This window comes from Rattus norvegicus, chromosome 10, assembly GCF_036323735.1.
Source record: "Rattus norvegicus strain BN/NHsdMcwi chromosome 10, GRCr8, whole genome shotgun sequence".
NCBI lineage: Eukaryota > Metazoa > Chordata > Mammalia > Rodentia > Muridae > Rattus > Rattus norvegicus.
The window spans coordinates 81710787-81847519 of NC_086028.1; the positions used below are offsets into that span (position 1 = coordinate 81710787).

The 136733-nt window shown below is 49.7% G+C and overlaps 9 protein-coding genes, 3 long non-coding RNA genes and 2 other non-coding genes across 25 annotated transcripts; 12 read left to right on the plus strand and 2 right to left on the minus strand.

The window, feature by feature from the left end:
• Window positions 1-2924: 2924 nt before the first annotated feature.
• On the plus strand, window positions 2925-15071 carry LOC120095283 (uncharacterized). Its single transcript, NR_176821.1, has 2 exons — window positions 2925-3529; window positions 13086-15071. It is a non-coding gene; the product is annotated as an uncharacterized LOC120095283 (long non-coding RNA).
• A 1693-nt stretch (window positions 15072-16764) lies between these two features.
• On the plus strand, window positions 16765-16844 carry Mir196c (microRNA 196c). The gene has a single exon (NR_032269.1). It is a non-coding gene; the product is annotated as a microRNA 196c (primary transcript).
• A 6226-nt stretch (window positions 16845-23070) lies between these two features.
• On the plus strand, window positions 23071-26577 carry Hoxb9 (homeo box B9). Its single transcript, NM_001100497.1, has 2 exons — window positions 23071-23587; window positions 26158-26577. The coding sequence occupies exons 1-2, from the start codon at window positions 23071-23073 to the stop codon at window positions 26391-26393; spliced, it is 753 nt and encodes a 250-aa protein (NP_001093967.1). The 3' UTR covers window positions 26394-26577.
• An 8066-nt stretch (window positions 26578-34643) lies between these two features.
• On the plus strand, window positions 34644-36395 carry Hoxb8 (homeo box B8). Its single transcript, NM_001191649.1, has 2 exons — window positions 34644-35067; window positions 35847-36395. The coding sequence occupies exons 1-2, from the start codon at window positions 34644-34646 to the stop codon at window positions 36152-36154; spliced, it is 732 nt and encodes a 243-aa protein (NP_001178578.1). The 3' UTR covers window positions 36155-36395.
• A 1977-nt stretch (window positions 36396-38372) lies between these two features.
• On the plus strand, window positions 38373-41791 carry Hoxb7 (homeo box B7). The gene is made up of 2 exons (NM_001017480.1): window positions 38373-38791; window positions 40998-41791. The coding sequence occupies exons 1-2, from the start codon at window positions 38392-38394 to the stop codon at window positions 41255-41257; spliced, it is 660 nt and encodes a 219-aa protein (NP_001017480.1). The 5' UTR covers window positions 38373-38391; the 3' UTR covers window positions 41258-41791.
• An 843-nt stretch (window positions 41792-42634) lies between these two features.
• On the minus strand, window positions 42635-58500 carry Hoxb5os (homeobox B5 and homeobox B6, opposite strand). Its single transcript, NR_132637.1, has 3 exons — window positions 58332-58500; window positions 44974-45152; window positions 42635-42880 (listed from the first exon to the last, which is right to left on the minus strand). It is a non-coding gene; the product is annotated as a homeobox B5 and homeobox B6, opposite strand (long non-coding RNA).
• Hoxb6 (homeo box B6) lies at window positions 44477-53213 on the plus strand. Of its 2 annotated transcripts, XM_039087720.2 has the most exons (3): window positions 44477-44618; window positions 50731-51223; window positions 52314-53213. In XM_039087720.2, exons 2-3 carry the CDS (start codon window positions 50809-50811, stop codon window positions 52571-52573), a joined length of 675 nt encoding a protein of 224 aa, XP_038943648.1. In that variant the 5' UTR covers window positions 44477-44618; window positions 50731-50808; the 3' UTR covers window positions 52574-53213. The 2 variants fall into 2 exon arrangements, with proteins under 2 accessions (XP_038943648.1, NP_001385781.1); NM_001398852.1 differs by lacking the exon at window positions 44477-44618 and having other exon boundaries at window positions 50685-51223; window positions 52314-53211.
• Window positions 55125-57333, plus strand: Hoxb5 (homeo box B5). Its single transcript, NM_001191925.1, has 2 exons — window positions 55125-55805; window positions 56481-57333. The coding sequence occupies exons 1-2, from the start codon at window positions 55244-55246 to the stop codon at window positions 56726-56728; spliced, it is 810 nt and encodes a 269-aa protein (NP_001178854.1). The 5' UTR covers window positions 55125-55243; the 3' UTR covers window positions 56729-57333.
• Window positions 58501-68922: 10422 nt separating the features above from the next.
• On the plus strand, window positions 68923-69032 carry Mir10a (microRNA 10a). Its single transcript, NR_031814.1, has one exon. It is a non-coding gene; the product is annotated as a microRNA 10a (primary transcript).
• A 1271-nt stretch (window positions 69033-70303) lies between these two features.
• Window positions 70304-72886, plus strand: Hoxb4 (homeo box B4). Its single transcript, NM_001100787.1, has 2 exons — window positions 70304-70967; window positions 71782-72886. The coding sequence occupies exons 1-2, from the start codon at window positions 70514-70516 to the stop codon at window positions 72078-72080; spliced, it is 753 nt and encodes a 250-aa protein (NP_001094257.1). The 5' UTR covers window positions 70304-70513; the 3' UTR covers window positions 72081-72886.
• A 2328-nt stretch (window positions 72887-75214) lies between these two features.
• On the plus strand, window positions 75215-99869 carry Hoxb3 (homeo box B3). 6 transcript variants are annotated; one of them, XM_017597314.3, is made up of 4 exons: window positions 75215-75266; window positions 93065-93152; window positions 96089-96685; window positions 97512-99869. In XM_017597314.3, exons 3-4 carry the CDS (start codon window positions 96238-96240, stop codon window positions 98351-98353), a joined length of 1290 nt encoding a protein of 429 aa, XP_017452803.1. In that variant the 5' UTR covers window positions 75215-75266; window positions 93065-93152; window positions 96089-96237; the 3' UTR covers window positions 98354-99869. The 6 variants fall into 6 exon arrangements, with proteins under 6 accessions (XP_017452803.1, XP_017452804.1, XP_006247256.1 ...); XM_017597315.3 differs by lacking the exon at window positions 75215-75266 and adding an exon at window positions 83677-85220; XM_006247194.5 differs by lacking the exon at window positions 75215-75266 and adding an exon at window positions 83677-85220 and having other exon boundaries at window positions 97515-99869.
• Window positions 93439-102152, minus strand: LOC102550580 (uncharacterized). Of its 6 annotated transcripts, none has more exons than XR_010055447.1 (5): window positions 101942-102152; window positions 100205-100323; window positions 98773-98836; window positions 95431-95592; window positions 95030-95220 (listed from the first exon to the last, which is right to left on the minus strand). It is a non-coding gene; the product is annotated as an uncharacterized LOC102550580 (long non-coding RNA). The 6 variants fall into 6 exon arrangements; XR_010055449.1 differs by lacking the exon at window positions 95030-95220 and adding an exon at window positions 95838-95962 and having other exon boundaries at window positions 95430-95592; XR_005490722.2 differs by having other exon boundaries at window positions 93439-95592.
• Window positions 102153-103553: 1401 nt separating this feature from the next.
• On the plus strand, window positions 103554-105945 carry Hoxb2 (homeobox B2). The gene is made up of 2 exons (NM_001399735.1): window positions 103554-104139; window positions 104882-105945. The coding sequence occupies exons 1-2, from the start codon at window positions 103752-103754 to the stop codon at window positions 105559-105561; spliced, it is 1068 nt and encodes a 355-aa protein (NP_001386664.1). The 5' UTR covers window positions 103554-103751; the 3' UTR covers window positions 105562-105945.
• An 11183-nt stretch (window positions 105946-117128) lies between these two features.
• Hoxb1 (homeo box B1) lies at window positions 117129-119618 on the plus strand. Its single transcript, NM_001100552.1, is given in 2 exon segments — window positions 117129-117797; window positions 118234-119618. Coding segments are annotated over 2 exon segments (894 nt in total). The 5' UTR covers window positions 117129-117232; the 3' UTR covers window positions 118563-119618.
• Window positions 119619-136733: the final 17115 nt, after the last annotated feature.

Below are 136733 nucleotides of genomic sequence, written 5' to 3' on the forward strand. Positions count from 1 at the left end.
TGTGTGTGTGTGTGTGTGTGTGTGTGTGTGTGTGTATGTGTGTGTGTATTGGTGGAGGCCAGAAGTTGATGTTAAACTCTTTCCTAAATTACTCATTGACTTTGCTAGACTGACTGGCCGGAGAGCCCTAGGGATTTGCCTCTCTCTGACTCCCTAGTGCTAGAATTATAGACACAAACTGCCCGAGCTTTTTACAGGGACACTAGGGGTCTGAACTCGTGTCCTCGAAGCTTGGGCAGTAAGTATTTTACCAAATGAGCTTTCTCCTCAGCCCCCATGGGGCAATTTTTGTTGCATTTTACCACAACTCTCCAATGAACTAGAGTGACTAAAAACAATTTTGGTCAACAACTTCAGAAAACTGGGAGTTACTATCAAGGATGAGCACACCCCTGCCTTGTAACCCAGCCCTTTGCTTCTGATCTCTAAGTGCGGGTTCCCATCGAAACACATAGACAGAGTAGAGGCTGGAGAGATGGCGCAGGGGTTAAGAGCATTGGTCGCTCTTCCAGAGAACCTGGGTTTGGTTCTTAGCACCCATAGGGTAGTTCAAAACAGTCTATAACTCCAATCCTGGGAATCTAAAGCCCTCTTATGACCTCTGTGGGCACCAGGCAGGCTCACAGTGCACAGACATCTATGCAAGCTGAACACCCAAACACACAAAATAATTTTTAAAACACTACCAAGCAGCGGTGGCACACAAGAGCACTCAAGAGGCAGAGGCAGGCAGTTCTCTGTGATTTGAGGCCAGTCTGGTCTACAGAGAGAGTTCCAGGACAGCCAAGGCTACACGGAGAAACTCTATCTCAAAAACAAAACAAAAACCCAAACACACAGAGACAAGACTATTCAGAGCAGATTTTTTTTTTTTATAATAGCCTAAAACTGAGGCTAGCCCAAAAGTCCATCAAGACCTGATGGGTAAATTCATGGTGTTGTAGTCTTACAACGGAATACAGCACAGCAGCAAAATGAGCTTAATTGCTGTAGCCCACAGCATGGGCACAAGCCTCGCCTCCCATACTGAGCAGACGAAGCCAACGTAAGAGAATACAAACTCATGACCTCATTTCTACGAAGTCCAAGGACAGACAACACTAATCGAAGATGGCGGAAGACAGGATGACCTTTTCTTGAAAGGTAGATATTGAATTGGTGGGTTGCTGATTGGAAGGAACCACGGCTGCACCTTCTGGTAGATGGTAGGCATCTGAGCCTGGGTCACCACCACACTGACATGCACAATGTCCTTTAATGTATGTGAACTGCATAGCAATGAAAAGTATTGAAAAGAAAAGGTAAAAGTAGGCAGAGTCACGGAAGCATGTTAAAAAAAAATTGAAGGGGCTGGAGAGATGGCTCAGTGGTTAAGAGCACTGACTGCTCTTCCAGAGGTCCTGAGTTCAATTCCTAGCAACCACATGGTGGCTTATAACCATCTGTAATGGGATCTGATGCTCTCTTCTGGTGTGTCTGAAGAAAGTGACAGTGTACTCATATGACTAAAATAAATAAAAATATTTTAAAAAATTGAACCAAGCAAGGGCCACATGTATGCTAGGCAAATTCCCTATGACTTAGCCACACACACCCAGCCCCAATTTGTCATAAGTTGCCTCTTTGATGTGCCATTTCTTCAGCAATTGAAGATGGCCATAAATTCGAGGGCTGGGGACATGGGTCTGTGGTTAAGAGCACTGTCTGGTTTTTCCAGAAGACCTGGGTTCAATTCCTAGCACCCATGTAGTGGCTCACGACTGTCTGTAACCCTAGTTATAGGGGATCTGACACCCTTACACCAACTGTGCTCAGATAAAACACCAATGCACATAACATAAATGTAAATAAATCGTTATAGAAAAAGATGGCCATAAGTGCAAAATCTGTCCCCATTTTACAAATGCAGAAACTGAGGCTCAAAGAGAGGAGAGCTAGGTGTGGTGGTTCATAATTAATCCCAGCAGTGGGGGGGGGGCGGGATGGAGGTTGCTGAGGAAGAATTTCCTGGAGTTCTCGCTCAATGTGGGTTACATAGTTATTTTCAGGTCAGGCCAACCTGGGCTACAATGTGAGACTCCCATGTAAAGAAGTAGGGATGGGGGAGAGAGTGTGGAGCTAGGCCTGGAACACAGAGGGAAGATTTACCTACCCTTACTGGCCTTCTAGACAAAGGCTGACAGGAAGAGGCTGAGCTGAGTCCTAGAGTCCCATGATGACTGAGGATGGGAGTCTGAGATCTGTGGAAGATCTGAGGTCATCTTCAGCTAGAAAGAGGAAAAGGGGGGGGGAGGAAGAGGAGGAGGGGGAGGGAGAAGGGAGGAGGAGGGAGGGAGGGAGGAATGGAGGAAAGGAAGAAAGATACTGTGCAACAGGGAAAGGTGAGGTGTCTCCTTGTCACCCTGGCTGCTGGGAGTTGGAAGTCTGAGACTCAGGCCAAATGCAGACAAGTTGGGGCCACCGCTGAGTTTCAAAAAATTTAAAAGGTTCAGAATTACAGGGCCAACACTCAAAGAAGTCTTCGGTGCTTGTCTGGTATGTGAAAATTTCAGGCTCTCTCTTCGACCTTGGTCAAGGTCGTTTCTTCTGGACCCACTTATGCTGTTTATTCAAGAGAGGGGGAAAAAACTGACTTAGGACCCTGGAACAAAGTGATTTTATTAAGTAGGCAGGTGGCCAGGGCGGCCTCCAGCCTGGTGCTGCTGTGTCTGCGTGGAGCACGGGAAGTTGAGCTGGCTGGAGGTGGGCTGCAACAGGCCCGAGGGGGAGGGGTGGAGGAGGGTTCTACTCTCTGAGTCTGTCCTAAAGGGGAATCGGTCGCCTCCCGCCCAAGGTCTGCACGCTTTCTTCTGTTCTTGGGCTCTTTGGGCCTCGCCCCTCCCTCTCACATTCCCAACTCCCAAGGACAACTTGTCGCTGGCTTCAGACGCCCGCCCCGCCTGAGACTTCCTTCTGTCCCCGACTCTGCGGTTTTCTTTTGTCTGTCTATTTCTGCACTTGACAATTTCTTCGGGAACTAACTTGAATCTACTTCTCTTTTGTCTGTTATATTCTCAATCTCTCTCTCTCTCTCTCTCTCTCTCTCTCTCTCTCTCTCTCTCTCTCACACACACACACACACACACACACACACACACACACACACACACACACACACGTCTTCTCCCTCCTGGGCATCTCTGAGTCTTCCTGCTGGCTCTGGCCTGTCCTTGGCACCTCCCCACCATCTATTGATCCGATGGCGCCCAAGGCGGTGTAGGCTGGTGAGACGGCTCCAGGGAAGGAGGCTCCGGGATGATCCACGCGGCCGCGCCCCGCACCCACCGGCGGCGCCACGGAGACGCGGGATGCTCCAGGTCCTCAGAGCGCCGTCGGCGCCACCTCTACAGACACGCACTGTTCACGAGGCCTCAAAGGGTGGAGGCGGTGGCCCGGGGCCCGACTCTCAGGTGGCCGCTACTTTGGTCCCAAGACACCTCAGGATCCCGCAACCTATGGAGACTCTCGGAGGACGGCGCGGTCCCCAGAGGTAGGTGATATGGTCCCCGCCCTCGAGCTCTTCCGGGGTAGGACTGCACGGAGGAGGACGGAGAGTGCAGAGGCCCTCTGCGGCCTTGTGACCTGGTGGCGTGAGCTTCAATCACGGACCAAGGGTGAGGAGCGAGAGCGGCATTGCGGCCACCAGCTTAACCTTGAGCTCCAGACCGACCTAGGTTTCTGGTTGAGAATCCAAGGACGCGCCGAACTGTTATTCCCCCCTTCCCCCAGTCTCTCTGGCTCAACTATCCCACTCCAATGCTAGTGTGCGGGGGGGGAGGGGGGGGGGCGGCGGCCAGGGTCCCCTCTCCTTGTCCCACCGCATCTCCATCTTCTCCTGCTCTTCCTGCTCGCAAGCCTGGACTCCAATAGGACCTAAGGCGATAGAGGTGATCTGCCCTAAACGGCCTCCCTGGTGGGGATTACTTAGAAAAGAAAAAAATGACCATTCCTTTCCCCGACAAAAATGAAGCACTTCTTTCTGAAATTGTGTGGGTCCAGAGGGGAGCCCCGAGGTGCAGAACCAACGTGTGCGTGCGTGCTCTCTGATCTGTAGATTCCCCCCTCCCCAATGAATGGAGAAAGAATGGAGGAAGAATGCTGGGTTCTTCTTTCAGTCTTTGAGGGACTGTGAAAACAAAACAAAACAAAACAAAAAAAAAAAACAACAACAACCTAGGTCCCTTACCCTCCGAATTGAAGGTTTTGATGAGACACGGGGTTGCCTCTTGCTGTGAAGAGCATGCATCCGACTGAGGGATCTAGGCGCCGCCATCTTACTCACTCACGCTGCAGCATGTGCGTGTGCGTGCGGTTTTTGTAGAAGGGCCTGTCGTTTACCGGGAGTGTGCACAAGGTCGGGAGAGGGGGGAATTGAAATCTATAGATATGGTTTGTGGAGTCAATACCAGAATCACCCGAGGTCTGAAAAGGGATGTAGGGAGTGAGTGTAGAGTGAGCATAGAGAGGCTGCGCGCCCATGGATATTGTGGAGTCTCTGAGGAGTCATTGAACATGAAGGTTTAGGAATTCCACAAGACAACAAACTGCCCGTCTCAAACTAATCATTGAGTAAAAGTGAGGGTTTGCCCAAACGTGCCACAGAGACGTAAAGTCAGTCACATGCCCCCAATTACGTTTGTGCTAATAACAAAAGTAGCATTGCTCACCTGTGTGCCTCCCTTCTCCCCAAATAAGATAGTCTTCAGTGTAGTTCACATATGAGCTACATGTGGGAGCATGCTGCCCCGGTCTGGGCTTTCCAAAAGAAATAAAATTGAAGAGACCCATACTGGAGGATCTGGACTTCCCCAGAGTCAAGTTCCTGCCTCTGGATGCGCCTAGTCTTTTCAGTAAGAGAGACTGAGGCTCTGATAGAATATTCTTTCCAAATTTTCCTAGGACCCTGGGACCAATGTTTCTCTTCTTGCACTTGGTTACAAGTCCAGAGAAGCAGCCAACAGAGGTCAAACAAGCCTCCTTCACTGCCAATTATATTGCTCTTGGCTTCTCACTCTCAGGGAGAGCCCAGCACTCTCCTTAAGTTAGAACTGGCACTCCAACACACACACACACACACACACACACACACACACACACACACACACACACACACACACTGGCCTTATATAAGGGACATGGGGAGGATGGGACCTAGTATCAGACTTTCCTCCTTAGAATAAAACATTGGATTTCAAATGCTGCTGAACTCTGGAATTCGGGAGTTTGTTATAATCTATGGTAATCTCCCTTGCTCAGATTTTCTCTTCCCTCCATCTTTCCTTTGCTCCCAGATTTAGTGTGCTTCTCTCCAAATATAGAGAAACTGAAAATTCATGGCCTTTCCTGGTTTGGTGAAAAGGATTAAAGAGGGAAAAGAAGAAATATGTGACCCATGCAGGCAGCAGCCAGAGAGAGATGCCACTGGCATCCGAGTCATCCCTGTGCTCCCAGACTTAGACGCTTTGATTCTGCAACCTTCTCTCAAGGTCCAGCAGCGCCCCCTCCCCATGAGGAATAAGGATCATAGCTTTTGGCAGGTTTCAAAAAAAAAATGTAGTTATTCAGGTAGCCAGAGGGAGTCTATAGTTTGGCCACGAGATCCAGGCAGACAGAGAAAGGCATCCAAAGGGAGGGCTGGAGGATTCTGGACCAGGGCGGGGTGGGGGGCACATGCCTGTCCTGACTAGCCATTCCAATGGTTTCCGCCCTCTAACCCACTCTGATCCATAAATCATAAGCATCGGAGACTATCTATCCACACTGTAATCTACTTACATGCACAGACACCTCCCAGGAGCAATGGGGGGAAAGCAGGTCTCTTCGGCTGCCCTGCAACTTTCTACTCAATTTGGCAATGTGCAGGGGCCAACTTGAGCTTCAGAGGAGTCTAAGGAACTAAACAGCAGGGCTTAAACCTCTGGTTTCTCATCCTGTGCCTCCTTTTCTTGCTTCCAACCCAGACTTTCTTCGAAAAGTTTTCTTTTTCTCTTTCTCTCCCCACCCCCCCTTTTTTTTTAAATCATGAAATCCCATGTCAGAGGCTTTCTGATTCCTTGAACTTCAGTTTAAGGCCACCTCTCCGAATTGCTGAAGGCAGTTTGGGTCTGGAATTCCAAACGTCTTCTTTCTCAAGACGATGTCAAGTGGTGATTGCTAGTCCACTTCCTGTTTTCCCCTCTTCCCTCCCTCTCTCTACCCACAGTTATTGGGAGGAAAGCCCTTCCCTAGCTGGGATAATTAAAGCAAAGTGCCCCCACAACTGGTCACTGGCTTAGAGCCCCTGGCTACGCTCTCCTGTCCTGTCCCCCCTCCTCCTCTTTTGAAGCACTTCCGGACACCTGTTGAAGTCTGAGACTCAGCTGAAGTGGAGAAAGAAGGGGTTTTAGTCGAAAACGCCTATATATCAGATGGTAATGACCACAGAAAAATAGGTGCAAGCCAGAGTGGGCTTCAGAAGGCCACCAACTCCTCAAGTCTTCTTGTAAAAAGTCTCTCTCAAAAGGAAAGTTACACCTGGACTTGTAGCCAGGGTGTTTGCTGAGGACTGATCAGAAACTCCTTCATGGAGAGAGAAGTCAACGGTTACATACTTCACTTTTTAAAGACAGTTAAAAGGGAGAGCCATTCGATTTCTGCTCTTATCTCTTTTTTAGTCCCATCCCTCCTTGGTCCAGAGACCGGGCTTCTGGACTCCAAGGTAAGCCAGAGGAATAGAGGTCCCAGAGCAACTTTTTCTCTTCTGGACTTCTTCAGGATGAGAAGTCTCTTTTTAATTCTTTTCTTCCTTGGCTCCTGGTGGGACCAGGTATCTCTGGAGTTAAGTTATCAAAGGGAAAAGGGGCCTCTGTGCCCCCCTCCTCTTTCTCGGACTCCTGCCTGCTAACAAGGGGGTATAATGAACTCACGTGCCCAGTGCAGGCCTATGAGGGACCCCCAGCCCCCATGGCATGCACATGGGGCTTGGCATCTTTAGGGTTAGGTTACGTGCGATCCATTGACGATCTATTGACCTCTCTGGCTGTGGCGGTGATGGTCGGGGAGGCAGGACCCGATGGCCGCTAGACGGAGAGGTGGCCAAGCCAATAAACTGCAGAGTCGCAAAGTCGCAGAGTCGGGAATAAGGTTGGGGCACCTTGGGTCTGTGCTCTGAGCTGGCTACTGCCGTAGCGGATGAAATCTAGAGCCCCAGCGGCGTGGAGCTGGGAATTAGCGTTGGCATCGGGAAGGAGTGGAGGAGTGGAGGAGTGGAGGGAGGTCTCAATTTACACAGATGCTGTCCTCAAACTGCAATGCCAAGGGCCTGCAGACCGACCTCTGTCCCGGCCCTGGGGACCAGAGGAGATGCAAATGTTTGGAGAGGCTCTGTCCAGACCCCATGCAGACCAGAAACTCTGATTTAGTGTCAAGTGGAACCCCACAGCTTTATGACTCAGCAGTCTTGAGAACCAGGGCTGCCTCCTTGTTTTTACCGAGTGAGCATCCTCTGGGCGAATCTCTGTATCTCTGACGGGAGGAATACTTCACCACCTCTAGAAACAATTTACTTGCTTCCCTTCGAGCTACGAACTCCCCGGCCTCAGCCCTGTTTCCCAGCTCTGGGGTTCTTCTTTCAGATGCCGCCTCCCTTGCCACCATTAACAGACACTTGCAAAACCCCACTAGGTCCCTAGCAGAGAGACACTTCCATTCTCCGGAGCCGACCAATTAATTAGAGAACATTAAGAAGCCAGACGAGCTGTAATGGGGGCGGTTTGGAACTTGGGGGCGCTGATGAGGTCATTAACCTCGGAGTAAAGATTGGAACTGCAGACGAGCCTCTGGGCCCTTCTCAGCATCCGGGTTTTGGTCACTCCACGTGCCGATAGCGTTCAACCTCTGCTCTTGTCCAGCAATGCGATGCGTTTTCCCCTTATTTTCTCTTTCTCTGATGGTTCTCCAGGAACGTTTTATTACCTCTAGGTATCTAGAACTAAATACCTACTACTACCTCTGCCTACGTGCACAGACCAAAATAACTCAGAGGCCACAAGAAGCAGCCATATACTGGCTGTTAGGTTCAAGGGTCTCAAATTTAGCTCCTTAGACCAAGCTCGAAAGTGTGGAAGCTGAACATCCACCCCCAGACCGAAATACACCCTCAAGAGGAAAACACTCTCAGGGAAGAAATAGTTTCAGAAACTTGTTCTGAGGACCAGCTCAAGACAAAGCAGTTACCACAGAAGGTTCGGGTCCTGGCGGAGAAAACCCCCACAAAACTTTGGTTACAGACACAAAGACCTCAGACTTTGCATCTCCACCATGAGGCAAGTGTGCAAAAACTAGTGTGTGGTGGGTTGCTTTACGTCAGTCCCAGAGCTTCCCTCACCTGTTCGAGATGCAGGATATTCTAGGGAAGGCTAGGTGGACAGTACCCACACGGTTTTGTGGTACGCATTGCCGACCCCTTGGTTGACTTTTCCAAGTCAGTCTCACTGCCCTCTGATTCAGTTTTAGATGCTTGCATGTGAACAGTTGTGGATACGGGGGGGGGGGGGAGTGGGGCTGGTTCTTAACGATTTAGGGGTTCTCACTGATACTTTAAAGCTGATAAAAAATTATTCCACCTCACCCCCACTTATGTAGTACTCATTAAATCCCATAGCTTCAGAAGGTTTTAGGACTACTCAGTTCCCAGGCTTAGAGCTGTTTGGATGGAGGGAAGGAGCCAGTCTCTGGAAAACACTGAAACCAAATCCGGGTCAGTTTATGTGGACTTCACTTCTTGGGCTTTGGCCGGCAGTTGCTTGTTTGCGAGGACACCTTGGAATATACTCAGGGCTAGACATAGTGGTCCATATCTTTAATCCCAGCATTTGGGAGACAAAGTCAGGTGGATCTCTCTGTAAGTTAGAGCCCAGACTGGTCTAACAGAGTGAGTTCAAAGGCGGGGAGCTACACAGTGAGAGACTTGGAGGGAAAAACAAACAAACAAATAAACAAACAAAACCAACCCCAGCCATCGGGATCTCTGAGTCCCAGGACAGCCAGGGCTACACAGAATCTGTGTGTGTGTGTGTGTGTGTGTGTGTGTGTGTGTGTGAGAGAGAGAGAGAGAGAGAGAGAGAGAGAGAGAGAGAGAGAGAGAGAGAGAGAAAACAGCAAAACAAAATAAAAAAAGAAAACATTGAGTCCAGCCTTGTCTGGACTCCCAGCGGAAGCCAGCCTTTCTTCTCCAGGACCAAGGCAACTGCAGCTTGAAGCAGCTTGGGAAGCTTTGCTGGAGAATGTTGACCTTGGTCTAGCAGCCTGGCCAATTGCCATTGAGGGTGAGCATAGGCAGCCTGTTGGGTACAAAACAAACAAACAAACAAAAGCCCTAGGGGAACTCCTGGAAAGGGAAGGCTTTTCTCCCAAACTACCCTCTAGCTGGTACCTGAACTGGGAAACAAGGATCTTCAGCAATGCCATGCTCTTCTGTGTCACTTCATTGATCCACCCATCAAGTTCCCTCAGAGCCCCTAACTGCCTGGGGTTGAGGCTATGAACTGAGGTTGGGGAATATCAAAAGAAGAAGGGTTTAAAGAAATATATATATACTGGAAATTGAACTTAGAGTCTCGTGCATGTTAGGCAAGCACCCTGCCATGAGGCTACAGCCCCAGCTTGCTTCTAAATACCTTTATCATCCCATCTGCAAGACATGAAGAATAGGCAACCTCTGGCAATCCTAGGGGACCTCCCTACTTTCCCTGATGCCTTCTTATGTTGTGATTTGTTTCAAGTGCATCAAAATGAGTATCTCTCTCCTCTAGCTAGGAAAATTGTCCTCAAGTCCTTCCCCACCTATACTCAACCCACCCAGAGCCCCACCAGAAAAAAAGTTGTGCCTCCTTAGGGTCTTGAGACTCCCCAGGACTATGTTCAAACAAACGATGGTGTGGAGATCCCATGCTTTTTTGGACACACTTATGTGGGTAACCCATGCCCTCCCTGGCTGTTCTCCATTGTCTGTATATTACCTTGGGGCAGGTAAGACCCTGCCTGACCCATTGTTAATTGCCAGCCTCTCAGCTGCCCAACCTGACAGCTCTGTTCTGTGGTGAGAAACCAATGGCTAGCTAGCTAATCGTATTCAAACCCCTGCCTGAAAATGAAAAGGAAAAAAATAAACAATTTTCTGCCTGGGACAGCTTAAGCTGAATAATCGAGACTGTGACAACCTGACCTAAATGTTTTTAATCAGAGCAGAAGAAATATATACCCACTTACTCCCTACTTTACTAATTAAAGGAAGCTAATTGGTGTTTTCAAGAACTTCCGACTGAGGGTCAGAGCCTCTAGTCATCTTTTCAACCCTCCTTGCCCCACCCTACCCTCAAAGGACATCCCCACCGTGGAGTTGGCCTCTTTCTGTCAGACAATGGGAGGGGGTGCCCCAGACCCTCCGTCTCCTCCTCTGTGCCATTGCTCAGGCCCTGAAAAGGACATGGGGTGATTGGCCAGAAGTTCATACCCAGCAGGGTTGTCCCCTTTCACACTTCCCTAGACTTGTTTCTAGGAGCCAAGACCTCTCACTGGTTGCCAAGTCAGCACTGCCAAGTTGGTGGAGCGTGGCTCCCACTGGAGGCCCAGAATTCAGCCCAGTGCTGGGCACGTGGGAGGAGCTCAGGAAATGTTCCTCCAATGTGGAATTAAAAAGTCCCCACCAGGCAAAAGTCTTCATCTATTTGGAGGGTTTCCTGGCAGGTGCAAGACCCAATTCTTTCAGTCATTTCTCTCACGCCCTGTTTCACTTCAGCCTTCCACTCTCCTATTTTTTTTCCTGTTCACTTCCTATGGCAGGACCCTGCTCACCTGAGCCAAGGCAAAGGGCTCACCTGTAAGCCCTTATGCAACTGCTCTGCAGGACCCCCCTCCCCCGCCCACCCCGTGAGATCCAGAAACTTCAGGCTATGGGGAGTTTGAACCTGAAATGAGCCAGATAATTGCCCCAATTCGCTGTTCCTTATTGAAGAGAGAGTTTACAGGCTAAGAGGTTCAAAGGGCCTCGCTTTTATGGACACCGCTCTAAGTCAAAAGAATACATTACACACTTACAGGCTTTCTGCCCTCCAACCTAGACTGGTTCTCTGAGAACAAAGGGGACTTCCTCCTCCTCCCTCCTCCTCCTCCCTCCTCCTCCTCCCTCCTCCTCCTCCCTCCTCCTCCCTCTTCCTCCTCCTCCCTCTTCCTCCTCCTCCCTTTTCCTCCTCCTCCTCTCTCTGTCTTCCTTACTATCAATACTTACTAAATGTTCTCTGTCCTGCAGGCATCATACTTAATTCTAGGCACACAGTCCATGAATTACTATAGCAACCCTTAGATCTAAGACATCCAGCTTTTTTTGGGGGGAGGGGCAGATGTGTAAAGGAAGATATTTTTTTTCAATCGGGGAGTGTGTGTGTGTGTGTGTGTGTGTGTGTGTGTGTGTGTGTGTGTTTATGAGAGAGAGAGAGAGACAGAGACAGAGAGAGAGACAGAGAGAGAGTGAGAGAGAGCACGCGCGCACAACTCTGACAAATGCTAATGTTTTAAGATATAACAGGATGGAAATAAAACTGGGGATGAAAATATCTTAAAGTTTTTAAATATAGAATGTTTTACTAGAAGGCGGATAGTTTTCCCTGCCCTGAAATGAACAAAGAAGGGAGGCAATTAACTGGCTAATTCCAAGACCCAAATGCTTTCCCTTGAAATGGGCGGATAATGAGGCCCACAGTATGTTCGCAGTTGAATTCGCCTGATGTCGCTCCATTTCCCCCCTAACTTTTGCGAATCTATTGGGCAATCACAGTGAGCCGCACAGACGCCAGACGCTGCACGTGGACGCGCGCGCACTCACACACTCACACACAGGAATGCTGACACACACAGACCCGACTTTATTCTGCCTCTAGAGTCTTTTATGACTCAGCCTTGGGAATGAAAGTAGAGTTTGGAGGGAAATAATGTGCTTGGGGCCGGGTGGGGCGCAGCTGCTCCAGATGTGTGCTGGGTAATTAGGCGTCCGTGAGAGCTGGTGCCCGGCTGGGAAATGTGCGTCCCCTGGGACCAAAGACCCCGGCAGGCACTGTGCCACAGTCTGTCCCATAGTTGGCTTTCTGCTGCCTGGCCAAGGACTCCCTCACTCCTCTCTGTCCTTCCCTCTGTGCTGGGATTCTCTGGTCTCTGCCTTAGAAATAACTTAGGCAGATGGTTCCAGAAAAATGACTCCTCTGTCACCCAGAAAGGAAAATAGAGGGTTTCATTTCTTCTGTACACTTTTCTCAGGTCCTGAAAGGCTCTGGGCTCAGGCTCAGAGGGCTAAAGTTCCACATAAAGTCTCTCCTTGCTCCCCTAGAACTTAATACAATTATCGGTTCTGGTTGAGAATGCCCTCTGGTTTTGGAGTGTATGAAACGTTCACTCATGGAACACCTTCTCTTAATTTCACAAGGTTTTAAAACTTCACTTCCTTGTCCAATGTGTCTTTCTCTTTTGGGCTTTCGAAGGCCTAAAACTCTGATCCAGTCTCACTCAGCTAGGAACATAATGAATTTGCCATTTCCTGGCAAATTCTTGGCTCTGACTCCCAGCTTCGCTTCTAATGTTCTTGTGGGTTGTGCCAAACCTAAAATCCAGGAAACCCCAAGTTTGCAACAAAAACTGTCTCTAAAGGTTGTCGTTCCTGAATGAAGCATGCTAAAAGAAAGTCACCACGTTTGTTGGCGTGAATGGTGGCTATTTGGAGTAGAACATTCACTTTGGAATAGAGAGCACGTTTTTCCAGCACTGCTCAATTATTCTTAATATTTGCTCAGACCTTGGGCTAACTCCTTGATTTTTTTTAAGACCTCGGAGACTTCGTTTTCTAGTTGAAGGAGGGAGTTAAAGATGCTGGCCCTGTGCTGCAGCGGGCTGCAGAGGAGATCAAAGGAGATTCCGCTTTGGAAGGCTCCCCAGAAGCGGTGGGGGCTGGTGGAGCCTTCCTTAGCTGTCCAATCCGTTCCCAGCCAGCACTCTTTAATCTTGTTTCTCTTGCTTGGCAGAGGGCGCCAAAGGCGACGCGCTGGCGGCCAGCTCCAAGCCAACCAGACCCATTGCGTCCGTCCGTCCGCAGGAACCTGTCTCTTCATCCCCCTGCCTTGGACGCAGAGCTTCCGAGAGGATCTGGCTGCGTGCGGATTCAACGCCAGGGCGCCGCCTAGAGGTCGGTCGCGTCCTTGGTCTCGCTCACTGACAACAGAGCAGCAGCTCGTCCAAGTCACAGTGTCAGACTTACAAAACAAAACAAAATTCCTCCTCGCAAGGGTCAGGGACTTGGCTTCTGTGACCGTTGACTTATCAGATAACTGCCTCCTCTCTGCTTTATAATGAACCACAGGAAGAGAGAGAGAGAGACCAGGGATTTCAAAGAAATATTTGTCCTTGTGACTCTGACTACTACGTGGAACAAGAGTCTCAACATGCCAGCTTCTTTTAATGATATTAGATTCTGTGTCTATGTCTGCACTGCTTCGTCTCCCCACCCAGATTGCTAAGCCTTACCTCGTTCTCCCGTTCGTGCCAAGAATATGCTTTAACTTCAAGAAGAAAGGGGGGGATATAGAAAAGTTATCCTTTTCTCTTATAGCTTGGTTATAGGATTTCTAAATAATTTGGAGATGGACATGTTTTGGGAAAGAATTTGGAAAACATCTGGGGGGTGGTGGTGATAGAAAAACTTGCCCAATTAGTCTTTACTTACTGAGTAACCCCCTGGTGTCCCATCAATAGTCAAGGGGGTACTTGAAGACACCAGTAGTCCTGCCCAGAGTAGTCTGTGCTGAGCACTTGAAAGATGATTTTTTGAGATAGGGATGAGCTTGGAAGGAAACAGTTGGGCACCTGACAAACAGGTTTGAGGTGTCCTTAAAGTCCACGCAGGCTTCTTTTTGAGACTGAGATCAGTAGCCTGAGTCCTGGAGCTTGAGAGTAGGGAAAGCTGCAGAACCTCCGAAAATGCAGGAGAATGTGGAGGCAGCCAAGTTTGCTGAGCTAAAGATGCTGTAGCCTTTTCCGGTTCTCAAAGCAAGCGCCCCTCTCTCCAGTCATGGAGCTACCAAAACCAGCCCAGCAGTGGGCTGGGAGCCAGCACACTGATCCTGAGCCATTAGCTGTCCCTGACCAGGCAGCTCTATTGGAGATAGAAAAATAATAATTCTGAGTAGCTGAGGACCATTGGCCGCTCTGTTCTTCCTCCTCCCTCTCCTCTGTCTTCTAGAGGGAAATGCTAATAGAAGGTGACACAGCTGTCTGTCGCCAAAGTGTTTTCAATAGAAGTGGAGAATGATGAGGACCAGAAGAAGGGAGCACATAGTAGGGTTACATGACAGGCAGAGCTGGAGGGGCTTCCTCGTGTCATTCCAGAAAAGAAATATTCCAGAAAGTACTTCCTGTCCCAGGTGCTTTTCCCTCGGAGTGCCAGGGAGCTCCCACAGGGTGGACCACCACACTACTGCTCACCCCTCGCCAATCATCCGGCAGAACGGGGCTGCCAACTCACCCCCCCCTTTTCTTTTTAATGACTGGAGACAGCTTAGTATTTTCTGAGGCCATTAAAAAAAATCTATATTTTTTTTTTAATCTCCAGAGGAGGGAGCCTTGGCAGCATTTCCTGGCGGGAAGGATGCGTTGGCTACGTTAGGGCTGCACCTGTGTGTCTGAGGGACAGGGTACCTCTCCTGGGCCTGCAGCTGAGCCTCAGCCCAGTACCTGAGCTGAGCCAGAGATTTTCTCAGCTTTTCGAGTGTATTTTAGACCTGAAGCTTTGGTGTGTTTGCTAATGAATAGTTGGGGTCCATGGAATCCCTTTGCTGTCCCCCTAAATCACCTAAACATGTACTTCGAGTACACAAAGAGCCTAAGAAGTCACTACCATGGCTTCCGGTTCACTGGAGTCCCCGGAGAAAGGGATTATTTTTTTTTTCTTTTAGTTTTGCTGCAGTGCCCTGGTAGAACAAATCCGGATTCCACGAAATTGTAGAAGGAAAAAAGAAAAAAAAAAAACAAAAACAAAAACAAAAAGCGAACTGCCCATAGCAGAAAGCAGTGGCAACTTGAGGTCCACTGGTTGCTTTGATTTTGGTTTTGGAGCTTTTAAAAGAGTGGGAGAGAAGCAAGTGGTGAAACTCCGGAGAGAAGGTACACCACTGTGCTGTCATTTCTGCTCTGTACGCGGGTCAAGGAGGTCCCCGCGGGTTTCGCCGCCTCTGGAGCCGCTCACTGCTCAGTCCCCTTCATGCCCTGAGAGTTTTCCAAGTCTTATCCCCTGCCCCATTCTAACAAGTACCTGGCAATAAACGGGCGGGGCAGGACAAAGGTCTGGAAGCCGGAAAGCAGCGCTAAACCCTAAAAACCCCGCATCTAGCAGACAGGGCTTGTGGCGAGGAATGCAGGGCTCCCAGCTCTGCCTAGGCAGGTTTCAGGTTGCTAAGAGCCCCTTATCCAGAGCCCTTGGCTGGGCTCTGGGCTCTTGGGGTCCAGGTTAGGCGTGGACTTCCAGTCCTGGCCACGGAGCTAGAGAGAAGGGCTCCGAGGCCCGGAAGATTTCTCTCCACGCGGGCAGATCTTTGCAAGCTTCTTAGCCTCGTAAATTGTTTCCCTTTCCTAATACCGGACACAGGGCCGTGTTTCTTTTCAGGACAAGAGGGGTTATAAACTGTTTGAAGTTCATCAGCACGGTGAAGTTTTATTGTATTGCCGGTCCCTAAGATTTACACCCTGAAAGAGAAGCCGGCAGCCAGGCAGACTCCCTCCTTACCTCCGAGTTTCCACGCCGGACGCACGTGGCCAAGCGGACACTTTGCCTTCGGGAGCAGGGAGGGAGGGAGCCGGGTCCGACCGACTCTCCCTCACTGGCTCAGGTAAGTCTCTCAAGTCTAAGAGGCCTCTAATAGTTGTGGTCACTTGCCGACTGAACCAACCTGTGAGGATATGCGAAGTGACTTTGTAGAGGTGGAGGAGAGTGGGAGGCAAGGCTGTACTCAGACTAGAGGATTAGGAAAAAGCAAACTTGTTCTCTGCCTGTCCAAGCCAGGTCCCCAACATCTCCACTTCTTTGTAAATGCTGAAAAAAGGTGGCCTACCTGGGGCTGTTAAGCCGCTGTGGAAGCAGAGTTCCAGCCTATTTCAGCAGAGCGACTGTCCCAGCGAGCCTTACTGTTTGTGCCTTCTAACGCTGACTTTCTCCCGTCAATTTTTTTCTCAGTTCTACTTGGCTCCGCTCTCCTGTCTACTCCCCTGTCTCAAGGCTTGGGTTGCCTTAGAATTGGAAGGTTTGATCTCTGAGAGCTGCCTTGGCGTCTGGGTAACCCTGGAGCCCAGGGACTGGCCAGATGGTGAGTGCATGCGAACCTTCCTAGCAGTTTGAAGTTAAGAATCCTTTTCATCTGGGGAGCCCTCCAACCCTGATCTGTGGCGAGAGGCTAAGCAGGTATCTCACAGAGTAGGACCAGGCTTAGAGCTGGGCCCTGGGCCTTCTTTGGTCAGAGTTCTTGGAGTCAGTTCTGGAATTCTGGGTCCAGCACTTCAAATTCCTCATTTACTAGCAGCCGGGGACTCTGTTAGGAAAAAGTAGAAGAAAACAAGTTAAGCTGAGGAAGTGAGTTCTGTGGCCATTTTAGCTCACAGGCTGCCCCGGGAGACCAGCCCCAGTGAGCCCTCGACTTGGAGCTTGAACTGGGACTGCTGAGTGAAGTAGGTAGTTTCGTGTTGTTGGGCCTGGCTTTCTGAACACAACAACACCAAACCACCTGATTCACTGCAGTTACTGCTTCTTGCTTAGCTGGGGGGACCCAGGGGGGTCCTTCAGGACTGGGGTGTTACCCTTGCAAACTAATAAAACAGGCTTCAGGGCCCTTCTCTGGGAATTGTAAAAATGTTCCCTCAAGAAGAAACCTGGGGGATTCTAGGATGTCTCTCTGTCTCTTCACGAGAGAGAGAGAGAGAGAGAGAGAGAGAGAGAGAGAGAGAGAGAGAGAGAGAGAGAGAGAGAATGTGAATATTATTCATCCCTGAGAGTTGCCTTCAAGTGAGGCAGGGGCTGAGCTCTTTTGCTGGTGATGACAGCCAGAGCTTCAAGCCTTTGGGCTGTGGGCTCCTTTCTGCAGCCAGACCTTCCCTGAAAGGTTTCCAACATGGCTACACAGGGTCCTCTGAGTCTTTGTAATCTTTGGGTGATGGGAGTAGGGGGGAGCTATACTTCAGTAAAAGTCTGAAGTTCCTCTAAGGAGATAGTAGGTCCCAATCCCCAAGAGAAAACACTAAGACCATGTCAGTTCTCAGCCTGCAGGTCGTGTCAGGGTCCCTTCTAGGGCCCCCTAGTGGGACAGGACTTCCTGAAGTGTGTGTGTGTGTGTGTGTGTGTGTGTGTGTGTGTGTGTGTGTGTGTGGTGAGGGGTCCTTCTTTTCCCAAATTCTAGCTGGCTCTTTACCCACTGGCTGAGCTGGTCCGTGGGTTCATACAAATCCTGAGGACCATCACCCTCTGGAATAAGGGCCTAACCACAGAAGAGTCTAAGCTGCTAGGTTATTCAGTACAGAGCTTGCTGTTATGGTGGGAGTGGAGCCTGAGCAGGGTAAGGCAGGTTGTCCTCTCTGACCCTAGCCCTTCAAGGCTGCTGCTGGCTCCATGCCCAGCAAAGACGTTCCTAGAAGTGCTGGTGGGAAGAAGGACTTGCCAAGGAATAGGCTAACTTTTGTTCCTAAACCCTTTCCCTGCTTGAGGCAGAGGAAATGTGCAAGGGGCCCATGAAAGAGGCCCTGACCGGATGGGACTCTGGCGCCAGGCTGACTTCGATGTGGGGGTTGAGGGGGGCATTGAACAAGGGGCCTCTGCAATGGCAGAAGGCACAGGGAGATCCACTCCCAGAGCAGAACACAGTCTTTCTACATCTCACTGACCTGATGGGAAAGGACTTTAGACTATATCCTTTGACATCTGCCCTCAGCCAAGGGGGGTCTGGAATGTTCCTGCTGCCTTACCTTGCTTCTTCCAGGGCTTCTTAGAAACCCAACCAGGCAATAAGAGCCTGACCATATTCCCTCCCTTGGTTCCCCACCCTGGCTACCTCCTCCCAGGAAAAGCACTGTAAAAAAATAAAAGAAAAAAAGAAAGAAAGAAAGAGAAAAAAGGGGATTTAAGAGAGAAAGGAGGAAATAAAGTCTTTGGAAAGCAGAGAGTTTTACAACAGCCAAAGGTTTTATGGAAGCAATTGTGTAACAGCTTTCTACCTGCTCAGAACCCTTTCCGCTCCCGCCTGCCTGCCGCCCACTCCGTTTGGTCTCCTTGATGTCTCCTCCCCAAAGGACTCAGTCACCTCCCACTGTCTTGGATACCCAAGAAGGCTGAGAGTTGGTAAGAAGATTCCTCAGGTCCAACGGGGCCACTGACCTCTGACATCCTATGACAGATGTCAGAAGATTTCGTTATTTTCCAATTAGGATCCTTCCTTGGGGTTGTGGAAACCCCCAGGTTTGAGTCCCAGTGGAAAGACTGTAAGACCTGTTGGGAGATTATTTTGGATAAAGGGTGTGGGTTCTGAGATCTTGTTTTCCCCTCCAATGTCTAATGGAACAAGTCTCTTCAAACCTCACTGTATCCCAGAGGAGGTCTGGAGTCTAACCTGGGGCTCAGAAGAAATGTCTTCAGTGCTTAGGGACAGAGGCTGGGGACTTTAACAATTTTGTTGTGTGCAACAGTGTTTTTACCTTCACAGTCACCTGAGGACTGTCCCACTCAGTCGTCTACTTTCCCTTCACACTTGTGCAAGATACAAGTAATAATATATTTCCACCCCTATCTCTTCACCGCCATGAAATAAGTATCACACAGGGCGTGCTATGCTGTCCCTGCCGGTTGGGGCAAGATATGAAGTAAAAAAGATTTCATGGTTTGGATAACGAAAGTCACCAAATTTCATGACCTTTTCTGGGTCAGTTGGGGGCATTTCCTTCGTCTCCCATTAAAATGTTCCAGCAGGACACCGTAATTGAATCCAGCTTTAAGTCACCCACATCTATTGGAAGATGTAATATGAATTTTGCTTGGATGCTAAGAGGCAAGATTTCAAGTGAGTCTTTTAAATTAGCTAATGTTTTATAGCCAAAATTTATACATTAATATCCAGGTTTTGGTCTTCCCTGTAGGTGTATTGATTTTTTAAAAAAATATGCACACTAGTATACTTTAAAAAAAACAGTGACACTATTAACATACATTACTCACAGGGATTATACACATAACCATCTATGAACAATTAGATCTTAAATGCCTATGCCCAGGCACATTTAGTGTTACAGTTGGGAAGATGATTGCATATCCTATAAATGTATGGAGTAGAGCATATTTTGAACACTTACAGAAGTATTGGTTTGAAACAGACACACACAAGACAAAATGCATCTGCTCAAATCTAGCAGGCATCAATATCATTTTAGCTTTATCAATTAAAGACAAACTATTTTCTGTTTTCTCACAGTTTTGCTTTATTTTTTTTCCTCTTGTACTCCCTTTTCAACCCCTAGATTTTCTCTTCTTGCTGACAGAGACACCTTTACCTCCCCCCCCAGCCCCCACCAAAGACTCTCCCAAAGATCAGGCACTTACCCGGCTAGTTGTGGTCAGTATCAGCCTCTCTTCTTGGCTGCCCTGGGCCCCAGCGTGGCCCAGAGGCTTTGCCTTCCTATTTTCTAGCTTTTGGTTTTTTGATTTTTTTCTTCATGCTGCCAGCCACTAGCCCCAGCTGTGTTCAGCCCCAGGGTAAAAAATGACAAGAGGCAGCAGGGAATATAGTGTTGGCGGAGGGCTGCGGAGTAGTTTTGCTCTCTGGACAGAGTGACCTCACTGTAGTGTTACTTTTGTTAAGTTTCTTTAGGCTCTGGATCCCAGGGGCCACAATTCTGTGTTCTGTGTTCCAGCATGGTGGATACCACTGCTTAGGAAGGGAAAAGGGATTTAAGGGGTTCACCGGATCACCTAGCATTTCAGCAAAGGGGCACCCACCCTGATTACCATTTTGTCCTTTGCCTCTGTTGAAGTTGAGCTCCAGTTTGAGGCAGCAATCCTTCCTGGAAAGCTTGGTAACAAGGGTGAGAATCCTTGCTGCTGCTGTTGCTGCATCTTCCCCTGGAGGGGGTGAGATAGGGTATATACCCCAGGGATGAGGGGAAAAGTTCATTCTCTTCTGTAATCACCTCTCCAGAGAAGACAAGCTTCCCAAACCTGTCTCTTCCACATTGTGTGTCTCCCCCAAGGCCTCCAGTGTCTTCAGCAAAAACCAAAACTATTTCTTACTTAGCAAAGAGGCCTAGATCTGCTCTTCACCCATCAGTGACTCCATAAGGGATTAAGGACAGCTCCCTAGGCGGTTACAACCCACAAATATGAATTTAAATGGATAATCTCCCTCTTACACAAGGGAAGGCACAAGCCAGGGACCCAAAGGTTCTTCCTCTGACTCTCTCTAAACTAAATGAGCCCCCTTGGCTTCTCCCTCCTTCTGAGGAGTCTCCAGCAATGCCCAGGAGAGGAATGGGAACCAGGAGGGCAGCAGGCACAGCCCAGCGCCTACACAGCCTGGGTCTTAAAAACACCCTTGCACCATCACTTTACCATAAATAAAAATGCCCCGGCCCACAGTTCACATGTCCGTTTGGGCCCTAATTTATATACTACAGAAAATCATATACCCACCTCGACATGCTTCATAACGCTGTTATTTATGGCTGAGGAGGGGATTTTTTTTGCCTGAAGACTATATTTATTACGGGTAAAACGGATGGCAGATTTCATACGACTAGCAAAGCAGGAACAGGTGCTTTTTCCTAACTATGATTCATTCGCTTCAGGCCCAGCTTCTTGTTGGCAGGTCCGGGAAGCTCTCTTGACTTTTCCAAGCATCCAACCGCTACTTAGAAGAATTTGCATCGGATGTTTGTTTCCCCATTTGGATACTAAGGGGGAAAAAAAAAAAAAACAGATCTTCACGCTGTTTGGTTCCGGATCTGCTGGGCTGTCGCTCTCCAAGAGCGTGGGTGGAATTGAAGGGGCCGGCTGGGCGCCCGCATTGATCTTTAAAAAATCATTTTGAAATCGCCATAATGCGAAGAAATATGGCGCTTCGGTCTCGTATTTCACACGTAATGACACGAGATGGCTTCATTTGGAAAGACAAGCGGGCGGGACTGTGTGTGTGGACTGTGTGTGTGCTCGCGGAGGTGATCCGCAGCCTTCTACTGGGCAGAAGGGGTACTGGCTAAAAACATATAACCCCAAGTTAGAACGGTTCCACTTTTTCTAAAGGGAGGGGAGGATAAGGAGGGGGCCATGGCTCCTGGAGCAGTCTGCCTAACGGTCCAGACTCCGAGAACAGCCAAGAAATCTGTCTCTACAACTAACCAAGTCTGTCTAAGGCCGAGCCTCCCAGAGCTCCACACCGGGGGAGGTGCCTGCACCTAGGCAGAGGCTGTGGAAGCAGGAGCTGGGAGAGCCGCCAGGAAACCAGCCAGTGGCCTCGGGGGAGTCCCTGCGCAGGGCCGCAGAATAGCTGCTAATAAAATGCACTATTTGTGGTCTCCACGAGAGGATTGTAGAGGGGAAGGCGGCGGGTGGGGGAAACGGACTGATGCGGGGGACTCCTCTGTACTTGCTACTGCCCTATGTCGGTATTTGGACGTTTTCCAGAGCGACAATTCCGGGTGAAAAGCGCTGGGGAAAAGCGCTGGAGTGTTGAGAATTTAGCCTCTTTCCCTTTTTGGATGGAAAGGAAGGTCACCCGGTGTTCCTTACTGTGCTGTTTGGGGACCTTCTCCCCCCTCTCCAGAGTTCCTTTAATCATTCCTCATTAATTCATTTCATCATTAGCCCCCTCATCTGGACAGTTTTAAGGGTCTCAGATTCTGAATGAAGGACAAGAAATGGCCGTGGACCCAGCGCTTCACAAAGGCCCAAGACAAATTTTGAGGAGTTAAATAAGACTGGTTAGTCGCCTGGAACTCTTTTTCGTAGACTAGTTCCAGGGCCTGGTGTGTCCTTTTGGCCTTAGGCAGGCTATAATTTCAGGACAGATAATGATTCTTTGGACACTGGTCCCACCGAGTTCCCCCTTTGCCTCTCTCAGCTGCTAAAGGATCAAGAGAAGAGCCCAGTCCCGTAAATCTCCCCAAATTGTGCCCTGAACCCCTCCAAAGAGGATAACTGTCCTATAAAACCCCCAACTTCTTTCCCATCCTTTTACTTCATCTCCTGTGGGTCGCTGTACTGCTGTTGTTTAATAAACATCTCTGTCAAGGGGACAGAGGACAGGAAATGAGGGCCCGCGGGGTGGAGGTGGAGGTGTTGGGGGGGGGCGGGTGACAAGACTACCTCCTCTTTAATTACCCTGTCGGGCCTCTCCCGCTGCTCTGAGGCTGGGGCGCTCTTCCTCCCAGTATGCTGGTCTTCCCTCCCCTCTCTCTCCAACCCGCCTGGGGAGAGGGCTCCTCAGCCTGCGTCCCTCCAGAGGCAGCCCGCTGCTTGCCTCCGCCTCTCCTCCGCCCCCATCGCCCTATGTTGAGAACCCCCCTTCCTGTAAAAGCGGGAGGGGCCCCGGGCGGCCCAGCAGCTCAGGCTGAGGTTACGTGGCCGCCGGAGCCCTGACGTGATAGCACATTGCATCAGCATAAAACAATCCATCCTGGATATGGAATGCGGTGAGGACGGATGACAGCGCGAGCGCAGCCCCCTCGCCGGATTGATTTATGTCGGAGCTGACGCTTTATCAGGCAGTCCGCAAAACTTTGACCAATCATTTTGCAAGGAGCTCCGAGCCGGGCTGCTCCACTGTACTTTGTTGGCTGAGAAGTTGAGCAGGGGGTGGGGGTGGGAGGGTGGGGGTCTGGGGGGGTCGCGTCCGAAAGCCCTCTGCACCCGGTCCGTGTGCCACCTTTCCCTGCTTGGGCGCCACGGCGCGAGCGCTTCCCTTCCCCCTGCGAGCGCGCGGATAATGTCTGAGAATGTCCATTTCTGGGACGCTTAGCAGCTATTATGTCGACTCGATCATAAGTCACGAGAGCGAGGACGCGCCTCCAGCCAAGTTTCCTTCGGGCCAGTACGCGAACCCGCGGCAGCCGGGCCACGCCGAGCACCTGGACTTCCCCTCGTGCAGCTTCCAGCCCAAAGCTCCGGTGTTCGGCGCCTCCTGGGCGCCGCTGAGCCCGCACGCTTCGGGGAGCCTGCCGTCGGTCTACCACCCCTACCTGCAGCCCCAGGGCGCGCCGGCGGCCGAGAGCAGGTACCTCCGTACCTGGCTAGAGCCGGCTCCCCGCGCCGAGGCCGCCCCGGGGCAGGGCCAGGCGGCCGTGAAGGCGGAGCCGCTGCTGGGCGCGCCCGGGGAGCTGCTTAAACAGGGCACGCCCGAGTACAGTTTGGAAACTTCGGCGGGCAGGGAGGCTGTCCTGTCTAATCAAAGAGCCGGCTACGGGGACAATAAAATTTGCGAAGGAAGCGAGGACAAAGAGAGGCCGGATCAAAGTAAGTTATAAAAAAAAAAGTGAGGAAATCCCCCCCAGGGCTGCAGTCCAGGCCGGGGGAGGGGAGGGGAGAGGCCATAAACCGGACAATGTAAAGGGACAGCGCGCCTGGGGCCGCAGGGCTAGAGGGGGTGGAGGGAAGAGGAAGGAAGGGACCGGGAAAGGAAAAAGCTGGGTGTCCAGGAGGCTGGGTGTCCACTGAGGCTGCCCTTCACCCTTTTAGTAGTGCAGGGACTGAGACTCAGGACCAAGTCTCTCTATCCCATCTTCCTTCTTCTCCAGGCTGGGGCTGGAAACAAGGAAAGGGACCTGCGACAGTCCAGTGAGGAACTGTAGGGGGCCGGGCCGACGGCCAGCGCGGCCGGCCGGGAGCCCGCGCGGGCACGGGGCCGAAGCGCACCCGGCAGAGCCGCCTGCGCCACGCGCAGATCGTCCCCACCGGCCAAGGGGAAGGGGGAGGGGGCTCATTAGGATTTTATTTGCGAGCAACAGCTTGGCGGAGAATTGTTCCTAGCAGATCTCACGCAGTAGCCGCGTCCGGTCGGCAGCAGGCGCCGGGAGGGGCGGGGGAAGCCCAGGAAGCAGTGACGGAGCCCCCTCCCCAGTGCGCCGGCCCCTCCCCGGGAGCCTTCCCTCGGGGTCCCCCGCCCTTCTAGGGCATCCTGCACAGGGTGGCCCGTTTCTCCTCCTGCGGTTCCCGCTGATCTCCGCGGGGCTTCTGAGAACTAGCCGGGCAGTCCACCTCTTGGAGAGTCTAGGCATCATTTGCTAAAGACAGGGCCTCCCTCTAGAAAGGAGGAGAAGACACCCGAAGGGACCTGGGGGAGGGAGGGGGAGGACTGCGCAGGGGCGGAGAACTCTACCCTTGGTGGAGTTTCTTACCACCTCCCACTCCTAAAAGCACCCTTGCTAAAATAAATCCCCAAGTGCTGCTGGCTGAGAGGAGAGGAGGCTTACTTTTTTTGTTTGCTTTTATGAATGGAGAAGACAAACTGGTTAGGGGCACGCTCTTGGTCCCAAACAAAACCGGACAAACTGCAGGTCAACTCCTCACCTCTTTCTCCTCTGGGCACATAGTTTGGTCCTTGCATCTCCCTATCAGATGTCCCACCAACAGAGTGGCCAATGGGTCTTCTGGGGGCATGTTTGCCCTCTGAAAAGCAAGGAGAGACACTACTCCCCCGTGACCCTTGTGGTCCCCTCATACCTCCAACTTGCCAGGTTGAATCATTAGGAGTTTATATCCCAAAACAGCTCTTCCCAAACCTCCAGCAAACACCCAAACAGACCCCCTCACCCCATGGCCCCAAACTCTCAGCCTGGAAGGCCCATTATTGTAAGGCAGCCATTTGGCTAGGATCAATTATTAACAGTTTTTTTTCCTCTTTCATATTTAATGAAAGAGGAAAAGGCTGCGGGTCCCATCCCAGGCAATCACATTAAGGGAATAGCGCTGCAAATTGGTAAGACACGCTACTTAGTGTAGAATTGAAGTGAATTTAAAAACATATACATATACATAGATATTCAGAGCTTTTCATTTGGGGGAAGCTGGTGGAGTGCATCTTACTTGGAATTGGCTCCGCTTTGGGGAAGCGGGCAACTTTCCTGAGTCCTGAGGTCTAGGGAGAGATGCTGGATAGAAAAAGAAAAAGAAAAAAACAAAAACAAAAACGCTGTATATGTTATTTGCTCTTTGTGCCCCTTTCCACTCAATTACACTTTTCTCTGCCTCTCCACTGGGTCAGCTAAAAGGGTTGGTGTGCTGTGAGGGGCTTTCTGCTATCCTGCCTCATTTCTGCTTCCCCACCTTGGAGCTGGAGCAATTTTGCTTCCCAGTCTCCCTGAACTTGTGTTAACCAAACTGAGCTGAGTAGCAGAAAGGAAGAGGCTATTGCCACCATAAGTTATCTGGAAGCCCTGGGGCTCCCCATCCATGGGCTGCAATTGATAAATGGTTGCAATTGGGTCGCTTGTGAGTTGGAGTGTGCTGGGTGTTCGTGGCTGTAAATGCAGGCTCTTATTTGTGGGGTGTGATGGGGAGGGCTGTCTACCCAGACTCACATGTCTGCTGCCTAGGCCCTGGGCTGAAAGAGAGCTTTCTAAGCAGGGTTCGCTGGAACTGGACTGAAGCATCAAGAGATCTCTTGGCTGTGGCTGAACAGAATTTCACTCCTTACCACTTCTTCCCCCCTTCCCCTGAAAGCTAGAGCCAAGGAACCCTTCAGGTCATCCACCTTTAGCTGGTGGTGTGATTCCAGCTCTACTGAGCTCCTCTGATCTGAGTCCAGGTCTGTTTGGACACAAATAGAGGAAGGCTGAGATGCCTGGAGCAGTCCAAGCTTTGGAGATGCTTAGGTAGTTGAGCAGCATCCCCTTCAAAGTACTATTCCCTTGGAGCTGTCCATATTCCTTCCTCCTGGCCCAGTTAGAGATACTTTCTGAGGTCTTGGAGGCCCGGGTGTCTTTCTCCAATGCCAGACGGGGAATGGATGTGAGCACACATACCTTCTTGGTCTGGGGCCCTCCACTCCCTTCCTCTCTTTGATTCTATCGCTACTTCTCTTTCAGCCAACCCCTCTGCCAACTGGCTGCACGCCCGCTCTTCCCGGAAAAAGCGCTGTCCCTACACCAAATACCAGACGCTGGAGCTAGAGAAGGAGTTTCTATTCAATATGTACCTCACCAGGGACCGCAGGCACGAAGTGGCCAGACTCCTCAATCTGAGTGAGAGACAAGTCAAAATCTGGTTTCAGAACCGGCGGATGAAAATGAAGAAGATGAATAAGGAGCAGGGCAAAGAGTAAAGATGACCCCACCTCTCCCCAGCTCACTCTTACTATTTATGTGTTGGCTGGAAAAGCCACTGCTGTCTGGGTTGTACCCAAGTGAGTGGGGAAGGGTATCTCCTCTTTAAAGCCCCTCATCTGCACCTGGAGCCCGGCTCCTCTCCTTTGCCTCTCTCTCTCTCTCTCTCTCTCTCTCTCTCTCTCTCTCTCTCTCTCTCTCTCTCTCCCCCCACTCCCCTGGTGTTAAGAGGAAGTTCTGTTAAGTTAGAAGCTAGCTATCCTTGGTTCCTAGAAAAGTGATAAGCCTCACTGGAGGAGAGAGAACCCTAGTCAAGCTCCTAGCATCTCCCTCCCCCCACCCTACCCCCTGCTAATTTTTCTGCAAAACCCCATTCCCTCTCTTCCAGTCTGCCTGTTCCCTCCTTGCAACCTAGCCAGACGACACCCAGGTCCAGTTTAACTGCACACACCCCAGCAAATGCCCACAGACATGAAGTTTGGAGTCCACCCTGATAGTGGAGAAATTGCTCACCAAACCCAGCAGGGCAGCCCTCAGATCAGGTTCATTTATCTGATCCAAACACACACCAGGAAGATGTCTAGAGATGCCCTCAGTGAGGCACTGCAGCCCAAAGTCTCAGCATCCCAATGTGTATCCCTATGGAATTGCCAGCTATACTCCGTACCTGGTGAGGCCTGTGGGCAGATGTGGCCAACCCTGTCCCCAAGCTGTTGTGAGCTAGAAAGGGCAAGAAAAGCAGGGTTCTATGAAGGTACCTTTAGTGGGGTCCCCTCGTATATTTTCCTGCAGGAAGTGTTTAATTCTGCATGTTTTCATCTTCTTCCAACTAAAGGAGGTCAACTTGTGTGTGTGTGTGGGGGGGTCATAGAACCTTGACAATGCTATTTCTCCGTTCATGCATTCCCACCCACCCCCCCTTGACAGAATGTAGCTTTTCTTGCTGACCACAGTCTTGGATTCCTCTCCATTCCCTCCAACTCTGAAATAAACCCCCCTTCCCAACAAACCCATCTTGTACCAGCAAGACAAGTCCCCCATTGTAGAAAAAAAAAAGTCCCTTTCCTCTCTGCTAGGTCCACCCCACCATAGAGAAGGCCGGGTCAGGAGAGTCTGAAAATGTATTGTGAATCAATTCCCCAGCTCCCTTCCAGGGTAGGCAGTCAGGGCAAGTGCCTCAGCAAGAAGGGCTGGTGGGTGTCTCTCCATTTCACTAGCTTTCCTGACCCAGGAAGAAGAGAACCCTTTGACATCCAGCCAGAGGGCCAAAGGAAGACTCCCCCAAAGCTCAGAGTGGGGACTTCACCTCCACCTCCTGCAAAGTACACTGCTGGGTCCGTCCTGCTGCTGATGCATGGGTCCACTTCTGCCAAACAGGCCAGTGTGCGAAGGAAAGAGGCAAACATCCAGCCTTCCCATCGGGCAGAGAGGCAAATCCTCTGCTTCTCCGGCTCTCCCTGCTTCTCAATCCCTTCCACCCGTGGACTTTTGTTCCCGCTTGTGGACTTTTGTTCCCGCTTCTCCTGACTGCAAAGAGGTCATTCTAGTAGAACTTTGAATTTTATTTTATAATTTTATTTTATTTTATGTTTTTTGCTTTGTCAGTGGCTGTGGTGAAGTTGTGCTTGTGTTTTGTGATTTCTTTGGCAGCGATTTTTCAGTTGTTGCTTATAAGGGAGGGCTGAGGGTGGGAGTGGGGAGGGCAGGGGGCCTAGAGCTCTAATTGTTTGTTTTGGAAGAAAAAGAAAAAACAACAACAAAAAAATATATATCACTCTAGAAAACCTCTCCTGCGTTTTATTCTGTGTTGCTTTCTCTTCTCTCTGGTCATTAAGCAAAGAGTCCAGTTGCTAATAACAGGGCTTCAAACAAAGACAAGTTAATGTCCACAGCCACGGGCTTTCTCCTTTGACCTTTCAGAGCCTTCTACCTGCTCTGGTGGTGCTGACACCTGGTGGGTACCCAAGTTCCAAGTTCCAAACTGAGCAGGGCCCTTTCGGTAGAACCAGGAGAGTGGACGAAAAAACAACCTCCATCGTCTTTTGGAGTAGAGTCTCCCTATAGCAAGGGGTCTTCACCTAGACAAAGTTGTTCTGGAGACTTCCCCCACTAACTCAGGGAAAGAAAAGCTTGGCTTGTAGCTCCTGGAGGCGCAGCATCTCTCAACTAACCCCTTCAAAACACCCTGCAAGGAGAAAGTTGGTAGCTTTTTTCCTGCTATTGCCTGGAGGACGGTGGTTGAGTGTAGGAGACCCAGAGCAGGGAGAAAGCTCAAATAGTTGAAACTCAAGATTCTTTGTCGACTCCCTCCCCGACCCCCCCAACACCCCCCCCCCCGCGCCGCCCCATCTAGGGCTCATAGGGCAGCAGCCTTGGTCTGAGGCTTGCTGAGTTTGGAGGGTTGAGATCAGGGAGTGTGACAGTTCTCAAAAGAAAGCCACCGGAGTGTGGAACCCAAACGTTTCAGAAGTGGGAAATAATTCCTTTTCAAACGCACCCCCGCCCTCCCCCCCGCAAATTACACTTGGTTTCAAGAGTCATCTTTCCCGCTCCTCTCACACTGCGGTGTCCCCGCCAGAGCCTGTCGTGAGGTCGTGGAAGCCCTGTTTTTTCTTATTCAGTCGTGAGGATCCGGCTGCTGCCGGCCTGCAGCTCTGCCGCTGACCTCGCGCAAGCTTCTCATCTGCTGCCCACGCCACAGCCACACTGCAGCGGAGACACTGTGGGTTGGGGTGGAGGTGGGGACAAAGGCTAACCGGAGGGAAAGGAAGAAGCCCTGCCAAGGCGGGCCCTACCCTTCTCTAACGAAAGGGCAAGGGGATCGGAGAAACAGGAGGCAAGACACGGAGAAACTCCTGGTACCGCAGCGGGAACAGGCGGCCTGCCAGGAGGGTTATGTTAAAGATGGAAAATTAATCTGGCTTTACAGCTGGTGTAGACTGGGCTGTTTCTCCATCCTTGGCTCTCCAGGCTCTGCCGGCTGCAGAGAATGAGCGAAGGAAGCCAGTTTCTGCCAAAAGGAAACATAAAAAGCGAGGCTGGAGACTGGGCCGCTGCAGGATTGGAGGCGAGGGCGTCTGGAGTTGCCTCTGGCAGCGGCGTCTGGGTCCCCAGCTCGGGGGTGGCTTCTTTCAAGACAAACAAAGGCGAAGGTGCAGAGGCTGGGAAGCTGGAGATGAGGAAATCAATTGTCATAAAAGAGAGATTCAGAGAGAGAGAGAGAGAGAGAGAGAGAGAGAGAGAGAGAGAGAGCAAGAGAGTGTGAGGGAGAGAGAAGCTAGGAGAGGAATTCAATGCCGTGTGTGCAGCAATAAAAGAATATGACCGCTATAAAAGTTTATAGGGTATAAATTTCTGAAGGTTAAGAAACTAAACAGCAGCAAAGCAAACAGTGAGGGGAAACTTTCCGGAGATGGGCCTCAGATGAGCCCGGGCTCCGGATCTGGTGGGAGAATGGGTACGGAGCCCCCACCCTCACCCTCAACTCTCTTGCACCCAGGTCTGGGGCTTGGAGTCTGGAACTTGGGAATCAGGGGCAGTGGAGTGAGTTTCCCCTGAGGGTAAAAAGTAAAGAAGCTAGCAGCTGGGAGGAAGAACGCTTTGTTGTCCCCTAAAGCTTCAGCAATTGAAATTCTGACTGTTGTCTTTGTTCTTTACACCCCCCCCAACCGCCAGCCATAAATAAGAAACCTTTGCACACGCGGACACACACACACACACACACACACACACACATGGACACGGACACACGGACACGCACAGGGTCCAGCAGGGCCAGATGTAGGGGAGAGTAGCCTCTTGATCCTTTTTCTATTCCGTTCCATCCCCTCAGCCCTTCTCACTTCACACAAAAAGCCCAATTGTTACCCCTCAGCGTGTGAAATAATCGTATAAGGCTTACAACGTGCTGATTTCCTCTTTTACTGACTATAAAGGGTGCAAGGCTTCGTTCAGCATCTACAACAGAAATTAAGGACTGAGAGAATATACAGCTTTTTTCTTTTAGCTTATCTGAACTAGTCCACTAACTGTTTCCTGATTCGTAAGCCTTATTCTTATCTGCTTTCATTTTTCTCCCCCATTTCTAGTAATAATGAAAGTTTAATCGTTTGTCGCCTCCTCTGCTAGTTCTCAGAGAACCTGGCTGAGCAGATAGAAAGGCGTCTTTTTGTACAGTGGCCGCTAGATGGCATCCTTGCTCCATATGAAAATTTCCAGTGCTGCGACTGCGGGCTCCAGCCGCTCTACACAGCACCTTGTTCGGCCCCGTGTCTAGAAACCGAGAGCTACCAAAAGTCATGAGTAATTTGCACACAATAAAAATATAGGGTTTGCTATGGCTCTTTCCCCTAATGTATGTATTTCAATTATAACAGAGCTCCTTTTTTTCCTCCTCAAATGGTTCATTTTCTGAATTTCTCACACCGAGAAAGCAGTTTCCCAGTTGGTGCATTTGATGGAGCGAGAAATGCGTGGGAACCGGGGATAATATTAATAATAAAAAATATAGAAATAATGGACACAAATCAAGGAGGCGAATTGGTTTGAAAAACTGAGATTTTTCCTGTAGTGGGGTGAGAGGAATAAAGTGCAGGCCAGCGTGGAACAGGTGAGAAGGGAGAGCCAAGGGAGAGCCGTGAGACCGCAGGTCTTTTGAAGAGGAAGCTACCCCAGGCTGGCTGCCCACACCTGCTGAAGAGGGAATCCGACATGTCCTCTGGGAGATTTCCAAATTTGGGAGAAATGGGGACCTAGCTTTGGTGAAGAAGATTCGGTGGTCTCCAAGTCGGAGGCACCGCTGCGACAGGACGCTGACTCCAGAGCCTTTGCATGCCAGTCTGGGCTGAGCCAGTGCCTGGTCGCCAAGGCTCCGGGCAGGGTCTCCCTAGGGGTGCGGGATGCGGGATGCGGGATGCGGGATGCGGGATGCGGGGTGCGGGATGCGAGAAGCGGGAAGGTTGCAGCAATTCCTCGGGAGGCTCAGTCAAAATCCTGAGCACCCCCCCCCCCCAATAGCAGTAGAGGCAGGCATGGCGATGGCAAGCAGTCTCGCTTTTCCGTGCTTCCGAACTTCCAGGTGAGAACTGCGGCTTCCTGTGGCGTGCCCCAGCCTCTGCCCTTGGCTTCCTTACTCTGGCAAACCACGCGGAAGCCAGTCCTTCTGGGACGTAGCTGATGGAGGCCTGGACCCAGACAGTTTTCGTTCTGAGGTTGCCTCTCTGACTGCCCACAACCCCTTTGGCTGGTTCCCAGTCCTCACTTTTCTCTCTGTTCGGCCGAACCTCCCTCCAATCTGAACCTCCAAAATGACCCCACAGCCCCCCTACCCCCGTGTAGCTTCTTCTCTTTCCGCAGGACCAGGTGTAAAGAGGCGAGCCTAGTGTCTCCTCAACTTGAGTTTCTCCAATAAATCTGCCCTCCGTTGGGTGTTTATAAATTATCTCCGCGCTCTTTCTTGTTTTTTTTTTTTTCTTCTTATAATAGAAACATTTTCCTTCCATCAGAAATTTCTGGCACGGCGTAGGGATGATTTAGAACAAGCCATTGAATTTCTACCTCACCAATGAGTCCTCAAATCATGACCATAAAATCCCCGCACTTGATAAAATGTTCGCTTTCAGCAACAACTTGACTGTGCTTTAGGTTGCCTCACGGACCCCTCATCCTTGTGGAAAAAAAAAAAAACAAAACAAAACAAAACCCAGAGCCTGGTTCCCTTTCCCTCCCTCGACCCCTCCTCCACGGCTATATTCACTGTACTTTAGATGGCTGACTGAAACCAGTAGGACAGCTCTTTTTGTTTTTGTTTTTGAAACGTGGTCTCATTTTTAAAAACATTCAGGCTCGTGAAACCCCCCCAAAAAAGAAGCACCTTAGAGAAGGAGCAATAGATTTAATTTATTTGTAAAATTGACTCTGCCTTTGTTCTAGAACATTTCTTTCTCCTTCTCTCTGTCTTTTGGGCCCTCATCAGTTCCCTCAGGAAACCATTGGCTCTGCCTGCCACCCTGAGCCTCCTAAGGTCTGACCCCCCAACCGGCCATGTGCCAGGTACACAGAGAAGGGCCTGCTTTTGGAGTGAGGCAGCCAGTCATTTCTGGGTTTGAGGCCTCAGATCTTCAGATGTTCAAGGTTCAACCAAAGGCACCCCAAAAGAGAAAAGGGACAATGGAGACCTCGTTGGCCTTGTATTTCCCAAGTCCCTTCATCCCAAAGTTAGTGCAGGTCTAATGGCCATGGGGACATATACCAATAACAGGTGCCTTTTAAACGCACAGCTTAAAGCCTTTGTCTAGGGCACTGGAGGGCATAAGGCAGCAGTAACCAAGGCCTTGGTGGCCAGCCTCAATCTCCATTACCCGTACCTCTTTTGGTGTGTGGTTGAAGAGGTCACTGCCTATACCTGGAAGTTACGGGTGATTGGCCCCAGAAAGCTGGGTGTCAACTGGACTTGGTTACTGGATGCCAAGGCCCAGGGCACAGGTTTACAGTCACATAAGCTATCAACCTTTGACAGCACCAGACTCTTCCCTCCTAAGTGCTCATTAGGCCAAAGCACCTCCAGAAGACCCCCCCTCTTTCTCTTGCAGCCCCCCCTATGACCGGCAGGTAAAGCTCTCACAAACTGCAGAATTGGCAGCCGCCTGTAGAACTTTGTTCTGCCTGCCTTAGCACTGTCCATTAACCAGAAAGTTTCTTCTTCCCCTCTCAGGCCCTCTCAGATTCCTTTTCCACGGAAAATCTCGAGTGTTTGCTTAATGAGGGAAAGTTATGTGCGTGACCTGGGCGAGGACAGATCTTGGGGTGGTTTGGGGTCTCCTAAGAGCGTCTGGGAGCAGGTGTGTCTGCAAGGGAGAAGGAGGCGAAAATCTCGGGAAAGTCACCGTTTGCTCAGAAAGGGGAAAAAAAATCAACAGCAACCCATAATCGGTCTCATTTCAGCTTAGTCACCCCCACCGTGCTTCAGTCGGGCGGCGGGGGCGATCGAAGCTGCAGTTTTATAGCTGTAGAGGAAAGAACTCGTAAAATGCTAACAGCTTTTATGCTCTGCAGCATAAACAACAACAGACTCCGGCTTTATTGCGTTTTATAGTTTGTTAAAGAGTTTACAGCCGTTTTTTGGGGGGCTGGTTACCCAGCCAATTCCCTCCACACGATAGTTAAACCTTTATCAATAATAAGGAAATTGATCATTAAAGCTTTAAATATGACTACCTCGTTTGTTTGAAAATATGTTTAGGAGAGGAAGCTGTATGATTTGATAACTTGTATTAAAATACCAATTACATTTATAGGACCTTTTAAAACTCGGCGCAATTAAACCGTGTTCTTTTACATTTTTCCGAAGCGACCCTGACATTTAGAAAGACTCCAATTGCCTCGTTAAAATCGCGAAATTAACAGCGTGCCTACGCCAGGCTCAGCGTTGTGGATGTGTGTGTGCGCATGGTGTTTTTCCGTGACTCCCCCACATCAGTCTTTGGGGGTGGTCTGCGAAGGTATTTGATTTGTTGTGAGGCAAGAGATATCTCATTAATGTAGGTAGTTAAACAGATTTAATCCGTATTCGTTCTCTCCCCCCTCCCTCTCCCCCCTCTCCCCCTCTCTCTCCCTGGGTGTTTTTTTTTCCCTTCCCCTCCTTTTTTTTCTGCCCTCTCCTCACTCCCTGGCGCTCTCTCGCTCTAGCTCTCTCTCGCGCTCGCCCTCTCTAGCTCTCACCCTCGCTCTGCGTTCTGTCCGGGAGGAGTACCCGGAAGCCAATAGGATGCGGGGTCTCTAATGGATGCAAATGACGGTGAAAAGACGGGGCAAAATATGAAACAACTCATTTGGAGGGAAGTAAATCACCGAAAACTGTTTATGAACTGGCATCCCTTCTTCGAAATGTAAAGCGAGGACCTCTTTAAGTGGCGGTATATTTTTGTTTGGGGGGTGGGGGGTGGGGGGAGGGCGAGCGAGCCGCGGCTGCCATGCAGGCTTAGACTTTTGCAGGCTTCGCTCTTCTATTCCTGGAAATCACAAAAAGTGTGGCGGCTTCGAGATCTTCTTTTCTTTCTTTTCCTTCCTCCCTTCTTTCTTTTTTTCCCTCCTCCCTTTTCCTCTCCTTTCCTGGCGAGGGTGACTAGGAGCCGGCGAATCCGCGTTTTTTTTCTCTCTCTCTCCCTCCCTTTTCCCCCTCCCCACCCCCTCCCCAACAGCCCCCAACTACAGCCTGCGCCGCCGCCGCCGCCGCCTCAAAATTCAATAAAATGAGCTCTTATTTCGTCAACTCACTGTTCTCCAAATACAAAACCGGGGAGTCCCTGCGCCCCAATTATTATGACTGCGGCTTCGCCCAGGACCTGGGCGGCCGACCCACCGTGGTGTACGGTCCCAGCAGCGGCGGCAGCTTCCAGCACCCTTCGCAAATCCAGGAGTTCTACCACGGGCCATCGTCGCTGTCCACGGCTCCCTACCAGCAGAACCCGTGCGCCGTGGCGTGCCACGGGGACCCGGGCAACTTCTACGGCTACGACCCTCTGCAGCGCCAGAGCCTGTTCGGTGCGCAGGATCCAGACCTGGTGCAGTACGCAGACTGCAAGCTCGCGGCAGCCAGCGGCCTGGGCGAGGAGGCCGAGGGGTCTGAGCAGAGCCCGTCGCCCACACAGCTCTTCCCCTGGATGCGCCCTCAAGGTGAGCTCGCGTCGGACCTGGACCTGACGGGGTGGGAAGGGGCCAGGAGGGTCCCAGGCCGGTCAGCGGGGGAGGGCTGGTGGGCAGTCCCGGAGCATCTTCTGCTCCTAGAGGACTTGCAGGTTCTGTTCCAAACACCTACCTCCTCTCCCTTCCTCCCCACTTTCTTTTCTTCTTTTTTTCCCCTTTTCTTTTTGCTTCCTTTGAAGGGGGGGTCTCTAAGCGAACTTCCTGAATCCATAAACTCCTCACCCTCCTTTACTTTTCTTCTTCAACCCCTTTCCCCTTTTACTGTTTTATGGGGGCTGTGGAGGAAGAGTGGTGGGAGTGGGGGCGCTCAACGTTTGCACTTCTCAATTGCTTTATAGTTTAATTACCCTGAAGAAACTTTTCTTCTGGGGCAGAGGCTCTGGGGGCTTTTCAAGGTGGGTTCGTGGTCCCCACTCTGGCTTTTTATTTTTACTTCCCCCCCCCACCACCACATTCATCCCCTTAAACTTTATGCACTTTTACTATATCTGAACCCCCTATTCTGGGTCTAGTTACCAGAGGAAGGGGCTCCTCCTTTATGAGCCCTGCAGATTCAGGGCTGTCTAGTTCCCCCCTCTCGCCTCCCCTCCCCCGCTGACCGCGTCCTCCGCGCTCCCCCTCCCGCCCCCGCATAAGGGTCCCCTGCCCTTATTATCCTGGTCTCTAGGCTGGTTCACGAATCTTCCAACTCTCTGTCTCTGCCCCCTCCCCCATCCTCCCCTCTGTCTCGTCCTTTCCCCCATTCCCAGCAGCCGCCGGACGCAGGCGAGGCCGCCAGACCTACAGCCGCTACCAGACCCTGGAGCTGGAGAAGGAGTTCCTATTTAATCCCTATCTGACTCGCAAGCGGAGGATCGAGGTATCGCACGCGCTGGGACTGACAGAAAGACAGGTCAAAATCTGGTTCCAGAATCGGAGAATGAAGTGGAAAAAGGAGAACAACAAAGACAAGTTCCCCAGCAGTAAATGCGAGCAGGAGGAGCTGGAGAAAGAGAAGCTGGAGCGGGCGCCAGAGACCGCCGAGCAGGGCGATGCGCAGAAGGGTGACAAAAAGTAGGCTCCAGCTGGGACTGCTCGGGCCCGGACTAGCCCGCACGTCCGCCGGTCCCTCCCGCGACCACGCCGCCGCCGCCCGCCCCCCGCCTCCGAGAGCTCCGGCCCCGCGAGCGGAGCCAGGAGCTGGGCCTCCCACCGCAGCGTCCCCCGCCGCGCCAGTCCCCGCTAGTGGTAGTATCTCGTAATAGCTTCTGTGTGTGAGCTACCGTGGATCTCCTTCCCTTCTCTTGGGGGTCCGAGGGGGAAAAAAAAGAAAAAAGAAAAGGATTTTAAGCAAGGACTCCCTCGTCCTGCGAGGGTGATCGACTGCGGCCTGGCAGAATCCCCTCGCCCCCGCCCCTTGTAAAAAAAAGCCTCCTTGTGCAATGGTCTTTTTCCTTTGAACGTGCTTCTTTGTAATGACCGAGGTACCGATTTCTGCTAAGTTTTCCCAACAACATGAAACTGCCTATTCACGCCGTAATTCTTTCTGTCTCCCTCTCACTTTCTCTCTTTCTCTCTCTCTTTCTCTCACCGTCTCCACATCTTTCCTCGCAACCCCCTCTCCCCGCTGCCCTCCCTAGCTGGCTTTCTCTCTTGCTTCTCTCTTTTCCTCCTGTCCCCCCCCCCGCCCCACTCCCTTTGGTTTGACAATTTTGTCTTAAGTGTTTCTCAAAAGAGATTACTTTAGTTAGCATGCGCGCTGTAAGCAATTGTTAAAAGTGTTCTTAGGTTTACTGTGAAGAGAATGTATCCTGTATCTGTGAATTGCTTTATGGGGGGGGGAGGGAGGGCTAATTATATATTTTGTTGTTCCTCTATACTTTGTTCTGTTGTCTGCGCCTGAAAAGGGCGGAAGAGTTACAATAAAGTTTACAAGCGAGAACCCGAGACTGGTCCGGGCGGCCGCTCCCCATTCGCTCTTAGGCGCAGGGCTGCGGGTGGGGGGAGCTGGTCAGCAGGCTCCAGGGCTGGCCTAGGCTAGGTCCCTGGGAAGAGGGGGCGGGGGCTGGAAGCAGGTGGTGCGAGTCCCTGGGCCCAGGGGCGCAGGGGGTGAGGGAGGCGGCTGAACGTGATTGGAGGAGAGAGGATCGAGGGAGGGGAGCCAAGAGAAACCCCCTCCCCTTGCGTTCCGAGGCTGAGGGGCCGGGGAGACTCCAGCGCCCAGGCCTCTCTGGAGAAGTGATGTGCCCAGGCTGGTGGCTAGTGTCCCCTGCCGCTTTGCTCTTTGTTTCCTTCTGTGTGTTGGGGGAGGGGGCTTACGGGGGGGTGGTGAGAAAGATGCAGTGGGAGGCTTCTGAGTTTATATTTCCATTTTTTTTTCTTGAACTCAGGTTGGGGAAGCAGGAGCAGAGGGAAGAGATTCCTCCCTACCTCCCCTTTCTGGGACGTCGCCACTTTCTCCCAGTTTCTAGGCCGCGGCTTGCTGCAGCCTTCCTTCCTTCGTTGCCTCTGCCTTCCTGGCAGCCACGCTCCACCGAGTGAGGCATCCGCCTTCCGGAACCGGGAAAGCAGCGAGCCAGACCTAAACCTCCCTTCTCCCTTCCTTTCTCTCCCCACTCCCATTCCGTTCTTCTTTTTTTGTATATCTTTTTATTGTCACAAGAAGTCTCAGCGTCCAACGCCTATTGGGTTGGATTCCTGCCTTAGGGACGCCTTGATCACATCTAGTCACTACAAACTGGGGCACTGAGAGACAACTGGGAAGCCAGGCTCGCCTCATCCCTCCTCTTGGGAGAACAGCAGCAGCTCGGGTGAATTAACCCGAATTAATAAATATTCGGCCAGCACGCACCCACCCAGTTACGAACATTCAATCCCTGCGTCTGTCTCTCGCTCTGTAACCGGCTGGGGGAAATGGGTGGGGGATGACAACACGGATCGCTCAGCGGTTATTTATTTTCTCTTCCACTCAATTCCTTCCTCCCCAAATCTCGCCTGCAAGCTGCCTCCAGCCCGCGGGGGTCGACAGCAGCCCTTAAGCCCCCAGCCCCAATCCGCAGAGCTCGGCCTTCCCATTCATTATTGATCATATTTTATAAATCCAATGCCACACAATTTTTTCCACATTACTGGGAGCCTCCGGGAGGCCGTTATATCATTGGCCGAGGGGATATCACGTGGGCCGGGGTCACGTGGTCCGAAGAGGAAAAAGGGGGTCCTTTTGGTGTAAATCTGGACTCTAATTCTGTAATATATCAAGGAATCTCGTAAAACCGACACTAAAACGTCCCTGACTACAAATCATCCGGCCAAATTATGAGTTCATTGTATTATGCGAATGCTTTATTTTCTAAATATCCAGCCGCAAGTTCGGTTTTCGCTCCAGGAGCCTTCCCCGAACAAACTTCTTGCGCCTTTGCCTCCAACCCCCAGCGCCCGGGCTATGGAGCAGGTCCGGGCGCCCCCTTCTCCGCCTCGGTGCAGGGTCTGTACTCCGGCGGTGGGGGCATGGCGGGCCAGAGCGCGGCCGGCGTCTATGAGGCCGGCTACGGGCTCGAACCGAGTTCCTTCAACATGCACTGCGCGCCCTTTGAGCAGAACCTCTCCGGGGTGTGTCCGGGCGACCCCGCCAAGGCGGCTGGCGCCAAGGAGCAGAGGGACTCGGACTTGGCGGCCGAGAGTAACTTCCGGATCTACCCCTGGATGCGAAGCTCAGGTAACACCGCGCTCTGAGCGGTCCCGAGCCGCAACGTCCGGGCCACAGTCCCCAGAAGGGCTCCCTTCCGGCCAGGGCACCCTTCTCTGTGTCCAGGTTACTCCCGACTGCAGATCGGCCATAGCCACGCCGTTTAAGTCTGGGCTGGGACCACGCGCGCCGCCCCCACTCCCAGTTTTGCTTGGTGCTCTCAAGGCCCTGGAGGATCTCTTTTTGCCGACGCCAAAGAGCTCAAAGCCCCCAGCCCGCCCCCAACCCTTCCTCCGGGCCTTTTAGCTTTAAATATTTATCAGCAGCGCCGGCACGGGTTGGAGACGAGGCCGTTTGTCTTGCCCAGGAAGGCTGGGGTTTGCAGAGAATAGCCATTAGGGTCTCTCTCCTCTCTACCCCCTTCCCTGCTTGAGAGCTTAGTTCTGGGTGTGTTCCCCCAGCCCTAGCTTGGGTAAGATATGGAGGAGGGGGCCATGGCGCTAAGCAATTCTCCCCTCCCCCTGCCTTTCTAGCCAACCCCGCTCCCCCATTATTCCCATCAGGACAATTAGAGGTGGGCTCTAGAGGCCTGGCGGGAGGAGGGGGATACAGAAGAAATGAGGACCCAGCCAGGGACGCAGAGCCAGAGAGTGGTGGAGTTAGTCTGAGACCCAGAGCGATGAGTCTACTGACCCCTCCTGCCCCTGGTGGACTTAGGAGGGTGGGCTAGAAGGCTGGCAAGAGCCCCATGAGACCATAGCTTTTTCAGGTGTCTTTCCTGGGGCTCCGTGGGCCCCTGAAGAACAGCCAAGTTTGGTGGTATCACTCCTGAAAGAGGACTTCGGGGAGGGCTAGGACTCCGTGGAACCAAATCAAGATTTAGCCACCCAGCAGCTGCTTTAGGAACCATAAGACACCAAGACTTCCTTCCCCCAGGTCTCCTTCAAAGCTTCCTCACAGTTCCTTTACATTTCCCCAAGATAGATGGTCTTGGGAGCCAACTCTAAGACTCAGAAGGCCCAAGCCAGTCAGAGAGAGTCCCAGACTCCTGGGGTTGGGGGCCATGAGGAAACCAGCTCTTGACTATTGTTCTTCACGGTTTCTATTACCTACTCTGTAATTGAACTGACCTTCTGGTTGGTCTATCAAAGCCCCCCTCCCTTTTTTTCCCCTCGTAAATATTTCATCTTGGCTTATAGCTGACTTGAAATTAAGGTCCTTAGCCCCTCCTCTCTCCTGTCTCCTTCCCCAGAGGGCTGATGCCAGCATCTCCCCAGTCTCCTTGGGGTTCTGAGCGTGTGCTAGAAGTTCTCGATACCTTCAGCCCCAACATAGGAGCCTTCACCTTCCTCTCTCTTGTAGTCCACGGTCACTCTTTTCTTCCTTGCAGTGCTGGAAGCCCAAAGATTGCTTGAGACAATTAGGTTTTCTGTGCAGGAAGGCAGGCGGGTAGGGTAGCCAGGCCTTGCTTGATACTTACTGGGAAGGAAACATCAGAAAGCAAGTGTTGTCAGACCACCAATTCCAATTCCCCATTCCATAGCAGGTTTGGGTGGGGACTGGGCCTGTGGGCCTTTTTATTTCTTTTCTTCTCAGACTAGGCCTGGGGCCCCACTCTAGAGACACTAATATGGTTCTCCGAGCAGTTCCGTACCTCAAAGGCCATCTGAAGGGAAAGGGTAAACTTGGAGCCCATGACCTCAGGGAGTGACTGAGGGTTAATTTGCCCTCGTTCTATGGTAGCCTCTCTGGAATAGAGCCTTAAGGAGCCAGCAGCTGACAACTACTTGGGTTTCAGAAGCCCTAGGCTGAGAAAAACCACCTTTTGTGGATAATGGCACTATCTGGTGTGGTGGGGCTGGCCTATGAACCCAGCACTCGGCACTTGGGGAGGCTGAGTCAAGAGGATTGCTACTAGTTTGAAACCAGCCAAAGGCTACCTAGCAAGACCCAGCTTAAAAAATAGAACAATTCTTGTGGGGACACACACACACACACACACACACACACACACACACACACACGAAGAAAAGAAAGAAAATAAATGTTTGCCCTGAGAAGCTTGGAATTTTTCTGCACATGGTAAAGGGGTTAATTTAGTTCCAGCAAGGTGGTCTTTTTCTGCTGCCCTCAAATGTCAGACCACCTAGGAAGGAGGTCTGAATTTTCCTGGTGTTTTTCACACAGTTTTTTTTTTCCCTATCCCTCTCCCCCAACCCCCAAATACTGTGAGTAGGGACTGAACGAAAGCGGGGCCGCCAGACCTATACGCGCTACCAGACCCTGGAGCTGGAGAAAGAATTTCACTACAATCGCTACCTGACTCGGCGGCGGCGCATCGAGATCGCGCACGCGCTCTGCCTCACCGAAAGACAGATCAAGATCTGGTTTCAGAACCGGCGCATGAAGTGGAAAAAGGAGAACAAAACTTCAGGCCCAGGAACCACTGGCCAGGACAAGGCGGAAGCGGACGAGGAGGAAGAGGAGGAAGAGTGAGAGACAGAGAAAGGGAAGAGAGGAGGAAAGAGAAGAGAGGGAGAACCCAATTGTGGGAACTGAAGCACGGAACTCAAATAAGGGGGCAAACTGTTTAAGTGAAGAAGTCTGAAATTTTAAGGAAAGAGATGGGTGAAATTTGGGTTTCTTACTACTGTAAAAAAAAATACTACCTATGGGAAAGTGTGTGGTCTGTTTTTGTACAGTCTGGGAAGGACATTATCTACCTGCTCTGTGGCTTTTTGGAATGTGCCTCCCCTTTTCTATGTTGCGAGTAAGGTCTTTGTAACATCTTGCTGTTTTGTAAGCCCTCTTTGAAGCTGTCTTTGTGAATTGTGGTTCCAGATGAGCCGATTAACCTGTGGCTCCTCACCTACCATATACTTCCCAGTAGTACTAAGAGGGTCTTAGGGAGCCCCGAGGATCCACTAGCTTCTGAGCCTGGTGCATTTGGCTGCTGATTCTAGCTCCTAACCATGAGCCTCTTTCTGTATATCTGAAGGATGGAAAAAATAAAAAAGGATTAAATACCAATGAATGCTGTGTTTCCTTCTCTCCCTATGGCTGGGAGGGTGTAAGGGTTGGTAGTGAATGGGGTCCCAGAGCCCCTCTGCTGGCCTTTTCTGTCTGTGCTGGGTTTATTTTTATTTTACAGATGTCCCTGCTATGGAGACTGCCAAGTAATGAACCCCAACATCTCCCTTTCTCTCTCTCTCTCTCTCTCTCTCTCTCTCTCTCTCTCTCTCTCTCTCTCCTTCCATCAAAACACACAATTCCCACATTTACAAGCTGACAGTATACAAATGCCTAGACTGTTACAGTCACAAATAAACACAGACATTAATATACTCTCAGATATACATACAGGCTTTCACACAATCCCCGGCTCCGTGCCCAGAACACATGCGTTCACATTCACACACACACTCACAAGCAAACTCGTGTTCACAGTCACTCACAGACACGTTAATACACACCAGTGTACATTCACACATTGGATTCTAAACAGAGAGTCACATTTGCCCCCAAGTAAATACATCCAGGAGACCATATGCTCAGTCACACAAACCCCAAACACCCCCCCCCGCCCCAATTTAAAATCTTCCAGTTTTATAAATACCTTCTCCTATCCAGGCCTTTAACTGAGACCATGAAATCTGAGCCTAGTGACCAGCCACAAATAAAATGATGAAATCCAAAATGGTAGGCCTCCAAAAACAAATGGAAGGAAATCGCTGGGTGAACGCCCCATCTATCCCACCTCTGGGATGGTTTGGGCAGAGGCCAGGACAGCAAGCAGAGGCCTCCCAGCCTGTCCAGAACAACCTCCTTGCCAGGGCGCTCACAGTTTCCCCACTTAGTCGGCAAACATTTTTCCGTTGGAGTGATTCCTTTATTTTATTTCAATTTGTTTTTACTTAGTGTATTAAAATCTATTTCATTCTAAATTGACATGGGCTATCCATATAAAATTTTAAAATGGGAGGAAAACCAGTCCCCATGAGCGACGGAGAGTTTACCGGGCTGGGGTGGGTGGACGCAGTAAGCTTGGCAGCGCCGGCGCCGCCAGGGCTTCCTCTGCGCTGCTCAGCCTGCTCTTGAATACGGCCAACCTGGAACCTTCTGAGGGACACACACGGGAGAGGAAGGGAGAGAAGGAAAAAAAAATTTTTTTAAATGGGATTATTTCGTTTTCTGAGTTTAGTTACCAGAAAATCAACCTAAAATGTAGTGTGCTTTTTTTTTTTTTAAAGAAAGCCTAGGAAAACAGAGTGAGTTATTGTTAAAATAAAATCAAGAATTTTATAAATCCTTCATCGCTGAACAAAAACCTAAATGATAGTGTCTTTACACCTAGACATGGGGCACTGGTTTTTAGTATTTATTCATTTACAAACCCTTGATTGCTTAAAGAACATTATCTTAAAACCTAAAGGTCTTTAAAAAGGTGGTTGGTTTCCGGAAAAATCGGCTTAATTTGAATTTGTAAGAAACAGCCCTTAAAACCTGCGGTTTCCCTAGAACTGACCGCAGCAACCTCTGGCAAGCACAAAAAATTTCTCCTGGGGAACCTGGTCCCAAAAGCAGTGATCTGGCTTCTCCCTCCTCCAGTTTCTGAGGTGCTGAGGTGGAGAATCTGCTTGCTAGACATCAAGGTTGGCCCCCATCCAGGACACATTCCCTCCCGAGGCAAAAAAAACTAGACCCTGTGGACTGATCCCCCCCACACACAACACACACACACAGACACACCACACCTGCAAGCTGCAAACCTCACAGGTGGGGGAACCCCACGGTCTCTAGCTAGGGATGTGGGGGGTAATCGGAGGAGAGGGGGTACAGGAGCTTTCTTTTTGTCACGACGCAGATAGCAGCTCCTAACTCCAGCTGCTACTCTGGCCTCACCTCCCTGTTACCTCAGAACAGTCCCTTGTGGAAGACTGGGGATGGGGGGGGTAATTTTTACTATAAAAGACAGGCAGAGCTCTTGAGGAAAATGTGGAGGTTCCAGAGAAAACCCCGGTTCTAGCTGAACCATTATGGCTTCTCCGCCCTGAATTCTTACACCCCAAATCTCAGCCTGTCTCAGATTGTGGTTTCCCTAAAAAGAGAAGGGAAAGAAAAGAAGATGGCGACGGAGAAAAGGGTTGCTGGTGGAGCAGCCATGAAGAAATGCAATAAATTCCTTGTTGTTTTATGAAAATTTACAACTTTGTGATAGAAGTTTATGAGTGGTTGAATCCAGCGATTGGCCGGCGCCGGTCATGTGGCCGGGCGATCGTGAACATGAACTTTTTATCATTTCCCTGGTGGTTATAATGCAGCATTCTTTTGGACACCACACCTAGGTCGGAGCACTGCCGTCCTTCAGGGCTCCAGCCTCCTGATATTTTTATACTTCAATATCAGCTCGATAGAGCGAGAGAGAGAGAGAGAGAGAGAGAGAGAGAGAGAGAGAGAGAGAGAGAGAGGAAAGGAGAGGGGGGAGAGGAGAGAAGGCTGAGTGAGAGAGGGAAGGAGGGGTGGGAATTACACAAAAGAGAGAACCAAAAATAATTTTGATTCTTAAGTTAATTTACTTGCTGATCTGGGATTTTTAGTCATCATGAAGGCTAAATGGACAATCTGCCCAGGACTGCAGCCTGCTAGCATTTTTCAAAGCCAGAACTTACTCCATTTTCTATGCAAATGTCAGAAAAGCGAAACAACCTCTCTCTCAAGTCTGAGAAGGGGAAAGGACGGCTCTCAGGTTGGGACAATATTATCTGGAAGCTGAAGAAGAAAACCGAATGCTCCTTTTTCCCTCCCTCCCCACCCTTTTGGAACCGGAGGGGGGCAAAAAAACCCAAGTTCTGCAAAGGTAAGGAAGATTCTACAATTCTTATTCTTTTGCATCCTTTTTTTGCAGGGGGTGGGGCTTAGGTTTTTCTCCCTCCTCCCCCCATCCCAAGACCGGGTTGAACCCCACCTCTGGGCGCTGCTGGGAGAGGCTTCCCAGGAAATTCTGTAGTAGAGACAGGGGTGGCTGCTTCCTGGAGGGGGAGCGGCTGCAGGGAAGATAGGGAGGAGGAACGGAAAGGGGCCTATGTGGACAGTTTTATGTTGCCTTTTTAGCTGGGAGAAAGCTCCAGCGAGGGGTCTGTAAAAGCGAGGGTGGGGATGTCTGGGCTACAGCCACTGGGCAGTTGCTCTGGCCCTTGTGGGTTTGTGCTCACCTCCCTCCACTTTTCCCTTGTCCTGGCCTCCCCGATTGCCCCCGTGCGGTTCTCTTGCCCAGTGTGGGTAACGGCGATTTCCCGGCTGCATTGGCACGAGGGGCGGTGGCGCTGAGGGACGTCCTGGTCTCTGTGGGGCCTGGAATCTCCGCAGAGGCCAGCCGAGGGCGAGGAGGCTTCTAGAGTGATATAAAAAGAACAATTCACAGAGAAACGTTCGCTATCTTCCTTCGGAGACATTTCTGAAATTAAAGGGTTGTGGGTGAAGGAATCCAAATCGAGGGAGACTCCTCAGGAAGCTAGCCGAAGAATGTCCAGCTCTTTTGCCACGGTTTCTGGCCACTCCCGCCAGCCCGAGGGAGCCTGCAGGGAGAGAGTTTTGTGGTTTTAATGCGGTAGGTTAAAGTCTGTTGGTCTCTGTGTGATTTGATCCTGTTACTTGTGTTTTATTGGCATGGGATGTGCAGATTTTGGTGGAAAAAAATTGCATATCTGATATGGGTACATTTCAAACTTTCCTGGATTTAAGTGTGGTTGGGAAGAGATTTTTTAGCATGTTTTTTCAGGCTTGTACACAAAAATTCATTTGGTGTGTGTGTGGGGGTGGGGGGAGATTAGAAAAAAAAATACGAAAGGAAGCCTAACCGAAGAATGCAATGGTGTGGTCTGGGAAAAGCCTCCTGGAGGCTGAGTTCAGAGCTGAGTCCTGCTTTCACCGCCCAATTTTGTTCCCTAGCTTCTTGGGGGTGGGGGAGGGGGGAGATCTTCTGGGTAGCAGACAGATTCCTAAAGTGGCTGGTAGGCTTCAGGCCGGCTGGTGGGGGCTAAGAAATGGGACGGAAGGTCCCCAGAGAAGCTCTCAGTAACAGAGAGATAAGTGACTTTGGGCATGAAGGACAAGAGACGGTTTTTTTGCTTTTTTTCCTGTTTGGTTTTCATGAATGATCGTCTTCTTGCTTCTTAAGAGCCTGTGCAGGAGGAGGCTCAGGATCAGGTTTCTGGTAGTCTGGGACTTGAGGGTCCTGGGCGAGTGTGTGGGTACATTGGCCTCCTGAGCTATTAGGAAAGGGAAACGTAGCCACTTGTGGCACAAGACTGGGGCTCCCTGGGGGCCCAGATAAAAAGCTCTAGACAGGGGCCTGAACCGGCCTCGCTGAGACACCTTGGTTTCTTAGCAAGCGAAATTGATCACCAACATCTAGGACGCTTGGACCCCTATTTGCGGGGGGGTACCCCAAACCCACTCAAACTAAAGGTCTTCTCCCCTTGTAGTCTTGGTGGGTTATAAATCGCCCCTTAGACAGTTTCCTCTGACCCAAATTATGCAGTTTGCTGCCATCTACCGTCCGTTCGGGGACAGGCGGCTTTGGCACAGCAAGTGGCTGACACTCGCCGAGCCCTGCCGGTTTGCTTAGAGCCCTTGGCGCGAGGTTCGGTGGGATTCTGGCCCACGCTGGTGCCCTCTACTGCATTTTAGTCCCCGAGTGTAGATTAGAAAGCGGAATGAATCTCTTGTCACCTTATCCTCAATCTTCTCCCATCTCCTGCAGATCCCCACTCACCCCAGTCACAAACCTGAAGGCTGGTAGAGGAAGAGGGAGTCGAGAGGAGTAACACTGTAACCCACGGACAGAGGGTACTGAGCCAAAGGGTTGAGGGCTCAGACCCACGACCCTCATCACCACCTAAGACACGAGACACGATTGGGGGCTGCTAGAGAGATGTGAGGCCAAATCTGTTCAAGGTTTATTTAGTTTTCTTCTCAGCCAAGGGAGGTAGGGGGTACGGTCAAGGGAGGCGCCGACCAGGCAGTTCCACTCGGTTGTCAAAAGACAAACCCGGTCTGTATTCTTCCAGTTGGTTTGTGGTTTTTGCCAATTCCTAAGCTGGCGAGTCCTTATTGAAGGAGTTGAACTGAATTTTCTGGAAACTGTTGGTGTCTGCAAGTGAGTGTTGGTCCCCTCCCCCATTCTCGACCGTTTCTAGCGAAATCGACGCAAAAAAAAAAAAAAATTGCTTTGGTGGGAAATCGGGAGTGAAGAGAAATCATTAAAAAACCAAAACCACTGTAATTTCCTTTCCTGCGGGATCTCTCATAACCGGTTAACGGAACCTTTTTCTCAGAAGGAGGTGGCGGGGGCGGGGTGCGTGCCTCTACTGCGCGGCGTTGGAGTCTTGGCCCCTGTCTCACCGGTTACTGATTAGCTCGGGCTTTCAAGCTGCGGTAGGAAGCTCTGGCTGCCCCTTTCAAGGTGCTGTGGCTCCCCTTTCTTGGGAGAGGGCGGGGCTCCAGGAAATTGCCTGCGGTGCCAGGCTGACCAAGGTGCTACTAAGGTCTGGCTGGGAGCTGAGGGTCTAGGGGCTGCGTAGTGCTGGGGGTGGGGGCACAAACCATTACAGAAGCTTTAGACGCCTCTAGATCAGCCTTAGGAGCAAATCTTTAAGCTTTTTTCCTCTCTCTGTGTCAAGAGTGACTTTCTGGCGGCTAGTTGGCTAGGCCCGGCTTAGTGAGTCACTCTGCAGGAGGCCCCGAGGGATCTGGCAGGAAGGTCTGGGGCCCTCCTAATTTTTTTTTTCTTTTGGCAACCAGAAGGAAACATAGGGAGGGGGAAGTCAGGTTAGTACAGGACTTGAACCACTTCGGGGCTCTTAGGGTGAGGGTGAAGCAGAGAAGGAGGAGAGAAGGATTGCCCACTCCTCCTAGAAGATCAGAGAGGATACCGATCATTTGCATAATGGAAATGAGGTCTTTGTACCTCGATTTGGACTAGTCGATTTTAGGGCAGAGTGTCCAAGTAAAGAGCCTTTTTCCAATCTGTGGGAGCCAACACATTGCACTACTAGGGAACATTTCAGACAATCAGAATCCAGGGGGATGATTGGGTTTGAGAGATATTCATTCTCCCTACCCTAGGTAAAGTGTGGGATAGGAGAAGGTACCCACTATCCAAGGAACTGGGGGAGCTTTGCATCTCAGAGAAAATAGGAAGCTTAGATAGTGTCTCACATCCTCCTCATACAGGCAAATGGCATTCCTAAGATTACCTTTCTTCTGGAGATTTTCTCTCCTGAGTTGAAAATGACTTAAGCAACATTTCTCTGGGAGCTGGGATGTGTCTGCTTACCCACGGGACTGCAGACTCAAAGCACAGAAAATCGCAATTATAAATCCTGCCTGTGGGGTATCAGCACAACCCCACTGATGTGTACTCAAGACTTGGTATATATTTACATCCCTCCTTCTGTGACTGAGGGGGGCGGCAACCCTAATGGAGAACTGGCTGGTGCCTGCTGTGTGTCTATGTATTTCCCAGTGGAGACAGACAAACGGAGGCGGATAGAACCACAGACAGATTCGGAGAGATCTGGCTCCAGAAACCAGGCGGTCTCTGGCCCAGCTCTGCCTGCCTGCTCTTTTTCCCAAACAAACGGATCAGATGAATAAACGCTCATAAATACCTCTGGGCTTAGATAAGAGCGATGAGGCGCTATTTCCTTTCATGCCCGACTCCAGGCGCCCTAGCCCTGGCTGTTGTGGCTCCATCTTCAGACAAGTAACCTGCAGAGGTGAGGTTAATTCAGGGGCTGCTGCTCTAAAGGATAAGGCAATTAATTTCCTGCCTCCATCAGAGGAGAAAGCCTCCTCTTACTTGGACCATACTTTACATAGGCAACTCTACCATATTTACTGTGATGAGGACATTGTGACCAGGGAGAAAGGCTGAGGCCCAAGGCCCAGCCTCAGTGGCAAAGGGGTGGGGAGGGTCCTCTTCCGTGCCTTGTTGCCTGGATGAAATAGCTCTTATTCCTCTCTCAGCATGGGCCCAGCATCTCTAGACTGGAGCAATGCAGTTTTCTTCACATGAGGAGGGTCGAGCTTCTTTTTCAGCCCCCCCCAATGGATTAAGGCTAAGAGAGACACCCGGGGATGGTCATTTTGCCACAAAGAGACAGCCTAGCAGTTGCTTTGAGTTCAAAGAACTTCAGAGGCCACGTTGCAGCCAAATAAATCCTCCCTCTTGATCACCCACCCTCAGCCCTTTCCTATTATCCATGGGCAGAGCTGGCCCACAAAAAGGAGCCCAGAGAACAAGGCAGAGGTGGGTCAGCCTGGCCTGACCTCAGGCACAATCTTACACCCAATCCTCCCTGTCTTCAGGTTAGATACACTGTTTGTCCTGTGTGGGCATTTTAGAAATATCCTGTGTCTCCAAGGTTGGGATCTGTCCTTATTTTCTTTGGATGAGAGAGGAAGAGAATATAGATATACTCGTCCGTTCCCAAGCTCTTAGAGCAGCTGAGAAGGTGATACAAACTTGAGGCACGGGAGGTGGTCTGCAGAGTATCTGAGAGACAGGAGGGTTTGTGAGTGTCTAGAGCTAGAGCAAGCATGCCAGTTTGGTGGTTGGAAGATGGTGACTGAGTCCCCAGGAGGACTTAGCAGCCTTCCCTCCTTATAAAACCAAATCTAAACCAAGTCTTGGGATGGGATTTCAAAGAGAATGACTAATTTAAGGAGAGAGCAGGAAAGAGAGAGAGAGAGAGAGAGAGAGAGAGAGAGAGAGAGAGAGAGAGAGAGCTCTCGGGCTCCAATATGAGGGTCTGAAACTTCAACATTTCTAAGACAATTTCTCCCAGTATCTAGATTTAGGGGCACGTCCTTGATTCTAAAAATCTGTAGCCAGGGATTATCGTCACATCATTTTGCACGAGAGATAAGATGGATGAGAGACCAAGTGAGGGCTGCAGGAAGAATAGAGATGCAGACAAGTAAAGTTCCCTAGGCTGGGGTTTCCCCTTCCTCCTTCACTCTTTATCAGCAAGTTTAGGGACTACTAATTTCTTTCTCCAGGGCCCCAGTCTCAGTCAAGACTGCAGTCAGGATGGCTGAGCTGTCTTGGGCGTAAGGATGTAAGGACGGCTTGCCAGAAGCAAGTGGCCTAGAGGAGCAGCCAGAGGGAGAAGCTGGGCTCACATACCCCTGGCATTTCCTTCTGGGTCTTCTATGCAGACGGATCTGGTTTGCCCTCCTCTAAGCTCGAGAATTGGGTTGAAGTCGTGATAGGATAAACCTAAGCTTAAAAGGGGGAGACAGACCTCATAAACAGTAAATGATTTTCCAAACCTGCGAAGGAGAGTGCTTCTTCTTTCCTTGTTTCTAAAATGAAGCAGAGAAGCGGACCCGTCCGTTCCTGAGCACCCCCCCCCACCTTACCAGCACAAAATTCTAGAAACAGACTTTCCCCCTTCATTCTCTCTCAACGAGATTCGAGGGCATTTACCCAGCTCTCCCTTGAGGGAACGGGCCCATGCCACGCAGGGGTTAACTTTTCTGAAAACACAATTAACTTTTCCCTATTCCTGCGTGGGGTGGGGGGAGGGTGTATTTATTTCATCACTGGGAAATGGGATGATCTCCATCTAACTGTTTCCTCCTCCCTCAAAAGCACAGACGTCTCTTTCGCAGATCCTACGTAGGTGGATCAGGGCGCGTTGTGGAGAGAGAGAGAGAGAGAGAGAGAGAGAGAGAGAGAGAGAGAGAGAGAGAGAGAGAGAGAGAGAGAGGAGGGGGAAAAGGTTGATAGGTTTGTGCGCGGGTCCCTCGTGCAGGCTGCGCTCCTCCTGGGTGCTATTTGACAATTCCTGCCTCTGCCATTGGTCAGTGTTGGATCAGATGGTTGTATTTCCTTCTGGCCCTCACTGGCACCTCGCCATCCCCCCTCAGCTAAAACCCAATCTCGGCTATACTACTAATAGGCGCGGCGCTCGGACTATAAAACACAACAAATCATAAACCCGGCGGAGCAGCAGCGGCCGCGCGCGCCTCCCCTCCCGATGAGTTCCTATTTCGTGAACTCCACCTTCCCCGTCACTCTGGCCAGCGGGCAGGAGTCCTTCCTGGGCCAGCTGCCGCTCTACTCGTCTGGCTATGCGGACCCGCTGCGGCACTATCCCGCGCCTTACGGGCCGGGACCCGGCCAGGACAAGGGCTTTGCGGCGTCCTCCTATTACCCACCAGCCGGCGGCGGCTATGGTCGGGCGGCGCCCTGTGACTATGGGCCGGCGCCTGCCTTCTACCGGGAGAAGGACGCGGCCTGCGCCCTCTCCGGCGCCGACGAGCCGCCCCCGTTCCACCCCGAGCCGCGCAAGTCCGACTGCGCACAGGACAAGAGCGTGTTCGGAGAGACCGAGGAGCAGAAGTGCTCCACGCCCGTCTACCCGTGGATGCAGCGCATGAATTCGTGCAACAGTGAGTGTGACTTCCCGCTGTCCCACGCAGGGGGGAGGGAGGTGCGGTGCAAACAGAAAGGCAAAACTAGCGAGTGTCAGCATCCTCTCACCCCAACTCTCCTACTGGGAACTAGATGGGCATCTCAGCAAATAGGGCAAGATTGGGCCCTGGCCTCCAGATCAGTCCTCCTGCCCGCAGAAGTTGCAAAGTTTGCAAAGTCCCAGCTGCACAGTAAGGCAGGGGGAGTAAGTGGGCTCTCTGAGAGAGGAGAGAGTCAGGCTAGGATTATTGATCAGGAAGAGGACAGGGGACTCAGTCTCTGATTTTGCTTTCCTCTATATTCTCCGGATATATTCCCTCTCTTGTCCGGATCTGCGGGGGGGGGGGTGTCCCGCACCCAAAGACCACTCCATTAAAAACAAGAGTGCGTCATGAAAGGGGAGGGGTAGCATGACGCCTGCAAGGGCGAGTTTACAGGGTCCTGGATTGTGTTTCCCTTGGGCTGGGGGAGGGGAACTGGGGACGGGGGTACTAGGGAGCTGTGAGACACTACCACAGGGGTAGTATAGTCTGAGGAAGGAAGAATGAGAAGGGACAGGCGGAGGGAGTGAGAAGAACAAACTGGCGCCTGGGTCTCACGTTGGTTTATTTGTTGGCTTCAAGTCCCAATTGATGTCCATTAGCACGACACGAAAGTGAGGAGCTGTTAATGCGGACTATGAATCGATCCGTGTCATTATGGATTAAGGGCCAGAATCTATCATCGAGTAGGGCAGGGAGAGCTGGATGAATGGAAAGAAGGGAAAGAAAAGATACAGCTCGTAGGAGACTCACCTGGCCAGCCCCTCCCCCAAGCTCAGGTGGGAGTCAAACTGCCCCTCCCCTCCCCCACCGAAAGTCTAGACAGAAAGAAAGCACAGCACAGGCCTCGGAGTCCAGGAGGGAATCTGGAGGGGGCGCTGGAGGAGTGGGAAACGGGGATCAGGGAATGGGAGGGGGAAAAGACAACTCCCGACCGGCTAGCTTTACGTTTGAGGGCCCAGTGGGGGAGGGGCTATGGGTTTGGTGTGGTGACCCCAGGCCTCAGTTTCTCCTCTCTGCGTAACAGGTTCCTCTTTTGGGCCCAGCGGTCGGCGAGGCCGCCAGACCTACACCCGCTACCAGACCCTGGAGCTGGAGAAGGAATTTCACTACAATCGCTACCTGACCCGCCGGCGGCGCATAGAGATCGCGCACGCCCTGTGCCTGACCGAGCGGCAGATCAAGATCTGGTTTCAGAACCGGCGCATGAAGTGGAAAAAGGAGAGCAAACTGCTCAGTGCGTCTCAGCTCAGTGCGGAGGAGGAGGAAGAAAAGCCGGCCGAGTGAAGGTGCTGCCAAGGGAGGGGGGACGCGAAGGGAGAGGTCTGAGGGGGAACCTAGGGCACCCGAAAGCCCCAGAAGGCTCTGCGGTCGGGGGACTTGCTGTCCAGCGCAAGACGGGCGGGGCCCAGCGCTTTCCTGGATGCCCCCCTCCTGCAGAGCTCTTCCTGGGCGCTTGAAGGATGCCCACCCCAGCACCCCAGCGCCTCCTCCCTCCCCGAAGAACCCACCTTGGCCTCAGCAGGCTCTCTGGTGAGAACTGAGAATCGGACTCACTTGATGTCTCCTGGAAGCAGAGCAGAATGCTCTTGTCCTTGTCGAGTCTCATTTCCTTCATGTCCCCCGTGCACGGTTCAATGGTAGATTCGCTGTCCCCTCAGCAGGGACCTGAAAGACTCCCTGACCCCAGACTTGTCTCTCCTACCCCCTCCCCAAAGCCACTGGAAGGAGCACATACTACCTAGAAGTAAGAAGAGGAGCCTCAGAAGAAAACAAAGTTCTATTTTATTAATTTTCTATGTGTTGTGTTTGTAGTCTTGTCTTAGCTCTGGACGTGAAATACTTCGGTAATAATATTAATATTATTAATAATGATTATGATGATGATGATGATAATAAAGATGTGAAAACCCGCAGCTCAATCACATCCAATCCTTCCCTGTCATTTTTCCCCCTCCATAGCCCCCAGCCACCCTGTCACCCCTGAGCCTGAACAGCAAAGGCAAGAACCATGGTCTGCCCCAGGGCCTCAATTCGGAAGTTACAGTTGAGATAAAAGTGAGGAGTCAAAAGCAGAGGCCAGCGATCGGTCCTCCCAGGCCCCAGCGTTGGTCGGGCCTCTCTGATGCTAAATTCACAATTGCCTCTCCCACTCAGAGGTGCGAGATGGAGAAAGCCTTTTTCCTCTTGTTCTCTAAGCTTGCCTTGGTTGTGAGACTCTGGAGGGATTCCACTTGAGGCCTCCTTGCCCAGAGCTCTGGAGAGACCGAGCTGGGCGGGTCTAGGCGCGCTCTGCAGAGATTTTTCTGTCCTCTTCGGAGCCAAGGCCCCTGGCCTTTGGCCCGCCCACATGGCTGTCTCTGCCGGCCTTGGCCCTCGGATCCCCGGCCTATTGCTCCGGAGACTGAAAAATGAGGCCACTGGGCATCTCTCCACATCTCATCTACAGGCTCCAGGGTGCCCCTTCTCATATTAAGTAGGAGCTCAATGGCCAGGAAGAGGCTGAGAAGCCCGGAGCAGAAGGCTGCAAGAGCCCGACTTTATCTTGCTCTTCAGAGACCTGAGGGCAGGGGGCCAGGTGATGGGGCCTTTAGTCTCACCTTCTCAACCCAAAATGGCTCACTTTTTTCTTTACTGCTACCCACACCCAAGCCGTAAGCTTCAGGCACCGTTTTCTTTTCTTCCTCCTCCCTCTCTCCCCCTCTTTTATTTTTATTTTTATTTTTAAAGAAAATAGCCGTCTGGCAGAAGGGGCCCAGCTGTGGAGATCTCTGGCCGCCCAGCGAGCTCAGCAAGGGGCCGCCGGTCTTCCGAACCCCTTCCCAGGGAAGGCGGTAAGGCCGATCAGTAAATTCTCCAATTATTAGCCACCACTAACACAAGGCTTCGGATCTGGCCTCCGAATTGATAGCTGGCATCTGGCAAGCTTGTTAAAGGGGATCTGTTTTAACCCCAAACTCCCGCATAAGAGTTACCACCCAAACCCTAACCGCCCAGGCGGTTGCCGCTCTATTCTTTGCCCGTGCTGTGTTCCTCTTCTAGGGTCCCTGTCCACCTCGGTTCCTAGGCCTAGGCTAAGGATGAGTGGTCAGAAGGAAAATTCCAAACTTCCCAGGGGCCCAGGAGAACGAAGAGCTTTCCTTCCTCTTCCAGCTTCTCTCCCGCCCAGTCCTGCGGCTCTCTGCTCGCTCTCCTTGTGGACCCGCCGCGAAGCCTAGCCAGGAAGCAGGCCTGGCTGAGCTAATACGATTCTTATAATTGTTTTTCACACACAACTTCTAACCCTTTCCCCCATTTCCTTACCTAAGTTGGGTAAGGAAAGCTTAAGGAGGGGAGATCAGGCAACTACATCTTTGATCATATTATCCAGAGTTAAAATAAAATGATGATGATAATGTCAGAGAGGCCATAAATAGAGGGAGTAGCCACACCCTAACGAAGTAGGCAAAAGTCTCAAATCCGTCTTCCAAAGGTTCGACCCTGTGGGTGAGCTGCGGGCCGGGTTTCTTTCTTGCTTGGCGGTTGCACAGAGCCAGCAGAGGTTGGCTCCGCCGCCATGGCGGCCTGCGGCCCGCGCTCCCGTCAATCGCCGGGAGGTGGCGCGCTCTGCTCAGAGGCCAACGTCAACCTTCTCCCTGTTTTTCCCCCTTCTCACTTTCTCCCCCCTCTCGGAGGCTCGCATTGAATCGGCCCTAACGATTCTCCGATCGTCATTATTTGTAACCATAGAGCATGAATTACCTCTTGAGGTCATCAGTGAGAATTTACGACTGGTCAACAAAAGCACGTGATTCCCTAACGCCCCCCCATCCCCCTTCTAACCCCCCCCATATTTGGCCGCATACATAGCAAAACGAAGTACAGTGCATCGCTATAATTCATTAATACATCATAAATCGTGAAGCACAGGGTTATAACGACCACGATCCACAAATCAAGCCCTCCAAAATCACCCAAATGAGCTCGTACTTTGTAAACTCCTTCTCGGGGCGTTATCCAAATGGCCCGGACTATCAGTTGCTAAATTATGGCAGTGGCAGCTCTCTGAGCGGCTCTTACAGGGATCCCGCTGCCATGCACACCGGCTCTTACGGCTACAATTACAATGGGATGGATCTCAGCGTCAACCGCTCCTCGGCCTCATCCAGCCACTTTGGGGCGGTGGGCGAGAGCTCGCGCGCCTTCCCCGCGTCCGCCCAGGAGCCCCGCTTCAGGCAGGCGACATCCAGCTGCTCCCTGTCCTCGCCCGAGTCACTGCCCTGCACTAACGGCGACAGCCACGGCGCCAAGCCCTCTGCTTCGTCCCCTTCCGACCAGGCGACCCCAGCCAGCTCCAGCGCCAATTTCACCGAAATAGACGAGGCCAGCGCGTCCTCTGAGCCTGAGGAAGCTGCGAGCCAGCTAAGCAGCCCGAGCCTGGCTCGGGCACAGCCAGAGCCCATGGCCACCTCTACAGCCGCGCCCGAGGGGCAGACTCCACAGATATTCCCCTGGATGAGGAAGCTTCACATCAGCCACGGTAATTCTCCATCTCTCTCTCTTTTTTGTCCTCTCGGCATTCCTGCCCTGTGCTGGGGGTGGGGGCGAGCAAAGCTTGGCTTTGCCTCAAATATAGATTCCTTTTTTTTTCCACCAAGAGGGAAAAGTGTCCGAAACCGTCCCCATAGCTCCATAGATAGAGCCAAACAGGATCGTTTTCTGAGGGTAAGCATTAAAAAAAAAATGTTGCCACGGTCAGCTTAGGTTTTATTTACCCAGCCAGTAGTCACCGGCTTTAGGATGAAAGATGGGATTTGTGTATTGTGGGGAAAGGTCCTGATTATTACTGAAAATTTGAGACTGCTGCTAGCAAAGGGGGAATGGGCTGTAGATAGAGGTTACTAAGGCAAAAGTGTAGCGGCTCTCTTCCCTCCCGGACGAGCTGAGCTGCCGCCTGAACCCAGCCTAGGGTGAGGCACTGGGATGGAGTCAGAGACAAAGCCGGGAGCATGCACTACCATCAGAAGTGGGGGCTGCTGAGAAGGGGGATGAGGAAATAGAGGCTGGATGCGGGCATCTGGAGTGAGGAGGATTGGAGCTGCGGTGAGCTGGATGCTGGGGACGCCTGGGTCCTGCTCCCCGCCCCCTCCCACTCAGTGCCCCCTCCTTTAACCGGAATAACATTGCCTCCGGGGCTCTCCTCTAACTGCTCTAGATATGACTGGGCCAGACGGAAAAAGGGCCCGGACCGCCTATACTCGCTACCAGACCCTGGAGCTGGAGAAGGAATTCCACTTCAATCGCTACCTGACCCGGCGGCGACGGATCGAGATCGCCCACGCGCTTTGCCTGTCCGAGCGTCAGATCAAGATCTGGTTCCAGAACCGTCGCATGAAGTGGAAGAAAGACAACAAACTGAAAAGTATGAGTTTGGCTACAGCCGGCAGCGCCTTCCAACCCTGAGCCCATCCCGAGGAGCCCTGGGAGGCCCAAGAGCCCGCACCACGCCCAGCCCGACCCTTCCAATCTTCCCTGCACTGCCGCTGCCCGCTGGGGACCAGTTCCCACGCGCCTGTCCCACCCCAGCCCTGTGTTACAATTTTTCGTTTGGTCTTAGGTCTTCCCATGGCTCCCTCTCTCCTGGACTGGTTATTCTTGTTATTATTGTTAATAATAATAATAATAATTATTATTATTATTTCCCCTCCGTGCTCCCCACTTCTCTTGGCTCGCCCCCAAGTTGCCAGTGTTTCTGAATGTCCTCGTGTCTGTGGTTGCGCTCCTTTCCCCAGGAAAAAGAAAAGAAAAAGAAATTCGCATGTTTAATGTGACTTCCCACTCCCTGTCTGTGTTCTAACTTATTTATAAAAGGATGATGGCTGTATTTTGAGTTTCTGCTGGAAACTTCCATGGGGGGTAGCAGTTGAGGTTGGGTAGTGCTGGGCCCAGCTGAGCTGGCCTAGGGAATGGAGTCCATGACTGTGCTCCCACTTTTCTCCCACTTCAGCAGCCCCACCCCCCACCCCCACTCCCTAGGCTCAGGTAGCTTGTTCCTTGGGGTGGGAAGGATCAAAGTGTGGATCCTGAGAAGAGGAGAGGAAAAGAGCAAGAGTTAGGCTCCTGCTGCCTGGTAGGCCCTACAAGGCCTAGTCTGGAAGTGTATGGAATCAGAAATAATCCTCAGTGTAAAATGTCTTGTGGTTTTTCTCTGTGAATCCGGGTCTGGCTAGAAGGCCCAAAGCTTGTAAATATAAGGGTAGTCTGGGTCAGGCCAATCACTTCCTCTCTTACCCATTTCTCTTCCGAGACCATTTGTAGTGAGCGAGTGGATGCTGTGCTATGCGCGCGTGGTGAAATCTGTCTTTGCCAGGCCTGTCTCAGTGATTAGCTTTTGGTATGTCTGTAGCTTTTCCTTGAAGTCGAATAAATGTTTCCCCCACTCCATTGCCCTCCACTTGTCTTTTTCAGAGGGTCCTTTCTCTTTCACCATCTGGTACAACCTCGTGTAAGACCATCTTCAGTAAATCTAGGGCCTAGGGAAGCCCAGCAGAAATCCCTCAAAACCACCTAACTCCCTGGCTTGGTCACTGAGGAGAGACCTTCTTGCCTAGGGGACTGAGAGGTCCAGGAACTTCACATGGCTTTAGCTGGACTCAGGACTTCCTGGTTCTCCACCAGCTGCATCAGAAAAAGCCACTGGAAAAGGCTCCAGGAAGAATAATTTGGGCCTAAGTTCTGAGCAGGAAGGCCCCTGGTCTTTTGAGTCTGGGAAAGGCCTTCCCAGATGCCCTGCCTCTTTTCCAAACCCCAGTTCAGCTCTGCCAACCACTAAGGTAGAAAAATCTGCTCAATTTCAAAGGTTTCTTGTCACACTTGGCCTTCTCTATACTTTTCAAGGGGTCCTCCTCGCCAGGGGTCCCAACTGACCTTCCCCTCTTGGTTAGGGTTCCTTCTGAAAGACCTCTGACTCCCCCTGGACTCCAGCCTGGTCCAGGACCAGGGCCCAGTTTTCCTCCATCCAGTTGAACCTCCACCCTGAGCATAAGAGTCAAGTCTGGACACTTACCCGGTCAATCCCTTCCAGCTGGGCCCAACTTCTTACAGGACCTGGGGGGGGGGAGCCGGTGAAGAGATGGTGAGGGTCTTGGAGGCTGCATTGGGCCCTCCTTCCCTCTCACCCCATGACTTTGTCCCCCTTTGCCGAAAGCAAACTACCCCAAAAGTCGCTATGACATTTAGATGTCAAATGGATAGGGGTTTTATCTCGAAGTTAGATCGTAAAAATCGCCGAGAAGTCAGACAGATACCCCTCACTGGCTCGAGAAAGTCACGTGAGGTCCATAAAGTTAGTTTTATGGTTTTGGGGAGTTGACACCGCGCGGTATATTTCACATTCTCCAGAATGTTAAGTGACACTTTAACTGCTCACTGTGGTGGGGAAGGGGGCAGAGGTAGGTGAGCGCTCTCTTAGCTTAGAGCAGCCGGAAAAGCCCAGGAAGGCAGTGGCTACAGCCCAGGCCCAGTACTCCACAGTAAGTCGCTTCCAGCTTTCGATTTCTTTCCTTGCAGTTTTGGGGTTTGGGATGGGAGAAGAGAATTTTGTTTCCAGGGGGACCGTAGAAGGATACAGGAGAAATTTAACAGTTTTTTTTAAATACCTAGTTCTGAGAAGTGGGGAGTCTGAAGTGAGGGCTTAGTTTGTGAGGTTTCAGTGATGGGAGGTGTCTGGTGTTTATTTGCAGAGCATCGGACTCTGTGGAGAAAGGGGGTCTTGTGGAATCCATGTTCCTTCAGTAATGTCTTTGGAAATTAGGGGACAAGAAGGAGGGGTGTGGGCAGCTGAGATATAGGTTGGAGAGGAGGGTGTTTCACTGTAGGCTACCTTCAGGGGATCTCCCCTAACCCCCAGGATATAAACGTGATGAGATTTGTTTGTCTGGAGTGTGTTGGGGGCACCCGACTGGCTGTTTTACCTGGATACGTTTAGAGAAAGGACCAGGGAAGGTGGTTGCTGTGGGCTACCTCATCCCCAAATGTTCTCTGGGTTTTTAATGTCTGTTCCCCATAAAAGCAGTTCCTGCACTCTCGACTCTTCCCAGGGTTATCTAGAATGCGGGAACTCAGTGTTTTTTACACCCAACTTCAGCCTGTTGGTCTCATTGATTTCTTTGGGAGCTTGAGGCAAAGTGAGGAACGGATTGGGGAGGGGGTGGTGGTTCATAGCCTTCAGTTCCAAACCTAATTCCCCAACCATGAGTGTGAAAGAAGAGAGCTTCTCTCCAGGTCTGGAAGACATGGGTATGTCTACCCAGCCTGCTACAAATACAGCCTTGCCCAGGAACACAGGTTTCCAAAGAGACCAAGGTGTTAGTCTTTCTCTTTCCTCTTCTGCAATCTCCAGGCTCTGAATGCCCTCTTTGTTGTGTAGCACCGCAAATCAGAGGGATTTCCAAATTTGCACACCCCCCCAACCTTGTTTTCTAAGGAAAAGTCAGCCTTCTTCTAAAAGCTAAAAATCCTCTTACAAATCAAATGGATGTATTTCCTCCATACCTTTAATTAGGATCTCTGGGACCAATGACTGGTGGTCCTGCTTCCTGAAAGCTCACTGTCTCTAGGTTCACCAACTCTGGTGGATAATTCCTAAAATAGGACCTTTGGAAGGCTTGCGATCTCTGACAAAGAAGGGCCACAGGGTTTCCCTGTCCCCCATTGAGGAAATAGTGATACTCTAGCTCTTCTTGTTCTATCCCTTGTTCTTTCTCCGTTTTTTGTTTTGTTTTGTTTTTGTTTTTGAGCCCACTATTCCTTGCCCACACCCAAAATTATTGGAGAGCCTCAATGGGCTGTAGGATCAGAGGAAAGAGACCACAGGCTTGGGATCCTCACCCTGACTTAAAGATGCATCTCTCGGAGAGAACGATGGACATTTACACCCCTTGTAAAGGGCACTCTTTTCCCCTCCCAAAGGATCAAAGGATGCCAGCAACACTTAAAATATGAATACGCTTTGGAGGCTTGGCTTCTGAAGGCTTCAAAGCAGTTCAAAGAAGTGCAGGGGAGGCTCGCAGAGTCTAACCTAGGGGTTCCACGGGAATCCTTTTTCCTAGCTTCTGGCCTCAGTCTATCTTGCTTTCCAGATCCTTCTCAGGGTCCTGAAACTCCAGATAACTAGGCTTGGCTCTGAAAAAATGTCCTCCCCCTTTCCCCCCACTTTGCATGTCAGTTTTACAACTCCGATAGCGTGTTCAAGGCCAGCAGCCTTGAGACATCTATGAAGCATGTTTGAATAGATTTTTCAGAATGGCAAAAAACAATCCTGGCCACAGATGCCTACTTTGCCTCCAGAGATAAACCTTGGAAGGTCTCTTATGACTCTAAGCAGATCTGGGGGGGGGGGGAGCGAGCTTTCTCTTCCCGAAGCTTGGTTTTTTCTGGGGCATCTGCTCACTGACCTGTAGCCTGGGCAAGTTGGGGAAGAGAATAAGGTGTCTAGATGGGTATAAAGGACTCTCCTTGCCCTAGACTTACGTTGCTTCTGCCCTCCTCTTCTCCTCTCTTCTTTTTTCCCCTCTCCCCCCTTTCCTCATTCTTCCACTCTCACCCTCTCTCCATTTCCTCTCTGAAAATGCTGCCTTACTGCCCCAGTTCTCTTCTCTCTCTCCTCTCCTACTGTTTCCTCTTCCCGCCCCACTAGGCCTCAACTTTGGAGCCACAAACGGAGCCAGCACCCTCTAGGCAAATCATCTGCCCTAGGGGCAGAGCCCAGCCTGGCCTCCACTCATAGGACAATTTGATTTTGTTTTGTTTTATTTGATTGCTTGTTTTGTTTTGTTTCTCTGTGGCCACGGGGGTGGGAGGAAGTATGAAGAAGTGTAAACAGGAAAGCTGGCCTAGCCTGGAGTTCCAAGGGCCCATATTTCATCAGCTTCCTCTCCATAACTGCGGCAGGGACACTTAACCCTTCCTTGGCCGTGAGAGGTTCTTCACTGGGGGATAAGAGGGCAGAACCAGGGACCCAAAAACCAGTTTCTTTCCCCCTGTTTGATTCTTTTATCCCTGGGATCTGGATGCTGGGACAGAAGCCAAGCATTGAAGCAAAAGGAAAAGACATATCCCTGAATTTAGTTCCTTCCTGGGCCTGTTCTCCTTGAATATAAATACCCCAGCCTGGATCTACAGGGCCGACCTGAGAAGACAGGGCTAATAAGAATCTCCCCTCCTCCATATTTAGGAGTAGGCACTACTAGTCACTTTATTCCTTTTTTTTTTTTTTTTGGAGGATTTTAGAGTAATTGGATTTTGGGGCTGGGATCTGCCCACAGCAAGGTTATCGATTGTGGCAGTGCAGTTACACATCCATATTAATTAACCCAGACACCACATGGAAACTGAGCTGTTTGGGAAGGGGGAGGGGAGCAGTGGGGACCCTTTATGGAGAATGGACATTTCTCCCTAAGTGTCCCTGAGGCCCAGATAGGAAGAGTTGCTGCCCACAAGAATCCTGTGGCCCTCCCAAGCTCAAAGTCCTTGGACTTCAGCAAGGGGTAAGCCTGACTCGGTCGCTGCGGTTGGACTCCCTCAAAATCTATGTATCTTCCTTGTTCAGTTCTGCCTTGTTAGCTTTCTAGCTTTCGGATGCTGTCTCTGGTAGAGGTTCCCAAAGCCATCTTTTAAAAGGCATTAACAGCCCTCCCCATGTTCCTATCAACTTCCCAAAGGGTAGTAGCTTTCCGATGGCTTCCAGGATTGTTTTGAGTGGTCCTTTTACTGTCCCATTTGTTGTCCGTGCTGTGGCCTTCCTTTTACTTCTACTCTTCGCTCCAAAAAGTGATTAAAATCTGTTAAAGGATTTAATTAAGAGAGTTAAATGAAAAGGAAGGAGGCGCAAATGAGTTGGGGGAAAAAACCCACACCAAAGCTATTCTCAACGATTAAATCGCCATTTTAACAATATAATGGAGTTTGCATCCTGAAAGGGGAAATCAACGCTCATATCTCATCAATAATTCATAGAGTCCGGGATCACACAGAGGTCAGCAGACGAGGGTGGAGGGGTGCGCGCGCCGGCCTACATGGGGCTCCAAGCCTCTGCCGCATACATTACCCGCAGCCAGCCACACTACCCACATCAGCCACTTGAAGGTCATGCTGTGCCCGGGTATGCTTACAAGTTTAGGTTATCTTTCCTGCTTTCTTTAGACGAATTCATTGAGAATTCCCTGGATTAGGAGCTCCAAGTGGAAGCAGTAGTGGTTTAAAGTCTTAGATAGGATCAAATGCCAGGTCATTTGGGAACCTGGGGTCCAGTACATAATGCTTCTCAAGTTTTATTCTCTCCTCTCCTCTCCTTTCCTTTCCTTTCCTTTCCTTTCCTTTCCTTTCCTTTCCTTTCCTTTCCTTTCCTTTCCTTTCCTTTCCTTTCCTTTCTTTCCTTCCCTTCCCTTCCCTTCCCTTCCCTTCCCTTTCCTTTCCTTTCCTTTCTTTTCATTTCCTTTCTACCTTACCTTCCTCCCTTCCTGTTTCCCTTCTCTTTTAATATCCGTTGAGAAGGGAGGACGGATACAAAGGGAAACACCTTGCAGTGTCTTGTCCTTGTCAAAGGCTCCAAGGCCTGGCTCTTCTTGCCTTCCTCTCTTAAAGGACTGGGGGCGGAGTGCACGTGGCTGCAGGTTGCCCGAGGCCTTGGGGCTCAGCATCTAGGATTGCAGCAGCAATCCATGGCTTTAGATCCTGTCAGGTAGGATGAATCATTCAGCAAGGAATAATTTCTAGGCCTGAGGCTGCCTTACCTAACCTTCAGATACCACCCCCCCCAAAAAAAAACCCCTCTAAGTGAAAGGGGGGGCAGTCAGCATTGCATCAAGCTCTTAGCAGACCAGCGGTGGGAGAATGACTGTGTGAGGGAGTCGCCTCTTGGGGGATTTGGAATCTATTTTATGCATCTATTTTTCTCTTTCTCTATTCCTCCCTCCTCTCTCTTTTCTCGCTTTTTTCTCTCTTTCTTGCTTAATGACTCCAAAGGACCTCACAGAAGGAGAAATGAAACCTTTCCCTGCAACAGATGGGAACCTGAGAGGTGGTATTTGGGCAGATGGGAAACCGAAAGCGCTCTGGTTCACTGCAGGGCTGCTGCGCTGGCCGGGAGGCAGAGGCTGTAACTTCCCGGGTCTGCCAGTAGAGTCCGCCTTAGACCAAGTTCACAGCCAGGCTGGGGTCTTGGAGACGCTAGAGAGCGACCGCTTAAGGTGGCCCCGGGCCCGCTGGGTCTACATTGTTGGGACTTAGCTCTCCTTCCACCCCTAAGGGCACTGTAGATTCCTCTGATCCCAAGAAAGCCCTGCTTCAAGCCCTTTCCAGTCTTTTCCATTCTTTAGAATCCACTCTTCTTCAGGTCAGTCCATTCTGCTGGTCCCATAGGCCCCTCTCTCAGGAACCACACACAGCCTCGTTCTTTCAGAAAGGAGGGTGGGTGGACAAAAGCCCTGGCTGGCATCCCAACCAAAGAGACCTAAGAAACTACAAGAAGTGGGGTCCGTGCTTCTCCCCACCCCCACCCCCAGGAGTTATTGAAAAATCTAAAAGCTCTTTCTTGGGGTGGGGTGCGCAAGGTGACCAAAGGGGAGGGACAAGGAAGGTGTTTTGCTCTTTGGTTTCTGCAGTACTCACAGACCCAGAGCTGTGTGGCCTGTGTTATTGCCAGAGAGGTCGCAAAGTTGGAGGGTCAAAAGTTTACGTGCATGCGTGATCCCGGCGGCCCAGGCGTCTAGCGGCGGGGGCGGGGTGGGAGAGGGGGAGGGGGCTGTATGTGTGAAGAGAGAAGAGAGAGCATGAGCATGGAGGTAAGGAAGGAGAGTGGGCTGGAAGGGGTGGAGGCTGCAGAAATGAGATGGGGGAAAAGGTAGATATTTGAGGGAGGGGAAACTGAGGAAGGAAGAAACTATTCTGCAAAAACTGTGAGGCTGTTGGTGGAGGGCTGCACAAAGGCAGCGCTCCGGGGTGTGGCGAATCCTCCACGCAATTTTCTCTCCCAAAGATAACCTTTGAGTCACCATATAAAATTTAATTAAAACCTACCCAGCCGCACACATTTAAAAAATCCAATTACCCACACGTCCTTGCAGGATGTTTGGCAGGGCCAAAAGAAGGCTTCCAAGGTGAAGGCTTGATTCTTGCCAGCCAACAGCAGTCCCACTCTGCTCGCCCTAAAGGGGACAAACAGCAGGTTCCTCACCCACCCCAAAGATGTCCCCTGTTTTTCCAGACCCTTAGTTCCTAGATTAGCTGCAGGTAGCTGCGTTCAAGACTTTGGGTCAGTGCTAGAGTTTTTTTGTTTCTTTGCTTGTTTGTTTGTTTGTTTTAATTCCCAATCCTTTCCTTTAAATGTCATGCTTAAGAACCAGGGTGTAGTTTGCCCTCCCATTCTCTCCCAAGCCTCCATTTGGATGTTCATCCGGATTCCCTCTCTCCCTCTTTGAAGGAGGGAGGGCAAGTGTGATGGAAAAATACCCAGTGCTCTCTTGAAGATCTTTGTAACTGGAGTTGAAACAGGAGACCTGAGATGAACCCTCAGTATATGCATTAAGCTTAGTTCATAAGTAAAATGCTTCCTAGAGGCCGAGATAATAACAAAGCTCATGGCTATTTCAGTCTTTAAACCACTATTGCATTGTAAGATGCCATCTCAGTCTCTTCTAAATGTTTGCTTTAGGAGATGTACTGTGGGTGTTTGTCCTTCTGCAGTGGAGAAAACCTGAGAGCCTTCGTAAAGGTGACTTTTGAAATAAAGCCAATCAGGAATAAAAGGTTAATAGCACACCTCACATCAATTTAACCCTAGGGTCCCCCCCCCCCACTAAAAGGTGTTTGGAATTCTATTTTCACTTCGTTCTCAAGTGAAGTTCGCTGGGCTGGGGGGGGGGGTTCCAGAGGGGAATTCTTGGGTCCTGAGGAGGAGAGGCCACAACGTCAAGTGGAGAATCTATTTTGTTTGGTTCTTTCCTAAGTTTCATTTGCCTTCCTCTCAGAAGAAAATGTTGGCAAAATTAAAACATCTGTAATAGACTCGGAGTGGTCCCAAGTTCCGAGCTAAAAAGGTTTCAAGAAGGGAAGGGCGACTTCTGCCACCCCACACCCAATTGGCTGTTTTAGAGAGGACTTTTCCAACCTGTCCCATCCATACCACTGCCAGTCACTCTGCCAGCATTGACATTAGGCTTGGTCCCTAAACTGTGTGGAAGAGGACTCATCTGGCTTATCTCAGCCAGTCTGCTGGGGGGCCAGAGAAAGGGACAGCTAATATAGACCTTGACATTCTACCAGATTTTAAAACCTCAGTATTTCTGGGGCGAGGCACCAGAGTTGCTGAATGAATGAGAACATGGAGGGGGAGTATTTTATTTTTAGGGACAATTACAGCCTCTGCGAGAGACAGGTCCTCAAGCTTCCTGTCTTGAGCAGAGCAATCCAGCCTATCTCCCAGGGCTCTGGATTTCCCGAATGGCCTCTGCTGTGGATCAAACACAGAGAGGGGAAAAGTCATTTCTGGAACTCTGGGGCCTCCAAAGTTTTAGAAGTGGCGGTGTATCTGGCATTTGGGGTGGCAGAGTGGACACAAAGGTATCAGTTGACCCAAGCCCTGCAGAGTGCAAGCATTTGAGGGAGGAGACCTCCTGGAGAAGGAAACCCTTGGCTGAGGCCTGCTTTCTAGGGTTTAGATGTTAGATGCCCAATGACACACCCTCTGCCCTTCAGGTGCGGGTGCCAACATAGTTACTTAGTGCTCAGGCCTCAGAAGGATTCCCTCCAAGGGAATCACACGGTCTTGCTCTCAGCGCTGGGAATAGGAGCTCGAAAAAATATTGGAATGATGGAAAAATCAAAGCAAGGGCGGAGCAGCCTGAGTCGCATTGGAATGGAGACTTTTTGGGGTGGGGTTGGGGGGGGGAGAGAAATGTAGAACTCGAGAAGGGTAAGCTGAATCAAATTCCTGCTCTGTCATTTTTCTCCCAAGTAATGACCTGCGCAAAATTCAATATGACCGAGCGAACTGCGTGAGCATATTATAGTAACTGCCTGCTCGTGGGGGAGGCCCGGAGAGGGGTGAACCGCAGGTCACGGCGTCTAAAAATTATTAAAATGTTCGAGAGCCTCGTGACGCGCCTAGCTGTTTAACAAAGACTGCCAAAGTATGAGATTAATACGAAAACTTGCTCTTCAAAAACAAAAACACACCAAAAAAAAAAAAAAAAGGCTTTTTCCGGCCTCCGAGGGGGCCTGTGGTTCCTCTGCCCGCAGTCGCGGTTCGGTTTTCCGGATACACAATAGTGGACGGGAGCGAGCTCCGCTGTTGCTCAGCGGGCCACGGCCGGTCGGCTAGAAACAGGCGGGGAGCGGCTGGGTGAGTATTCTTGCCGGCTCAGGCCCTTGCTACGCTCAGCTCGCTTGGGGTGCCCGGACCCTCTGGGGACTGGCCTCAGCTTGGCCCTCGGTTCCTCTCTGTTTTCCTTGCAACTCGCCTACAAAAGGTGGATGATTTTTCTGTGTAGGGGATAGGCCTGTGATGGCGGAGAATGGGTGGGCTGGGCAGTGAGGGGTCACACTAGCAACCTGTGGCTGCCCGAAGAAGGCGGCCAAGTAGCCTTTAAAGGACCCAGAGCAGGACCCAGAGTTAGGGCACAGAACGTGCACAAGCCCCTGGCTCTGCGTATTTTCATTGTTAATGTTATTGTTGTTGGTATTCTAGGCGTAGAGAGATGAGGCTGCCTCTAGCTACGGGGAAACCTGTCCTGGGGGTTGCTGATAAATCCTGTCTTCTGACCCTGGCGTCTACACAGGGAGGGAGTGTGGAAGGGGGTTGCTGCGCCTTGGTGGGAGGGCAGTTCTTGGTGGCTCTCCAGTTCGCAAAAGCGAAAATCTCTGTGCTCAGGCCCTAGGTTCAACCTTACCTAGTTTTTTTTTTTTTTTTTTTTTACCATCTCTCTATCCCTATTCCTTGTCCTTGGTGCTCTGGAAACCTGGGCCACATCCCTTGCTAAGTGTAGATCAGCAAAGTGGAGGCTAGCTGCTCTCTGAACCGGCAGATGAGTTAGACCGGTATCCAACAGACGCTAGTTGAGCAGGACAGGAGATATGGGAGAGGGGAGGGGCCTGGACATTGGAGTGGGTCAGGGTACCTCTAAATGCCTTTTGAGAAGACTTGGTTCTTGCTTGATGCTAGGATCAAAGCAGCACACTTTGTCTATGGGTGACCAAATTGAACCCTGTCTTTGATGGAGATAAAAACTACAATGCGTTTTCTCTGTCTCTCTCCAGTTAAGTATGAGTCTGGCCTACTGGGAGGGCATTGGGGTTAGAAGCCAAACCCAGAGGCCAACATTGCCGTGCCTAGATATATGAGGTTTAACAACAACAATAAAGAAGGAGGTCTCTGGACCCAGTTGCCCGCAGGTGGGAGCTCTCCTGCCCGTTTGCCAGGGTTCCTGGTGTGTGCCTGGGTGGGGTTTGGCTTGTTCATGAATGTTCCAGAAACCAACAGTGTTGCAATGTAATCAGCAAGGACAAAAGTATTCTTGCAAACCTAGGGAGCGAGGTGGCCAGGAAGATTCTGTGGGACACACTTTGCCCCCAGCTGGTCACAGTTCTCCAGGTCTAAGCTCCAGATCCTTCTAGCCCAAGTTTTCATTCTTCAGTTTAGTAAATCATCAGTTACTGGGAGCCTCAGGAAGTTCGCTCAGAAACTCCAGAATCTTATTTTGACCTCACTGCCAGCAACCCAGGCAGGTGGATGGGCCCAGTTAGTGTACCTCTAGACAGAGGATCCTTGCTTGGGGATAAGGCGTGGGTAGTGGGGTCCTTCTCACACCTCTACGAGGATGTCCCCTTATTCCAGCCTCCAGGAGGTACAGGGGGATATGTGATGTTGGGAGGGGCCTGAGCATCATCTGGCTGCAACTTTTATGGTTCCTCATTGCCCTTCATTCGGAAATGAACCGCCTTTGATCTTTTTCTCAGGTTGTAAACGGAATTGCCCGTCATTAAATATGGGGGGGGCCATCTGTTGGGTCTCCCAGCATTTTTCTTCACAGCTGTTTCCCTCTCTTTTTACCATTCACTTTTTCCAAAAGGACTTTTATTACACCCTCCTTCACACCCAGACACCTCTCCCTCCTCCCTTTGCTTTGGGAAATATCTATATATGCGTTTGATCACAAACTAAAGGCTGTGGGGACAAGGGAGGAGCCGATTTGGGGTTTTGTATTTTTTCTTAAAAAAAAAAAAAGTCATGGGGGAGGGGCGGGGCTGAGGGCACCCAGAAAGGCCTGATTCTGACTTCCAGGCAGCCTCAGGATGACCCTTTCTCCTTTTGTGCTTAGCTAATGTTTACATCTAATAATTCATGCGCCACCGAAAGTCGCGAGGCGGCCACGAGGTTCGAGTCCCTTTGCCCAACAGCTGCTTTTATTTTACGTTATTTTATTTTTTGACTAGAAAGTTGTAACCCCTTGTAATCCCAAGAACGGACCCACAGTGATTTTTTTTTCTGATCCCAGGGCTCAAATTTAAAACAAAACGAAATAAAAATGAAAACATTCAGATCACACCCAAAAGAAGAACGCACGGACAGTAAGAGAACTGGAAATTTCCTGGGCCAAGAAGACCTGTCTGTCTTCTGTATATACCCTGTAGATCCGAATTTGTGTAAGGAATTTTGTGGTCACAAATTCGTATCTAGGGGAATATGTAGTTGACATAAACACTCCGCTCATTTTCTTTCCCAGAAGAAAAATAGATTGTTTTCTAAATGAGGATAATCCAGTGACTGGCTTCAAGAAGACTCATTTTCTTTTCCTCCCTCAACTGATTAGGGAGAAAACTCATCTACCTGAGGTGTCCCCATGTCTGTCTGCCCCTGGAAGCTTGGGTCCCTGTTCACTCAAGAGGTTGATGTTACTGGTGTTTTAACATTTATCCTCAAGCCCCAACCTGCCTACTTTTATTCTGGGTCCAGGGGGCTTCATTGGAAATCTTAAGGGGGGGGATTGCTGGCGCCTGCAGTGTGCAGAGGCAAAGGAAATTTGCTTTTCAAACGGATGCGGAGATCGCTATTTCGTTGGGTTCAAGACAAGATGTAACTGTCCTGAAAATGTAAAGTTACCCATGGGTGTTCTTGTGCGTGTGTTGTTGGTGGTGGCATCACGGTGAGGGTTCTTTTACTTATTATTCAAGGATGTGAAATTTCTTTCTGCCACACTGACAGAGGCGGCGGCTTTAGCGGCACTCAGGACTCGTGGTTAGCATTGCTTCGATGAATCTGGAATTAGCAAATTACTATTCAATTGGTTTTCGAAACTTGGACGTCTTGTTTCATTCTATCTTGTATCTTTAATGCGGGAAGTCAAGCCCGTTTCTCTGACCTTGGGCCTTGTGGGTTAGAGGGAGGGAGTGGTGAGGAGGACAGACTGACGGACACAGCGAAGCTCATAGTGCAGCTAAATGAGATTTGGGAGGCGAAGTCTCCCCGAATTAGTGCGCGAATTTCCTATCGATCCGCTCGCCTTTCCATTCATCTCTGACAAGTCCCTCCGCACACCCGCCCTCTAGCTCCCGACGCCTCCTCGCTCACCTCCTACCCCTCCCCATCGGGCTGCAGTGAGAAGCCCCAAGCTCAGCGCCCCTCTGACCTAGTGGGTACCCATTTCAAGAAGGAGCTCCCTGGTCAGCCAACCACTTAAACCCCCACACAGCGACACCCTCTCATCCTGGGGAGGAGATGGGGCCCTATGGGAGGCAAAGGACAGTTGCTGGAGGTTAGGTAGGGCAGGGGTGAGGGTTACACCCGAACCCCAACTTCTGAGGGATGTAGGGATTGGGCTCTATCCAGCCCCTCCAAAACAGGCCCTCCAATCTTAACCTGCTCTCTCTTTCCTAAGCTCATCACCCCTCTCTGCTGTGGAGAAAGCAAGGCGAGGAGGGGGTCTCCCCTCAGGAGCCCTATGTAAATCCTGGTGTTGGGTGGGTGGGGAGGGGTAGAGAAGGGGAAAATAAACCTCTTTGGCTGGAGTAGGGTCCGGGTGAGCAGATTTCCTTATCCGGGAATCGCAGGCCGGGTGGCCATTGGCTCGGAGGATCACGTGGGCCTCTAACTTTGTTCACTTGACAGTAAGTAGGAGGGCTTTCGGAAACAGGAAAACGAGTCAGGGGTCGGAATAAATTTTAGTATATTTTGTGGGCAATTCCCAGAAATTAATGGCTATGAGTTCCTTTTTGATCAACTCAAACTATGTCGACCCCAAGTTCCCTCCGTGCGAGGAGTATTCACAGAGCGATTACCTACCCAGCGACCACTCGCCGGGGTACTACGCCGGCGGCCAGAGGCGAGAGAGCGGCTTCCAGCCGGAGGCGGCCTTTGGGCGCCGGGCGCCGTGCACTGTGCAGCGCTACGCGGCCTGCCGAGACCCCGGGCCCCCGCCACCTCCGCCGCCCCCGCCGCCCCCGCCACCGCCCGGGCTGTCCCCTCGGGCTCCCGTGCAGTCAACAGCCGGGGCCCTCCTCCCGGAGCCCGGGCAGCGCAGCGAGGTGGTCAGCAGCAGTCCCCCGCCGCCTCCCTGCGCCCAGAACCCCCTGCATCCCAGCCCGTCCCACTCCGCGTGCAAAGAGCCCGTCGTCTACCCCTGGATGCGCAAAGTTCACGTGAGCACGGGTGAGTGCGTGGGCACCCCTTCCCCTCCCACCCCAGGCGCTTTACAGTGAAGGGACCTCCAAGGCATGTGGGGGAGGGAGCTGGGGGAAGCCAATTGTCCCCGCTATAAACTCGCCATTGCCAGAGATTTACGGTCTCCTGTTTTCAGAGCCACATAATTACATCGCCCATAAATTTTTATGGCCTAGTGGGCCCTGCGCCTTTGAAGTCATCCTCTTCTTCATTCTCCCAGTGACTTTTTCGCCAGGGATATGCAGTCCCAGTAAAGTTGGAAGTTGGGGAGGGGTGTGGGAGGAGGGGAGAAGGAGGAGGAGGAGGAGGAGGTAGAAATCCGTATTTAAGCAGAGAGTTGAATCAACTTCCTGTATTTCTTTTTTTGCCCCCTTTCTTCCAATCTGGTACCTTGGCTGGAGAAGTGGGCAAAAGTTTTTACTGAGGGGAAGGCGCTGCTTGGAATCTGAGCAGTGAGGGTGGGGACTAAGCCCCGGAAAGGTCTAGGGCAACACCCCTCCCACTCCCACACTTCATTCTCTCACCCGGGGTCCTCAGGCCAAAGAGTGAGATGAAAATCTTTCCAAGATTCCTCACAGTGCCCCCTCCCCCAGGCAACAAGGACAACAACACAGCTCTCCAAAAGTTTGAGGCTTTTTCTTTTCTGTGTGTTCCAATGTCTTCCTTTTTCGATGGCCTCCCTCCAAGATGAGGTAGTGGGAGCTGGAGGCTTGGTGTTAGCTGGAAGAAAGAAAGGGTTTTCCCTCCTCCCTTTCGGGGGCAATAAAACTTTCTCTTTCTCCCTCTCTCTGTGTGTGTCCAGTAAACCCCAATTACGCCGGCGGGGAGCCCAAGCGCTCCCGGACCGCCTACACTCGCCAGCAGGTCCTGGAACTGGAGAAGGAGTTTCACTACAATCGCTACCTGACGCGACGCCGGAGGGTGGAGATTGCCCACGCGCTCTGCCTGTCCGAGCGCCAGATCAAGATCTGGTTCCAAAATCGGCGCATGAAGTGGAAAAAAGACCACAAGTTGCCCAACACCAAGATCCGCTCGGGTGGTACCGCGGGCGCAGCCGGAGGCCCCCCTGGCCGGCCCAACGGAGGCCCCCCTGCGCTCTAGTGCCCCCCAAGCAGGAACTCGAACTTGGGGGGCGGGGGGGGACTGCGAACACCGAAGGGGGTATGCGGGGTATGGGAAGGTCCCCAGGCTTGAGCCCAGAAAAACCTATCTACCCTACCCCCACTTTATCTATAAGGAATAAACGCAGAGAAGGGGGGTAGGGAAGCCTTATTTATAGAAACGACAATAGGGAGCCGGGTAAAGTCCTCCGGAAGCAAGATTCGAGTCTCTTGCTTTCTTCCTTAAAAAAAGAGAGAGAGAGAAAGAAAAGAAAAAAGAAGAAAGAAAGGAAGAAAGAAAGAAAAGGAAGAAAGGAAAAGACAGAAGAGAAATGGAGAGGCTTTTGCGCCTGGCTTTCAGCTTTGGTGAAGATGGATCCATGTTTCATCTTTAATCATGCCAGGCCTCGGCCCATCTGTCTTGTTTACTCCGCCGAGGAGAAGACGAGCTTCGGTGGCGACCATTACCTCGACACTTGGCTAACAAATGAGGCCGGCTCGGCCGCTGCCGCTGCCTTTGCTGCTGCCGCTGCTGGACCACAGCCTGGATTTTCTTTCTTTGTCCCTTATTCCTGACACCCAGCGAATGCACCCTCAGACTGCCAGATAGCACAGTGTTTTGGCCACGGTAACAAACACACACACACACATAACTTTCCTCCCTGTCTGTGCCCACTTTGGGGTGGGGGTGGGAAGACCGCTCCCCTCCCTTCCACCATAGACTTAGAAGGGGAAAAAGAAGGGAAGCGAGGGGTGGTCTGCACAATGTGGGTTCCCAAATCTGAACCCAAGAAATAAATGAAGAAAGAAAGAAAGAGAAAGAAAGAAAGAAAGAAAGAAAGAAAGAAAGAAAGAAAGAAAGAAAGAAAGAAAGACACCCAAGAGAGTCTTCTGCTAGAAGGTCCAGCCAGGCCTGGCAGGGTGAGGGGCAGTTGAGTTCTGGGAGCTGGGCAGTTCACAGTAGTAGAGCCCAGGCCTTCTCTTAGGTTACAAATGAATGTGAAATTAGGAAATCAAATGCTGTGGCCCTCCTACTCTGGAAGGACAATGTTGCAGAATCCTCTCCTGTTGTTACCATTGTTGCACCGTTTATTATTATTATTATTAATATTATTATTATTATTTTATGTCGTGTGTGTCCTCTCTCCTGTTCTCTTTCTGACATTCCAAACCAGGCCCCTTTCTACCTCTGGGGCTGCCTGAGCCTAGAACCTTTTGTTGGTGTGAAAATTTGTGTCCTGTACAGAGTGACAACAGAAATAAATGTTTGGTTTCTCGTGACCATCACATCGTGGTTTTGTTGGAATGTTGAAGTTAAGGGTGTGAACAAGCGACCCCCCCCCCCCCAGTGTATCTGTCAAGCACCCTAGTGGGTATGGCCTTAGAATTAAGTTTGTTTTCTCTCTTCTCTTCTCTTCTCTTCTCTTCTCTTCTCTTCTCTTCTCTTCTCTTCTCTTCTCTTCTCTTCTCTTCTCTTCTCTTCTCTTCTCCTTTCTCTCTCTCTCTCTCTCTCTCTCTCTCTCTCTCTCTCTCTCTCTCTCTTTCTTTCAAAGCTCCATTGGGAATTTCTCCCTCAGATGCTTCTAAGTTGTGGAAGCTAATTTGTTTTTCCCTTTGGGGTGGATGTGTTTTGTCTTAGACTTAAAAATTTTCCCCAACCAGTTCAAAAAATGGATCACAAGGATTGGGAGGGCTGATTCCAGTCCCCAGGGTGTGTGTGTGTGTGTGTGTGTGTGTGTGTGTGTGTGTGTGTGTGTGTGTGTGTTTCATTGTAGGACACCAGAGGCTTAAGTAGGGCAAAGTCTTTCATATCGGGATTTATTTGTCATAAGCAAATAAAATGCAGTTAAGCTGTCTCCTTCTAGACAGACCGCTCTTTGGTTATTAAAGTTCGAGAGAGGACTCCACAAGGCCAGCCTCTTTCCTCCCCGCAATAAGAAGGTATCGCTTTCCTTTGAGGTGTTTAAGGCTTTAATGAGTCTAATTTTTTGCACAGATGTTTCTGGGTGTTTGCAGGGTTTCTGAGTATTTTTATATTACAAAGGAACTAGCCGGTGCCATAGCTCAAACTCTGACAAGCAAATAGATAATCAAGAAGACAAATGGGCTCTTTTGTGAAGCCCTGCTCCTGTATTAATTTTCATTTTCTTTCTCATAGTAAGTATCGAAAGTAAGGCTGGGGACCAAATAGCTGTCTCTCTCTGTGATCCCAATAACCCCTAGAATGGAGTGGGGGGGAGGGGAAGGAGTGCAGGTGACCCTCCGAGATCTCTGCCAGGTCTGGGTCACTTTTGTGTATTACAGCTAAGAAGTTCTAAAGGCCTGAAGCTCTAAACCTGGGTTCTGTGGCCTATGATGGCTCGGGGTGCAGCCACATTTCCTCCCAAGAAGCTCCACAATTAAAAGTCATTTCGTTTTTTTTTTTTTTTTTTTTTTTTGGTTGTTGTTGTTCCATTTCTTTCCAGAAAATAAAGAGCCAATCCCATGCATGTGTTTGATTGTTGTTTATCTTACATTTCTCTGGTTCGACTGTAAGGTTAGCAGGAATCTGAGTAGGCCAGAGAACTCATCGGGCCAGTATCCACAGTGCAGTAGAATTGCCCATTAGAATGAAACCAGGAGACCCATTTAAAAAAAAAAAAAAAGAGTCGCAGAGGATGAGAGGGTTAGCTTTGTCTTGGGTGTGGTACAATGTTTTAGCTGAGAAGAGAAGCCAACCCTTAGTTGAGGGGAAAATAGTTCTTAAAAACCATAAGGCCTCCCCCCTAGAAATGTCTCTAAAGAATTGAGTCAAAGCTGCCCCTTGGAAGGTATGAATAGAATCTTTAAAAAGAAGAAGAAGAAGAGGAGGAAGAGGACGAGGACCACGAAGATTTCTATAGAGCTTAAAGTTCACAGCCATTCTGTGTAGACAAGAGCTAAGAAAAATGTGAGAATTATACAGAAAACCATTAATCACTCCTTTTCTTTAAATACGTATCCTCTCTCCTTTGTCATTATTCAACAGCAAATCTCCACAGACCGGCTGTTGGGGGAAAAAAGTGTTAGCCGCCTCTCCCGGATCTGCAAGGGGGAAAAATTTTGGAGCCATAAAGTTGAAAACTTTTTTCTCTCAGTTTTGGAAGAAGCCTTTCGTCATGAATGGGACCAGAGGAGCTCGGGCGAGAGCGGGCAAGAGGCACAGAAGGTAACAAAGCCCCGGCTTGGACTGGCTTTTTTTTTTTTTTAAATGGGCTCTTTTCAGAAGTTTAAAAAAAAATCCTCTCACCTCTTTCTCTCTATTTTTTTCCCCCAGCTATCTTTGTGGGATTTTATTTTATGGTGGATGCTTGGTCAGGTTTGCTGCCTTTTATGATGACTGATGTTTGGGAGCGAAGGGGGGAGACCCGGAGACAGAGAAGGAGAGAGAGGCCTGGACACCTGGAGAGTGTTTGAACTGGTCGGGACAGAGGTGTCAGGGCCCCTGAAAACCACCAGAGAAGGCTGTTTGTGAGGCTGTTCAGAAGTGCTTCTCTGGTTTTGAAAAATGCAGGCTTGCACACTGAGAACCCGCCCGTGCGTGCGTGTGTGTGCCTGTGTCCTGGGACTCTGACTGTCTACACTGTTTACCCGTAAGATGTCACTGAAGTCTCCTAGAAAAAAAAAATGGAATCCAGTTCTTGAATGGAGTCGTCCCCCCACCCCCATCCCCAAGCCTTGGAGTTGGTTGAAGTGGATTTGGTTGGGTTTTCTTCTTGTGTCTAGTTTGGGATTCTAGATAAATCTTCACTCTCTGAAAAAGAGAAACTGCTCAGGGCCAGGTGCACAGACGCAGAAATTCTCTTTTGTTCTGCCCCCAACCCAATCCCACCCACCCCACACTCCGGCCCTCCTGGAGTCCCCGTGTTCAGTTTCTTCTCTTTTTGTTTCTGGGTTTGGGGGGCTCTGTTCTTCCTCTGGGGCCTTACTTCTCAGGCTGAGGAATGGTAGATTCTACATTAGACCTGAATATGCTGTCCTCTTTTCCCTGAGGCCTCACTTAGAGAGAGTTTGGAGGCGGGAGGCTGGCAGGATGAAGAGTTCATGGAGAGGCCACGTTTTCTAGGCGATTAGCTTAGTATTAGAACCACAAAATGACCTCGGAAGCCCCTTGACCTCTCTGAGACTGGACATTGTGCTAGCTCTTGCTTCCTGCCCCAGAGGGAAAGTCACACCTCTTCAGGGCTCCCAGCTTCTACAGTCCCCAAATCCTTTGCTGGTTCAGAATTTATGGATCATTTTTCTATTATTGTGGGTTGGGGGAAAAGGTAGAGTTTTATTTGTTTGTTTTGGTTTATCTTTTTAAGTTAGCCCAGAAGATCTATGGGTAGGGAGGGAGTATGGTGCTAGTCTGTCTACATAAAGCCCCTTCCCTAGTTTTAGCGTCAGGCCCATCTCCATGTCCTCTCTCTCTCTGTCTCTGTCTCTGTCTCTGTCTCTGTCTCTGTCTCTCTCTCTCTGTCTCTCTCTGTCTCTGTCTCTCTGTCTCTCTGTCTCTCTCTGTCTCTCTCTGTCTCTGTCTCTGTCTCTCTGTCTCTCTCTGTCTCTGTCTCTCTCTCTCTCTCTCTGTGTGTGTGTGTGTGTGTGTGTGTGTGTGTGTGTGTGCCTTGTTGTTCAAAGCGAGCTGAGGGAAGGACTAAAGGATATAATACTAAGAGGTCAGGCTGTCACAGACCATGGGGCACTAGATCATCAGAGGAATAAATTCCTAAGGTGGAGAGAAAGGGTTCCCACCATGATCACTATCTTGGAGATATCCCTTCATATTCTCTCTCTCTCTCTCTCTCTCTCTCTCTCTCTCTCTCTCTCTCTCTCTCTCTCTCTCTCTCTCTCCCCCCCTCAACTATTTTCTGAAGTTCCTTTGTTTAGGAAGCAGTTTTTCTAGCACCTTCATCTCCATGGGTACCTCAACAAGCAGTAACAAGAAAGATGAAAGGAGGGCTTCACAGGCTGCTTGGACCACATCCAGGGCCCACTTTTCTGTGCTAACCAAAGTTTGTAGAAACTTTCCAAGTCAAGAGAAAAATGGAGGATTTGCTAAAAGGGGGAAGCTGGAGCACGGACCCCTCCTCTGTAATCGGAATTCTATCTTCTGCTTTAGATATCCTCAGTAGCCGTACACATCAAAGGAGGGGGAAGTAAGGAGAGACGGAGAAGAGGGAAAAGGGTTGGTTTTGGTTTTTTGTTTTTTTCCTAGCTGGGAACAGGAACTGCTTTCCTTAAATTAAGACAGGACAGGAAGAGACAGTGCTTTGCTGGAGAGCTTGTGAGGTGGTGCTTGCCCACGTTGAATAAATCTTTTCTGTATCTCAGGGACTCTCCTCTCAGAAAAGAAATAACTGGAGCCACGGACTTTTTCTTTGTCCCTGGGTACCATAAACGGAGGAACTGGGGGCCTCAGGAAAGAAAGGGGTGGGCAAACTGGGCCACTTTGATATAGAAAATGTTTGGGGCTTGTTGATAATGGGCATCTATTGCCCCTAAAGATACATAACGGGTTGGTTGTCCATTGCGGGGTGGGGGCGGGGGGGCCCTCTCTAGGTCCAAGTGACAAAGATTCAGTCACGCAGAACTTTTATAAACTGTTTTGTGCAGTTTACAATCTCTGAGGACTAGGGGTTCACCAAAAGGAAAGGGGCCACAATAGAAGGGAAAAGCTGGGGTTCACCAAAGGCTTTTTGTTCCCCTAGGCTCACAGAGAAGGACCCCCCATTTCCAGACCTGAACCTTTTTGGAGCTGACAGCTGCTTGGGCTCTTTCCACAGCTCTAGTGCTCCCCCCCCACTTCCCCCAGTGAGGCCTTCTAATCTTTTGACCTCTCTCCTAGTTCCCTGGGCCCTTTGCACTCCCTCTCTGCCGTCGCTCGCCTGCCAGCCTGGGCAGAAGGCTGCTTAGTCCCACTAGGGTCCTGGAGGCAGCCTCTGCGCCTGGTGGGTCTGCCTGGGAAGCAGTGACTGAGGAACGGGTTTGATTGGAAAACGGAGTTGGGAAGTTTCCCAGCGTGAGTTGAGCGCTGACGGATTTGTGATCGGCCATAAAACTGGCGCGTTCAGTTTCGTAAATCAATCTCGCTTTCCTCAGTCTAAACGCTCGCTTTATCGGCAGCAAGAAAGCGCTCAGCTCGCGCTCTGGCGCTTGTTTATTTGAACGTGGACATTTCCCAGGATCTGAAAAGAGTGCGCATTCTTTAACAGAGCCTGCCTGGCCTCGCCTTTCTGTAGCCGGGTTCTCCTTCTTGTCCTTAAAAATAATTTCACCGTTTTAAGGGTTGCTATCTTCAGTTTTAAAGATTGCCACTTCTTCATATTCTCTCTCTCTCTCTCTCTCTCTCTCTCTCTCTCTCTCTCTCTCTCGTCTTCTCTCCTCTCCTTGTCTCCCCCCCCCATTCCTCCCTCCACTTCGTTTGTCTTTGAAGGACAATTTTCCTTTTAATGGATTTGTAGCCAAGGACCTTGTAGACTGTTGCCTCGCAGGAGCCGGGAGCAGGCCTTCATCCGCATCAGGCTGAATTCAATACTAGTCTGTGTTCGGTATCTGGACAATCAAAGCTGACCACCCCCCCTACGGAGTCTGGGCCCCGCCGGCGCCCCCTCCCCGTGGGGCTGGGGCAGGATTCCAGTACTTTCCGCAGGGGTCCTGCTGCCTCAAAACCTCCGAGGCACACGTGGGGAGGCTGTTTCTTTGGGGTGTGTTACAAGAAGAGGTCCTTAACCTTCATTGAATCGCTTTTGGTTCAGATCCTTCTAAACAAACCAGAGGAGGCCCATGAAACCCATTCCCCGGCTCCCCTACCCTATTGGCATTATTCTTCCCCATTACACGGATGCCCTGTCGGCCTGGTCGCAGCTAGCCCAGAGCTGCCGAGGTAGATGAGGCTGGCAATGTACAGCGCAGGGCGTCTTAGGAATGCCTTTCTACTTCCCTTTGCTTTCCCCCTCCCACCCCCCTGCTCCAGCTATGGACTCAGATTCACTTCTAACTTGTGGAGTTTGGCGTTTGTTTGGCTGTGTTTATTCTCGAAGGGAGAGAGTCCGTGTACCCTCCCCCCACACCCAATCCACATCCCTACTCAGGGCATGGCTTTCTCTTATCCTAATGTTTAACACTTTTGACATGTATCGTCCCTATCTTTTCCTCATTGATCAGTCTCCATTGTCTGTTGATTGGAAGCCTAGGACACTAACACCTTGAAATATAGACCCCAGGCTGCCAGGCAGGCTTTGCGGACTTTCTTATCCTTTTTTTTTTTTTTTTTTTTTTTTTTTTTTTGGTCAGCTCTTGTTTCAATACTTCAGGTACCGTCATTGGTGGTTTTCCGAGACTGAGAATGGACTGGATATAGGTAGAGCCCCGTCATCCACTTCTTTTGTATGGAATCCTTGGTCCCTAGGTCTTTGTCTATGGAGTTTCCTCTCAAATCAGCAGCAGCATTTAGCTCCCTAGGAGATTAACAATGCTGGGGAGTGGGGGGGCTTCTCCTTCCTCCTTATTCTCAATCCTGAGAGATCCAGTCCTCCCTTCACTCCATTTGCCTCTGACCTTTCAAAGGCACAGCACAAAAGATCAGAAAGTGAATTAAAGCATGAAGAAGTCCCACTCTTGATACAGACAAGGTGGCGAGGACTTGCAAAGAGTCTTCCTTCCCCATCTGCTCCCCTTAGATACACCGTTGATGAGTTAGAAGGGAGCGAGGGTCCTGCTAAAATAAATACCCCTGCAGTGGGGAGGGAGGAACAGACTGGAGTTGGAAGTGGGATTTCAATTCTAGAGGATACAAATAGGAAGCTAAGAAAACCAGGGGCTCGCAGAAGGGCTCAATGCCCACCCCACCCCCACCCTGACGCCCCTGCAGACTGTTTCTGCACCTCTAGGAACTAAGCAGAAGCACGAGGAGAAGGGAGAGAGGAGAGGTGGGCTGTGGGTAAGTGTATGTTTGTGGGGGTAGGGAGCACGTATAGACGTGCCTGTGGGAGAGAGACCTTGCTACTATTCCATTGGTGCGTTGGGGGGGGGACCTATTTTACAGGAAAATTTCTCCTCCTGAAGGGGAAGGTCATAGTGGTCCTTTGAGCCTGAAATCGAAAGACCCCCTTCCCCCTCCTGGTCACGTGATTCATTAAATAATTAATGCCGAGGTTGCAGAATAGATATGTATTCGTCAGGAAAATCGCAGGCTCGGTCTCCCTGTTTCTGACGTCCAATTCAACTGTCCTTTGAAAAAACAAGCCTGTACCCTGAGGAAAAAAAAAAGAGAGGGAGAGAGAGAGAGAGAGAGAGAGAGAGAGAGAGAGAGAGAGAGAGAGAAAGGGAGGCATCTGTAAAAGAGCCCCGCAGCTGGAACCACACCGCGGGCTGGGGTACTGTAAGTAGAAGGGATTTCTCACTACCTACCGCGCCTTGTACGTCCATGTAAATTTATTGTTTGTTATTAATGCTATTGTCGTAAAATGTGACAAATAGGCATCTTCATTTCCTGCCATTTCTCTTCACAGGGTGCTCTGTGTTCATACCCATTGAGGCATTGCATAGAGATTTTAGGAATATTTCTCTCTCTCTCTCTCTCTCTCTCTCTCTCTCTCTCTGTCCTCCAACCTTTTTCTTGATTTATAGCAATATGGGTGTCAGCTTCTCAGCCGGCATGCCAACCATTGTGTGTGTGTGTGTGTGTGTGTGCGCCTGTGCACGCGCTTCTGCATGTGTTTGTGAGTGAGTTGTGTTGTTTATGGCCATGTCTTCGATAAATCATTTCTCACAGAAAATGATGTAGAAGCTGGGCTGGTTCTGTGGCGAGAGAGAGAGAGAGAGAGAGAGAGAGAGAGAGAGAGAGAGAGAGGTTTTTTGGAGGCACTTCCTCCCTCTCTGCTCTGCTCCCAGGAGTTGGGTTATTTCAGACGATTTACAGTAATACATCAGCAGTTAATATGAAAGCTCTATAGCTGGAGGTCTTAAATTACAGCATCTGTGATTATCAATTAAGATGAGATTTGTATAACTTTGGTAAACTAGAAATGCCTCGTTGGCATATAAACCCAGTCAAAGATCATGACCTAATAGAAAAATGATATTTGCAAGCCCCACAGAGCCAACATTCCAGTGGCAAGTAATGCTGTGTTCTGCGGCAGACCCTCCTAGGAGTTTGGTATTTCCAACTCTACCCGTGGGTGGACAAACCCAACTCTGACGGCAGAAGGTGTATGTGTGTGTGGGGAGGGGGCAACAAAGGTAGAGGCATTGGAAGAAATCACAGGACTTTAAGGCACTGATTTTTGTATTCAGTGGGGACCCAACAGAAATGCTATGAAAGTGATAGGGGGACAGGAAGGACTCCTGTGAGAGTGTTAAAGCTTTACTTAAAGGCTTGGTGTGTATCGGGTTTATTGGGGGGTGGAGAAGGAGTTACCTAACTTGGGGGAGACAATGGAGGCTGGAAAAGGGTGAAGGGCAGGGAGAAAAGCTGAAAGCCTTGGCTCCCCATCCTCTAGGCTACAAAACAAGGAAATGAATTCACACCCCAGGAGCCTTCCTTAGACCTATTGAAACAAAGAAAGTTTCCTAGCTGTCTCTGTCTGTCTCTCTGTCTCTCTCTTTCTCTTTCTCTGTCTCTGTCTCTGTCTCTGTCTCTCTCTCTGTTTCTCTCAGTCTTTCTGTCTGTCTCTGTCTCTGTCTTTCTCTCTCAGTGTGTGTGTGTGTGTGTGTGTGTGTGTATGTGTGTGTGTGTGTGTGTGTGTGAGCTAAACTGAGAGAAGTTCTCTTAAGTAATTCTAGAAAAGAAATGTTTTAGGATCCAATTGGCCCTAGAAAGTTGTAGAGTGTTCCAGATTTTTGGATGTGTTTCTTTGCCTCCCCTTCCCCCCCCCCCCGCCCCCAGCCCAAAGACTGAGCAGTTGGGGTGCAGATCAAGAGGTGGGGTATCTGGAACTTTCCCCTGGTGTTTCATGTAAAGGGGAGGTTGTTGGTTAAAAGCAAAGTCAGATGTGGCTTCTTGGGGACATCCTGTCCTATGCACCAAACTTGTGACGGATGAGAGATGCAGAGAGACAAAGCATGGCCGAGTCCAGGCTGCTCCTTTCCTGGCTGGAGTCAGGCCAGTTGACTTTATAGCCAATATTATCTGTGATATTTAACTTTGCCTGCTAGTGTAAACCTTTGAGCAGAAGAATTAGAGTGGTACAGGTGTTAAATTATTCATGGCATCAGCCCCATGGAGTGGCAACACAGGTCCCAGCCCAAGCAGCATCCAGGAGCTTACTCCTTACTCTGCTCCAAGTGATAGCTGAGGCCTAGCTCCTGGATAACGGGGGATTTGAAGGATCTGAAGAGACAGAAAGTAGTACCATCTGATCATCATAAAAGGGACTGGGAAGAGTGTGGATTCAGGGACAACCTCGCCAGGGCTAGCAACTGCGGAGAGGGGAGACTGGTTGGGAGAAGTATGCCTTGGGAGCTGATAGCCTAGCCTTTGAGTCCTGTCTTTACCTAGGCTTCCTGTCAGGGAACCCCAGTGAGAGAGGTGAGCATGTTTTACTTCTCACCTGATGTGTGCTTTCACATGTTCATGTGTAAAGAAAGGGGAAGAAGGTAATGTTTGCTCTCATTTGGTGCCCCAGAATTTAGGCCAAAATCTTGGGATCTCTAAGTGGGGTAAGACTCATCTCTTTTTTCCTTAAAAGGGAGGAAGAATAAGAAGGAGAGAGGGTAGGATTGTGTTAGCTTCTGAATTCAGACTGCTTTAGAGGATAAAGAAGGAGAGTGTGGAACCGGAAGGATCAAGTTTGGGGAGCTGGGTCGTAGCTAACTGGAGACTGCTGGCCACTGGTCTCATGGCCCCTACCCCCTTTTCCAGGTTCTTCCTTTTTATTCACCGTCCCCCTTGCCACCTTTCCCCAGGAGATCTGCCCCAACCCCCAGAATCCCCCCCCCCATGACTTGCCTTTGTCTCCTCTGGCCCTGGGGAAATGAGGTTGTGCACTTACACCCCTCCCCTTCCCTCTCCCCAACTCTCACACCGACTTCCCCAGGAGACAAAGCAAGGAGACCATCCCTTGTCACTATTATCATCCATTCATATCAGCCCCTCTTCAATCCCCTTGTTTGAGGCCCAGTGCATCTATCTAGGCATCTAGGCCGTTTCCCAAACACACACACACACACACACACACACACACACTCACACACACAGAAACACACTCACACACGTGTGTATACACATACACACATGCATATATTTGTGTGTATGTATATATGCACATGTACACACATATAATAGTATATATGTGTGCATTTGTTTTGGTTAGCCTTGAAGCACCCTGCCTCTTAACATCTTTAACCCCCACCCTTGAATCTGCTTTTATGCCACCTAGGGATGGGACTCTAGGAAAGTTGCTGATCTGGTCTTTTCCCCAGCCTGGGCTCACTCACATCCTCTGTCTCTGTACAAGTGTGGCATCTATCACTCACTATGCCTTTAAGATGCCAGGATGCTGGGCTGCTAATGCTTTAATGACCAGATGAGCTGGATAGAAAGATGAGTGAGAGAATGGGGAGGGAGGGAGAGACAGGGGATGAACAGCAGGTTCCTTTTGGGGTGGAAAGTCAAGGCTGAGCTCAAGGACAGGGTGTTAGGAAGAGAGGAGAGGAGACAAAGGCCAGCCCTAGGGGCAGAGAGATTGTTCTGGAAGAAGTGGTAAAGGAAGCCGCTTGGTTTTTTGCTTCCCTTCTCTCCAGAAAAGACTCTCTCAGAGATAGGGTGTGGATTCTCCCACAGAGGAAAGGGCCCCAAAGGAGAAGGAAAAGGTGGCCTAAGGAGCACACCAGCCCAGAAGTGATTCCTGGAAATACTCAGAAGTCCTGCCTGAGGTGCCACTCAGATTCCCTTAAGAAGCTGAGAGAGGCAGAATGTAAGGCGACAACGGGGCTGTGAGAAAAGGATAGAGACAACAGAGGTGGCAGAGAGGGGCCGGGGGAAGAGTCTACAACCCTTGGAGGGCTGACTCCTTCAGACTCCATGAGCCATTCTCTGCCCCCGGTAAGGGAAGCTTTCCTTACAGGAAGTTGCCAAAGTGGAGACCTTCTTAGAAACTACTGCCTGTAAAGTAAGCCCCTTAAAGGCTCTAATCAGGTGTGAGGCATCCAGGGGACCATCCACCATGCCAGGGGATGGCCGAGATGTCCTGGGCACTCTAGTCTCCTCTTGTACTGGTGCGGTAACCCGGGCTCTTTCCCAAAACAAGCGCCATCACCGCAGGGAGATTGGCACAAGATTCTGAAACCTAGGGGGAAGACTCCCCCTTCCTCAGCTCCCCCTTTTACCTCTCTTCTGCAACCAACGACTTGGTTTTGCAACTACTTTCACCTCCACGTTTCTTCCATTAACTCTTCAATTTAACAAACGGATGCTTCCCTTTCAGATCCCCTCCCTCCTTCATCTTTCAGGAAAGAAAATAATAAAAGGGGAAGACCCTATCAGCCTAAGCAACTTTAAAGGGCCTGAAGGGGAAGTTGGGGAAAGAGGAGAAAAAGAAAGAAAGGAGTCCTTGGGGCTCCCCAGTTTTTCCTATTACCTCTGCTACCCAAGCTCTCCCTCCTCCATAGTACCCCACCCCCTCCTGCCCTGCCCTGGACCGTCTCCCATTCCCTCCCTTCTCCTTCGGGCCGGACATATGGAACCCATTTCGCTGGTGACATTGAAGAGCCGCCGGTGCGCCCGCCTTCCGCCATGGCGCCCCCGAGGCCCCCGTGCTTCTCCGTGGTCCTGTCAGTCGCCACTTCTTTCGCCCGGCGACTCGGTCACTTCTCAGGCCGGGACCCGCACCAAGCCGGGATTCCCTCAGCCCGGCGCGGGCCTTGGTGGGACCGCGGGCTCCGCGCACTCGGAGCATCCCGGGGCAGGGCTCCTGCAGTCGGAACAAAGCCGGGGGCGGGGGCGAGGCGCAGGCCGGCCTCTTTCTCCCTCATCCCCACCCCAGCACGGCGGGGGCGCTCCCAGGGCCAAGCTATCAGGATGTGGCCGGCCCAGGCGCATCCCCAGTCCGGACCGAGGGTCCCGAGACTGGCCATCAGCTCTTACGCGTTCCCCGCACCCGGCCGCCCGCCGCGGCTCGCACCCTAGTCCGAGACCGCACAGGTAAGTGTGCGGTGCTCAGTCCAGCGCCCCGTGGCCCGGAGACCGGGGCGCGGATACCCTCACTCCCCACGTTGGCATCCGAGTGTTTAGACAAAGATCAGAACAACTTAGAGGAGGTGGTGTGGGACTGAGAATGGGGTCCAGGGCCCTGGATGTAGGGAGAGTGTGGAGGAATGTGGAGTTGTACCTGTGGGTAGACAAGATCCGATCAGGGTTTGGGGAACTCTGGGGTCCGGGAAGGATAGAGACTTTGGAAGATTTTCCCGGGAGAGATGGGAGTTGTGGTTGGTGAGGGAAACATGAGGCTGGGCCTGGCTTGCACAGCCCAGCTGCCACTGTGGGCGAGCCCTTTAGCACCTAGGAGTTATTTGAAGCTGAAGTGACAAGAGGTTACGAGGAGGCTGGGTGTTAAGCTGAGAAGGTAGGAGAGGGCTTGATTTATGGCTTTCAGAGAAGCTGTGTTTACTATCTGCCTGCTCTGGAAACCGAAAACCAAACCTAGTAGAGGCGGGGAGAAGCCGCTTTCCTTGGAGTGGGAGGCGATGCCAGGCTGATGCCTTGGGATTTATTTTCTCAGATGCAAGAAGACCCCAGGAATCACCTCTTCTCAGGCGAAAGGTGTGGTGCTTTTGTGAGGATTAAGGAGTGTGCAGGCACTCCCATGTGGAGATTGTTTGTGTATTGTGGGAGTGGGCCTAAACACTGGGCGTGTGTGTATATGATCTGATTGGTGTCACAGTTACATAGAATCAATTCCTGCGTGGCTATAAAGAGCCAGGAGTGGGGCTGGGTGTCCTATGGTCCTGGTACTTTAGAATGGGGAGCGTTGGGTACCATTCACTGTCTCTTTATGCTGTCCACGAGGTACTGCTTCTCCTGCCTGGACTTTCTTTCTTCTAAATAGTCACAGGCAGCGAAGCCTGCTTGTATGGCCTCTGGCCACAGCTCCTCTTTCCTTTCCTTAAGTACTGCCTGCTCAAACACAAGCTGGCTGATCGTCATCACTTTGGATCTGTAACCTTGCAGTGGGACGCTAAGAATTTAGCAAACATGGTTGGGTGAAAGGGTGTGTGGTGGGAGATGTGACTTGGCAAAGGAAATGGGGGTGATTGAAGTCTGGTCTTGGAAAGGTTGGGTCCTACCATTGCTGTTCAAAATTCTCCCAGTCTCTGAGAGGAAGTGTTAAATAAACACACAGTTGACCAAAAAATAAGGGAACCATGCAGAATGTCGAGGATGGGGAGAAAACATTTTGACTCCTAGATAGTTATTTCCGCAGGCCAACTAGCGGCTCTTGTGTTTCTGTCCAGACACTGGCTTTGCCTGCAAATTGTTTTGCATTAAATTTTCTCAGCCACAGAATTATCTTTCTTCGCCTCCAGCTAAGCTTGCATTTTTCCACCAGACACTTGGGCCCGAACCAATGAAATCTGAGAGGAAGCGGCTGGGCCCTAAGTGGCCGTAATTTAATTGATTTTATCATAAATCATCAACTTGATGAAGAACCCGAGGTTTCAGTGAAGTAAATTGATATTAATGGGAGTTTCTTGAAATGCAAACCCACTGCATTGTTGGGGCATCTTGAGCTGAGAAGGTGGATTGCATGTTTCTCAAGAGCTGAGAGCTCAACCTGGAGCTCAGTGCAGCTTGGGGTGGGTGTGTAGGAAATCATACTTTGAGGGGCAGCTGCCTGCAGATGGATCTCTGGGGGAACACAGCAGAGAAAGGAACTTTGTTGGGATGGGAAGCAGACTCTGGCACTGAACCCCCCCCCCTTTGGCCATCCTGGAAATGCTGGATGTCAATTGAGGGGTGGGGGAGGGCAACTTTGGAAGCTGGTAGGTGTGTAGGCAGAGGTGGGGGGGGTGGGTTGGGGTGAGAAGGCCAGGCTGGTACAATGGGCTTATTGATGCCTGGTTAAAAATTGCCAGGTTGATGCCTTCCTCTTCTAATTATACAAATTAATTATTTACTACTCAGATCACTGCATCCCAAAATAGCACTTTGGATTTTTGTAAGAAATGTAGAAAACAACCCATCCTCCACTCAGAAAAGGAGCAGTGAGATTCACTGTTTCCCTGGGGGGGGGGGGTGAGAGAGGACCCAGACTGGGATGCTGCTCCGTGGTTGCAGAGTAAACATGTAAATCCCAAGGGGAAGTATTTTGCATCTGATAACAATGGTGCTGGTGCACTTATCTATCTTCTGAACTCAGTTTATTATTGTTTGCTGTCTCTCATATTTACACTAGGACATGGAGAATTACTAATGTTCAGCCTGAAAGGGAACCTTGGAGATCATTTATTTAGTCTGTTCCTTCACCTCCACATCAAACAGCTTGGCTTTAAAGAGGGGGCACACTGAGGCCCACAGAGTGCTCAACTTCGAGTCACACAGCCAAGCTTCGATGATAAAAGCCCAAACCTCCTACAGCTCAAGACTGTGGCAAGCATAACCCAAGATCAATTTATTTTCCACTGTGGGCCTCAGTTTCACTCTCTGCTACAATGGCAGAGTTGGACTAGGCACCAGGTTCTCCCTCATTCTGCTCTTGGGTACCACTCTATAACTCCATCTTCTGTGGGATACTGCTTGGGTGTAATTTCCTGTGTGTCTGGCAGTTCTGTGGATAGCTGACTGTAGAAGTTACTGCATGATTTGTTTGCAAAATTCAGAGTTTGTCTCATCCTGTAACCCTGGGAAGTAAGTCCTCTGGGCTATGTATTTTTAAGGAATCTTTGTCCTCAACCTGAATGGAAGTCCAGGTCAAGAGCAATGACAATAGAGGTCTAGCTAGATGGGGTGAGCTGGGATTGGCACAGGGTTTAAGGGCCTTAACGTCCCCAAACAAGGCTCATTTCCTGTTAAATGCTAAGCCAGGACTGGAGTTGTCCAGAATCCAGCATCTGCGGTTCCTCTTACCTTAGTCCAAGACCTGGATTGTGGGATTACAGTTTAGAATTTGTGAAAGCAGGTGTAGCTTTCCCACCTATTCAGCCTTGACCCTGGATGTTTAGACCTTCTTTATCTGGGAGAGGGCAGGGAGAACAGAGTATGCCTTGGCACCACACTGTCCGTCCTTCTAGGGTGACTAGAGCAGAGGTCTAGCAAAATGGAAGGTCCCTACTGTGTTTCACTTTATTTTCTTTTTCTTCTTCCAATTATAGAGACATGAAACTTGAAAGAGTGGCTTCCCCGGATGTACAGCTATGTGAAGGGCAGTTTCTTTAGGGATCAAGGATATAAGGAGGGTGATGGGTTTCGAGGAGTTTTAAGGTGCCCAGGAAAAGTATGGCTTGGGGATTCTGAGGCAGGAAGTGGTGACAGCGAAGTAACTTCATTTTTAGAAATCCCAGGCTCTGGTCAGATAGTCCAGTCCTCCAAACCTATTTTGAGAGAGAAAGTTAAAAAAAAAAAAAAAAGACTGCCAGACCTGATAGACTGATAGATTCTGGTCCTATCCCGTTCTGACTTTGGAGTTTTATATTTGGAGGCCTTCCACTGATTGGCCATTAATCCAGTGAGTTATTGTCTGCTAAACAGAGGACATTGGGAGAGAGACATCCAATCAGTCAGGAGAGACCCTGCCTGCAGGCCACTCAAAGGGAACTGCACCTTCAGCCAGCCAGTCTTCCCACTATCTTCCTCTCTCACCCAGCATCCTCTCCCAGCTGTCCAGGACTCACCGTCTCTCCCCCCTCTTCCCTCTGCCTCTCCATCCTGACTACCTTTGTCTCCACACTGATAGGGGTGTGGTGTTTCAGGGCTAAACTTCTAGATGTCCCTGATTCAGAAACAGATCTTTCATGACCAAAGAGCCTGCTGGCTGCTGATTGTGGTACCATTAGTGTTAGTTTCAGGGGTCTTCCACGGGCACCCAGGAGACTCTATAGATCCCTGTGATGTTCTATTTCTTCTTTCCTTACCCACTCCTAGTCTGAAGCGGGGTGGGATACAGCCTGGATTTTCTTTTCTTTTCTTTTCTCACTGGGGCAGGCTTTCTCCCGCCTCCTCCCTTCTGAGTTATCATCAGCTGCGTCTACACTCGCTTTGGGGAAAGCGCTCAGAGGATCTCCTTCCCGAGTTTCTTTGTTTCTTCCCACTCAAGCATTTTTAGAGAGCCAGGGACTAGAGAAACAAATGTCTAGTCTACAAAGCCATCTTCACTAACAACACCCTCCTCCATTTACAAACCTAAAGCTTTAACATCTCCATTAATATTTAAGAGGAGATGGAGATGTGAACTTTAAAGTGTTCACTAAGTTGAACCGCCTCACTAGGAAGGAGCATGGGACAGGGAATCCGGACCAGGGCAAACAAGAAGCAAATCGCTGACTTCTAGCCGCAGCTCCAGCAGGGCCAGAGGAGTTTTCTGCAGCTTAAGCTCAGAATGGGATCTTTGGTCACCAGAGGACTGAGAGCAGAAGTTGATTTTAAAGGAGCTGGCCCTGTTTGCCCTTATTGAGATATATTTTTTTTTGTTTGTTCTTTGTTGGATATTTTTTGGGGGGTTGGAATGATCGCACTGAGGTTCACAAGGATGGGCAGTCAGCGATCAACCACTCAAATGTTGCTTACAAAGCTCCTACTGGCTGGATGCTGGGTACCTAGCAGAAGTTCTGGAAGCAAGTACAGAGCCATCACCCGGTGTCTACAAAGACAGAAAGAGGACTCTCAGGATGCTTGTGATGGGGGATGCTCTCTCCCATTTTTAAAAAACACATCAGTTTTGGCCTCTATCGGTTCCCACTGGCTGGCTCATCTTCGTGAGCTTCCTCTTCTTACTCTTGCTTTCCTCTTCCACCCCCCCCCCCGAAAGTTACCAAGTTCTCTGAATCCAGGAGGAAAGTGCTCCCCATTTTGCCCTTCTCTAACTACCCCTGAATCGAGGTTGGTGTCTCATCTATCCTCCTGTCATCTCTCAGTTCATCTGTCACTCTGAGAGACTATCCTCAGACCCTTCCGAAGTCCTCTGCCCCAAGTTGCTCACTCCAGCTCCCCATCCAGCTTTTGTCTCTTTAATTTGCAAAGGCTCTTAAGCCACCGCCACCATTCTGAACAGAGCAAACTCTCTCTCAAAGCCAATCTCCTCTGTTTCCTGTCAACTCCCAGCTTCATGGCGGGCAGCTCCCTGTGGCCCGGGGAAAGATAAGAAACCATACAAGTATCTAAATGTCTCCCAAATATTGGTCATGAGACCCGGGATTCAACTTCTACCACATTCGGAGGTGCATATCCTCTGAAAAATTTTCCCCTGCTCCTTTCTGGCTCCTAGATCCCCCCTTTTTGCTCCCATCCCTGGATGCCCCTCTGTCTCAGACCACCAGGGGTGAAGAAGGCTTAGAAAGAGATGGTCTTTTGCTCACTCCAAGCTCGTTCCATCTTCTCCCCACCTCCACCCCCAGTGCAATCCCGGCCGGCAGCCTTGGCTAGGTGACATGTAGGCTCTTTTGTTATCCCTTTAGGCAAAGCTGTGTGGTCCCAAAGGTGACCAGGTTTCTTCTCAATTTCACAACAGCCATCTCTAGCCAGTGGTGGTAGCTTTCAGAAGAGCCGAAGAGTCCGAAGTACATTAAAAACAAAACAAACTCTTTATTTGGGGGAAGTAGAAGAGATAGTCTGTGATTCAAATTTCCTGAAGCCTCTGGTAGTCTCCCTGGCCTGAGCCGCTGACCCGCCAGACCTAAAATTCTTTGGCATCTCACCCTGTAGATCTCTCATCAAAGTTGTTGGTTAGCATAGCAGTTCCTCAGGAGGCTCTCTTGGCTTGAGCCCCGACACTTCATTAATTTTTTTTCTAAACACTACTAATAAACACAGCACATTGGCTCCCGCTTCCTCTACTTACCCTCTCCACTCCCACCTTCCTCTAGCCATCAACTCTGGGGAGGCAGTAGGATGCCAGGTGTCACATCTAGGGCTCTGCATGTGACTCTTGTTGCCGAAGGGTGGGAAGAGAGCACAGGTTCCTTCTGTACAGCAGGGCCCAAGAAAAACCAGTTGCTCCAGCCCGTTTGACCTGATTTGATGGGTTTAGAAATAGTGGGACCCTAAGCCAAGGGCCATCCCTTTACCACCCCTAAAGAAGAGCCTAGAGGGGAAGGTAAGAGAGCTAAGGCCGGTGGCGACCATGCCATCCTCTCTGGAGGGGAGACAATAGCTGGAGATCTCTCACCTTTGTTCCCTGTCTCGTCCCAGGCCTGTCCCGGTGTATCCAGATAGGAGAAGGCAAAAGAACAAGTGTCCTAGTCAGAAAAGCACAGGCTCCTGGCTGGATCTGTCTTTAAGAAGCCATCCGTGTAGAAAAGAGACACTGGCTGCCTTCTGTGTCATCCCCCTAAGTCAGCAGTTAGACAGCCCAAAGGCACTACCGCCTGTAGGAATGGCCTGGGCTCTTTTTTGTCTTCTTCCCTCTACTGCCAATGGCTCTTTCCCCACCCCCTGCCCCAAATTTGCAGACACCTACATTCTTGGTTCCTGTCTTCCTCCTACAGGCCCCCCTACTTGCCTGCCCTGTTCAAACACACCCTAAGAAAACTTTTAGCTTTTGTAACCTCCTTCACTTGTGCCAAGAGTCCCAAGTCTTGCCGAACAGAACATGGTGGTGGTGGTAGAGAAACAGATTGCTTCTGAGTAGAGATAACCATCCTCCGTCCAGTCTGCCAGGACATTCGAAGCGAAGCCTTTCTGGAGTTCTCATCTTCTCTGGAGTACAAATGTCCTTTTCACCCCCTAGCCCCTTCTGCCTGCCCGGAGGTGAGAATCTTAACAGAAATGACTCATTGAAGTTCTCAGAGCCTTTCTCCCGACCGGCTGTCTGGAGCTCCAGTTAAACCACAGGATTCTTCCTTCTGTCACCCTCCCGCCAACCCCACTCCCCCTGCAAGATGTTCTGGGTTTTTAATCATCGCTCACCGCTAGTTGTCTGTTCTCAAAAGGGGTGTGTGTGTGTGTGTGTGTGTGTGTGTGTGTGTGTGTAAAGTCTGGCCTTGTCCCCCCTCCCCCATTAGAAACTGGGGGATGGGGGTGGGGAGGAGAGAGGAATCAGGGACTCAGTCACCATGAGTGTCTAAAAAAGTCTCAGTGGGTCTCCTATGGGTGAGTGGGAGGGACACCCAGCACCCCTGGCCCAGCCAAACCAGCCTCTGGCTACCTCTCCAGAGGCCATTTCTCGAATTAGCATAATGGTCCAATAGTGAGGCCTGAATAAGGTGGGGGGGGGCACTGTGTGAACTCCAATGGCTTTCTTTGCATTTTGTCTTCTCTTCTTCCCCCCTCTCAATGTAAAAAAATTTCCTGTTTAAAAAACAAAACAAGACAAGAGCACCTTCTACTTTTCTTGCTTCATTCACACTGTTATTTGGGGGAGGCACCCCCCCCCAGCTCTCATCAGAATCACCTTCCCTCCTTATCAGGCATCTATGCTTGCTAAAGGGGAGAGGTGGGGGGGGCGAGCTTGTGTGTGTGTGTGTGTGTGTGTGTGTGTGTGTGTGTGTGTGTGTGTGTGGTTTTTTTCCCTGTGCAAAAGCAGAGGCCATTGTTACAGAGAGTAGGGCGTACCAGTCTTATAGGGCAACCACACTGTGGCGGCTTGGCCGAGCTGGAGCCCGGAGCTGGATTCTCGGCGAGCCGAGTCTCCCAGCACCTTTCGGTCTGCTATTTTTCCCCCGCTCCCCTACCCCTCCCTCCTGCGCACCCCCCCGCACTAAAGCCGAGTGAATTGAAGCGGACGCCGCGCGGTTCCTCTGGCCGGTCTGCCCCTCGGGCTCCCCAGCCGGGGTGGCTTTGGGAAGGGGGGGGCGCCGCAGCTTTAAACAGTGGTCTTTTTTTCCTTTGCCTTCAAGGAGGGGAGATTTCTCGCCTGCCGCTCGCGCTGGGGCTCGATGTGAATATATATTATGTCTGCCTGTTCTCCCCTCGTCGGTGGCTAAGGTAAGCTGGACTGAAATAGGCTATCAGTTTGTGAATGGCGGAGAGTATGTCTCAATGATTTATGGCCCATATGACTCCAATCTCGGTTCAAGAAGAGTTCACAAGCTTTAAGCTTCCTTCCACGCAGCGACTGACTCTCTCTCTCTCTCTCTCTCTCTCTCTCTCTCTCTCTCTCTCTCTCTCTCTCTCCCTCTCTCTCCCCCTCCCTCCCTCCCTCCCTCTCTCTCTCTCTCTCTCTCTCTCTCTCTCCCTTTCCGCTTTTCTCCTTTTCTCTCTCTTCTCTTCTAGCAGCCTGATCCAGGGCGGAATCCTCTCTCCCCCGTTTGCTAAGAAGAGCCAAACCTTTCTCTTTCCCTTTCTTAATCCTTTTATTTTTCTTCCTTTCATTATTTTTTTTAAAGTCCTGGAAGGTGGCCTGTCCTCTCTCCTGAGGTTTCTTCAGCTATTGTTACCCTTCCCGGCTCTCCCCAGGAGTGTGCCTGGAAAGGTGGGGTTCTGGAGGGGGGGCTTGCCTCCCTTCTCTAGCGAGACCCTGAGGGAAAGCCCGGAGCCACTGTCTCCTTCCCACCCTTCCGAGAAGCCATATGGAGCCTGAATTTTTCCAACATGGAGGCAAGGGAAATAGACTTGTTTGGCTGGGTAGAGCTGTTCCCCACCCCCTCTTCTGGATCCCAGATTTCTGATCCCTGTGGCACCTTCGGGTTCCTTACTGTCCCATTGCGCCAGGCCTCTGTGCCTTCCAGCCTGGAGCCCTGTTAGGCAAAGTCCCGGAGCAGAGTTGCTAAGGCGCCTTTTAATTCGGTTACCTCCAGCGCCAAACTTGCTGCCGCGGAGCTCGGCCCGGGCCCAGCCCGGTGTGCTTGGAACCTGCCGCGGCTAACCAGTTCGGCGTCCGGGTCGGTTTCTCCTCATCTCCTTGAGCCTTGAGCAGGAGGCTGGTAGCTCCTCGCCAGCCACCGCCGCCGCAGCGGCCAGACAGCCCGCCAGCAGCGGCAGCTGGAGGCTCTCCGAATCCACAAACCTTCCTGGCCTTGTCTCACCGCCAGAGGAGTCTCCTCTTTCCTATCAAGTCTCTGGCTCCTTCGCTTCCCACACTCGCCTGGCCTCTGTCCTGCGATGGTTTGGGGCTTACTGCTGGGGGAGCGACAGGAATTTCGGCCCCAGGCGCCTAGTCAAATTACTGGGTTTTTATTTCTTCTTCTTGTTGTTATTATTATTATTATTATTACCATCATCATCGTTATTGCTGTAACAATCATCTAGACTAAATAAAGCCAGGGCCCAGCCAGCTACCCCCCTCCAAGGTTTTTATTTCATTCTCTTCTCTATCTATTAATAACAAACTCAACTGATGTCGGTTAATTAATTCTCCCTTTCAGCCAGGGCTGCTCCGAAGCTAATTTTGGTTAAATCATCAGAGGCTAATGGTAATAATAATAAAAGGATTGGGTCAGCCTGGTCAATTGAACTCCAGTCCTCCCTGGAAGGACCTGCTGCTTTGCAGACCCATGTGTATTTCCAGAAACAAAAATTTCCCAGAAACCAATTGGAACTCAAGGCTACACCAGCTCCCTTTTAAGTACGGATCTGTGTCATAAGGGCAGCAAGCGCGTTTGCGTGTGGGAGGGGCTCACCCCACCTGAAGTCCTTTCATTTTATTTTTATCAAAATAAAACCAGCTGGGCCGAATGGTATTTTAAGTTTTGCCCAAAGCACATGACTCAGCGAGGATCAGTCTGGAGGTTTTAGGGAATTATTCATAGAGGGCTGGAGACGACACAGAGAAAAGGGGAGATATGGTCAGAAATCTAGGAACAAATTCAAAATCCCCTGACACAGTGAGCTTTCAAAAGGCTGTGTTAAAATAGTGACCACAATTTTATTTTATTTTATTTTATTTTTTTGCTGTTGGGAACCTCAGTAAACAGCCTCCCCTTTTGAATCCAGAGACGAATACTGTTCAGATTTTTTTGTGACTCTGTCATCCTGAATAATTCCTCCCATCTCAGTAGAAAAGAGATTCCAGCAGCTGCACAGGTTTTTTTCTTTTTTCTTTTTCTTTTTTATCCTGAGAAATAAAAAACAAAAAACAAACAAACAAAACAAAAACAAAAACAGACTTGTGGAAAGGACAGGGGAGGTCCCACACCAAATGGCCATAGCACCAACCGGTCTTGCCTGGGAACTCTAAACAGTCATGGTCCATTTGGATGCTCCATAGGGGCCTCTGGCTTCTTGGTCCCAGGCCTGCCTGAGCCAAGACTGGAGGTGAAGGTACCTTCAGATGGGACATAGATGGATGAAGCCTGGTTCCACTGCCTCTGAGGTTAAAAATCTTCAGGAATTTTCTGTCTAAGGCTGCTATGATCTTCTTGGAGGGCAGGGTCCCAGATGAACTTGCTTTTCAGTCCGGCTTGGGTCCAAGACCTGCTAGACTTTGCTTAGGTGGAAGGAGAAGGGAGGAAGAGAGACAGGAAGCAGAGAGGCCTCACTAGGGGAAGGAGGACCTCCGGGATGCTTTTATTTTAGAGTCTAATAGTGCCTACTCCCTGGATTGCCCCACCCCAGGGTTGGGGAGTAGGGGGAGGCATAAGGAGAAATTGTAGGAGAGGCAAGAGGTTAGTGCAGGCGCCAGAGAGAGGCGGTGGTCCACGAGGCAGTGGTATTTTATTCCTAAGTATTCACCAAAGGAGTACAGTCTTGATTTTGTAGAAAATGGAAATGGAAATCGGTGTTTTCTTTTTCCCTTTAAAATTAAAGTTGAAGCGAGAAGCATCCATGTCAGGTTAGATACTTGGTCTCAGCGCCTGCTGCAGAGATAGTGGCGAGGGGAGAAGAAAAAGAAAACCTATTGATGTCAGTTCCCTTTTTAGTTCCTAAGATGGATTCGAGGCCCAGTCCTCTTCTCCCCCTCTGTCTCTTCTCTCGCCCCGCAGGTCAGCCGCTTGGAACAGACCCGGGAGGAGGGGGGCAGAAAGGGGAGGGGGGTCCGGCGTGTCACGTGACCCCCAGGGGTGCCAATGTCCGGTCGTGAGGGTATCAGGCCCTTGCAAGTTGCCACCCACTGCCCGGGCCTCGCCCAGCGATGCAGAAAGCCACCTACTACGACAACACCGCAGCTGCGCTCTTCGGAGGCTACTCCTCGTACCCTGGCAGCAATGGTTTCGGCTACGACGGGCCTCCCCAGCCCCCCTTTCAGGCCGCTACACACCTGGAGGGTGACTACCAGCGCTCAGCGTGTTCCCTGCAGTCCCTGGGCAATGCCGCCCCACATGCCAAGAGCAAGGAGCTCAACGGCAGCTGCATGAGGCCAGGCCTGGCCCCAGAGCCCCTGCCCGCACCGCCGGGTTCACCCCCACCCAGCGCCGCACCTACCAGTACCACTAGCAACAGCAATAACGGGGGTGGGCCCAGCAAAAGCGGCCCCCCCAAGTGCGGTGCCAGCTCCAACTCCACCCTCACCAAACAGATATTCCCCTGGATGAAAGAGTCAAGGCAAACGTCCAAGCTGAAAAACAGCTCCCCGGGCACAGGTACCAGCTCTCTGCCTTCCTAGTCCATCAGCTTTTGTCCAGCCCAGGAATGCCACTGTTATTATAGCATCCGACCCCAAGGCGCCCACAAGGCGGCCTGAAAACAATATTAGGTGGCTGCCTAGTGTTTTTTAGCTACCTCTCACCACCTGATGACCTCTGACCTGACCAATACCCAGTCCCTCCAACCATCCTCCGCCTGGGCTTTCAAGAGTTTCCAGGAGGTGGGCCTCACAGACCTTCCCAAGGCCGCACTGCCTAGAGGTACAGAGTCATCAAGGACAGATTATTATTAAATATGATTACTGTGGGTATTAATCACCATCGCTCAGGCAGCCTGGGGTCCAGGCCTGCAGCCACTGCAGCCTCCACGTGCCACACTTCCAGGCCCTGCCCACCAGTGTCCAGTCCCCCCAAGGTGTTCCCAAGTCACCTGTCTTGTAAAGAGGGTGGACAGAAGGCAGGAATCATCTCAGACTTAGATTTGGATATATGGGGAGGGGTGCGCGCACACGCAAAAACCTAGCCCTAAATAAATGGCCACGCAGCTCTGTCTGTGTGACATGATCAAATTTTCATAAGCCGGGGCAGTGAGAGGAGAACAGGTCTCTTAATAAATGCCACTATTATAGAGTGTCCGCTAATGCGACGGGAGGTAGGAAGTGGGGGGGTGTAGAGGAGGAGGCGGGGACGCGAAGGGGAGGGCAGCGGGGCCTCCGAGTCCAGGCCTGGATTTATTAAGAAACGATGCATTCAATTTCGGCGTGTTCAGTAATTATCTTTTATTTCATTTTCTCCCCTTCCCACCCCTCCCCCTCGGGTCCAGCAGAAGGTTGTGGTGGCGGCGGCGGCGGCGGTGGCGGCGGCGGTAGTAGCAGCGGCGGGGGCGGCAGCGGCGGCGGGGGAGGGGACAAGAGCCCCCCGGGGTCGGCGGCGTCCAAGCGGGCGCGGACGGCATACACAAGCGCGCAGCTGGTTGAGCTGGAGAAGGAGTTCCACTTCAACCGTTATTTGTGCCGGCCGCGCCGCGTCGAGATGGCCAATCTGCTGAACCTCAGCGAGCGGCAGATCAAGATCTGGTTCCAGAACCGCCGCATGAAGTACAAGAAAGACCAGAAGGCCAAGGGGCTGGCCTCGTCCTCCGGGGGTCCCTCTCCGGCCGGAAGCCCCCCGCAGCCCATGCAGTCCACGGCCGGCTTCATGAACGCCTTACACTCCATGACCCCCAGCTACGACAGCCCGTCCCCACCAGCCTTCAGCAAAGGCCACCAGAATGCCTACGCGCTGCCTTCCAACTATCAGCCCCCTCTCAAGGGTTGCGGCGCCCCACAGAAGTACCCCCCGACCCCGGCGCCGGAGTATGAGTCCCACGTCCTCCAAGCCAACGGGGGAGCCTACGGGACGCCCACCATGCAGGGCAGTCCTGTCTATGTGGGCGGGGGTGGCTACGCGGATCCGTTGCCGCCCCCTGCCGGCCCCTCCCTCTACGGCCTCAATCACCTTTCCCACCACCCCTCGGGGAACCTGGACTACAACGGGGCGGCCCCTATGGCCCCCGGCCAGCATCACGGACCCTGTGACCCTCACCCCACGTACACAGACCTCTCCTCTCACCACGCACCGCCTCAGGGTAGAATCCAAGAAGCGCCCAAACTGACACACCTGTGATGGGAGGGGCGGGCTGGGGAGGGGGGGGTGAGGTTAAGGGACAGGGAGACCGTGGAACTGGGGGATGGGCGCGGTTTGGAGTCCTGAAAAAGGTATGTGTTGGGGTTGTCGCCAGGCTTCCATTAACAGAAGAGGCCTTGGGGGTGCCTTCCCTGCTCTCAGGCCCCGAGGGGCTGTCTTTTAAGTCCTCCAGGCCTGGTTCCATCTGCCTGCCAACACCCTTGGAAAGGAATCCACAGCAGGTTGGAGACGGGACCACATCAACCCCAGAGTTCCCAGGGTTCCAGCACTACCAAGTTGGAATTCCAGATTGGAGGGGTGAGGTGGAGTCGGGTAGAGAGGGAGCCAAGATAGACAAGCAGGGCAGAGAAGCACATTCAAAACTTAATGGCTTGGCTATCATCAAACAATCAACTTACCTTGCATCTCTGTGGGTAATTCCCCCAAATCTTGATTTTTTTTTTGATTCTCCCTTTCAGTCTCCTTATGAAAAAAAAAAAATAAGAAAAACACTTTTAAATCTAAGGGCACAAAGTATGTTTCTCTCCTACTTCCCTGAAGCTTCAACTTGCCCCCCACCTGTGTTAGGCTTCTGGCTATCATTTCTAGCCCTAGGTTGGTTTTCTGCTCTAAGGACATTCATATCTACACCCCACCCCTATTGATTACAGGTTTCAGAGGGCTCAGGGATGGTAAGATATCCTGAAAGTTAGAGCTGCCTATAATATAAATAAATATATATTTTTTTCTTTTAAGGAAAGGTTAAGAGGCCAAGGCAGGCAAGTTGTCAGGACTGGAGGCTCACCAGCTCTACAACCTCTCAGCTCCCACCCCATCCCACTCTCTCCACAGAGAGCTCTCCACTTTTCTTTTTCTTCTGTTCTTCTCTTGACTTAACGTGAAAACAGGGTATATTTGAACAAACTGACTGTCCTAGGCAGGTGCTGCAGCTGGGCCTGTGTACCTTGCTCCAGTTCCTGGGACATTCTTCTTGCACTTGGAGTTTACATTTTAATGGATATTAAAAAAAAAAAAAACAACTGTGAGAGATGCCTGGGCCTGCAGACGTCCAGCTTCGCTCAAAGAGTGTGTGTTCTAGTGAACATTTTCATATATATTTATTGGTTATAGCCTGTTAAAATATTTTCTTTTTTTGTATTATTTATCCCCCCCTGCATTATGTATTTATATGAGGGACAGAAAAAGGAAAAAATTGTACTTTTTTAGTATTTACTTGTGTTTCCTGTCATGTAAAACCAGCGATTTTAGTTTTTATTGTATTTCTAGACGAGAGCTGTAGATTTATGTTAAACTCGTACTTATGAGCAATTGTAATTAGTTCTAAAAGGCATGAACTCGGCTCCTAAATGTCACTGTATAGTCCTGAATTGGTAGAGATAAGAAGTTAATTCTCTCTTGGAACTTTCTTTGTTCTTCCGTAGTTATTTTTTTCCCCTTAGTTAAAAGAGTTGTCTGTTAAAACAATCCTTGAATAAACTTTCTGTTATCAATTTTATCTTGTCCTGGTGGTCCAATTCAGGTTGCAGAAAAAAGGCTCTAATGGCCAAATATCCCCTAGAACCAGGCCATTGGTGACACTTCCCAGCCTCTTTGCCCCTGTCTCCCCTCGCCAGCTTTTCCTCCTGGTTTCAACTCAGTTTTTGACTTTCATAGCAGTCAAGCCCATTCTGCCAAGTTCTTCAGCTAAGGTTGAGGTAACTAGCTTGGAGGCGTGGGGGAGGGGAAGGAATCTTAGGCTAAGCCTGTTCGGTCTCTTTGCCTGTCTGTTTTTCTTAGTCATTGGCCCCCTTTGTCCCTGTGACCACCACCTCCATGCACCCCTCTGCTCACATCAAGCCAACCAAAAAATTTAGCTTATTACTGCTTCTTCCAGGCAACCTAAACTTCACGTTCTGTTCCGGAGCCACAATGAGGCTGTCACGTGACTCGAAGCCCAACCACCATTGGGTCTAAAATGAAAACAAAGGAAAATGATTAATCTGGGGGAAAAAAACAATAACAAACCGAGGCCTAGACTTCTCAGGTCAAGCCTTTAAAACTAAAGTGAAATTCAATCATTAAATGAAGCCCAGGGCAGAGGAAGAGGAGGGCCGGTTAGATTTCTCCTGCCAGGGAAGAGAAGGGAGTGAGGGGGAAGCTGTAGAAACCAAGCATAAATAAAATGGTCCCCGGGCTAACGTGAGGCTCTGTTTCCACGATCCTTGGGAAAACTTCATTTCTTAGTCCTGGTTCCATAAAAGTTTTATCACATTGGAGCGAGGATGGAGAGGGTCTGTCAAAGATGAAATGTCACCACCGCATCCCAGTATCCGATAAGAGCGAGGAGACAGGGAGGCTGAAATATGGAGCTAATTCTCATTGAAAGAGAAGCGGTGGCTGCCTGCTGAAGAGTTACATAATTCTAATTGTAAGCGATGAACCCGCATGGCTTAATTAGGAGCAATATATTTGGTGGTAGTGGTGATATGGGGCTGGGGTGGGGTGTGGGGGATAAGAATCGTTTCAGGCCCCTCAGCCTTAGTGCGAGGGCTGATTTTCATTTTTATGTTGTATCCTGGCAGTCCAAGGTTAGTAATTACGGTCTTTATGCAACAATAAATAACAATAAAAAAACAACCTGAATAATACGCCCCTCCCCACCAAGTAGGATTTTTTTTTTAACTGGACTTGGCTCATCCAGGCAGCAGGCAATTTAGCATTGGGTCAGGCTATAAATTAAAGGCAGGGGAGTGTGCAAAGTTTGATTGGGATCAAATAACGCTCAAGGGTCTGTCTTTCCTTTTCTCTTCCTCTTCCCTGAATGATAGAACTACACAGAGGGTCATGTTTGGCTGTGAGGGAAGGGTGTATTGCTTGTCTATCTAGCTAGAGAAGAATCGAATAAGAGAGAATTTAGCTAGATATAAGAAAGGGGGTGCTGTGGCTTAAAGCTAGGGCTCTAAACAGAAATAGGACCTACCCTTCTGTTTCCAGATCCCAGGTTCTCATCTAAAGCCGTTAAAAGCGTGGATAAAAGTCTGTGCTGTAAGGCAGCAGACAGGGCAGGACCGATGTCTCTGGGAGGGAGGGTTCACTCGCCCCCTCCTTTAACACCCAAGTTTTCTACTGTTCACTAATCTAGCTGTAAAATCTGTCATCAAGGGTTAGAGAGCTGTATTTCCTACAGGACAGTCTGGGCTCTGGTTGCCTTTGAAGAGCCCGGGATCCTGCAGCCAGCTGGAGTGTCTGTTACAAAACTTGCGAAGGTGCCCAGGGTTGCCGCCAGGGAGAAGGCCCTCTCCCAGGCCCCACTCTACAGGATTCCCCTTCCAGACAGCTACTATTTGGACTCTCCTCTGTTAACCGCCATCCAGGAAAATATATGTATATATTTTTTGTTTTGTTTTAGTTGAGGTCCACACCGCCCTGTCTGGCCCACTGGCCTAGTTAAGAGCAGTTTCCCAAGAGCCTGCCTCTTTGGGTCCTTGAAGCCAACATCTCCAGGTCCTCCCCCCTCCCCCCCCCCCCCCCGCTTCCCGGCAAACTTCTCTGCTTTCTTTTCTTTTCTTTCTTTCTTTAAATACTCACCACCACCCACGCGGACGTTACACTGACAGAAAGTTTCTAGTTCCAGCTCTCCATTTCCCTGCTAAGCAGCCTTCTCCTCTAGGCTGGGCGACAGAGGGCGAAGAGGGGGGAGGGGAGGACAGAGCCGTGGGAGTTCTCCGGGGCAAACTTTCCACCCAAGTTAGCGCCTTCCCTCTGTCCCCATTTCCCATCTGTTTCCTAGATCTCCCAGAATCACCTTTCTCTGTTGGCTCCCCCCTCCCTCAGGCCTTTTTAAGGGATGTGGAATTTAGGCTGTTCCCTCTGCTTTCCCGAAGAGCCAAATTCTTTGATGCAATCGGAGGGAGCTGTCAGGGGGCTAAGATTGATCGCCTCATGTCCTCTTGGTCCCTCTGACCCACTTATTTAAAAATCTTCCCCCAGGTCGACTTTTCATTTTCAGCTTTGAGGCCTAGTTTCCCACCGAATTTCTTGTGGCTCTGAGTTTTGCTTATTTGTTTTGTTTTGTTTTTTGCCTCCTTCCTCTAGTAAATTACAATATTCTAAAGTCGATCCTATCATAGGCTCCTCATGATAGAACACATTCAGTTTTCTTTCTCTTTGGGGGCCAAAACCAGAATATAATCTCAGTGGTGGCTATTATTTCCATCCCCACCCCCATATTTAGGAAATTTTTTTCTTACCAGGGGATTTAAAAAGTAACCCAAGGGCAAATGTAGAGGGAAAGTCCCTTTGTTCAGAGGGAGATTGTGAATTGACTTTAGCTTGAAAGTTAAGTGGATAGTTACCTTGGTGTCCCAGGGGATATAACTAGATACACCTTGAGGGCTGTGACCACCTCTGTCAACTTAGACCTTTTTAGGTCCTCTGATTGTCAGGGTTGGGGTGTCACAGAGTGAGTTTGGATGACCCCAACAGGAAGGAGGCAAGTGGACAGTAAGAAACAGTCCGTAAAGACTGAGCAGAGAATAGAACCCAGGGCACATAGCTGGGGAGGTAGGTCCATGCCCCAAAGTGCTCCTGGCATCGACCTCCCTGCTGTGCGCCAGCTGGTCCAGTTCTTAAGTGTGAACTGCCGATTTGGGGGGGGGGGGATGCTGCTGCTGGTTACTGCTGTCCTTCATCCGTTTCCTTTCTGATTTTCACCTTAATACTGGCCTTTCCCCAAGGTGTGGACACCTCTTTCTACTCCCACTTCTTCCCAAGTGAGCTTTTTGTTCTGGGGTGTGTATGTGTGTGTGTGTGTGTGTGTGTGTGTGTGTCTGTGTGTGTGTGTCTGTGTGTGGTGGCGGTGGAGGTAAGAGGCTACTGGCGGCCACATAAAGAAAGCATATTAACCTACTCTATTTCTCCCTTCAATTTGATTGCTTCCCATCCCCACACAGTCTCTGAAGGGACGGAAAAGGTTCTTCTGGTTTTTCTGGGAAAAGAGAGCCATTGGGGAGAGTGTGGGTACTGAATGGGGGTAGAGGAGGAAGCCGTATGGTACCCAGGCCGTGGTCCTCTGGAGTTTTTGAATCAATTAAAGCAAATAATGCCTGTGTATTCCACCAGGCCCAGACGAGCGATTGGCGGAGACCGGTCCCGTGACCACGAATTCCCTGCAATTTCGTCGGAGTCCTGGGTTTAATAGAGAGAGTCCCCATACGCTTTTATTTATCAACAATATACAATTATACAGGCCTAAATTTAAAAAAAGAGAGAGAGCAAATCCCCCTCCCCCGCGAAATCGCTCCATTGCATAAACCTGGGGGGGGCGGGAGAGGGGGTCCCTCTGATCCTCCCTTCTGACGCCCCCCCCAGCAGGCCCCCTCCCCCACCATTGAAAGCCATGAATTTTGAATTTGAGAGGGAGATTGGGTTTATAAACAGCCAGCCATCGCTCGCCGAGTGTCTGACTTCCTTCCCCGCTGTCTTGGAGACATTTCAAACTTCATCAATCAAGGAGTCGACATTAATTCCTCCTCCTCCTCCTCCTCTGGAGCAAACCTTCCCCAGCCTCCAGCTCGGCGCCTCCACCCTTCAGAGACCAGGGAGCCAAAAGCCAGCCGGAGATGGGCCTGCTCTGCGGCCACCGCCGCCACTCCCCGTCGCCCCCCCAGCCCCCGAGTTCCCCTGGATGAAAGAGAAGAAATCCGCCAAGAAACCCAGCCAATCCGCCGCAACCCCTTCTCCAGCCGCCTCCTCGGTCCGGGCCTCCGGGGTCGGATCACCATCAGGTGGGTTAGCGTGGTAGGGGTGGGGTTAGGGCAGTTGGAAGAGAAGGGGAGAATGTGAGGTGATGGGGAACCTGGTGGGGTTCCCAAGGTCGACGGATATGGGGTTAGGGAAGCAGAGTATCCTGCTGGGGTTCAGGCCTAGCCACTACTAGCACCCTCCACCCCCCCCCCCGAAGATTTTGGAAGCTGGTTAAGGGTGGGGAGGGTGCTTTTTTCTTATGTGCTTAGAAGAAACCGATTCGATTGAGGTGTTTCCCCATTTTCTGTGTAGAGGAATGAAGTGTGCCTGGAATTGAATCTGGAGCCTGGAAAAGATGCGAGCCTTCTAGCTCTCCTAAACCTAGGGGAGAAGAGGGAATTCAAAACCTAGGAAGGAAAGGGTTGAAGAACAATCTGTGATCCCTCTCCCCAGGTTGAGTTGGAAAGTTCCGAATTGAGGGGTCCATTGGGAGGACTGGGGGAGGGGGCTTTGAGGTTCTGGGAGCTAAAAGAAATTGCTCCCCGCCCCCTACGTGGCCCGTGGGCGGCTCTGAAGGCACCGATTTGACCCGGGCCGGGTCTGCCTACGAGGAAGAGCGCTAAAAAAAAAACCAAAGACACAGAGGAAAGCCCTGTGGGGGGTGGGGTAGGAGCCTGAGTAGGACTGCTGATAGTCTTTTTAGCCGATGGAGTGCTCCTGGTCTCAGCTAAACCCAGGCTGCGTTTAGACCTCTCTGCTTACACAGGGGTGCTTTCCCCGCAGATGGTCCCGGACTGCCGGAGAGCGGCGGCAGCGGCTCCCGCAGACTGCGCACGGCCTATACCAACACGCAACTGCTGGAGCTGGAGAAGGAGTTCCACTTCAACAAGTACCTGTGCCGGCCGCGGCGGGTTGAGATCGCCGCCTTGCTGGACCTCACCGAAAGGCAGGTCAAAGTCTGGTTCCAGAACCGACGCATGAAACACAAGCGACAGACTCAGCATCGAGAACCGCCCGATGGAGAACCAGGCGGGCTGAGCGCCCAGGACGACGCGGGAGAGCCAGCCGAGGAGCCCACGGTCAGCCCCGGCGACGTGGCGTCACATCGGCTGAGGGAAGCCTGCTTTCTCCCAGCCGAGGCCGCACAGGGACCCCGGGGCGCACCGCCGCCGCTGCCTCCTGCCACTGCCCTGGAGAGTGTGGGTGCATCGAGCCCCGGCTGCACAATGCTCAGAGCCGGAGGCCTGCAGAGCGAGCCCCTGCCCGAAGACGCCTGCCCCGAGCGGCAGGATTCGCCTTTCCTGCCGGACCTCAACTTCTTCGCTGCAGATTCCTGTCTCCCGATGTCCGGAGGCCTTTCGCCCAGCCTGCAGGGCTCGCTGGACAGCCCCGTGCCCTTTTCTGAGGAAGAGCTGGACTTCTTCACCAGCACGCTCTGTGCCATCGACTTGCAGTTTCCCTAACTGTTTTCTATCTTTGTTCTTTTCCATCTGGTCCTCCTTGGCTGTTGGGGGCAAAAATAGAGCCTTCTCCACTCCTAGTCACATTTATGTGTTTGTTAAAATCCAGGTATTAACGAATTAGTGTTTAATCCAGTCCTTTTCAATTTTTAAAACCACACAAAAAATTCCACTTGATAAAACTTCTTCCAACGAAATCTCAGGAATAATTAAACTCTAGTGGGAGAGGGTTTTCTTACAAAGAAATAGAGGGACCTATTTTCCTCTTTTTTTTTAAGTTTTAGATTGTAGATTATTTATTAAAATTGTTTAATAATAGGAAAGGGGGAAAGTATTTATTGTACATTATTTTCATAGAGTAAATAAATGTCTTTATAATACGAAAAACGAGTGTTTGTGTTGGGACCCAGCTCCTTTTGCCAAGTCTCTACGGCCAATCTTTGCTGTTCCAGGCCCTGCTTGAGGTTGGTTTGGCTCTGGCTCAGAAGACCCAAGCGAAGGCATGGTCCCATCTCCCAGACTGGCAAAGTCCGGGTGGTACAAAAGGGGCCCTACTTGGTGACTATTTCTCTGTCCACGACACCAGACAGAGTTGTGAGTTTATGGAAGCTTGGTCATCCCCTCATCTGCCTCCAGTCCTGCTCTGATGTTCCTTGGGTCCCTGCTTGGAAATAAGTGTGGGATGGGTGGAAAAAACAAAAACAAAAACAAAACCACAGCGTTCTGGGGGAGAGAAGCGGGACCAGGAAAATGTCTCAGAGGCCAGCTTTGAGCCCTGGCGGCTGCGCAGAGGGTTAAAGGAATTGAAGGAGGAATTCTCCAGCTTGCTTGCCTGCTGGCTTCAGGTGCAGAAGCCAGGCGACAATTCTGCAAGCTTGGGCCAAGGCCTGCGCCTTGCGCCCGGTGCTGCTGGGGGACTTCAGGTCGTTGAGGACTGGAGTGGGGCTTAGGAATTTCGTAGGGATGAAGGGAGGCCCGGGCATGCTAAGAGGCAAATGGCTTATAGGAGTAGCATGGCGAGCCGCAGGAGAGCCGGGAAACAGGGACGATGCTCAAAATGGCGCTGGGCCGGACGACTTGGAGCACTGGGCAAGCAACTGTGGCCGCCATGACAGCGGCTGCGGGACGTTTGCTCGGGTCCCGCTCCCGGCCCACCCCAACTCCCACTTACCCGAAGAAAAGGCAGTCTGGGAGCCTTCTACCAATTGTGGATTTTTATTTTATTTGACTTTTTAAAAAGGAGAGGGGGAGGAGAGAGAGAGAGAGAGAGAGAGAGAGAGAGAGAGAGAGAGAGAGAATACACAAGGAGAGTCCCTGTGTTGTAGGAGGGGGAAGGCGGACTTTTGGGTCCTGGGACCACTTCACCCAGTGTGGCTTTTTGCTCTGGGTTTTGAAACCGCGAGCGCTTTCCAAATGCAAGCCCACCTGTCTTGACCAACAGCTTAATTTCCCATTTCGACACTTCTCCCCTCTTCTTGTCCCCCCCACAGCCCCCTTCCCAGCTCTGTAAACTCAGTAAAGGCGAGGCAGGGAACCTCTTCCCCATCTGCCTCTTGGTTTGTTCTCCGGAACCAGGAGATTTAAGAGACCCTGGAAAGCCATCCATCCTTCTCAGGTTTATCTAATATTTCTCTGGCTCAGAAACAGATACCTACCTCCCGGCAGATGTTGCCTTTCTTTTTTAAAAAGGCAGTTTATTTCCTAGGCCTCCCAGACTTTTCCCTCGGACTAGCTAAAGCCAACATAGGTGGTGACTTGGAGCTCTAGGCAAACCCACTGTATTTCTTTTTCCACAGGTCCCTCGGTGTGGGGAGTACACACGTTGTTCAGCTGGCATTTAATCCCTTAAACTGTCTTAATATAGAATTCACCTCATGCATTAAATAATCTTATGTCATGTTAAATTGCACTTATTTCTCTCATAAATAAATTAATATAGAACAATTAGATGTGTTATTATAATAATATCGTGTACCTTATTAGTTTATTTTCCTCTCATAAAATATATAGGTATGAAATAAATTCAATATATTAAAGTAATAATACACAGCTTATTGGCTCGTGTGTTTATTCCCCTCATAAATAAGTGAGTATATAATATATTAAAACCACACTATACATCTCATTGGGCTGTGTGTTTATTTCGTCGTAAAATATGTCCACAGGCAGTGTTTAACATCTTAAACATCACAGCACATCAGCCATCTCTGCACTAGCAAAATCAAAGAGACTTATCAGCCTGGGCTTTGATTTCTGTGGATAGCCAAACTAGATAATTTAGTCCAATTAAAAATGTTCTCGCAGATATACTAGGTTGCTACAAAGATCAAGAATACCAGAGAGAGAGAGAGATCTAACTATCCACCTTCCAGCTTCTCCTTCTCCTTCTCCTTCTCCTTCTCCTTCTCCTTCTCTTCCTCCTCTTCCTCTTCCTCCTCCTCCTCCTCTTCCTTCTTCTTCTTCTTCTTTTTCTTCTTCAGAACATCCTTTATCAATGCCTAAAGGCAGGGGCTGCAGAGGAGCTCCAGTCAGGGTTCCTGGTCTGTTCTACCCAGGGATCCCAGCGGTGTCATTTCTGTAGGTGCTGGGCTGCTCCGTGCCTCAGTAGTACCAGCATTACCTGAGCTAGTTAGAAATGCAGAATCTTAGGCCCCACTGCAGACCTACAGAACCTAAATCTGCAATTTAGCAGATTTCTAAATGACTTATAGGGCACATTAAAGTTTGAGAAGGACTGCTAGATTACATTGCTACCTTGCTTTCTGCTTTCCTCCACACTTAAGAATTTTTGAGAGTTGGGCTTGGCGGTATAGACCCATGATCCTAGCACTCAGAAGGTCAGAGGACTCCGCAGTCTAGGCTGTCTCAAAAAAGAAAAAAGTTGGGCATGGTAGCACAGACCTGTAAACCCAGAGCTTAGAAGGCTGAGGCTGGGGGACAGTTGTGAGTTGGAGGTGAGACTGACTTACATAGACTTACATACATGGACTTCTAGGCCAACATGGACTACAGAATGAGAGTCTATTTCAGAAAACAAAAACAAAACAGGAAAAAAAAACTAAAAAGCAGGGGTGGGGTGGGGGTGGCATGGGGGTGGGGTAGGGTGGGTGGGGTGGGGTGAGGCCTGGAAAGTTAGTTGACTCAGCATATGAGAGCTGCTACCCCTGCAGGGGACCTGAGTTCAGTTCCAACACCCACACAGAAGCTCACAACGATTTGTATTTCTAGTTCCAAAGGATCTGACCTCCATTTCTGACCCCCCAACAGGCATCGGGCACACATGTGGTACACAGACACACACTCAGGCAAACATCCATGCACACAACAATAAAGTCAGTAAATCTAAAACAAAACAAAAGAAAAAGGAAAGAAAGACAAATTGTTGATCCATTTTATTTAGCTACTACTTTCCGATTACTCCACCCTCAGCTGTTCAGAGGACACAGACACTTCACTACTGCTTGGGGCTATAGCAGACTTGCTTTTCCCTGTTAAAATGAAGGGGTGCAGCAAAAAGTTCACTCTACTGCTTAGAATCACGTATTTCCTGTTTGATAGGGGAAAGTCACTTCCAATCCAAGAAATCAGGGCATCCATTTTTCCACTGTGGTGATTATTAAAGCAGAGTTGAAATTCCGTACCCAAGAAACACACGACCCTCCTGTCTCTGCCCTTCTTCAAATTCACAAACTCCCCATCTTTGTTGCTACCCCCAGAAGAGTATAAGATACTCTCCGACACTTTTCCAGGAGGAAGAGATACCCATCTTTGATTTCCTCTCTCAACTTCAAAATCAGGGGATCCCTGTCAATACGGAATTCTTCTCACTTAGCTCTGTTTCCTCCTTTAATCTCCAGGGCCATTCTGTCTGCTTTACCCCAAGGTTTTGCAGATTACAGAGAAACAGGGAGAGCGAGAGTGGTTCCTAGGTAGGACAGTTGACCCCTCCAGCGGTGGTAGGTCTATTCCATCCTGACTGGGTCAGGATTCCTCTTGGGTCAGAACCAACTGTGTGTAACCTGTGGCCCAGACAGATTATAAATTGACTGTGGTTGGAGCAGGAAAGCCCAAGAGCTGCTGGTCAGTCTGCTATGCTCTTTGGTGACTCCTTGCAAGAAGAATGGCTCATTAATACTACAGTGAAAGCAAGAGACTATTAAACTGAGGAATTACTTGCAATCACGATAACCCAGAGTGATTAAACAACAACAAAAAAAAAAGTTAACTTAAGCCTGGGCAAGTCCCTTCCCCTTTCTGGATCTCAGTTTCTCTCTGTGAAATAAATGGAAGAGCTAAATGTTTCTACATTGGTTTATGGTAATCGGGCATGTATTAGTCTTCCCAGGTGGAGTTGTGAAATTTATTAAGGCTGGGGTCACATGCTCTAAAGTGACCCTGGATGCTTGACAGTGGCCTACCTCCGCATTTTCTGCAGAACCATTTGGACAAAATGTAACGTGTAGCTTTCCGCCTCCAACCGTGCTCAAGATCATTTACTTACATCTTTTTAACGAGCATGTCACTGGATACAGTGTTATGTGCCAGGAGTCACATACTCCTTAAGTGTAAGTATTCTGAGAAGTCCTAACCAAGGGTTTCGGTGGCTTCCACCCTTTGCCATCTTTCTCAATATTTGACTGTGTTTGCTATTGTTTAGAGAGTCTAGACCATTTCATTTGAAGAGAGCCACTGAAATTCTTCTTTGACATATGGGATGGTAGATTTTTATCAGGTTTTTGGGTATCAGGACATAAGGCACACATTGAGTTTCCTAAACAGTCCTTGCTGAATCCCAATGTCCGCCATTCTTCCAGACCTCTGAGAAGTATCATGGGTCCTACTGCACAGCTTCCTAAAAGGTGCTGTCAATCAAATGCATGTTCCTGATTTGCTGAGGATGGCCTCTAGGGCCCCTACTTCATCTTTTCTGTCTTCTGTGGCCACTGCAGCCCAGATTCCCCATTGGCCTCCCACTGGCCATGCCTGGCTCTCCATTCTCCTTGGTGAGGCAGGGATTTCAGTACTCTTTCCTCAGAGCATAGATTGACTAGGGAAAGAATCAGTTCTATTGCAACCTACAACTCCCATCACTACCACAGAGAAATCAATTTGGACAGTCATTCATCAGTTCTAACTTTAGCTTGACCAAGCTGTAAATACATCATCATCATCATCATCATCATCATCATCATCATCACTTTGTGTGTGTGTCTGTGTGTGTGTGTGTGTGTGTGTGTGTGTGTGTGTGTGTAGACAGACACTATCTCGTGTGGGAGGTCAGAGAGAATTTTGTTGAATTGGTTCTTTCTTGCTCCCTTTAGATGAGTTCTAGGGATTGAACTTGGGTCCTCAGGCTTTCAAGGAATGGTATTTTATCCACTGAGCCATTTCACCATCCCTTCATCAGTTTTAAAAGAATATTTATCTTTAGTGTGTACTTGTGCGCGCAGGAGCCTGCAGGGGTCAGAAGAGGTGGTTTTGCATCCCCTGAAACTGGACTTACAGATGGTTGGAAGCTGTCATGTGGCCATTGGGAACTGACCCTAGTCCTTTGCAAGAACAAGTGCTCTTAGCTGCCAAGCCATATCTTCATCTTCAATCATTTAAAACATATTTATGGGCCAGAGAGATGGCTCAGTGGTTAAGAGCACCGACTGCTCTTCCAGAGGTCCTGAGTTCAATTCCCAGCAACCACATGGTGGCTCACAACCATCTGTAATGGGATGCGATGCCCTCTTCTGGTGTGTCTGAAGACAGCTACAGTGTACTTATATATAATAAATAGATAAATCTTTTAAAAAAATCTATCTATTATCCATTTATTATTTTAAGTGTGTACATGTGCACGGAGCAAATATGGTGGTCAAAAGACAACTCATTAGTGTCAGACATTGGGCTTATATGGTCAGACTTAGCAGCAAGTACTTTACTCACTGAGCTATCTTGACAGCCAGTCCCCTGATCAAGTTTTGAAAAGCTTTCCAAAGTATGTTTTGATCAAAAAATATTACATTTCCCTGGGTGTGGCGCATGCCCTTACTTCTATCACTTGGGAGGCAGAGGCAGGCAGATCTCTGAGCTCGAGGCCAGCCTGTTCCAAGACAGCCAGGGCTACACAGGGACCTTCTCTCCCCCAAGTCAACTAAACCTATTTGTTTGTTTATAATATTTATTTTGAGACAAGGTCTCACTATATAGCCCTGGATGTCCTGAAACGCACTAGGTAGACCAGGTTGGCCTTGACCTCAGAGATCTGCCTGCCTCTGCCTTTCAAGTGCTGAGAGTAAAGGTGTGCACCACCATGCCTGGCCATTTCCTTAGTTTATTTTATCATGTTATTTGCACGTACGTTTTGCCTGTGTTTGTGTCTGTGCACCATGTGTGTGCCTAGTGCCCTCCAGAGGCCAGAAGGGGGTCTTGGATCCCCTGGAACAGAAGTTACAGATGGCTGTGAGCTGGTGCATAGGTGCTGGAAATTGAACCCAGGTTCTCTGGACGAACAGTCAGTGCTTGAACCAAACTATCTGTCCTTCCAGCCACCATTTTCTTTTGTTATTAATATCAGCGTTCAAGTACTGTGATTTGAACCCGGTGTTGCGTGCACACCAGGCAAATGCTCTACAACTATGCTACAGTCTCAGCTGTGAATTAGCCTAATGAAGTAGAAAATTATTTTAATTCTTCTCCCCAAGTTAAGATCTTCTTTCAGAACTGTCTCAATTGCTATTTGACCATGGGCCCCCCCCAAGTCGTTCACTCCAGATACAAGTTCAGCCTATATCCTCCCGAATTATCTCTACCCCTTAATTCTAATACAAATACCATTAAGAAAGAAACCACACCCTCTCTAGAATACTCCCATTAAATATTTGAAAACTTAAGTATTTCTTTTCTGGGACTGGAAATATGGCTCAGGGGTTAAGAGCACTGGCAGCTCTTCCAAAGGACCTGGGTTCGATTCCCAAGCACCCACACAGCAGCTCACGTGTCTGCAATTCCAGTTCCATCCTCACACAGACAGACATAGAGGCAGAACACTAATATAAATTTAAGGGGTTGGGGATTTAGCTCAGTGGTAGAGCGCTTGCCTAGCAAGCGCAAGGCCCTGGGTTCGGTCCCCAGCTCCGGAAAAAAGAAAAGGGGAAATAAAAAAAAAAAAGAATTTCTTTTTCATTACACAAACTCAAACCTTTCTGCTGCAATTTTTCATTTGAGTTCCTTATTAAGTGCTAGGTTTTAATTTTTCAAACAAAACCTAAAATAATATAAAGTGAAAATTGCTTTAGCTTAGAAGAAAACCGTCTGCCTAAATAGGCCCAACCCCCTCCGTTTTCAATGAAATTTGCATATGATACAATGCATATTATGTAATGTGTGGTGATATGTTACATAAAAGAACGTACACTATTCTCCTATCTCCTATTTCCATATTTTAATATGCTAGTCATATTAAAAAGCAGAAGACTGAACCGCACTATTTCAGAGTGTGCGTGTAATGTTATTATCTTACATCTACGGAATTCTCTGTGGTTGATATTTTCTTGTTTGCTTTAATCCTACCAACACTGCAGCCGAGAAAGCCATATTAAACCCATTCTTCTTCTTTGAGGCTGAAACTTAGAGAAGTCAAGGAACTTGTCCTGAGCCCTAATATTAAAAAATGGCGGAACAAGGACTTGAACCCCAGTAATCCAGACGCAAAGTCTAGGACTCACGTCAGTATAGCATTGTAATACCCATCGCCTGACGTCTCAACCCGATTCATGATACTTGAATTAGCTCACGCGCCGAGGAATGACAGTCCATACTGCATCCCTTCACTAGCTGTGGGAAGATGCTTCTTCCCACAGCAGGAAAAAATGACAGTCCCCACATAGTCTTCTTATTCCGAAGTGCCGGCCTTGGATGATGACTTTTTTCCTCCCAACATTTGGGCTGGGGTGAACACACAGATATGCTTAAGGTCCCACGGTAGGATACTTACACTGATTTTGCTAACTCCATCTCCTTCCCAGCCTAAGAAGCTCCTTCAAAAAAAAAGGACCAAAGTCCAAGATGTTTACTTTAAATATATTCTTCAAGTGACACTGGCTCCCTTGTCTATGTTCCTTAGCTTTAGGGCCAGAGCCCTCAAAGAATTTTAGGTCAGTTGTTATTAGGACTCACCAGTAAGACCAGGGAGGTGAAGACTGGAAGATCAGGAGTTCAAGGCCTTCCTCAGCTACATAGGAAGCTCAAGGCCAACCTGGGCTACAGAAGAACCTGTCTTAAAACAACAGCCAAAAAGGATAATTTCGGATCTGCACACACCTGTATCCTATCTATGTCTAAGCACATCACAAAGAGTAGGGAAGCAACTTTGTTTCGTTTTGGATTTTAGATCCACTTAGACCCTCAGAGGAATTTCAGTAGACCAGTTAGAAAAATTTAGTCCCAGCATTCAAGAGGTAGAGGTGGAGGATATTTTATTTTGCTAGGCCAGCCTGATCTACAGAGTGAGTTCTAGGACAGCTAGGGCTACACAGAGAATCCTTGTCTTGAAAACAACCAACTAAACAAAACCCACAAAAACCAAGAACAAACCCCAGGAACAGGCTCAAACCCAAACAAGCCAACAAAAAACAAATAAAAGAAATAAAAGAAAGGAAGGAAGAAAGAAAACTCTGTGTTCCACAGTACTTACTCTTGGCAGTGAAGCTATGAAGGAGAACTGGGAACCAGGGAGATTGAACTGCTAGGTTCCCAATCTTTTCCGTGGGAACTTCAAGAGCCAGCAGCAATTTTTCAAAGCTGTTTTGTTGTTTTGTTTTGTTTTGTTTTCTGTTTCTTTGTTTGAGAGAAGCTCTTACTATGTTGTGGCCTTGGCTGGCTAAGAACTTACTGTGGTTGGCTTTGAACTCACAAAGATCCATCTGCCTCTGCCTTCCAAGTACTGGAAGTAAAGACCTGCACCACCATGCTTGAAAAGTTTTAACTTGCATGTTAACTAGAAAGAGGAATGCCAAGGCTGAACTAGACAGCATCTCAAACACATCTAGAGAACTGAGGTCTAGCCTGAGCCTCATCCCAGGCATCAAACAAACACAGCCATTGACTATGACTTGAAGGACCTTTGTCCCAGCCTTTCTTCCTTTTTTCTTTCTGTCATTAACAACTGACTAGTGATATTGAGCTCCACTATTAGGAGGGGAAATGTATCTCCCCAACTCCCAGACAGACACATGCAGTTTATTAAACATTTTTGGACTTGACTTCTTCCTTTACCCCAAATTGGTTCCTGATTCCGTTAAGGGATTGGCTGAGAAACTTCTCCCTGGGATGGGGGGACAAGGCCTAGCTCAGACTGAGGAAACAATGACCAGTCCCTAGACTCAAGGGTCTCATCCTTGATGGAGAACATTTGAAACCAAGAGGAAATGCTTGGGAGAAACTGCCATGTTTCCTACTCCCCACCCCTGAGTATGAATGAAGCAGAAGAAACCTGCCTCCTCCCATCTCACCATCAAGTCTGAAACTTCAGTTCTCTGCAGGCCACCCTTCCCATCTCCTTCTCCTTTCCTTTGTCTGCGTGCATCCCTTTGGCAAGTGAACATTCTCTACTTTCTACCCTCTCTTTGCATCTCTTGAGGAAGAAGTTGCTGGCTGCTTGGCTCTAAACCAGAGCAGGTGAGGGGTGAAGCCTGAAGAGGATGAGGCAGCAGCCCAGCAATTGCTTTGAGCTCTTTCTGCCAGAGGGCTGAGCAAGGCTCAGGGTTACTGGAGAAAAGGAAGGCAGTGCCTCTGATGGTGCAGAAGGGAAAGAGGAGGGGCAGCTAGAGAGCCAGACAAGGATGGGGGTGGGGAGGTGGGGGAGGGGAGCCAGCTAGGTGAAGACACACAGAGATAGAGACAACTTTGGGGCTCTTGAAGGGAGTGGAATGCATGCCTGGCTTTTTCAGGATAAGGAAACCTGAGAGGTTTCAAGGGTTACCCCAGACCTGTCCCACCTGGTTTGGCTTCCTCCCCAGAGCGTCACTGTTGACTGAGATTCCTCCCTGAACTCTTGCCCTCCTGGACTTGCCCTAGCTCAGGCCCCAGGCCTGTGGCCGGGCAGACACCCTGACAAGTTACAAATGAGAGTGGGTGTTGGATTCTTGTCCTCAGAGTCTGGAGGAGGAGACATCAATGAGCCCTACCCAAGAGCTTCTCTTCTAACTCCAAACTGCCTGCTGCATTTCAGAGAGTGACCAAGGCTCTTCCTGTGTCCCCTCCCCTAACCTGATCCCAAGAGCAAGAAGGTAAATTTCACCTCTAAGCCTTAGTTTAGAAGCTCTACACCGATTCTCCCATTCTCTGAGCAAACTAAACTTCCTTTACCTATTCTAGAACACTAGAAAATTCGGAAATGGAAAATTCAGATCGTCTTCAAGACTTAACTGGCATTGGATTTATGTATTTGAGTCCTGGAATTAAAAAAAAAAACTTTTAGGGAGACTAAAGATAACGGAGGGGTTTAGGGAGGAGGAAGCCTGAGAAATGCAGAGTCTTTACTAGTTTTGAACACTTGTGAGAAGAGGATTAAAATTCCCTTCCTTCTCACCCCTCTGTAAATATCACCTGGTTCTGCTGCTCATTGCTGCTCTCCGGAGAGAGACAGGGAGTTATTTAAGTCTGAGTGAGTGAGCCAGTTACAGCTATGGATGGCTAGAGAAAGGATAAATACATCTAGAGAGATGAGTTGATGGATAGGTAGGGAGTGAATATAAATGTGGAGCGAGATGGACGAACGGAGAGATGAATTGAGACAGAGGGGATATAAAGGGAGGCTGAGGGAGAGAAGTGGCTTGCGAATGAGGGGAGAGCATTTATGCAGAGAGATGGAGAGAACAGGGCGTCCCTCATCTTCCCTCCCCATTCCCTTTTCCCTCTCGTGTTCCTTGAAATGCTGCTTTTCCCTCCTCTTGATTTGTAATGAATTCTTCTGGATTTGAGACCCTGGCTCACACCCTGAGGTGTTTTTACAGCCCTTCTCCCTTCCTAGTCATCCTTTTGTCCCAAGATAACATACCTCATCAGGCTGTCCTAGCACATCATCCCAAGACAAACTGGGAGAAAGAGACATGGAATGGGGGTTCTGGGCAAAGTAGGGAGTCTGGCTCTCCAAGCACTAGCCTTACAGCCTTGGGGTGGGGGTAGGCTTCTTTGAGGGGAGAAGAGAGTGAGGGGCAGCTGGGTTGAATTTGGCCAAATCTAATAATCCAGGAACCTATTGAAGGCCTTGGGGGTTGGGAGGGGAGTAAAGTCTTGAATATTCTTCCAACTTCTCCCCCCCCCCCCACCTCTCCCTCTGGTCCCTTCTTTCCAAAAAGTCTTTGAAGAAAGATGTTTTTGACGCTTCCATGTCGCTCTCAGATGGATGGGCTCAGAGTGATTGAAGTGTCTTTGTCATGCTAATGCTTGGGGGGTGATGGATGGGCGCTGGAGCTGCCAAACTCTGGCCCGCTTAGCCCATTGGCCTGGGAGAGATCACATGTGCCCCCCCACCCCCACTGCCTAGTCCCTTCCTAGGGGATCGCTAGCGGGGACAAGCAGGCCCGGGCCATGGACTCAAGCTTCAGCGCTGTGACATACTGCCGAAAGGTTGTAGGGCAAGAGGGTGTCTCCCCCAAACGGCCCGACCCTCCTTCGGCCTCTAATGGACTATAATAGAATGAATTCCTTTTTAGAGTACCCACTTTGCAATCGGGGACCCAGCGCCTACAGCGCCCCAACCTCTTTTCCCCCCAGCTCAGCTCCGGCGGTTGACAGCTACGCAGGGGAGAGCCGCTATGGTGGAGGGCTGCCCAGCTCAGCGCTCCAACAAAACTCGGGGTATCCTGTCCAGCAGCCGCCTTCATCCCTGGGGGTGTCCTTTCCCAGCTCCGCTCCCTCGGGGTACGCCCCAGCCGCCTGCAACCCCAGCTATGGGCCTTCTCAGTATTATTCTATGGGTCAGTCGGAAGGAGATGGAGGCTATTTTCATCCGTCGAGCTACGGAGCCCAGCTAGGGGGTTTGCCCGACAGCTATGGAGCGGGTGGAGTCGGCTCAGGGCCATATCCTCCACCGCAACCCCCTTACGGAACTGAGCAGACCTCAAACTTTGCATCAGCCTACGATCTCCTCTCTGAGGACAAGGAATCATCTTGCTCGTCAGAACCCAGCTCTCTCACTGCCCGGACCTTCGACTGGATGAAGGTCAAGAGAAACCCACCTAAGACAGGTAGGGCTCAGAGGAGTGACTTCCTCTCCTTGGCTCAGGCATACATACACAGAGGGGCCTGAGCCCGGGCTTCATTCATTCTTTCAGCTGCTTTTATTGGTAGGTAAGTACTTTCTGGGCTCAGGTCAGCAGAGATTTCGAGGCTACTTCCTTCCTAAGGAGGTCTCCGTAGTCTTGTGTGCGCGCCCACTTTGGAGCCAGTATTTCATGTTTCTGGTCTGAAGGTGAGTATGGGCGGGAAGATGATGGTTCTAGATCTCCTAGATGATGGAGGGTGTGTGTGTGTGTGTGAGAGAGAGAGAGAGAGAGAGATGCCACATAGGGACTGCATTGGGTAGAATGATGAATGAGGGCCCAGAGTGGACTGGGAGGAGTGGAGGGGAGGGAGAAAGAGGTGAGAGGACTGACGTGGCTTTTCTCCCTGCCCCGCCCCTAGCAAAGGTGTCCGAGCTGGGACTGGGCACTCCCGGCGGTCTCCGTACAAACTTCACCACACGCCAGCTGACGGAGCTGGAGAAAGAATTCCATTTCAACAAATACCTGAGCCGCGCCCGGAGGGTGGAGATCGCCGCTACCCTGGAGCTCAATGAAACGCAGGTGAAGATCTGGTTCCAGAACCGGCGCATGAAGCAAAAGAAACGCGAGCGAGAGGGGGGCAGGGTGCCTGCAGGCCCTCCAGGTTGCCCCAAGGAAGCGGCTGGAGAGGCCTCCGACCAGTCTGCGTGCACCTCCCCAGAAGCTTCGCCCAGTTCCATCACCTCTTAAATTGAACTTCCTAAGTAACCCGGCTTCACACACTGGACCCAGTCCTCTCCTAGACTCTCCCAACCTTCACAGCCCTGGTGACCCTCCTCAAGGCCGAGGAACAAGTTTAGGAAACTGGGCAGAAGTGGGGAAATCAATTTTTTTCCCCTTCAGATCTAGAAGTGGAGGGATGATTGATGGCTGGGGCGATCCTACAGGTCTTGGGACCTGGGGAGCACTCAAACCATCAGAGGTCGAAGGAAGGTCTTTTGGCTTTGATCTGGAGATTGCCTCAACACATCAGAGTAGGAGTCAGCCCGACCTTCTGGCTTCTCCTTTCCCGTCCAATTCGAGTTCAGTGCCTTTGAGCTTGGAGAGTTCTTCTTTAGCTTCTTACCCCAACTCCTCTTCCTAGGCCCGGGATAGAAAGAGCCCTTGGGATTTTCCAGTGGAGGATGTGTTAGTGTGTAAACACATCGCCACCAACCCTTAACTGTAATCCTTAATCCAGCCAACACACCGCAGACCTTACAATAGCACCGACTGCCTTGTGACATGCCAAAAAAAAAAAAAAAAAAAAAACAAAAAAAAAAAACAAACCCCTCTAGTCCCAAGTAATCCCACAAGCCCTTTCCAGACATATTCCTATTGCACTAATGTGGCCCTCAGTGGCTGGCTCAGGAGATCCGCCCCTTCCCACAGGCATCACTAAATCACCAAAGTGTTTTGGAACTTGGCACCACAGAGATTTCCGGAGCATCATCCTAAGGACTGCCTCCAGCAAGCCTCAACCACGAAGGGGCGAATACCCCTCCCCTCTCCCTATTTATTACCTCCGGAAAAGCGCCCCCCCCCCCCGCGCGCCCCATTCTCCTTTCCATAAAACCACCCTACTCCTGGGGCTGTCTGGGGAGGTCCAGGAATGGCGACAGAATTCCCAGCAGCTTCGGACATTTCTCTGAACCTTGGAGACAGCAGAGAGGCCACTTGAGTTTCTGGAAACCCAAGCTCCAAGCAAGCCAGGTTCTCTTTGTATCTGTGACTACCTCATTGCAATAAAGTCTGTCCTCTCCCCCTTTTCTTTCTGCGTTTGCTTCTCCGTCTTGGGGTGGAGGAAGAGCTATGAACTCTACTTGGCCATTGACTGAGTTGGAAAGGCATTGCCGGGTTCCAGCCAAGGTAGAAGAGGATCCCCAGATCCCTAGTAATCCACTGGTCTTTTTCAGAGAACTCAGAAACACATGATAGAAAATGGGGGAACCAGATGGTTCTGAGATGATCTTGAGGAAAGGGGTGGAAGAAAGGGAAAACATATCTGTTTGATGTCTGTGAAGGGAATTATGGGGGAATGGCAGAGGGGACTCTACCTGCTTCCTTTCCCTCTATCTCGCCCCAGTTCCCCCCAGAAACTAAAGAGATCAGGCTTGGGACTGTGGGGTGTCGGTACCCCCATTCTTGCTCAGAGAGTCAGAAGATGGATCACTGGCACATATTAAACCCCAACTCCAGCCCTTCCATACAGAAATACTGGATTGAGTCAACTGCAATCCGCCAGCAGGTGATTTGGCTGGGGCTGAAGATACTGGGGGCATAGAGAGGAGTGGCCTTCTAAGAGATGTGTGGGGGATGTGGTGAGGAGGTGCCAGGAGGTGGATGGAGGAGGTGCTGGTGCTTTGGTGGACAGTGAGGGTGGACAGAGGCAGCGGAGGTACGCCAGGATCCTGAGCTGACCTTTTTACCTCTAAGCGCCTCTGGGTTTTCCAAACAAGCCTGTGGTGTGCCCAGGGAGCAACTATTGTCTCCCTGTTAGTACCACTAGCAAACCTTTAGTCCACAGAGGCAGGGGGCCCAGCCTCTGGAAGCTCCCCAGGGGTGGCAAACGGCCCACACTCCAGGATCCAGAGTACCATCGAAATGACATGGGGCTCCAGGCTCTGGGCCTGGTCTATTGATTCTGGTGACTCAGAGATCCCCTAAGCGCCAGGGCCAGGACCATACTCCTGGGGTGCAGTGATGAGGAAGACAGGTCTTATCTGAACCTAGCTCCCCCCACTTTGTTTACTTTGTGACCTCTGAAAGGAAGCCAGGAAGTCCGAAAAGGGCTGCAACTCTTGTAAGCATTGCTAAGCATTTGTTTCCTCGTGAAATTGGTGCCATTAGGGGAGAGGCAACGTTATCAATAATTGCACAGCTCAGCTGGAGAGGAAGAGAAGCATTCAAGAGGAAGGCCAGCTTTCCCAGAGGTTGCTTTCTTGTCCTGTCTTAAAAGGAAAAAAAAATCTATTAACTGATTTTCTCCATTTAATTGAAATTGCCATCAAGCTTGGCTTCCCCAAAGGGGTCACCTTGACAGGAGAGGACAGAGCAAGTATCTTTGAAACAAATTTCCCCCGGTTGAAGCCATTTAATACCAACTAGTCAAAGCCTCTGGCTTGGGGTATTTATGGAGCCTGCAACTGTTAGCCCCTACGGACAAGTGAGCAGAAAGAGGAAGGGACAGTGGTTAGGGCAAGGCTGCAGAGGATGGTGGAACTGAGTCTCTGACTTGATATGACAGGCCCTGGGGGAAGAGTGATCGAAGGGCCCTCCCAGTAAAAGCAGAAGCTGGAGCCTTTGGTTTTTGGTCATAGCAGGAGCCTCCAGGGAAGAGGTGTGTGTGTGTGTGTGTGTGTGTGTGTGTGTGTGTGTGTGTGTGTGTGTGTGTGTGATCAATTCTTCATTAACAAGAGACAGGGTTGAAATACTCCACAGTGGTCAAGAGCCTTCCATCTCCTTAGATATCCAGACTCCATTGCACTCTCCTATTTGAATCCCACTTCCAACCCAAAGCCCTGGACTGGGTTTAGAAGGACACTGTATTTATTTGGAGAAAACAAAATAAAACAAAACAAAACATCATGGTGTAGTCTTCTCTCATAAATATCACTGCCTGGTAACCAGGCAAGCAAAAAGATGCTCCATTTGACTCAAATCCAAAATGGATGGCCAAGGCTTCAGTCATGGACTCCTCCACACCTCTCAGGCACCTTCCCCCTTCCCCACCCCGATATGTGCACCATGTACCTCCACAACTTCACATGTACCTCCACAACTTCACATACCAGAATAAAAATAAAAGTACCCAGTTTTCTAAATGAATCCCCCTCTCTCTATAATCTTCTATCTAATTCATGGAAGGGAGAATTCTTAGGGCTGCTTGAAAGTGTGTATCTGCTTCTAAGGAGCCCAACGCTCTGATCTCCAGCTACCAGGCTGGTGGCCAGGGAAGTAGGGATTCCGCCCTACTCTACACCATCTGTTCTCAGCCCAAGTGTGAACTTCTCCTCTTTTTAGATGCCCCTTTCCTCAACATTTGCTCTCTCCATGTGAGGCCCTTTGATCTCCTGGGCAAGGGAGAAAGATTTTGAAAACCTTCAACCTGTTTTTGTAACTTGTAACCCCAGGATTCCTTTGCTGTAGACATTCCTTGTGGCCACACCCTTGGGTGTTTGGCCAGAGTCAGGACAGAGCAGAGGGAGTAGACAGAGAAGTTAAAAGATGATGAAGGTCAGGATGGTCTGGAAAGGAGGACCGAGGCATTGGGAAAATATCCAGGTTACTTACTGACTGGGGAGTCAAACCCTGCTTCTTGCTAGCATGTGGTCTTGGGCAATGGGTCTGTTTCTTGTATCCAGTTTCCTTGTCTACAAAGTGGGGCCAAGGTCAGCTCTAGCCTCATAGGACTGATGTAGAGAATAAACTAGTTAATACGTGTAAAATGTCTCATAAATGTGTTAGAACAGCTATTATTGGGGCTGGAGAGATGGCTCAGCAGTTAAGAGCACTGACTGTTCTTTTTTTTTTTTTTTTTTCTTTTTTTCGGAGCTGGGGACCGAACCCAGGGCCTTGCGCATGCTAGGCAAGCGCTCTACCACTGAGCCAAATCCCCAACCCCAGCACTGACTGTTCTTCCAGAGGTCCTGAGTTCAAATCCCAGCAACCCCACGGTGGCTCACAACCATCTGTAATGAGATCTGCTGTGCCTGAAGACAGCTACGTACTCATATACATAAAATAAATACATAATTTTAAAAAGAACAGCCATTATTAATAAAGGGATATGTTTGCTTCTCTTTCCACAGCCCTGGTACTGCAGGGACTATCCTGAACACATTATCGTCCGCAATCAGTCTTGTGTGATCCCTGGCAGGTGTACAGGGCCAACCACAGGTAGAAGAGGCATTGGTGGTTGAGAGCACCTGAAGTTATCTGACTGAGACTGCTCCCCCTCCTTTCTTTCCTTTTCCTTATTCCATCCTGACTACCCATCAAGGAGGTCCCCTCAGCTTCCCTCCCCACCCCCACTTGCATTAGGAGAAGATGGACAGGAAGTCTTTAACAGTCCACCGTTTTGTTCTGAAGACAGATGCTTTAAATTCTTGATTAGAGTGATGGAGAGAAAACATCCTGAACTGTAACCTAGTTTTCGGTGTGGTCCACATTCTACTGGCTGGGTGAGCTCGTGCTGGGCAGTTTCCCTGGGCTTCTAGACCTTTATGTGGACACAGAAAGACATTTTCTATTATTCTCCTACATGGCGTTATTTATGGTCTTGGCATAACAGAAGCAGGCATCCTCTACCCTTCACCCCTTCTACTGTACAAGCAGAGCCACTTGGCACTCAAGCCAGGCTATAAAATAATCATGAATGAAACGATACCAAGGAGTCCCACAGAATACTGCTCCACAGTGAAGGTAGCAGCGGAGGAGAGATGCTCTTGACAGCACAGCTTCATTGCATAACCCTGGGAGCACATTCTCACTACAGGCCCTGAGTCTGGGCCTCCCTGTAGTTATATCAATTTTCCCCCTGGCGTCTTATTTCTGCCTCCAAGGCATTGGTTATCTAACCGATATGTCTGGGACACAACAGGAAGTGGAGAATCTTTAATTCTTAGAACACCAGAAAGGGTCAAACAGCTACAAACTCCAGTTTAAAGGCTCTCCCCCCTCCCCCAGGCCTTCATTCACTGTCATTGTCTTGGTTCAGATCTGAGAAGAAGGAATTTCAGAGGCGCTCAGAAGACCTGCATTTACTTTACAGATGGCCTCATCTGTCACTTTGGAAAAGTCACCAAATTTCTCTGGGCCAACTTTTCTAGTATTTAATATAAGTAGAATTATTCCTTTGCTCCTTAACCAATTGTAGACAAGATGGATATAAGAAGGAATGGAACCTTGGGGGTGGACGTTTAAGGAGGGGAATAATTTGTGTAGGAAGGCATCCTGTTGAATCTAGTCTATTGGCTTAGTTAGAGCTGATTAAAATCACTTTCTGGGGTTGGGGATTTAGCTCAGTAGTAGAGCGCTTGCCTAGGAAGCGCAAGGCCCTGGGTTCGGTCCCCAGCTCCGGAAAAAAAAGAACCAAAAAAAAAAAAAATCACTTTCTGTTCTTCCTCCCTTAAGCACTCAGGATGGCTTGCCTGGGTCTGGATTGTTGAATGCCCTGCCCTACAGCCTTTTCTGCCTGGAGGGGAGTTGAGGAGGGAGGCAGCCCAGCTCACGCTTTCCTGCGCCCTCTGCTCCTGAGAGGCCAGACGCTCCCTTCAGTTTACTCTGGCTTGACAGCTCCATTTCAACCCCCACCTTGGAGATGAGGCAGCTCAATATTTACTCAGCCAGGAGAGCTCCTCAGAAGACTGGCCTCTCCAGTCAGCCCTGGCTGGCTTGCCTTGGTTGCCCCCACCCCCTTTCCTTCCTGGTTCATAGAGAGTTCAGCTCTGAAATGGCTTGCAGCCCCCAACTCCTCAGTCCTAGAGAACTGTCTGTCCAGGGGATTGCTAAAGCCAGAAGGGCAGGAGGGGCAGGTAGGGGGCAGGAAGGGCTGTGGTCTTGGGGTCATGCCCTGGTCTCTCGCTGGAGCAGCAGCGTGGGTTCCCTGGAGAACAGGATGTACTAAGAACATGACAGTCTTTGGGAAGAAAGAGCACATGGACTGCCTGGCTGGGTTGATGAGATGATCTGGAACTTCAAAGGACTGTGTCTTTTTTTTTTTTTTTTTTGGTTCTTTTTTTTTCCGGAGCTGGGGACCGAACCCAGGGCCTTGCACTTCCTAGGTAAGCGCTCTACCACTGAGCTAAATCCCCAGCCCCCAAAGGACTGTGTCTTTTGTTATTGCTATTATAAACCATGCCATCCAGTAGAGAAACTTAGTAAACGGTGACAGCCCAGACTCTTCCAAACACACACACACAAAAGTGCTAATACAAAGAAAGAAATGACCTGTATCTCGTAGCACACATGAAAACTTAGTTCTTATCTCTTCGTATTCTAGGATATGAGATCCTAAAAAGGCAAATATTTCCGTGAAGATTTGGCATGATTAATTGTACACAGGCTCTGACACACATATATAGGCCAGACAAACTCCCAACTGAGCCTCATTGCCAGCTCTTGGTTTCTCTGGGGTCTTGCTCTGTGGTTCAGGCTAGCCAGCAGCTCGCAACCTTCTGCCTTAGCCACCTGGGTGCTGGGACTGCGGGTGATGTGCCAGAGTCGGGGGTTTTGTCTGTTTTACTCATTGTTCAAGTTCTGGTCCTCAGAACAAGACCTGTGACATGAGCTCAGTAAACGTCTGTTTACTATGAACAAATACCAAAGCAAAATCTTTCCCTCTAGCAGATAGACATCCCCAAATGGTTCTTGAAATAATGCTGCCTTTAGATGTCTGGCTGGTATGCTAGTACTGCCAGCATCAATGTTGCAACAGGAAGCTAATGAGAGTAGGGTTCGATGTGGAAATGCACTTGAGAGCTCTTCCATTCATTCCCACCTTACTGTTTAGGATTTCCTTGGCTTTAGCAAGTGTCAACCCAAGAAGAGATCCAACTTTGGAAATGGAAAGGTTCTGGATGTTTCCACTGATAAAAAAAAAATGGATAGAAAGGCTGCCCAGCAGGGAGACCTGAGAAAGACGCACCTGCCCCAGGCGTGCCCTCCACTTCTTTTCCATATCCCAACATCCCAGAGACTAGAGCTTTCATTTTCTCTTTTCTAAAAAATCTGTGGGTTTTCCTTTCCCGTACCAGTGCCATTAAAGAAACTCATTTGTTGGATAACAGATAGGAGCTGGTTCCTAGAAGCATTAAGCTATTAAACTCAATGCATAATAGATATCAAGGGAAAAGAGAGCCGGCTCTAGGTCTGGTGTGAGAGACCGGTTTCCATGGCTGGGAACTTCTGGGAACTGCTGGCTTCCTCTTGCTTCTCCTGCTGTGGATTTACACACAAGGATCGTGATGCCACAGAAAGGGATTTTAGACGCTGACGTCGGGGGGGGGGGAGGGGAGGGAAAACGCATGAAGAAACCCCGCTCCAGGTCAAGGGTTCCCTAGGGCAAACGGAGCGAGGTTTGAGAAGTCAGGGATGGGTTGAATGATACTGTGAAGAGTTCTCTGATTCCCATTTTGAAACCAGCCTGATGCTTCTGCCAGGAGCTGTCGGTTTTTGAGATGAGGAACATGAAGAGGCAGGGTGCTTTGGGGACAGAAAGCTTTCCAGGGCTATGCTCCTGGAAACATGGGCTGACAGAGGTCTAGGACCTAGGTATAGTCCTTGCTGGCCTGTTCAACCCTCCACCGTTTTTTGGTATTCTTATTTATTCTTAGTCTTTGTCATAACTAATACTGCGATCTCCACATCTCCACACGGCACGTGGCAGCAGAGGGTGACTAGAAAGGGTCAGAGGAAACCAGAAGGCAATGGGGGGGTGGGTGGGAGGGGCTGGGGGGGGAGGAGTGAGGGGTAGGGAGGTGGGGCAGTAAAAGTCAGGATCTAACACAGGGTGTTTATTCAGAACATTTAAATTCAGGGATTTGGGTGCTTTGGAAATGGAGAAAAGCCGAAGTGACTTTGAAAGGGATTTGTGTCTGTAGGATCCCACCTGCTGAGGGGGACACTTCAAAACTAATTGTAAACCCATTGAACTCCACACCTTGACACATTGGCTCTGGCAGGTCAGCCTTCCTCACCGGTCCGTGGTTACCTATCTGAAAACAAACTGACCTTGTACACAGTTTTCCAGATATGCCTTCCACAACATCAAAGAAAGCAGATTAGAAGACTAGTATCACGCCTGTTGACTGTTCTCTCCCACCCTAGGTAGAGTATTTTGACTATGTGATCTAAAAGGAAACTTCAGACAAGTCTAAGTGGAAAACAATAGTTGTAGGCATGGTAGTGAGATTTTGTTTAAAGAGAGTCCCTTAACCTAATCTATTTTTGTAATGTTCTCACAGGGGAAGTAAGAAGGAATAGAATTAAGGTACCTTCCCTTGGGGATTGGAGAGATGATTGAGTGGTTTAGAGCATTGGGTATTCTTCTAGAGGACCAGGGTTCAATTCCCAGGACCCACATGGTAGCTCAAAATTATTCTAGGGGGTCTGACACCTACACAGGACACACACGTAGACAAAACCCCAATGCTCAAAAAAATAATAGAGAAAATTTTTAAAAAGATACCTTCCCTCGGTCATCTCTGTATGACTCAATACTTGGGAGAAAAGCAAAAATGAAGAGAAAGGAACCATTTGCCTGCATATTCTCCCAGAACATAAACACTCTAGCTTGCTGCCATTCCCTTGATTTTGACTGGGGCATTTTTGGACCTGCTGCTCAGTAATACCTAAGGCGCTCCTGCTTGAGTAGGGAAAAAAAAGCAAAAACAAAAAACGAAACCCCAGCTTGACTTTGTCTCTTGAATTTGACCATAAAGAACAAAGGCGCCCATGAAAAAAAAAAAAGAGTTCCCACATTTAGTAGTGTGTCTAATCCTAACTCTAACTTTTAGGTTCTCGATATCCTAAGCTATGTCAAAGACTCTAAGGACTCCAGGGCTCGAGGGACTGCTCGGTTGTTAAAAGAGTGCCGTTGCCCTTGCAGAGCACTTGGGCTCAGTTTTCAGCACCCGTGCGGCAGCTCACAACCATCTAATTCCAATTCCAGGGAATCCAACATGGTCGGCTGGCTTTGTAGGCAGCTGGCAGTCCTGTGGTAGAGATACATAGAGGTAAAGCACCCATCCTCATAAAATAAAAACAAACCTGAAAAAAAAAAGTGTGAGGATTTCTGATGTGGAATTGGGACTACAACTCAGTTAGCAGAGAGCTTGTCTGGCAGGCGTGAGGCTTTGGATTTCATCCACAGCATCATATACACAAGGAATAGCACCTACCTGGAATCCCAGCCACTCTGGAGGTACAGGAAGGAAGATCGCGAGTTCAAGGCCAGCCTGGTCCAGTGAGAGCTAGGACAGCCAGATCTTTACAGTGAGACTGTCTCCGAAGCAGAGGGGGTGGGGAGTTGAATGTGCGTTAAATAAATCTTCTAAACTCAGTCTTCGCAAAAATCTCTCCTTTATAAAAGCTCCATTTTTTTTTTTTAAGTGACACGCACTCCATGAGAAGTGTCTTTTTTTTTTTTCCGGAGCTGGGGACCGAACCCAGGGCCTTGCACTTGCTAGGCAAGCGCTCTACCGCTGAGCTAAATCCCCAACCCTAAAAGCTCCATTTTATTCAAGAGATAATTTTTAGTTTTTTAATGTTTATTTTAGTTATAGGAGACCAGAAAAAAAAATCAGAGCAAATCTCTTTATAGCTCTTATTAATGCTTCTCTTTCTCAAGCCCTCTTAAATGCAAGTCTCTGGACCAAAGCAGGGTCCCCCATTTGGATTTTAGTTAAGGAGGGCAAAGCTCCGGTTGAGTATGTCCTTTGCATAGGGTGTACCAAATTCCTCTCTTAGGAAACAAGAGAGTACCCGCTTCTCTCTTTTTAATTCCCTTCCCAGGGTCCTTAGATTCAATTCTCAGTATTATTTTTGAGGACAAGTAAATGTTTACCTAGTCACTGAGAAATAGCTCAGATTCTTGTCACAGGGAAGTCCCAAGGAACTCTCAGGTCAACTGAGGCAGGATTCCGAACTCAGGTGATATTCCTACGCTCACCAAGGATCTAGACTCAGTTCCTCTGGAGTCTCTTCCCTTTTCCCATTATCCCAGAGTGGTGGGTGGTTTGTTGAGGCAAGGAATCTCTCCCAGATCTGAGTCTGTGTTGCTGGGAGTGGAGACAGAGATCAGAAAAGCTCACAGGTCCCAAGAGTCTGAATATCAGGGTTCTTTTTTTTTTTCCTACAATAGATATACCTGTTGAGAAAGGATATTTTCCTGCATACAAACACACACACACACACATGCACACTCACACCCCACTTCTAGAGGCACATACACACCGTTTTATAAGCACTTGTCCCACATTACTGCCCTCCCCCCATTTCCAAGCTTCCTCGAGGATTCTGCTTTTTTACGAAAATGTAAACAGAAGAGTGGCAAATTACTTCAAAATCTGCTCCCAATCATAGAGGAAAGGTTTTGTTGTTGTTGTTTTGTTTTAATGCTCTTTGGCAGGCAAGGAGAAAAACTTCTGCCCTAGAGAAAAAGATACCGACCCCAGATTGTCCTTGCCTCTGGGCATCTCCTTTCAGGTCCCAACAAGATCTGTGTTTCTGTTTTTGAACTTGTTTCAAACTTGCTATCAAGTTGAGAAGACATGATCTGTAGCCACCTCCTGACTGCTAGTATTTTGAAAGAATGTCATAACATCTGGCTTCTGCTTTTGGCAAAAAAAGTATCTTGATTACCTAGGAGAGAATGGAGAGAGGAGAGGGAGAGAAGGGAAGGGGAGGGGGGAGAAGAAAGGGGAGGGGAAGGAGAGAGGAGAGAGAGAGAGAGAGAGAGAGAGAGAGAGAGAGAGAGAGAGAGAGAGATTATGAAGTTCTTTGTGTGGTGTGGGTGTTTGCCTTCTGGGGCTTGTACTTGGCCTAACTTCTTTGAGGCTTTCTGGAGCTGATGAAGTAATTTGTACCTCTTTTCCCACAAGCTACTCCTTCAATATTTGAAGACATTTCTCCTGTTGGTCTCCAGAGCTTTCTTTAAATTTTTAAAAATTTTAATTTATCATTTTATATATGAGTACTTTTGCCTATATGTGTATCTAGTCACCACATGCATGCTTAATGTCCACAAGGGCCAGAGGAGGGCATGGCTTCCTAGAACTGAAGTTACCGAGAGTTGTGACCTGCTATGTGGGTGCTGAGGGTCAAAAGTAGAACCCGTGTGCTCTTGATGAGCAGCTAGTGCTCTTAACCATTGAGCCACCTCTCTACTCCTACCCCCAAAGTTTTTCTTTTCCTCTCTTTCTCTCTCTCTCTCTCTCTCCCTCCCTCCCCCTTCCTTCCTTCCCTCTTCTCTTTCTTTTTCCTTTCTTTCTGTTTTTTGTTTTTGTTTTGAGTCAGGGTCTCTGTATGTCCTGTGAACTCACTACATACAGCAGGCTGGCCTGGAACTTAGTGATCCACCTGCCTCAGTCTGCTGAGTGCTGGAACTAAAGGTATGTGCCCTCAGGCCAGCTTCCAGAGCTTTCTGTCTCAAGAGTAATATACATTTCTTCCACCTTCATTTATTCATCCTGAGACCTAACTTCCAGATCCTTCTCCATCTTGCCCTCTCTTCCTCAGTTAATATTTCCCACTCAGTGAAGCATCTGGAAGCAGACGTAAAATATGAAGTGTGAGAAACAAATTGGAAAGTAGAGTGGGAAGATATATATATATATGTGTATATGTGTATATATGTGTGCAATATATATGTGTATGTATGTTTATATTTATGTGTGTATATATTGTGTATGTATATATGTGTGTGTGCATGTGTGTGTATATATGTGTGTATATATGTGTGTGTGTGTGTGTGTGTGTGTGTGTATCCTTTGATCTGGGCATTGTATTTCTCTTGACAGAGGCAGGATAGCCTAGGCAGGGAAGGGCTAAGGGGCAGGCTGGTGATGAGAAATGGGAGGAGTTCTCCTGCAAATCATGTTCATCCACTTGACCTCTAGGGCTACCTCAGCGACTGATACCGTCCTTAATCCATACAAATCCCCGAGCTCAGGATGGGAGTTGCCAGGTCAGCAGTTGTTTTTCACGGGGAACAAAATATCTGCTGAGCAGTCTGTGTAAACCGTGAGAAGGAAAGGTGGGCAGGTGCTAAGGAACAACGAAGCAGAGAGCTGAGAAGAATCTTCCTTGTTATCCGGGGGTGAGTGAGGGGCGGGATAGCAGCGCAGGTGACCCAGCTGGGGCAGCCCTTCAGTTCCACTCTCCTTCATCACTGATGGCCAGGTAATTCTACTTCTCCCCTGACACTTTGCCCTGACCTCCCTCTTTGGTGATAGCTGTTATCATTTGTGTTATCATTGTTGATGCTATTGACATTTATGGAGCACTTTGCTGTTAGCTCTTAGTCCTCGTCACACGTCTGGGAGGTTAGTGTGGTCATTATTCTCGCTCTATACATGAAAAGCCTGAGGCACAGAGAAAATGAGTAGCGCGCCCAAGATCACATATCTGAAAAGCAACATATCATTTTCTCTGTCTGCCTCTGGTCCTCAAGTGTTTACATAAGTTCACATGGAATACACAATGCGTTCAGGATGGCAGTTTCTCTCCCACTTACCCTACTCTGGGCTACACCCACAGCCATCAGACCACCATGTGTCTCAGGGTCTCAGGTCACTCTTTTTCCTTTCTAAGTAGACTTCCCAAATAGCCAAGAGCTGCAATCTCGCCCAGGGACTAGCCCTCTCTAGATTACACATAGAGACTGAGAATTTCTTCAAATTGAATCCAAGTCACATATTTGGTGATTCATAGATTTTGTGAAACCATTGTTCAATCATTGTTTGGGGTTGATGGTCAGGGGAGGTTTGCTGTAGAGATCTTGTTATTGGAATGGTCTTCTTCTCCACATTAGGAAGGTTGTAGACACTTTGAATATGACTGATCTTGAAGCTGAAGGTCTCATATTTGTATATTTTAGTGAGCCAAAGAAAATGGTAAGAAGTTTAAAGTGTATCTGTGGCTCAGGGATAGAGTAGTTGCCCAAAATGGGAGATATACTCTTGGTTTGATCCAGAGACAGAGACAGAGACACAGAGAGACAGAGAGAGAGACAGAGACACAGAGACACACACAGAGAGAACAAAAAAGTAGGAAGTCTCCTAAAATTATCAAAATTATTTTTTGCTTGTATTTTTTTCCTTCTTTTTTGAGGCAGGATCTTTTGTGGCCTAGGCTGGCTTCGAACTCTCTATGTAACCAAAGATTACCTTGAATTCCTGACCTCCCTGCTTCCACCTCCCAAGTGCTAGCATTGCAGATGTCACCACCCCTGGCTTAATGTGGTATGAGGGATCAAAATTAGGGCCTGTGGCACAGGAGGCAAGGAAGCAGTCTATCTACCCAACTACAGTCCAAGCCTGCTTTAATTTATTTTCCTGACTACTTAAAATTCACGAAACCTCCCCACTTTATCCTTTAATGAGCACATACTGTCCCAATTTCTCTTTCCAAATTATCCCTGTGGGCAAGGGGATGATGTGATGTCCCTGGTAGGGGCAGGCATGAAACAGGCATGGATAAGAAGTAGAGGTTTTCGGGCTGGAGAGATGGCTCAGTGGTTAAGAGCATTGACTGCTCTTCCAGAGGTCCTGAGTTCAATTCCCAGCAACTACATAGTGGCTCACAACCATCTGTAATATCTGTAATGGGATCTGATGCCTGTCTACTCAAACATATAAAATAAATAAATCTAAAAAAAAAAAAAAGAAAAAAAAAAGAAGTAGAGGTTTTCACTCCCAGGCTGGATCCCAGAGCACTGGCCAGTTGCCTGCTCTCTAAGGATTCGAAAGGGACACACAGAGAGAGAGAGAGAGAGAGAGAGAGAGAGAGAGAGAGAGAGAGAGAGGAAGAGAGAGAGAGAGAGAGACAGAGACAGAGACAGACAGAGAGACAGAGACAGAGAGACAGAGACAGACAGAGAGACAGAGTCAGAGAGAGACACACAGAGAGGACAACCTCTCTGTGTCTCAACCTTCTTTTATCTCTTTACCCCTTCCTCCCACTGCTGGAGATCCATGAGATGGTAGATATGCAAGCCTGAGCTTCGAAGACTTTGGAGTGTAAGCAGATCAAACCCCCAAATCTTTAACTTCCACCTGTGATCTGCAGAGCCAAGCACCAGGCAGATGGAGGGCAGGAACCCAGGGACCACAGACTTCCGTCTGATAACTTAGCACAGGTCCTGGGGCCAAGAAGAGTGGCCCTGACAGCAAAATTAACATGTGGGGGAATCTGGGGGAGATCCAAAGGGAGAGGAGAGATTCATAGCCAGATAAGAGCAGTAGATCACTTGGGTCTGGCATCTGTTCTCCTGCTTTATGCAAATGTTGCTTTAGCCCCAAAGAAGCCACATTCTGGGCCCAGCTTGCTGTTTATTTAAAAATACGCCAACCTTGCAATCCGTCTAGAAAGCTCTGAAGGGGCTCTTGATAAGGGCATCACAGCAGAGCCCAGCAGCCAGGCAGTAAATCCTGAATATGCAGAAACATTAAAAAAAAGAAAAGATCAGATGTTGTAAAGAATTTTGCTGTCTGTAGATAAGGAGTTGACCACAGGGAACGCCTGGGTAGCTCCCTCAGAGAGAGTCTATTTATTTTCTCTTTGTGGTTTACCTTTTGCTCTCCAGATGAGCTAGGCACACGCTCGAGAGGGGGAAAGCAAGGGTAAGCCTTGGTTTTAAGCCCACCCCGTTCATAGCAACAAGGCGTCTCTGCACCCCTTTCTCTGAATGAGCAATGTGACAAGCTCTTTCCTTATCGTTTCAGCGTTTTGGGCACAGAGGCTTGGTGCGTGCCGGGGTAAAAGGCTATCACACGGGGTACACACCTGAATGAGAGAGACATATTCGAGAAAGAGCAGATGACATTTCCAACATCGCTAGAGATTCCAGCCGTCAGCTGAGCCTCTATCAGGGTTTTTGCCGGCTCCAGTAAGAAGTGTCAAACAGATTAGATAGTTTATAGGAAGGCAAGAGCCAGGCGTCTTACCAAACTTTTTTTTTTTTTTTCTTCATACACTGGAGCCTGCCTGGAGACAGGCTGGAATAATAGGTCTTGATAAGTTTCACAAGCTAAGGGACTCCAAGACCTCCATAGTTCACTTACTTTGCCAATAGTCACTTGGCCCCCCCTGACCAAAGAGAGTATCAATTTGTTTAGAGAATCACGGGGAAAAAATCATTAAACGGCACCGAGAATGTTAAAGGGTGGGATTTAAAGCGAGTTTCCATAAGGCCAAGTTTAAGCTTTGTAAGTCTCCTCTGCTCTCGAGCTTCCCCCTCCTGTCTCCAGCCCTGCCTGTAGGCTATAGAAACACCGCTGGCTACTTGGAAGGAAGAAGCCCAGCGAGGCAGGCAAGCCGAGGGGATACTGTTGTATCTGGGACTCTATGCACCAGAAAACTGGATCCAGTTTGATTAGTTTTGGGTGCAAACTATGTCCTCAGTTACAGATAGTGTCGTGCTACCAGGTAGGTGGGGTGCTGGGAATTGAACCTGGGTCCTCTGGAAGAGCAGCCAGTACTCTTGGCTGCTCCAACTCCCGTTTGCCACTTTGTGCTGATGTATAACTGGGCATGTGTAAATTGAAGTCAGATGCATTATGGGAAAGAGTATGCGCAGTAGAAAAATGTGTTGGTGACTTAATCTATCAATCAAAACAGGGAACCACCCAAATTATACCCTTAGCAACCAGCCCCTCCTTCCTCTAGACCTCAGAAAAAGAGACCACAGGCAACAATTAACCTGGGGGGCCCTTGAGTATTTTCATGCACGTGAGCACAAGAGCTGTCTATGTCTAATGCACTTTTGAGAAATGTCATAACAGCCAAGCCTTTTAAAGGTATGTAACAGGGAAGGTTGGATGAATTTAAAGTGGTCAAGAAATCTGAAAACTGGCTGGTCATGGTGGCATAAGCCTTCAATCTCAGTACTTGTGAGGAAGAGGAGGCAGGCAGATCTTTGTGAGTTCAAGGCCAGCCTGGTCTACAGAGTGACTTCCAGGACAGCTGGACTGTGTAGAGAGACCCTCTTTCAACTCCCAGCCCAACTTTCAAAAAAAAATCTGAAAAATAAAATCGGGAAGAGAGCAATGTGTCTGCAAGTTCGCTTAAAAATGTAAGGATACCTGGAAGGACAAACAAACAAACAAACAAACAAACCCTATAAATACTTAGTGCTTTCAGGAGGTCAGCAGCTTAATGATGAAGATACTGGATTTCAGACAGGTTCTGAAAATGTGAAGAAGAGAAGGCTGTGTTCTTTATCTCTGCCTTCCTCCCCATCCAACTCCTTCTCTCTCCACCTTGGCTCCTCCCTCTCTCTTCCCCTTAGGGTTCCTGGCTTCTTGAGTTTTCTTGCGATCCACTGGGTTCACTTGCCCTGGATGCTTGCCCTTCTGAAGTCCAGCATTCTATCTTCGTCCTTTAATAAGCCGTTCCTCTTGCCTGAACGATTTTCTATCCAGTCCATGTCTAGAAAAACTTCTATTTTATCTTCTGAGTTGCAGTTCCGACGTTCCTGACGTTCCTTCCGTGAGAAGCTTTCCCCGCCATCCCCAGAGCAAACGCAGGCCTCTTTCCTCCCACAATGTCACACATCCCGTCGCATTTTCTTTTCTTTTTTCTTTTCTTTTCTTTTTTTTTTCCGGAGCTGGGGACCGAACCCAGGGCCTTGCGCTTGCTAGGCAAGCGCTCTACCACTGAGCTAAATCCCCAACCCCATCCCATCGCTTTTTATCAAGTATTTATCCACCTATTTATTTTTGTATCTTTAATACCTAGGAAAATATATATCCTGTAAATATTTATGACGTTATTGAAAAGATAAATGAATGAATAGGAGAGGAAAGCTTGGGCCAACCCAACACTCGGTACAGATAGTGCTATATTAATAGCTGACAGATGCAACAAATCTATTCAAGTTCTGGTTTTCTCACCTTCCTCGTATAAAATAAAGATCTCCAAGATTTAAATAACAGTGCTAAGTATATTAAGGGAGACATTTGTCTCAATAACATAATCTATAGCATTGTGTCCACATATTTAACAGCGTTTTAGAGCATGCTGAAGGACCGTAAAGGCCCAGTTTCTTGTTCATGACTCAGACAGTGTTTCCGTCCAGTGGTTGGCCAGCCTCTGACTGTAACCGACCCATCACCGGAGACAGGAGTCCCAGGACTTCTGAGACAGTCAACTTTCTCTGACTGGTCTTCCTTACTTAAAGCTAAATTTATTTTACTGAAACATTTAACCTTTGCTCCCGGTGCTGCCCAGCTATGATAAAGTGTTCATGATGGCTTCCCCCGCTCCAGTCTTTGCCCCTCCAAGTGAAATATCCATATCCTCATATACCCAGAGTATATGCTCATCATAGACTCTGGCTATGAGGCTCACCCAGGACTCTGATCATTATCCTCTGGGAACAGCCAGAATAGAATCCAAGAGTCATTATGTTTTTTTCCCCTTATTTTTCTAATCCTACCAGCTACTTGTTGAACACTTACTGTACACTAACCTTTTATTTCCCTGTGTCAGAGTCATGTGTATCCCTGGCTGGCCTCGAACTCACTATATAGCACAGAATGGTCTCGAACTTCTGATCTTCCAACCTTTCCCTCCAGAGTGCTAGGATTATAGGTGTGTGTGTGTGTTTCTAGGTCCCGGGTAAGCACTCTATCAACTGAACTCTACAGAGGCTTTTGCTTCAAGTATATATTTTGTTGAGACAGGGTTTCCCTGTGTAGCCTTTGCTGTCCTGGAATCCACTCTGTAGACCAAGCTAGCCTCCAATTCAGAGATCCTCCTGCCTCTGCCTCCTTGAGTGCTGGGATCAAGGCATGTGTCATCATTCCTTGGACTTGTTTTAAGTTTTTTATGTAGATATATATACTTCATCATTTGTTTTTTATAATGCTCTGAAACAAAGTATAGTTTTCAATTCTACATCTATATTTCCATTGCTAACATGGCCTATAGTTATTTTTCAGTATTTTGTTGACTTTTTTTGCAACTGTATCCAGAGCCCAGAGTTGACCAACATTAGTATCTTTTTGCCTAGTGTTAGTATCTTTTTGTTTTTTGTTTTTGTTTTTTTTTTTTTTTAAAGCAGGTGATGGTTTATACTCAGGTCCAATCTGGGTACGTGTAAATCATATAATGATTTGAAAATTTTATTATGACACTTTATTTTTTTTTCTGGAAAGG

What these genes read in the sequence shown, in the direction of transcription:
- Hoxb4 (NM_001100787.1), top strand. Translation starts at nt 70,514, where the DNA reads ATGGCTATGAGTTCCTTTTTGATCAACTCAAACTATGTCGACCCCAAG. An exon ending in CAAAGTTCACGTGAGCACGG is followed by an intron (nt 70,968 to 71,781) that starts GTGAGTGCGTGG and finishes GTGTGTGTCCAG; the next exon opens with TAAACCCCAATTACGCCGGC.
- Hoxb6 (XM_039087720.2), top strand. Translation starts at nt 50,809, where the DNA reads ATGAGTTCCTATTTCGTGAACTCCACCTTCCCCGTCACTCTGGCCAGC. An exon ending in GCGCATGAATTCGTGCAACA is followed by an intron (nt 51,224 to 52,313) that starts GTGAGTGTGACT and finishes TCTGCGTAACAG; the next exon opens with GTTCCTCTTTTGGGCCCAGC.
- Hoxb3 (XM_017597314.3), top strand. Translation starts at nt 96,238, where the DNA reads ATGCAGAAAGCCACCTACTACGACAACACCGCAGCTGCGCTCTTCGGA. An exon ending in AAACAGCTCCCCGGGCACAG is followed by an intron (nt 96,686 to 97,511) that starts GTACCAGCTCTC and finishes CCTCGGGTCCAG; the next exon opens with CAGAAGGTTGTGGTGGCGGC.
- Hoxb2 (NM_001399735.1), top strand. Translation starts at nt 103,752, where the DNA reads ATGAATTTTGAATTTGAGAGGGAGATTGGGTTTATAAACAGCCAGCCA. An exon ending in CGGGGTCGGATCACCATCAG is followed by an intron (nt 104,140 to 104,881) that starts GTGGGTTAGCGT and finishes CTTTCCCCGCAG; the next exon opens with ATGGTCCCGGACTGCCGGAG.
- Hoxb8 (NM_001191649.1), top strand. Translation starts at nt 34,644, where the DNA reads ATGAGCTCTTATTTCGTCAACTCACTGTTCTCCAAATACAAAACCGGG. An exon ending in CCCCTGGATGCGCCCTCAAG is followed by an intron (nt 35,068 to 35,846) that starts GTGAGCTCGCGT and finishes CCCCATTCCCAG; the next exon opens with CAGCCGCCGGACGCAGGCGA.
- Hoxb9 (NM_001100497.1), top strand. Translation starts at nt 23,071, where the DNA reads ATGTCCATTTCTGGGACGCTTAGCAGCTATTATGTCGACTCGATCATA. An exon ending in CAAAGAGAGGCCGGATCAAA is followed by an intron (nt 23,588 to 26,157) that starts GTAAGTTATAAA and finishes CTTCTCTTTCAG; the next exon opens with CCAACCCCTCTGCCAACTGG.
- Hoxb5 (NM_001191925.1), top strand. Translation starts at nt 55,244, where the DNA reads ATGAGCTCGTACTTTGTAAACTCCTTCTCGGGGCGTTATCCAAATGGC. An exon ending in GAAGCTTCACATCAGCCACG is followed by an intron (nt 55,806 to 56,480) that starts GTAATTCTCCAT and finishes TAACTGCTCTAG; the next exon opens with ATATGACTGGGCCAGACGGA.
- Hoxb7 (NM_001017480.1), top strand. Translation starts at nt 38,392, where the DNA reads ATGAGTTCATTGTATTATGCGAATGCTTTATTTTCTAAATATCCAGCC. An exon ending in CCCCTGGATGCGAAGCTCAG is followed by an intron (nt 38,792 to 40,997) that starts GTAACACCGCGC and finishes TACTGTGAGTAG; the next exon opens with GGACTGAACGAAAGCGGGGC.